This window comes from Crassostrea angulata, chromosome 10 (genome assembly GCF_025612915.1).
Source record: "Crassostrea angulata isolate pt1a10 chromosome 10, ASM2561291v2, whole genome shotgun sequence".
Classification (NCBI taxonomy): Eukaryota; Metazoa; Mollusca; class Bivalvia; order Ostreida; family Ostreidae; genus Magallana; species Magallana angulata.
The window spans coordinates 19403288-19547466 of NC_069120.1; the positions used below are offsets into that span (position 1 = coordinate 19403288).

Below are 144179 nucleotides of genomic sequence, written 5' to 3' on the forward strand. Positions count from 1 at the left end.
TTTAGAAGAGGTGATGTAAAATATATTTTTCACCTATTTATTTGATTTATTTGCACTCACTGGCAGTATATGACGTCAGAAGTGACGATATTTCTATAATTCAATCAAAATCAGACAAAAATTGACGTATTACTTATTTTTATGAATGGGAAATATAGAGCGCATGCTTGAACAAGTTTTTTGTCACTTATAAGCCTTGGCTAGATACATCTCTGATTAAAATATTTTGTTTGTTCAAGCATGCGCTCTATGTTTTTTGAAAGAAAAACTGCTTGAAAACAAGCTGTTTTATGTTGAAAAAGCAAAAATGGCGGGGAAAAGTTGTCTTTACGATGTCATATTTCTAAGTTGTGGGCAGTTGAATCAAAATTAACATTATGTAAAAACATCACATACATATATGTACAAAGAAAACAAAGAATAACAGTAAAATGATGATGTTCATTTTAGGGGGCCATTTTAGGCCCATATCATATATAGTCCAAACTTTATACAAAGCATTCTTATAGAAAGGGGATTTGAATTGTTGAAATAAAGGGCGTTACCTTTTTCAAAAGGGATATAATTGCGAAACAGTGAGTATAGGGTATGTGTCTTTCAAAATCTTCTTCTCAAGAACCACTGCACCAGAAATGCCAATACTGTAAACCAACTTTTATTTGCGTATGAGAAATTTTCGCGAGGTTAGAGAGAGCCTTGTCATCGCGAATATTTCTCGCCGCGAACCAATCCTTTGTCTATATTTTTTTTTAACATTACAGGTCTTCATAAGGCGAACATTAGTCGTCGCAAACCAGTTTATCGGCCGTTAATCGCGAAATAAAGTCACCGCGAATAAAATTGGTTTACAATATTTACACAAAAGCTTGCTTATATAGTGAAGATTCTAAATTGTAAAAATCGTGACCTTAATATCAAAACTGGAACCCAGGCGGGGTTCAAAGTTTAACAAAGAAATACATAGGGAAAATGTTAAAAATATTCTTCCCCTAGAACCACTGCACCAGAAATGCTAATATTTACACCAAGGCTTGTTTATACAGTCAAGATTCTAAATGGTAAAAATTGTAACCCTCAGGCCAAAACTGGGGCCCCAGGCGGGGTTTAAAGTTAAACATATTAAAAAATATTTTAAAATCTTCTCAAGAACCACTGCACCAGAAATGCCAATATTTATACAAAAGCTTATTCATATAGTGAAGATTCTAAATTGTAAAAATCGTGGCCCTCGAACCAAAACTTCAGGTGCATGGCGGGGTTTAAAGATTAACATAGAAATACTATAGAATTTTTCTTCCCCTAGAACCACTGAACCAGAAAAGCCAATATTTACACTCAGCCTTGTTTATACAGTGAAGATTCTAAATTGTAATAAATTATGACCCTCGGAACAAAACTGGGGCCCCAGGTGGTGTTCAAAGTTTAACATAAAAATACGTACGAAAAATGTTTCAATCTTCTTCTCAAGAACATGGAAATACATAGGGAAAATGTTTAAAAATTTTCTTCTCAAGAACCCTGCACAAGAAATGCCAATATTTACACCAAAACTTGTTTCTACAGAGTGAAGATTTTATGTTGTAAAAATCGTGACCTACGGAACAAAACTGGGACCCAAAGCGGGTTTAAAGGGTAACATAGAAAAAATGTTTAAAATCTTCTCAATAACCACTGCACCAGAAATGCCAATATTTATATAAAGCTTGTTTTTACAGTCAAGATTCTAAATAGAAAAAATTGTAACCCTCAGGCCAAAACTGAGGCCCCAGGCAGGGTTTCAAAGTTTAACATAGAAATACATAGGAAACATGTTTAAAAATTTTCTTCTCAAGAACCACTGCACTAGAAATGACAATATTTACACCAAAGCTTGTTTACATAGTGAAGATTTTATGTTGTAAAAATCGTGACCCTCAGAACAAAACTGGGGCCCCAGGCGGGGTTCAAAGTTTAACATAAAAATACGTAGGAAAAATGTTTCAATATTCTTCTCAAGAACCACTCCACCAGAAAAGCCAATATTTACACAGAAGCTTGTTTATTTAGTAAAAAAAATTGGGGCCTGAGGTGGGGTTCAAAGTTTAATGTATATAGAGAAAAAAATGTTTAAAAATCTTCTTCTTAAGAACTACAATGCTTCAATTTGTGAGATTTCTTTACAGACATCCTTGAATAATGTAATTAATGAAGGCGTGACCACCAGATTTATTCTTGGGCTCTAAAAGGGGTTCAAAGTTAAACATAGAAATACATGTATATATTAAAGAAAATTTTCTTTTCGAGAACTACAAATATACAGCTTGTTTTATTACTAAGCAAGCATCCTAAAATAGAGTAGATTCTGAATTGTTAAAGCAAACTAAAAACCACCGAACAATACTGGGGCCCCAGAAGGGGTTCAAAGTTTAAAATGGAAATAGCATATACGAAATAGAATGTTACAATGAGCTGTTGTTCAGGTGAGCGATGTGGCCCATGGGCCGTTAGTTTAAAGTTTGCTATCCCCTAGGAGGGTTCTTAAGAGAACGAAAATAAAAACTTATCTCTTATTAATCAGTGCATCCATTTGTTTAATATATAGAAAGAGGTTTATAAAAATGCAGTACTTAAGCTTTGACCTCAGTATTGCAAGAATGGACTAAATCAATGTTCTCGGACAATCTCATAAGATCAAGTGAACAATCTCATAAGATCAAGTGAAATTTGAGTTGATTAAACAACAGAAATTTGGTTTTGTCTAGTTTTATACATTTGGTTTTGTCTTAATTAATACAATTATCCTGAATAACCTTTGCATATATACAAATAAACATATGTAGAATGACTTACTGGCAGAATTTTTTTTATTGATGATTAGCAGAATTAAAACTGAAGGTTATGATTATTAATAAAGGAATATCAACTAAATGTTAACTGAAAGGTCTGAAAAGGTTACTAAATGGCATTATAACTTTGTCGTTCAGTTACCATTCAGTCAAATTTCAGTGGACTATGAATGGCAAAGTTTCATTCTGTGATTGTGTTGTTTCACTTTTTATGAAACTTGCATCTGTTTTGCATGTGAATTACATATATAGACCGATGACCGAGCAATGCACGTTTGCTCCTCGTTAGCAAATAACCCAAATGAAGGCACGTAACATTGTGGGGAGCACTTTTTCTCCTACAAACATTTTTCTTGTAAACCACAAATTCGTAACAAGAAACAACTGTGCTTATTTTAAATGTTATTTATTGAATTAGGAGTTAAGAAAAGTACAAATACTGCTTATGTATATGCTGAATTAGGCCGTGTGCCCCTTGTACATTATAGAATGTTTATGTCTAAATCAGTGACAATTGTATAATTAGACATTGTTACGAAGTTATCATGTACATTTGTATCTTGACATATTTATGTATGGTGTTTAACATAAATATATAGAAGACACTATATTGAATGTATGGAAACATACATAATTATACATATATATATATACATATATACTATTTAATTGTTCATGTCTGTCATAGTTCTTTTAATCATCCAGCTCTTTCCCTCTTGTATATGTTTATTGAATGTTTTATGTTCAGTGGATGTTGTATGTCAACAGTCTTCATGTTGCCCCTTGAGGGCCCTTAATTGGTTAATAAAGAAATAAAATTGTACATTAATTGTGAAAAACACGGTTATTAAAAACTGGGTTTTCGATGTAAAGAAAGTTCTCATTGACCTCGGTTTCTTTTATTTATGGACTAACCAAAAAAACAATGGTATTTTACAACTTGTAAAACAAAGAATTTTTGATCAGGCCAAACAAGATATTTTTGCAAATGTTGAAAATTCAAAAAAGTGTTCTTTTTACAAATATCTTTTCGATGGTATACATCTTCAATACTATTTAAGAAAACCTATTCCCATTAAATTACAGAAATATATAACTAAATTACGATTATCATCACATCGCCTGGCTATTGAACTGGTAGATATAATAACACAAATAGAGAAAATAGATTATGTCCACATTGCAAAACTAGTGTTGAAGATGAATTCCATTTTTTGTTTCTTTGTCCTTTATACATTAACATTGCGCAGATTATTATGATACATGCAAGAATATTATTATAACAAGTTGCTGTCCTTTAAAAAAAAGACTACAATACGTGGACCATTTGCACGTGTTTCCAACGAAAACGTGAAAGCCTTAAGGTGTCATAACAGAATTTCAAAACATGGCTGAGCCAAAATAATTCCCGAATTTTCCTTTGAATTCGGGGCGTTTCCGCCCGCGACAGGAGCTGATTTTTTTTATGAGATGAAAAACAATGTGTAAGAGGTCTAACTATCCCATTTTTGTAATAATGCGAGGTCATTTGAATTTTTGATGCGTGTTGTTTCCGGAGGGGGGTGAAAAGGCCCGGGCTTGATTTTCACGCACATGTGTAACTTCGAGGTAAACAAAGTCTCACGCCTTGCTGGATGCACGTGTGTATTTTGCTAGAAAATGAATGAAGCGTTGTTTAAAAAGATGTAAAGGGGATTTTTTTCAGGAGTTCGTTGTGAATTTTTAATCTGTATGTAAAGTTGTGCAATTTTGGTAAGAATATATAGTAAAATTTAATACTGTAGTGACACCTTAAGATTATTAGAGATTCCACCGACTCTAGCCCTCTGCTTTTAACCACTAAATTTGTACGTTGTATTACGTATACATGTATGTATATATAGCCCTTACTTTTTATCTCAGAATTTAAAGGATTCATACTTCTAAAATAATTATGATCTATCTATGAATGAAGTTTGCATGTATAGTATCAGGCATTCGGTGACTTCTACTATTTACGCACACATTACGATTCGCACTACTTTGTTAATTATGCAGTGACAGTTTTGTGTAAATTAAAAATTTCATATTTTGATGCATTTTTCTTGAGATTTTAACTTTCATACAGTGACATAATTATTCAATCATACTTAAATGCTTAGAAAAAATTAATCGGGAAGCTCTCTAGCCTTGCCTTCTATAAAAGTAAAGTTAAGTTACATGTGTATTCGGAAAACAACAAAACATTGCAAATTATGCTAGTTAATGCATGTTGTAGTTTCGGCTTAACATTAACTTATTTCATAATACTGATAGTTCATATCTCATACCAATCATTTCTTTAAACTTATACTTTGTTTCTGTACCGTTCACCGACAACTTTACAATTACAGCGCCTTTGAACTTATGTGTGCATATGGCACGGAATCCCGATCCCGATTCAGATAAATGTTTTCTAGCCTGGTTCCCTGAGCTACCCATTACGCATAGGAACCAGGCTAGCTCATGCGCAGACTGAATTTTCCCCATAGCATCCGGTTTAACCTCGCTTATATATTTTCTGCGTGGACCTCAGGGTCCACGCAAAAAAACCTTCTATGTTTTTTTTAAAACTGAAAATGTTAAAGATCTCTGTAATCTTGGTAAATTCATCTCTAAAAGTATGCTATTAAGAGACAACTGCATTACATAAGTGTTAGTCTTTTGTTCTGTTTTCTCAACGTGTATATATAGTATAGTACATGTTATTATTTGTACGTGCACAAGTTCTCCTGTAAATACACTACCACCTCATGTTATACATATGTTATACTGATAAACTGTAAAGTTTAAAGAAATAAAGAATTGAATTGAATTGAATTGATGAAGTACTGGTAAGATTAAATTGACAGCACATTAATTAACTCTGATTACTTCCTTCTCTCTCTCTCTCTCTCTCTCTCTCTCTCTCTCTCTCTCTCTCTCTCTTTTAAACTTTGAAGACATCAATTATCTTTAAAGCCATATCAACAGGTTTAAATAAACACAAGCTGAAATGAAATGAATTCTCGTGTTTTAGTCCTTTCAAAGAAGATTTGAAATAGCTAATCAACAATAGATTTGCGCAAGTTCACAACCGAAATCCAACAATTCTACTGTTTTGTAACACATGTACAGTCCACGTATATATAACCATGCGAATTCAATGTTTCTCTCACAAAATGATTAATACTGTATATTGCATCGGAATTTTTGCGCAGTATAATTAATTATTCGCATGATATGCGATATTGTCGTGGATAATTTGGTTATGGCGGCGGTGCATTTGCATCCTTGGACTTTGTTCATGTTCTCCCTGGCCGGCGTTGGCAGAGTAGCCGCTGTCGTCTGTATCACTGTGCCCATGCACGTTTGTAAAATTGGGGTCCAGGTACAGATTATCTGCAGTGTATGAAGATGTACATGTTGATAATGTATAAGGTAAATTTGTATAACATTCATTTGTTATCTTTGCGATATATATTATATACTTTTACTGGTTATGAGGACATTTATTCCTCCCCCACCCCACCTCCCCCCCCCCCCCCCCCAAAAAAAATAAGACAGCAACACCATGTATTTCAGGAGGCGAAGCCGAGGGAAATTGTTGCTGTCGAGGGGGACAATAAACTTGCTATCGTTCGATCAGTCAGTAAATATATATCTCTCGGCAAAGCAGAATTTCTTAATAATAAACAAATTAGAGTAATCGGACTTTGAATTTAATGTAGCGATCGGATTACGCCAGAAGTGTTCCGAATTTAAAAATGTAGGAAGCTGAATAGATAGCACGGAAACTATTTCACGGTTAGATAGACTAGCATGACAGCTTACATGAAGAGAATAATAGAGACACATTGTGTATTTATCGGCAATAATGGGTATTCGCACGTTAATTATATAATTTATTTATTTTAAAGCTAACACTTTTTCACGGGTGCACTAAAATAACGATATTTCTGACATGCGGGCCCTTTCGATGATTTACGGTGGTCAGTCATTTTAAAAGAGGTCAAGAGGAAACATTTCACATGTTATTTATTTTTTATTAAGGTAATTAATACATTTTTTCAGTCCGCGATTGCGTTTATGCACTACACTTGATGCTAACGTCAAATCGCTCATGACGTAATTTTTGTCTTATACAGGGTTACAATATATATACGTTATGTCGGTATTTAGAATATGCTACATTTATTAAAAATGTAAAAAAATAAATAATATAATCATTAATATATTCATTATTGATATGATATATGTGAAATACTTAAGGACAGAAATCAAACGGCATCCATACATTCTGAAAAGGGCATTGTGATTTTTGTTACAAGAACCGATTTTTTTTTTCTGGCGACCATTTCACTTTGACGAAATTAAGTACAATTTAAATTGTATACACCGATTTTAATTATTATAAGTTGACCTAGATACAAGTTGAGTTTAAACTAAATTGTTAATGTGTCTTCATTCCCTGCCGAATCATAGATCATGTGGGTGACAGAGTTAGGTTCATAGGATATGATACCACGTGTGAGAAACGTCGTATTCAGAGGGCTTATTTGAATAATAATAAAAATATTTTTGTTAATAATTTTATAAATTCTAACGTTTTAGGTTATATTTAGTGATTGCAAATGATAAAAACCGCAGAAAATAATTTACAGAGAAACGAGTTTGGGTACTTGGGGATATCAATGATTAAAAATGTACATGAAATGGTCGTATTTAAAACAATAAAATCAATAAGACATGATTTTGACTTAAAATGTTTGTGACCTGCGGAGAAATCGGCGATGATTCAATATACAAAATGAAACCTACGTAAAAATAGCAGTATTTTCAATGAATCAATGAATTTCTTTGGGACACTCTGTTTTGCTCAATTTCATTTTTGTGGTTTTATCCCCATAGTAAAAATATTTTTTAACAATACCATTATAGTGAAAATTCGGTAGTTGCAAGAAAACCCCTTAAAGAAACGCACGCCTGTATCAAAGCGCAAAAAACTGCACCCACAGAAAAAATAATGACATGCCCGCGAGCAAAGCCACGCGACGTCACATTCAAACAGCATCTCACCTCTAGTTTCTAAGTTACACCTACGGAATACCTTGAACAGAACAACGGTGACTATTAGGGCGATTATCGATAACCCCAAAAGTGCTCCCAAAATTATCGTCATGACAGAATCATCTCCATTCCTACAAGAAAAATAAATTTTGTTACTTAAAAATAATTTTATTATAATTAAATTTTCAAAACTCTTTGCTTAAACACATTTATGAAATTAAAATAATACCCTGACGCTGATGGAGCTTTTGTCTGTATCGATATCTGATTGCTGCATTTCTGACATTCCACTGGGTTAGGGCACTTTGATGGCAATGCCTTATGTGGATCTTTTATCAGATTATTATGTATGGAATAACCATTCTCTTCCAACGTAAATCGACCGATCTATATCAAGCATGCAGTTTAGAAATTATAGAAACCACATTATCATTTGCAGTACATTATGCTCTCCGATATAAACTTGAAAAACAAATTATCTACTTAGCGCTATACTTAGAACTGATAACCCTGCTTGGTGATTTCTTACTATTCTTTCCCCACAAAAAGAATGACCAAAAAACGTAAAAATAACCAATCAAATTTTTAAAAAATATTGATATTGCACGTTGTATAGTTTTACCTCTTCATATGTAAGCTGACTGGTGTCCGAGAGTTTTTTTTTTACTTGATAAATTTTGTATCCAATGTTCCCATCGCCGTTATCATTGAAGACCTTGGACGGCACCCCACTATTATCGATCACCATTCTCTGTTTTTTTATCCAATTGTATACGGTATCCGGATCATCCCTATATTGCTTACATAATGACGAGGACTGGGTTCCGCATAGTTGTTCGAATGCTTTGTTTGAACCTTGAAGAAGAGAAAACACGGCATTTATGGCAAACGAAGTCCATATCTCCGGTTGGTAGTATTTATTGTTAAATTGTTCTGCGATATCAGAGCATTGAGAGTCAAACATTTTGTTGAAACTGCCAGGCATATAACAGCCATTCCTTTCTTCAAAATATTCTCTTGTCCATGGATTAATATCACTGCCTCTAGTGACCAATCTATCGTACAAGTACGTCTCAAATTCTAAAATTCCTGTTAAAGGATTCATTTGCAGGGACAAAGATATAGTACCTTCTAGCTTTGGTCTTTCGGTTATTATATCCTTACGCGTTCCGAATGCTTCAGAGCCTATGAATATATAAGACCATACCTCTATTGTTTCATGGAGCTCTTTCAATACATCATTTATAACGTGAGATTTCAAAAATAAAAGAATAATAGTTGCATAAGGAGTTTTAAGAAGGTCATCTCGAATCCTCTTATAATGTTTTTCTTCAACCTTTATTTCATTCGCCACGCATATTTTGGATTCTTTAGCAGCGTTCACAATTGCATTTCTTCCGCCTTCTCCGTACGTTCCTTCACTGTACATTATTTGAATGTATGAAGAATTCAGTGTTTTAACAATGTTCAGCATGGCAAGTGCTTGTTTATCATCTGGGGTGCAAGTTCTCAAAAAATACTTGTATGCTGTCCGATCGCTTAACACCGCTGCTGTTGAAGCATAGCTTATCTGAGGAAACTTAAATTCTTGGATAACGCTAGCAGTTGCCACACTAACGCTACTACCATAAGCAGCCACGAATCCAAGAGTTTTATTTCGAATGTCGCTAACACGTGACTCATCTGACAATTGAATTCCCTCCTTAAACAACTTCAGGAGGATTGATTGGGCATGGAGAGGTTGGTTGCAACTGTTCAAAATGACATACCCAAGTTGTTTGCTTCCGAAATAATTCCTGAATATTCCATTCTTTTTGTTTACTGTTTCAACAGCAAACCTAATTCCCTCAACAACTTCCCATCCGTTGGCTTCTCGTATCTTACCGCATTTCAATGGGTCAGCTGTGTCTTTGTTATAAACCGGGACCACTGCAGCAACGTATAGGTCGCCTTTTTTGAACAGAATTTCATTTGGCAGATTCTTATTAAGACATGATCTGCATAGTTTTCCAGGGTCGCATTGGGCCCGTATAATGTCAGGCCACGCTAAACCATCTGAATTTGTTGTGTAATCTCTCAGCTTTTCTTTGTTCAATGTCAATGAAGAATTGTTGTAATCGCCAACCTTTGGAAATGAAAGGCAACTTTGAATAATGGTTATTAAACGCAGATCCCATCAAACTATATGTTTTATATACTGATATCCCACAGAAACTCCAAAATCTAAGAGCTTATACCGCATAGAAACTTCCAAATTTAAATTATTAAATTTAGGATTTTCTTTCCCATGGTGAATTAAAATTCGGTATACGGGAAATTTCTAAAACACATAATGATACTCTATGCAAATACTTTAAAAGAGTATACATGAGAAGGAATATTGATATTTAAAACAAATCAACTACCCTCTGTATTGTGAACCAGATCATTTTGATTAAATTCTGAAATTACTGATAACGTTCCTATCGACGGTAGATAATTACGTGTATTAACTTTTTAAAAGATTTATAATTTGTAAATGATATCCACTTACGAAAACATGTCTAATAAACTCAACGTGCAAAGATGACCCAGAAACTCAAAAAATTTAAATATTGTACTCACTTTTTCAAGGCACACATCACTACTTTTCTTGATACAATTTCGAAAATGATAAACTTCATATTCAGGTACATTTCCTGTAATGGTGGCCTCGACCAAATCATCGAAATGAATGTTCATAGACAATCCTGAATCTATTGGCATACTGTTTACGTTAACTTGAGTTTCTCTTCCTTTGTCAACAAGTGTGTATGCTTTCTCTGACAACGTATTGTTAAATTCTTGACATAACTCACTGTTTGTTCCACAAGACACTTTCTGTAGATCTTTCAAAATTTTGGCTTGTAGCGCTATAGCCAAAATGGCGTATCCTTCAAACACGTTATGCTCGACTATTATCTCTTCTCTAGCAGGCATAGAGCACGATGCATCTTGCACATCACACAAAATAAATTTCTTCAAAACTAATTTAAGCCAAGGATTTGAAGCTACTTCTTCGGTGAAAGCAGTCTTGTTTGTCAACACCTCCAACCAGTGAGTTTTAAAACCATCAAACTGCAACCATGGGGGACTGCTGAAGAAAGAACCTTTAGCAATAGGGAAGCGACTCAGCGTCGTAATACCAACATCAGAAGATCCTTCTGAGAAAATCATTCCAAGCTGGAAATCATTGTTTTCCTTAATTTTGTGTGCAACTTTTAGAATTGACTCCGCGGTTTTTGTTGAGGCAAATATTACAACTCCAAGAATTTTGCTTTCTTTTACACTGTGGTAAATTAAGGATTCTACTGTCGTTGTTATTTCATCTGTAGACACAAGACCATTTTTGACAGATATAGAAGACTGTAAGGCAACGCATATTTTTTTCGTTTTGGTCAGTTTCTTGAGCTCTTCATAGTTTCCTATTCCATACGAGTTATTTTCGTAAACTACACCAATGTAGTTCCAGGAAAGGCTTTCCATCAAAGAGACAATGACCTGTAAACAATACAAAATTAGTTTTAAATTGCTAAAAGATAATAATACAAATATACATAACAGTTGAAAGGAGGGGGGTTGCCTCGTTTTATAATTTGGTGTAACATTAATTTTCAAGTACATTTCTAACGCTGCCCCCCCCCCTTTCCAGCCGCTGTTACAGTGTACATATACGTGATTGCATATGAGAAGATGTAAGAGTTTGTTACCGATGATTGCTTGGAATCTTCCGGAATGACCCTGAGAATGTTTTGGTATTTAGTTCCGTCACTTAGAGCGGATGCCGTCGCAGAAAACAATGTCTGTAACAGGAGGTTATTCCTTCCTAGCGAACTGATGTAGGAAGATGTGTCCATTGCTTCATGGCTGTATTCTGGACCGATCAAACCTTGGAAGATTTAAAAAAAGAGGAGCATGAATACAGAGAGAGAGAGAGAGAGAGAGAGAGAGAGGGGGGGAGAGATCTTATACATTATACATGACTGTTTAGAAAATCTTAGTGATTCAATCTATGTGATTTGTATTGATTTGTTGTAGTTAAAATTACCAATAATAGGAGTAGAGGGAGTATCCTTCGAATCGCGAAACTTTCTGTTCATGATTCGTGTTGCATGCTCCAGAGCTCTTCCATGCACATTGCATGTAGGAAATCCCTCCAAACCTACAAATACACAATAATTCGTACATCGCATTTTGATTCATTTGCTATTCAAGTTATCTGACTGTTAAACCCTTTTTTCTTTAATGGACAATCTTGCAGAAGAATTTGTCTCACCAAGTTTTAGTCCCGGTACATAGTTAGCATCGTTTAATTTTCTGATAGCCCATTTCACTGCCTCAAAGTTCCGTACCGACATTTCATCAACTTCCTGACTACATTGGTCATCTGTATATATTTGGAACAAGCCGGCGATGTGAAAATCCCCCTGTAGAAACGCTGTCTCTCCAGAGGTTTTGAACAATGCCAAGCCAGTTAGTAGAATCAAATAGTGAAGAGGAGTAATCATGTCCAAATTAGCGTTTGACTAAATGAAACATATAAAATCATCATTAAAATCGATAATGCAGATCTCAATTGAGAAATAGACAGCAAGTTTAAAAGTTCGCCGAGATATGAACTTGGTTGGGCACGTGATCAAATCTTGTGAAGCCCGAACGGCTTCTCAGAAGATTTCATCACTTACCAACCAAGTTCATATCCCAATGACCTTTTTAACATTGCTGTTTATTACTTATATTTATGTTTGAAAATGGCAAATTGTACAGATTTGTTAAAATTATCGAGATATTATGTTTACAATAATCCAAGCGACCAGTAATAAGCTCGTGCTATGATCATTGTGACGTCATGAAAAAGTTCACACCGAATTGAACATTTTCACTATTCTATTTGTTCACATAAGGCCTAAGACCGATCTCGCCTACGCTCTATTTTGTGTATAATTTTGACTTTTCATTGCAATGCAAAACTGGTACAGGGTGATGCATTCTTTCTGGTACTGTTTTAATGCCCATTACAGTTTTAAAGAACAAATTTAAATTCAGTGAAACATGTCGTATGAGAATGAAAGAAGTACAGATTTATACTGTGTAAATTAAGTGCCGTTTGCCTGCCTTACAAAGCAGAACAAGGAAATTTTAGTATTTACATCAAAATAGTAAAATTATGTTCTATGGTGTATTTATTGATTTGACGCTTTCGTTTTGCAGGTACAGAAATATAGTGTACATGACAAAATGTCATCACATCCTGTTTGACAGTAGTCATCTGTGTGGTTTCTCTCCGCATTTCTTTCAATTGGCAGCTTTAATGATTAATATTTTAAGGTTTTATTTATTAACTTGATCAATGAAATATCCGCACCCCAGGTTTACACTAGGGTTATGAGTAATGCAGCAGTAAGTCACCATCTTGGCTAAGTTCTAAAAGGAATGAAACTTTCTTCAATTTTGTTTCAAACCATTCAACCATTCTTGATGTGTTTAGGATACATTTTTCTTGTTTTGATCTATAATTATTTACAATTATGTTATTTTGGATATCATTGAATACACTTTTTGCTAATATATTCAGCCTTTTTCGGGTAATCAGCCTGAGAACCTGGACAAAACAGAGAACTTGATTTTCCTTGTTGTTCATAGTTGTCCTTAGTTCTTTCACCATATAAGCCTGTATGGTGAACTTATTTTTCTTAGATCTTATATTCTTTACTACCCTACTACTTCTAAAAAAAATTGTGCCTGAAAAGCCAGAAGACCTGCTTATACCATTTAAGTTTAAGAACAATAGCTTGATTTTGTAGCCATTTAGTAAAGATGGGGCACTGTGAAAAACCGAACAAAATTATATGACCTATTTGCTTCTTTTTCAAGTAGATATTTTCCTGTACTTTACAAATGATACAAAATCTTAGGCATGGGATATTCGAATGATACCTTATTTAACAGTTTAATTCATTGGGTAAAAAATTTATGTGGTTTTAAAATTGTATCAGAATTCATGGATCACCCTGTACATGGCAAATCTTGGTTCGATGCCAGTATATGAATTGAAATACATGTATACATGGATATGCTTATGCATGCAAATCTTATCAAAATAACAGATATTTATTTAAAGAATAAAAACGAACAAATAAAGCGAGTATATGTATACTACTTTGTGACAGAATTTGTAAAGCAAAGACAATTGTGATTGGCAATCCATCATAGCATGTTTTGAATCTAGAATTTCATAACTAAAATTATTTTGCAGTGGGTAGATAAAGATGGTTATCCAACCATTGTGTCATCTGTCGTGTACGCTTTGTTTAAAATCATTCATTTTGAATGCCTGCTTTATATGGTTCAGTTGATTTTAAAACTAAGTCAAACTGCCAAATGTTGATAAATATCTATAAATTTATTACTTCATAAAGCTACATGTTTACAACAAACCTATTTTTATTTTATGTGACTTTTTTCTCAAGCAGGAAGTAAATTTAAAATCAAATGGATTCTCCGAAAAACTTGCACTTGTTGCCTATTCTCCTTTGTACTTTTCTTACAAAGTGTTTTTTTTTTCATGAAGATAATTCAAAATTTAAAAAAAAACACGTTGACATTTAGTTGGTTTGGTTCAAATCTGAATATTTTCAATTTTGTTACCAAGAAAACTGGAATTGGCCAGTTACATTACTTTTACAAATTGCATTGTTCATCTTCAATAAAGAATAAATCAATCAAATTTTTAAACGATCGGTAAATAGGGTTTGTTGCGAATGTCTTGTCGATTCTTCTAGGTATCTGCCTGATTGTCAATTTGTCCTTGGTCGCTTTGTTGTCTGGCACGGTCCATAACCTAGTTCTTTAATGCAGTCCCATCAACGTTATATTGAATTTGCTTATATCAAAAGACATAGTCTTAGTAAAAATTCCATAATTAAAATAAACATTACATTTTCCTTTCGTCAATGAGACAAATTAAGTCCAGTATATAACGCGGTTATAAAAAAGCCACGAAATCTCTCACTAATTACAAAGTTCAGGTTAGAGTCCTACAAAAACTCATTCATGAAGATTGTATAAATGTTATGATTGTAGCATTATGTATCATATACATGTATCAAATATGCAATAGTAAACAAAATAACAATATCGTACGGTTGATTACTGTGCAATCAACATGCCCACACTAAGTAGTGTTTTGTTCATTCGAAGTAATTCTGTGACCTAGTCCATGAACCACTGATATTCATTTGATCTCAGGTTGGATTTAAAAGTGCCACGAAAAGAATTAAACGAGACGAGACGAGACAGGAATACGCGGCATGTATGGTTTTATGATATTTCCTACACCCGGTGACGCGTCAAAGTATAAATTATTCCGTAATGTTAAACCCTAAGTCTTGAAATAAAAATCACATGATTCGAAATCGTTTCTACTTTTATAATGCAAGAAAAAAAATACGTATAACATTTCATTAAATAGAAAAAAAATAATATTAAACTTACTTTAATTGCAACTGAACCTAATCATTTCCGTCCTCAACAAAATGTGGGTTTTTCTTCTATTTAAGGGGATTCAATGATTTAAATGGACCGTTTTCAGTTGACTTCACTCTGATAATCACTGGTTCTATTTTAAAATGAAGGGAAATTCTTGTTTTGGTTTGCGTCCTACCCATTGAGGGTTTGCAAAAAAAAAAATTAATAAGATTTGACATAGTTTTTGTGTGTGTCACCTAATCTGTTGGAAGTTCAAAGATTATCTAATACAAGTGCGTTACAAGAATTCCATTTACAACTGAGGAATGCATATCCTATAAAAAGACAATTCAGGACGTATTTATTTTAAAAAACAATACTTATAGCATTTCCTTCTTTTTCGGTGTATATGATATTTATTTAAATGTGTGTTGTTGTTGCAGTAATGCAATCTTTTTTTTCATTACATGTATACTGTACAATGCGATACAACTACAGAATTACACACACACAAAAGCATACATGTATATAAAAATACCTTGCCGTGAACCTTTTGCATTCCATTATTAAAGAGTGATAATAACTTATACAAGTCAAGAGTACGAAATACAAAATTTTGATCTAAAAGAAAAACAGGTCAACCATCACTTTATTGAGTTTGAATAGAGTAGAGAGGAGGAGGGGGGTATGTAAATTATATATAATTTATAAATTATAATATTATATTATTTAAGAAAACAAGATGGGTTTATTTTAAATATACCAAAATTTTATAATGTCTATACTACCTTTTTTCTTTTTGTTTTAGTTTAACCCCCCCCCCCCCCCCAAGTATTTTTGTAAACAAATTTTGTGTTTGGCGTGTTTTGTCGTTGTTCTATTATTGTTGTCCACGGTTCTAACTTAAATATGTTAAATTTTCTTCTCTGGATCCCTTTGCCAATATTTTATTAAAACTTGGCGAAAAGTATCTGTATTAAAAGTTCTTAAAGGATTGCCATACGACTACATACACTTTCGAAAAATACTCTAATCTAAACTCATATTTGCCAAAATTGTTTAATGAAAGCCTCAAATTTTGTCTATCTTTCATAAACTGTGTGCTTTTTTCTAGACTGTTTAAGCGTTTGTGAAAATTACTTACCTGCTTGTTGGCGCACTAAATCAAAGGTATTTATAAAAACTTTATTCAAATGTGTTTTGCTCTTATTACATGAAATGCTTTGAACCTTTTAAATTATTTTCACTGCCTTTCATTTAAATAGACATTTAAAGCTTTATTTTCACTACAAGCAGTACTGATATTCCTTAAACAGCGTGTGCATTCATCGATAGTCAATTATTCATTTCAGTGAAATTCCAGTAACACGAGATGGGAGGAAGAGATCAACCCGTGAGCCTGCTAGTGGTCAGGCGACATTACACCGCGTTATTCAATTGATCTCTTTCTCCCATTTGTATAGCGTTAGATATTCATCTTGTCTCTGGAAGATTACAGGCGTAATATTATTGGTGTTCTAGTAATATTTATAAAACAAAATAGTTTTCCTCGGATGATCCATTTATTATGGTTTCGATCATTATTTCATTTATCTGTTTGCAGATTTATTCGTATTTCGTAGGATAAACTCTTTTTTAATTTATGCACCAAATTAAAACATTTTAACCATTCAAAAAAGTAAAACACATCTAGTAGATTTCTCAAATTGGGTGTTTTATATATATTTTCTTTTATTTAATGTACTAATGTGGTTTAAGGTATTCGCAATCGGAAATTCAAAATCTATGTAGTTTTGTATGTTTCATCACTTGAACGTACATACATGTATGTACTTTGTAAGTTTAAAAAAGTGCGATTGACTTTTAAAAATGCATAATTTTTTGCTTAAAGTTATTCAATGTTGAAGCAGTTCAAACATAGAATGTGCATTGCTTTAAAAAGATTTCAAAAACAGTTAATGGAGCCATTATATTTCTTTATATTTCATAACGGGGGGGGGGGGGGGGGGGGGTTCTCGTCTTAAATGTTTTCTTTCATTTGGTTATACCGGCGTGAACACTCTATGAGTATTTTCTCTCCATTTTCTTTTATTAAAAAGGCTGAATTCTTACATGGGTATACGAAGTATGATTTAATTGACTGGGGACATTATTTTTGGTCAAATGAACCCGTGTTTCCTCAGACTGATACCCCCCCCCCTTCCCCCTTTCTCCTTACACTCGTCAGGAACGCATTTCCTAAAGGTTGTGGTATTTAAGATTTAAGTTCGTCTATTCAAATTATATGAAGTTTTTGTATCATCGGCACGATTGACAAAGATCAAACTGCTTTTAAACGTCTTGCAACATTACACCTTGTAACTACACATTACATATATAGAATTCACTAAACTGAGTCACGCAAAGGATCACATAAAACATCAGAAACTCTGACACAAATATGTATGAACTGGAAGATATTTTCTTATTTCGTTCAAAGAAGATCTCATTCCTTTTTTTCTAATTTCATCCTAGCGATTTCTGCACATTTTCTTTTTTATTAAATTAATAAATAAATGAATAAATAAATGAATGAAATACTTTGTCATTTGGAAATTAACATTTATGCGTTTTATTCATCCTTTTCCATTCGACTAATGGCATTCAACTTTAACAAGCATGATCTCTCATTATTTTAGAAGCCCCGATGCCTTATTATCAAACAATAAAAGCCACGGAAAAACCCTTTTTTTTACAATAGGGCAAAACATGCCTATCCTAATCGCTCTACCAATGTAAAACTATTTTAAAGTTTCTACAATGAACCCCAGAATGCCCTGTTTGCGATATTTTGTGCAGACATAATGAGACGATTGTATGTAAGCGTATGGGATTTTATCGTTTGATAAAGGTAATCAGACCATGCGACAAGAAACAATCAAATGTACGTAAACGTACAGTTTCCAGACTGCTTCATAAAAACAATAATACTGTACTGTACTGTATAGTTTTCTACTTATGTAAAAAAAAAAACTTTAATACACATACATGTATTCCTGAAATGCACGGATCTAGGGGTGGTCTGGGAGATGGTCCTTACACCTCGGGAAAAATCCATTTTTTTAAATACATAGTAAGATTACTGAAAATATGTCTCGGACCCCCCCCCCCCTCCCAAAAAAGAAACTTTTTTCAGACCCCCTTCAAAAAATTTCTGGGTCTGTGCATATCTGTCGACCAGTATCAGAAGAAACTCGTCCAAAGGTACTCTAAATATTACCTGTGACATGGCAAGGTGCAGGTCAGGAGCGCATTTTCTAAAGGTTAATCTAGTCCAATTTAGTCGAAAAAATAACTTTTAACGGCAAATTATTATTTGGTCAAGCATGGTTATTTAACATAATCAAAGTGTGCTGATTCCAAAAAAACATGCTGGCCTTCATGGAAATGGCGTTAAGTAGCTCAAAATGGTGATTCAAAATGGCGGACAACCAAATTTTATATTTTTTTCTTAAAGTCTTTTCTTTTTTTCTTTTTTTTCAAACATTTATTCAATCATATATATGTAACAAAACAGAAGGTAGTTGGCCTGCGCAGAGGCTTAGTGCAACATACATTTTGGAACTTTTTTGTACTACACTTTAGCACGAAGGGGAGAAAAATATTCATTTACAAGTAAATTTCCGCATATGAAATGTTTCATGCTAAGTATGTCATTAATACAGCAAAGATAGAAAGAAAAAAATAACCAGATTGTTACATGAAAAATATATAGATATCATACATATATTTAGATTTGTACATAAGTATTTAGCAGGTTTATGTAACAGTATGTTTCTCTGTAAGATGCGTAGGGGGTAAAAAACAGTATAAGTGTCCAGAGAATCCCCTACCAGTTTTATAATCTAAAGGTCTGGTCACCTTTGGAGTTATATTTTGCCGTATACATGTATATTTAATAGGAAGCAATCATATTTGAATGTTTATAACTATACAGCAGAGAAACAAATTCAATTTGTTCAAAATATTTACAGTTTGCATATTCTCAATATTTATATTAATTTGGAATTAAAGCTTTGTTCGAGAAACTGCTATGAAAAATAAATGGATATGGTGGCCTGCTGTACATAATAATATATATATATATATATATATATATATATATATATATATATATATATATATATATATATATATATATATATAGATCAATCTTTAGGTTTCTGTGAACTATCCAAGTGGAAAAAAGACTGATCTCATACAGAATGACACCCATCAGAAATTCTGCAAGGCATTGATCCGTGGTACAAATGTTGATAGTGCAATTGTAGAAGCCTTGTGTCAGTCTAAACCAGCGTGCATAATAACTTGAGCAGCAAAAATTGTTAAATTGGAGAGTGTGAAAGTCTGCAAGCGGGGATATGGATGTCCATTACAGAAGAAAGACTACAGTGACTTCTTCAACTTCAGCTGGGACCACCTTCATGAATACTTAAGGCACCATTGCCCTGATCTCCTTTCAATTATTTCTGCAACAGTTTGTGATTTAACACTTCAGGTTTCCGGTAAACCGTACCAACATATAATTCTCACAGCCTGTATTGGATTGCATGGTAGAAGCCAAGAAATGTCCTTGGTACAATTTGTTGTTGGCTTCATGCTAAAACATGGTGGATGCACGGAACACTTTTTATGAATTATTGTTTAAAGCATGTTGAATTTTTTAAATGTATAATGAATGTGACATTTCAATTAACTGATATATGTTATGTAAAATTAACTCTTTCAAGTTAAACAGTATAAATGAAAAAATCTTATCCCAAAATATATTATTGTTAAGGGCCAGGTTATTCCGATATTAAAAATTAAATATGTAGGACTATAAACTTTATCTGATATGAAGTACAAAGCTTTTCGATTAATTTTGTTGTTGGGCAATAGTAGATAACATAGATTGGCAAAGTTAAAGTTTTGACCGTTATAGTTTGATGAATTGAAGATAAGTTTTGTTATTATTATGCAACAGGATATTGAAAGGTTGTCCAAGATCGGACTGAGTGTTCATCCCACAACTCTCCATCGGAAGCTGGTGAATTGGCAGAATATTCTTGATTCAGATATTCTAAGTGCAAGGGACACCTGGGCAAATGGTGGACATTCCACTTACCAAATTATCGGGGTAATTGGGATAAGGATATATTGCCCTCCTACAGGACATCTGACAGAAAGACACTATCTCTGCATTTATTCAATATGTATGCAATTCTTGACAGGGTGATTTTCCCCCCTGAAAACTATGAAGGCCAGACTGATAACATTGAACCTGCAAAGTTTATTCCATGAGTGTCTGAGCAAGAGCAACTTATGCAGGAGTTGTGCTTTGTTATCTCAACATCCATAATTGAAAATCATACCCAAATGAATAAGCTTCTGAAAAGAGTGTACCCAAAACACCTGGAGCATACATATTCCAGATACATATTCCAGATATGCTGGGGAGAAAACAACGCAGGTAATGATTTCACGTTAACAAAAATGGACGTCCATTTTAGTATGCATGTTTTCAGAAACTTTGTTATTGAAGATTTAAAAGCTATGGACAATTATTTCAGGAATATTTAAGTCTATTTCTTTGATACATCAAATAATGGGTTTCTTCTGTAGTTTCCATGTTGATCATAAGTAAATATACCGGTACATGTAAATGAATTACATACATATGTAATTTTGATATTTCATTTCAGTATCCATTAGGACTAAGGGGCTGCAATGAAAATAGAACCCAAGATGTGATACAGCTTTTGAAGGAATTGAGCAAGTTGTATGTTCCATGCAAAGATGACACAATTGTAGAACCAGTATTCTTTGGAGGTATTTATAGTATTAATATTTTTGTTTTTAATGCAATAGGCTAGCACTTATATATCATCAGCATGAGTGCATAAAAATTGTTAGACTGCTCATCTTCAGGAGACCGTTTAACGGATGAAATAGTGCAGTCAGCACAGGAAGCAATGAAAAATGCTGAAACTCCATTGGATAGAATAGAGGGTTTTTATCCAAAATCAAAGATTTCCATCGCATGATGAACTTTTTAGAGGTAAGAATTGTTTACTGTCTGTTGAATCATTTTTGTTCATGGGGGTTTGTGAGTAGCCAACATTTCTTGGTTTTTTTCTTGTACAAGGTGGGAAGAACAATAACATTTCATTAGATGAATACTTAGAAATGCTTAACAGAGATAGTAAAGTTGTTGCATCAGGCCATCAAACAAAAGACAGCATACTCATGAATTCAAAAAACTATCCTCATTTAGTGAACATCAAGGACCATTTTGAGGAAGTAACGGGAATAAGGAAAAGAAAAGGATTTCATCACTTGCCATCGTATAAGACAGATGTTCTAAAGGTTGTGAATGAATTAGCTGATCAGAGTGTCTTGACAGTAAACAACCAGCGAAGACTTAAATGCAGAACTTTAAATCCAGACCGAGATCTTTTTTCTCCTGCTTACAAGGGACTCTGTAACATGATTCATCGCCATAAACCATTTGCTCCATTCAGGCGCTTAAGAGACCCACACATCTAAAAACTGGGACAAGATATTAAAAAAATTTAGAGTACTTTAAGACTCTTAGTGCATAATAATTCTGTATTGCTTATCATTTTTTTATTTCATGAAGCCTTATGTTGTACACCTCTTACATGTCTGGATAAGATACGAATGCTGTGTTTTGCCATACTTCATACAATTTGATATTGAAATATCCTTTTACAACTTATTTACATAATCTTTGTGCTCTTTAGAAAAAGGGTCAGGATATTGATAATATCAAGACATACTTGCAATAAATTTTAAATTCTGTTAATTGTTCTCCTACTTGCATGTTTGTATTTTTTTTAAATGTGAAGGCTGAATATGGTTTCAAGTGATGACAATTATCAATAAATGCCTAAGTATGTGCAAGGTTGTTCATTTTTTAGTCATTCTTAAATAGCTAATCAATTATGGACATGCACAAATGTATTGTCAATTTATACCAGTATAAACTGCTTTAAGGAAAAGAGTATAATGTTATGTTTGATAAAAATTGCAGACTTTTTTAAGGAGCATACAGGTTTAATACACAAGTTATACACAGGGCACTTGATAAATATGATTAAGTTTGAAGTCTAAAAGTTTGACAGCTATGTGAATTAGTTTGTCAGACATTCAACGTGTCCCCTTGGCACGTTGGAAGCCATTGGTTTTACATGATACTCAAAATGCTTGAATTTACTCATTCATAGTTGCATCATTTCAACATGAGATTTTTATTTGTTACTCTACTGATCATTTTGAATTCTAGTGATTAAAAAGGAGGCTAAATATAGTCAACAAGGATTATACAAATTTATTAAATTATCACTGAATGTGATGTTCTAGACAACATGAAGGTGAACATTTACATTCATGAACTAGTTTTATTAGATAATGATCAAATTCAAAGGCATGCATAATTGCTTAATCAAACTCGGTGTCTGAATCAGACAGTCTGATTCAATTAAAAGTTCAGCATCATCATATAGTTCAGTAGAATCACTGTTTGTGTCACCGTCTAAGACTGATGGTTCATCTTTTATCATTTTTTCAAGAGGAAATGTATCTTTATGACAGTCATCACATTTGCACAACAGCATACATCTGTCACAACACATGTGGTGGGAATCTTTTATTGTAAGTTCACTTTCCTTCACAATAGGTTTCAACAACATTTTTCTTCTACAAGTTTGTGAATTGTAAACATCCTTCACCTCCTGCTCTCCTTTTCTTAGGTGATATGAATTGTAAAGGAGTAACGCAAGAGCTGGATTTCCATCCCGACCAGCACAGCCATTCTCCGGAACTACTTCCACTAACTGCTTCGGAGCACCATATAGTATTACATTGTTTGTACCAGTTATATATATCCCCATTCCAAGGGCACTGGTTGCAATAACGATTCTCAATGATCCATGTTCGTTGCAAAGGTCATCCAGTATTTTTTCCTTTTTTGCATCTTTTTTACATCTCACAGAAGGAAACGCTGTCTGGAACTTCTGAAGTTATGTAACAGTACAATTCTGAGACATCCCGAATGTTGTTACAATACATGATAGTTCTCGGAAAAGAGTCTAACTGATCGATGATCCAGGCCATTCCTAGGTCAACAGAATTTGGATTTTTTTTCACAACCAGTTTTATGTTTGGTTTGTCTGGTGACAGTCGGATCTCGGTTGCATCATCCTTCAAATTTAGGACTTTGCGGACTCTTCTGCAAATTGTATGGGTGCAGGTTGCACTTAGTGCCAGAACTGATGCAGATGGGAAAATTGGGAACGTTCCCCAACGTAGCTGAACCATTTTCTGAATGCGTTTCTGTCATCATCATCCTTCTCACCCCTAAACAAAATAAAACTTGAAATTACATTCTTGTATTTAATATTAGGTTAACAAATTTTGCTTAATATACATATACTTTATATGCAGTGTCTATCATGTTTCAAACACAAGAGCTTGAGAGGTGCCATTAGCTGGTATTGTAATTGAAAGCTTAAAATGAGTTTAAAACATGGCATGTGTTCTATTGAATTATAATTACAAATGTAATATTTTTTTAAAGCAGTTAACATACATTGATGCTAAAGACAATTCATAAATGGAGTTGCTTAACAGAAATGGTTGAACAATGGTTGAAACATCAAATGCATGGAGCTGGTCTATGAATGTGCTATCCCCGACGAGCAACTCAGGGGACCCAAAGAGATAATCAAAAGCCCCATCCCTTATGATGCGGTCAGCTTCTGGGGTGCCATCTAATAAAATATTAATCAATATCACGATCAGAAAAATAATCTCAGAATGTCAGTGTTATACATGAATCGGTGTTATTTTCATCAATGTTTACAAATTCATTAGACCAATCAGTATGTCGCGAAAAATATTATTTCTATCTAACATATTTTGACATGTTTACAAGTTATGTTCACATAATGATATCTACCAAATCGATGTCATATTACCTCTATATATCGCTCGAATGTTTGGTATTTTGGAAAGCCTTTCCACCTGGTCTTTCATGAGGGCGATCAACGGACAGCAAACGATTATCTTCTTTGGCTCTCTTCCCACCGCTTTCTGTTGTTTTTATTATTATAATGATTTTTCACAAGTCACTATTTGGTTTGTCACATTCGGTGGTATTTGGTTTGTCACATTTGATGTCACGTATGATGGTTGAATTAATCAGATATTTCGATATGATTATATATCAACAGTTATATTAATAGTTATATATAAAATATATCAATAAAAAAATCATTAACAACACAAGAAAATGTCGTTTTAGAATTTATATTAATTGATCATTCATTTGTTTCCATTTGGGTTTCCATTTGGGTCCTTTTGGGTCATTTTACGTTCCATTTGGGTCCATTTGGGTAAATCGACGCACCGCGGAATCGCAATCTGGTACGGTAAACTCTTCCCGTAGCCTGTTGGTAACACGGCCAAACAATCCTTGCCGTCCAAAATGCACCCTGTTCTTTTTTTTTAAGATTTTTCACATTGAATAGCTGGAGAACGCCATTTTGAAAGTTCATCCGAGTTGATTTTAGAAACACGAAGCTGATTGGATAGTTCTGAAATGTTTATTCATATTTGAAAGGTCACACTGACGTGACCCTGCATGGGATGTTGTTAGATGTTTGAGAAGCGGTAGCGGATTCAGAACGCCTAATTTTAATTAGATTGCTTCCTTCTTTATTTGTATTTTCGCAATAATCGAAAATATCCAAAATAAGCCTAGCATTATTGCCAATATATCCAAAATATAACCCGATTGATTTCTACTTATCAACCTATCAATTAATATTTTGTAATCTTCTGGCAAATATAAATGCAATTGTTTTATAGTCACAATTAGTGAGACTTATTGGTCTGTAATTTTCTAACTTATCTAATTCCCCTTTTTTATGTATAAGTGAAAGAACTGAACATTTTTGTGTAGAAGTTATTTCTTCTTCGATATAAATTTGGGATATAGCTTCATATAGAAAATTCCGGATATTTTCCCAAAATATCTTATAAAATTCAACAGGTAAACCGTCTATTTCAGGTGACTTATTATTTTTCATTCCATTTACAGCTTCTGCGCATTCTTGTAATGTTGAGAAATTTTCACAGTATTTCTTATAATTTTCTGACAACACAGCGGATGTATTAAGTTGGGCAATATATGATTCAATTTCATTTACTGGTATAATTATCTTTTGAGGAATAAAGATTTTCATAGAACTTACTTAGTTCATTTAAAATATCGTTAGTCTTTACAAAGGTCGATCCTGCATTGCTAACTTTATTTATAACATTTTTTGATTGATGCTTATTTTCAAGTCTTAAGAATTAGGATGAATATTTTTTTCTCCCTCGTCAATCCATTTGACCCTTGACCTTATTTGTGCTCCTTTTGATTTAATTTCATATAATGCGTCTAATTCATGCTCTAATTCTTTTTTCCGTATCATATTAGTATTTAAATGATGTTAATGTTCAATTTGCTCTAATTCACTCTCTCGATAAGTTGTGTTTTCCGTTTCCTATTTTTGCTTTTTTCTTTGCAATAACTAATACTTAAATTTTTAACTTTAGGTTGGTCAATTCCCATTTAGTGTTTGGATTCATCTCTAGCTTAGTATCATCTGGTAAATTCAATAAAAAATCGTTGATAATTTTACAATACTGTATATCAAAAAGGACAGACATATTTAGCTTCCAATATCCCTTCCCCTGCTATTAGAGGAAAATTCGCATTTAAAAATTTAAGCAATGTGGTCGCTCATTCTTTCATTTGAGACGGATGGCGGCCTACGTAAGTATATATTTTCCGGTTTATAGCAAAAAAGGTGCGTTAAAAACATAGTCTATTTTGTTTCTTGCGGTGTCGCTACCGTCACACCAAGGCCTATAAAAAATGTGTGTTTAGGGTAACACTGATGAAAAAATTAGGTTAGGTAGGTAGGAATTTTTTTTTATTTTATCAAATTTTTTTCTGCATGAATCCTAAGAATGTTTGTTTGTGTCATATTTAAAAACGGATTTTTTAATAGAAATAATATAAAATTCACAATCGGATAAAAACAGACATCTAAAAATGGTAGGATATGGGCATTTTTTGTAGGTTAGGTCGGGTTACTCTAAACAAACAACTTTTTTTTTAGGCCCAAGTGAAACTATTTTTTTTTCTAGTTTAATTTTTGCCCAAAGATCGACAAAATCGAAATGGTTTTGAAAATTTTTAAAACTATTTAAACTTTTATCATTTGAAATCTCCTACAAGAATTAGGTTTTCATTATTGATAGAATACTTTGAAATCCATTTTGAAACCGTTTTGAAAAAATCAACCCGATCGTTCACAGAATTAGGTGCATACATGTAAATATTGACAAGTGTTATAATTTTACTATCCTGTTCTGTATTCAACAGTATAATACTGCAATCTGCAGATTGATGCTGGTTTAGTAATGTAAAGTGAAATTTGCTACTTATCAGAATTTAGACAACTTTACTGTGAGAAGAAGTAGAGAAACTATGAAAAGATGTACCTTTCCAGCCTGAATTAAAAATATATTCTTTTTCAGATATAAAATGTGTCTCTTGTAAAAATACGACATCACAATTAATATCATTAACCCAATTGTATAAAATTACTCTTTTTTATAATTATTAAGTCCACGAGAGTTCAAAGAAATAAATTTCACAGACGTCATTGTTGTGTCCGGTTAATAGAGTTAGTAGAGAACGATTAACACGTGTACTTATCGATGCCTTGCTGCCTGGTTTTTACCGCTCTGGACATGGAGACGGAACGCGGCTTCGTTCGTCGTTTGTCCGCAAGACGCTGTAACAGCTTGCCGAACTTGTTCTGACCAGTGTCGTATAATTTAAGGTCCGCCCTGTAAAATGGTCCGGCCGGACCTTTAATGTTAACATTTAGGGTCCGGCTTTCCCCTATAAGAAAAGGTCCTACCCGTAGTCACTTATTAAAAGTTCTCTTAAAGTAATTATTCTTTTTGCTCCTGTACATGTATCTTAAAGATGTCTTTGTTTATGTAATCCAATCGGACATTTGCGTATCGTACATGTATGACCGTATTACTAATTAAATTACTTTTGGAATATTAAATATTGATAGCGGGTTAGATTTAGACCAATTGTATTAGAATCTGAAAAAAGAAAACCAGGAGTATTTTCACAATAATTTGCACACACTATTTAGTCCCTTTGTTTTTAAATCTCTTCCGGTGTAAATGTATTAACAGAGGGTTTCACGACAGGTGAACACGGGTAAAAGAAGCCCTGCAGGCATTCACACCTGTGCTAATCAGAATACACCCCTGAACTGTGAAAGAAAAAATATCTCCGCTGTAGTGTTCAACACAACTTAGATTGTCTTTTTAGCTCGTTCTTTGTTTAATTTTCAGTAGGTCAGGAACATATGATTATATACTAATAATTTATACTTCTCTAGGTAGATTTAACATTTATTTAGGAGTTGGATCTAATATTAAGGCTCAAGAAAAGGTTCACACGTTGAGAAAAACATGTTAACAACTGTCGTTAAACAATGAATTAAGTACAAGTAGTTATTACATATTGAACAGGTTTTGATGTTCATCTAAATTACATTTTTATTTAGGGAGTAGGATACAATATCATTGTACAGAAAAGGTCCACCCCATTGAAATGCTGTATGTAAATGTAATTCACAGTATTTTTACCCGATGACCTTTTATTTTAGAGGTAGGACCCAATATTATAGTTCAAGAAAAGGTCCGCCTCGTTGAAAGAACTGGTCATACATGGATGTAGTTTAATATTCATTTGATTCTTGTTGTGATATTTTTCACTTGATCTTCTTAATGTTGGAGTGGACATGAAATTGACTTCAGGGAAGCTTTTTTTTATTTATTCAGAGTAGTTACACATTAATTGTAAGTATTTAAATAATTGATTTTCATCGTAAGATATTTCAATTAAAGGAATGAGACTCGGTACATGTAAATATATATGCATTGTGTCCCTAAAAAAGATCGTAAAATTAATGTCATAGTAAGAGAAGTTACCGTAGTAAACCATATTATAATTAAGTTTTATCCGACGACTTTTTAAAAAATGTGACAAAGGCCTGAAATCCATTGCAAACGATTGTCCGTCTCATTTAAATAATCTTAAAATATTGAGCTATGTTTTGGCTATTTGTCTGACGGTATTGATTTTCATCTAATGGCCTTTTTAGTCTTTAAATTGGGGGAGGGGCCAAGAAATGCATTTCATAATGTTTATATGATACTTGTGAAAAAAAAAATTAATGCTATATGTGGGTGTAGCAGGCAGAAATCTAAAATAAAAGAAGATAGGGGAATAAGAAGTTCTAAAAATGACACTATTTGGAGGTTTTGACACGCATACACCAGTTTAAATCAACCTATTCCAAATATTTAACATATTTAAAGTTACATTGTTTTCAATAATTTAGAAAGAAATAATGAGATGTGTTCATATTTTAATTTTATAGTATCTTATCTATCCTCAAATAGGCAATTTACACGCCTTATTCACCCATCTTCTTTTACCGGGGTGTCAACATTTGCCTTTTTCACACAAATATTTTCTTTTTAAGAAATTTTTAAACTGAATCACCTTAAATTCTTTTTTTAAGATACAAAATGCTAAGACAGCCGAAGAAACGTGGCTCTTTGCTAATATTACATGTGTTTAATTTCTTATGAACAAATCAATTCCTTTGAATACTCCCCTTCTTTGATATTAACAAAGGCAAAAGTTTGATCCAAAAATATAATTCTAGAAAAAAGGATCAAAGAATTGAACAGTTTATTATAATTAGCATAACTTACACATGTGCCATAGTGCAAATAAATCAAAGTACTGAAAGTACTGAAAGACGGTGGCGTGAAAAGTTGGGTTGGTTTATCAAGATGCTACTGTTGTCTGATTTCTTTAGGTATGGTAAAACAACAAAATGAAATCAAGAGGCAAATGTTTATTGAACACATAGCTAGGTTTGATAAAAGATGAAGAACTTTTAAATAACAATACAGAATCTTGTATATTTGAGAGTATATCAGTTTGGAAAATAGAGATAAACAAAATAATGGAAGTTTATGTATTATGAGATATATATAAAGAATAATTAACAATATAATGATTTACACAAAGGTTTTTTATTTTGGTTATGTTATTAGAGTGGATTGGGAGAATTAGTTTTTCTAAGATGAACTGAATGTCAACTGGTATATTGACAATGGCAATGAAAATTTGGCACAAATTATTTGGCAGTATGTTCTTTTCATATTTAGAACATGTACACATTTCAAAGAAAGAAATGGATGAATTGTAAAATGGCATGCAGAGATTATAGTCTGTAGCGTATTTCGTGATCAAGTTGCAATACATTTCACTTATCTTTCAGCAAGATAATTATTGCTTAGATTTTGTGCTGTGTATGTAAACTATAACTAAACTACTAGAATACTGAGTATGCATCAAGTAAGGGTAGTATCAGAAACAAAAAAAGTAAAGTATAAACAAACATGTTCTATATATAAACACACTATATATCTATGTCAAAGAAATAACCATATGTGAATGTCTCTTATAGACTGAACAATTGAGTTATATGGTTATGAAGATGAAAACAACAAAAATACAACTAAAACTAACAATATGCATCAAGTAAGAGTATTACTAAAATGGGAAAAGTAAAGTAAAAACCAACATAATTAACAGAAATCAATCTGTATATCCCAAATGAAGATTGGATGAAAGGGTCATATGGTTTTTTGAAACAAAAACAATAAAAGTAGACTAACTATCAAAGTTAACAAAATTAATTAACTTGTATAACCACTGTGTGCATGCAAAGTTAGAAAAGCATGTACCGGTATTTCTGTAAACAGTTGCTGTTTGCATTTGCTCATTAAATATTTACAACCAGAAATTAAACTAAATCTATATACAGTTATGGCATTTCAGAAAAGGTAAAAATAAGGTCAGTGAAATATTACAAATTTAATAAACCTGTTTGCAAATGTCAATTTGAAGAGATGTCATGATAGCTAATCAATAATCATACTGACTTTTTTTTATAGTAATTTAACAGTTCTTACAAAAAGTATTTATTTTGATATGGTTCGAATGTAGGAATGTTGGCAAGTGTTTATAACAATTCAAAGGAAATGACTGTTGTGCCGTTGATGACAATCTTCACAGGGAAGAGAAGTTTGTCAACAATCATATTTTCTAGCTGTTGTAAGTTGAATGTTCCGGCTTCTTCCACATATCTTTGAACTTGGGCACGAACCATGTCCAGATCCACAATAAAGTCTTTATATATGTCATCTTCCTTGACACACATTTCACAGTGGGTGTCCGTCATTGACAGAGCTTCGACATTTCCGGTTACAACCATATCTTTAGGTTGTACAGCCTGAAACAATGAAGTATTCATTCGTTATTATACATTATATGCATAGCTGATATTTTTTGGCATGATTAAAGTACATTATTTTTTTTCCAATCTTGTGTAAATTTACAATAAACTAGTACTATGCTTGGATTTTGAATACATGTAAATGCAGTTGAATGTATCAAGCTATTGTTACCTTGATGGTGGTGTTTCTTGTGGAGTTGAGACTCTTCTTTCTGAGCCATTCAGATACAAGACAATGAGTAACTTCAATGTATTGCCCTATCTTCAAGTCTTGTTCACTCAGCTCTCTCCAAAGAGTTAGTTCCATTGTCTGTCCATTCTCTTCTAAGGTCAATGCTCTAATCTTAGTGTCCTTCTGGGCAACTTTCACTGTTTTGATTGCTTCATCCTGCAAAGAAAATCAATTGAAAAGTAAACTATAGGGGTATAATTCAATACAAGTACAATTGTGTTTAATTTCATTTGATTATGAATTATAATTTTAGATGATTTTTAACTTTAATATCAAGTTGAGTTACGTACACGAATAATTTGCCCTTGAACAGTCAGGTTTTCTCTAACAGGCGATGACATTGCATCCTTCAAGGTTTTTGTAGGTGATGGTGGCATGATTATGGTAACTGCTTTAAAGATTCTGGCACTTGTACAGCTGGTCCTGCCATAATTTTTGATTGTTTGGACAGTACAAGTCGACTTCCTTACACAATGAAATTTCTTATTTGTAGGGTCCTTCCGTCTTTGATAGTTGGCATTTTTGCTTCATCACTAAGAGTGACAAGCATGGCCTCAGTTCCATCAGCAACACTAAAGTTCAAGATAGAACCCTTTTCTCCATTTGCATTGGTAAAGGTGGCCAGGTTTGATGGCTGTTGCTTTAACCAAAGCATTGGGATATGGACGGGAATCTCCTGACTTCATTTTTTGCAACTCTGCCAAAGTTTTGTGCAGCATCTGAAATACAGAAATAAATTAAGAGTCTTGAAGAATGTCTATAGATACTTAATATAATGGTCTTGTACGATGGTAATAGATTTACAATGTTGAGTATTTTAATATTGCAGACAATTGATTATTATTGTTTTATATTTTGAACTCATTATGCATATTTGTAAGAGGTGAGATTGGTTTAATTATTATGTGTTTTTTTTAGCTGAAATGCAGTAACGCGTAATATAATAAGTTTTTAAAATGGCAAATACACAACAATGGGTTTATGGTCTGAATAATATGATTCCAGAGTAGCACATGAAATTTCAGCAGAACTATTTAAGTTGGTATATACATGATCTAAACAACTTCCATAGTCAGTTGTAGAACTATGCATTATTTGTCTGATATTTAAATGTTTCAAATTTGAAGAGAGATCTCTTTGGGTAAAATAATCTATGTTTGTATCACCCATAATAAGAAAAGGTTGACTAGTATCTAATAAGTTCAAGACTGAAACCAGAAAACAACAAATATTGGTGATGGTGGCAAACTTTGGGGGACAATATATGAAAATAATTTGATCAAGGTCACTGTTTTTCATAAGTGTTGCCTTTACTGTTTGAATGCCATTTAAAACTGCTTTTGACACATTGATCAGTGGATATTTGGAGTAAATAACTGAACCATAAAATGGCCGCATTGTATGAGAGGATTCTTCTCCATCAAAACGATAAATATGAAAACCTGGTAACAAATAATTTTCACTGTTGTCACTTGCTTTTAATCTGCTTTCTGTAACAGCTACAATATCGCCTGACAGAATGTTTTTTTCCGACAATAAGTCACTTATGTGCAAATGCAACGACCTGCTGTTGTGATATTTAATTTTCAAATCTGAGGTTATGTTTTCAAGAATAGGCAGGCAGGTCCACAATGCTGCATGATTTCTCATACGTTCCATTTCACAAACAACATTTCCTGAAACTCCTATTTTTTCTTCATTTAGAGACAAAATGTGCAAATCTTGCAGTTTTCGGACTCTACTTAGACCGACATAATGAATGTGATCTAATTTCCTTTTTCCTAAATCTAGCACAACATTATTTAATGTAGAACCCTGTGCTTTATGTATTGTTTTTGCACATGCTAGTCGCAGTGGAAACTGTCTTCTTGTGACATGACAGGATTTGTGTCTCCCGACTGTGAACTTTTTAGTCACTTCAAGAATGGGTGTCCAATCTTTAGAGATATCGTCAGAATACAGATTACAGTATTTTTGTCGTGCAGAAAATCCTATTACTGGGTCATCAAATAATACCCATACAATACTGCACCTGTTTGAACCTATTACTCTGTAATCTAATTTCTTCACTATGCATGGACTTCCATTTGTTAACCCATCTTGGACATTGATATTGATGCAAACCTCAGCAGGTAAATCGGTCACCAATTGCAATTTTTTAAATAGTCCCATGGTTTTAGATGGATCATCAGATACTTGAAGGAGTATTGCATTTTTTATTTCAGAGGACACATCTCCAGTAACAGCATCAAGTGCCGTCACAATACATTTGTCATTTGAATCTGCTTTTTCATATGCTTGACTATTATGAAAATTTACCTTGACATTGGTTGTAAACAAGTGTGGAATTGAATTTAAATTTTGGATTTCTTCTGTGCAGATTCTCGTTCTCAGCACGTTTATATCATTGTCATTGTGCTTTCCTTCTCTTAGTCTATTTAGTAATTCAGCAAAGTTTTTATCTTCTTTTTGCCTCATAATTTCTGTTAATTCAAAGACTCGAAACAAATCAGTCCATAAATTTGTTGCTAATGGTCCATAACCTTCAGTGAGATTTTCAAATATCCAGCCATCAAATACAGGTTTAAGCTGGAATAAATCACCAATAGCTATGATGCTAATACCTCCAAATGGAACACCTTTTGCAAAAATCTCTTGCAGCCTTAAATTAATGTAATTGAACATTTTATTTCCTACCATCGAAACTTCATCAATAAAGACAATTTTCAAGCTGCGAAACTTAACTCTCATATTGTCAAGTTGCTGTACATCAAGAGGTTTGTACTTCAAATTTTGGTTTGCTGGAATGCAGAAAAGAGAATGTATAGTTTGCCCTCCTATGTTGTATGCAGCTTTACCTGTTGGTGCACATAACACCGCCTTAACCTCATCACATTTCTCTGCTACACGTTTGGCATAATAACGAACAATTGCCTGAAATAGGCAGGTTGTTAACAAACTTTTTCCCACACCAGCACCACCTGTTAAGAAGCAATGAATTGGTAGATCATTTGTTTTAATCTTATGAAGTATGTGGTAAAAAAATATTTTCTGATTTTGATTTAAACTTCTTGCAAGGAGTTTATATTCCTTATCACTCAGCATGTTTACTGATATATCATCATTCTCCACTTGTTTTCTGGCTATGCCTAAATCAAAACCTAAGTCATACTCCATCTGTGCAAATTTTGGGTTAAAACAACCATGATCTAAGCACAAGTTTTCATCTTCTTGAAAGTCAATTTCTTCATTATGTTGTACTTCTGCAGCAACAATATGATCAACATCACTCAATAAATCATTCATATTGTTTTCAACAACGTCAACTACACCCCTGTCTGCTTCATAAGGCAATTTGTTTTTCTTTATTTTTTCCTGTTGCTGATTAAAATGTGATTCAAAAGAGGTATGATTTCCAATTAGATCATTTTCTTCATTTCTCCATGGATAAAACAACATGAGTTGTTCTCGGAAATAGTTTTCTGAATCTTGTTCCTTGTTGTATCGAACATATCTGATAACTTTTTGAGTTTTCCTTAGTTTCAAAATAGAACCATCTTTCATATGGTATTCTTTTTGACTATTTGAATTGTCTTCATCACTAATTGACACATCACTATTGTCTTCATTCATTTCCTCATATTCATCCTCTGGTAACAACTCTTCAATATTGTTCTGTTTTTTGTCTTTAGGAGGTGGCACAACATCAAATTTCGACACAAAATCAGCTAAGCAATAGTTCTGCAGAACACCTGGCCTTCTTTTATAACGTTTTATCCAGTTGTCTGACTCAATATTTGTTGAATTTTCTGGCATATCTTGAAGAACTTCAAGAGACTTCAATAAAAATGTGCGATTTTCTGGATCACATGTATTTATAAATACAACATTTCTACTACTTGATTGTAATGGCATTTGCAAAAGCAAATATGCTGCCTCTTGAGCACATATTTCTACATGTGTGAGGAATTTGTTTCCAATTTGTCTTATTTGCTGCTTTAAAGATAAATTTCCCTTCCTTGCCTCTTCACAAGCATCATGAAGTAAATTAGACATTCCTCTCTGGGACTTCGAAATATACGACACAATATATGCTGCACAAGCATATGCATCAAGAATGAACTGCACATCTATGTTAGCTTCCCATGACCTCAACAATATCTGATTGTATGGGTTTATTCTTATTTCTGCAATGCTGCGACGCAAAAATACCTTCGGAGACTTTAAAGAAGACCGTATTGCCAAAATGTAATCTTCCTTTGTCAAATTTATCATTGTCAAAAATTCATCAAAACTAATTACATTGCACAATTTAGAATCATTGAGCAGTTCACATACTTTCCTGTAATTTTGCTGTACATCTGCATTCTGATCAAATTTGTCCTCCTCCAATGGTTCTAAAATGATGGTTTCTGGCATTGGAGGCAAAGGAAAATTAAAACGACAAATATTCTTTCCTGCTTTCTTGCATGTTCTAGCATGCCTGTGTGTTTGATAATTGACAAGTTCCGCAATATTTTCATTTTTGAAACAAGTGGAATGCTCATCAATAAAGTTTTGAATCTCTTCATTAGTTGACTTTCCATACACAGGTGCATTTTCTATCCAAAGAAGCAAATGGATGTGTGGAGATCCCCTTTGCTGAAACTCAACACGAAAGAAATGGTCAACAATTTTTCCTAAAGGACTGCAGTCACCTTTCAAAATTTTGGACATAAATATCTGAAACCTATGGCTAAAATATCTCGAACAAGTTACTGGATCTCTTTTAATGAGTTCACATTTCTCGATCCAAGTCAATTCATCAACATCTGACTCAGTTAGTTCTGCATTGTTCAAACTTTTGCTCAATATCTGAATCAAATTTTTCCATTTTGTTTCTGCAGCTGAGAAAGAACAAAACCATGTTGGAATACCAAGCTGTCTTATCATTGCAAAAACATCTCTTTTTGCACTTTCCCAATATGCTGGTGATCCTCTTAATGTTCTCAAGACTCTATACCCTTCATTTAATTTAACAATGTTATCAAACGAAGTAGGATTCAAAACATGACCAGCTGTTATTTTTTTGCCTTCGCTTTTGCACTTTCGCATTGCAAGTGTCACTTTGTCCTGAATTTGCTTTATCTGTAATTTTTTTAACTTGAAAAAAAGGTTTGGCATTGAACATGCTGCTCGGCGATCTTGGGATCTTAACTCCCATTTGCAAATTGAACTGTAAGTAACTGGCACCGTACGATTTTTGTTAGACATTCTTCTCTGACCACAGTATATAGTTGGAAATGCTAAATATTCTGCATCTGGATCTTGATACAACCCAAGAGGTGTTTGGTTTTCACCTGGTGCAAATGACATTGTCTTATTTAATGATCTTACATCTGCAGGATGCAGCAACGTGTCTGTATTTCCAGTAAGTCTACTTTCAAAATTTGGATCTTCTGTCCGTTCATCAATATCATCTTCATCTTGCAAAGAACTGGTCTCATTTTCCAATTCATTTGTATAAGATGTGTTCTCACAACTCGTAGCATTTTCACCTGATTTTTGCTCAGTAGCATAAAACTCTCTCTGTTCTTGTAAAATGTCCCAGTTTTCTCTTATTGATATCCCTTCATTTCGAAACAATTCACTGTTTTCTAAAAGCCACTTGAGTGCATTCATACATTTGTTTGGTCGTATAGCCTCATACAAAACATGGTGCTTATAACTCAACTTTCTTTTTAATTTCACTTGAATTGTTTCAGTTTCAGCTAACGTCCGTGGTAAAGATTTGACAGTAGTGTTGACATCTGAAGGAACATTAACAACATTCCCACGTAAACTCTTTTGTCCTCCTCTTGGTTTTTCCATCAACTGCATAAATGGAATTCTTGGACTAATGAGACGCTCTTCCATTTCAGTAATATTTAATTCGGGAGGTTTCGGGGGAAATTCTAATCCATTCACAACTGCTAAAGCTGGTATTTTACCAAGTTTTAAGTACTTCTTACAAGTATGACAAATCCATTCTGTATCTTTTGCACTTTTGATACCTTGCAAACATGTGTGTGCTATATCTAATGTATACAGAAACTGAGCCTTAGAAACACCATCCCTAAACCAAGTTTGTGTACAGCAAGAGCAAACAAATAATGGACCTTCCTTTACTAATTGTTTAAAATTCATTACTGCAATTTCCTCAGTTTGTTCAAGTCCTTCCCTTAAAGGGGTCACATTAGAACAACTTGAAACATCATTTTCAATCTGGCAATCTGAATTGCTACTTATTTCCCCAACTTCTGGTAAATTTAAACTATCAACATAGTTTTCAATAACAACATTTTGGGTTCCTCTCTTATTCCAAACATCATTATCCATTTTTTCAGTTTTCCCTTTTTTTCTTAATGAATGATCTTGACATTTAGGATTTCTATTCTCATTATGTTCTGACCAACATCGTTTCCTCGACTGTGTTCTATTTACTCCTAATGACAAGTCACTTTCACTGCAAATGCGTGTTACAGGTTTTCTTGGTTTGTTGGAAAGAGTCTTAAAACAGAAGGCATTGATTTCATACTGCACATTATCCAAACTAATGCAAGACAAAGACATACACAGATGTCGTAGAAAATTGCAAAGAGCTTGAAAACAGTTGTGTATTGTCATAGTACACTTTCCATCAGGGTCGCAAAGCCCATCATTTCCTCTATTATGAGCATCAAACACAAAAAATCTGTCACCTCTTTGTTTCAAAGCTATTGCTGCTGAATGAAAAATCAGAATACACGCATCATATTTTGCAAATGACATATTCAAACTGTTTTCTAATGAAAAACCAACCTCTTCTCCCACAGTTTGTGCCATGTTGCCAAAATAACTCTGTCTGACAAATGATGAAATATATTTATTTCTAAATTCAATGTGATTTGGTAGTTCAGAAGCTAATAAAAATGAGTTTGATTTAATGATTAAATGATACAAAACATCTCCAGTCTCCAAAACTGAATGTAGATCATGTTTTGTGAAAGATGCGTTTTCGTAAAAAAAACAAAATAATAGAAACATAAAACTGTTTGTCACACATTGTTTTCCCCTTGAACTGATTGGGAAGATTTCCGCACATTGAGAATGATCTGTTTGTACAGTTAGTTGTTGTCTTTCCACACTTAAATTTTGTTGTTCGGCCATATTTTAAGAACTGAAATATCAAGTTATCTAAATACTCTGGCTTGAAACTATAATTAATTAAACATATTTTTTTGGACACTCATTGTAGCTCATAATATATGTATTTCTACTTTGAAATTCTAAATCAACTAAACTTTTGAAGTCTATGAGTATCAATTAAAACAGCTTCTTTCAGTTAGTATTTTACGTTCAATACAATGAAAGTGCATACATGTATTAATTAGTTTTGATTGTCAAATTGTCGCACTAGAGATGTGTTATGCATGAAATACATAAAGTAGTGTCTCTTCTACTAAGATTCTCAATCTAACTCTCACACAACTTTATCAAATCCAAATGCTATTGTATATGTACTGTCTGTACACAAAAATCTTGTTTTTGTTCAAATGATAACCTTCTGAAGTTCTAATTTCAATCAATATATGTATTCAGTTCTTTATATGCTCATAAATCTTCATTCATATTCGTTCCAATTCACATTTTGCTTGAAGTAAGTTGCTCATATTGTTCTCAAATTATGATAATGTCAGCAAGTTTCTCATTCTGTACTTATATTCTGAAGTTAGTGCCAGTTTGTGCTCAAAGGAAGTCTCAAAATGATCTCATTTTTCTCTATGAAGTTTCTCATTTTGTTCTCAAATTCTCATGTTTGTCTCAATCAAAGTTTCTCATTTTGTTTTCAAATTGATAAGTTGATGTCAATTTTCTCAATAAGTTCTCATATTGTTCTCAAAATCTCAAGTTTACCAACATATATATACATTGAACAATTGTTCAAAAAGTTCTGATTTTCTTCTCAAGAATCAAGATAGTCTTAATTTTAATAATCAATTACAAAACATTTTAGCACCAATAATTTTTTTCAATAAATTTTTATGATTTATTTATTTGAAATTAATGATATACACGTAATATCAAATGAAAAGTTAATGAATTTCCAAAACAAATTACAGAGTATACTATGGCGAACGAACCCGATACCAATATGGTCGACAGATAGCGTGAGTAAGCTTGTACGCCCTAGATGATGATCAACTCATGACTATCAACAACAACGAAAATATAAAACCATGAATAAACAAATCGAATCTTTTATAATAGCTGGTCTGTCCACACGTCGATCTCTTTACATATACTAGGCTTTATCAAAATAGACAAGAAATCTATTCAGAGAAAAATATCCAATATGGCCGATTGATAGTAAAAAAACATCAGTAGTCTGAATCCTACTCTACATGACTATCAGACGAGGATAATAGCGAGCGCAGCTCGCCGGCGCGCAGCGCCGGCGCGAAGCGAGCTCTACCGGCAAGGCGTGTGTGAATAGAAAATTCGGACTAGTTGCACATTCATTCAACGGATTTTTTTGGCGTCAGTAAATCGGACCAGTAATGCATCGTTTTAATCGTCCCAGTAGTTCCCTGTAATCATGGCAATTTTTATCACTTCACACTCTCACGAGAATCAGCAAGACAAAACAATAACGATGTAAGCGACATACAGTCAATGTTACCTCTAAAGTTCACCTCAGTACACTTTCAATCAAAAATAATCGTGTGACGTCACAAACGTTTACACATTGATCCGATATATTTTTTCGGAGTCAGTAAATTTTGACCCACAATTCATAGTACCAATGGTTTCCAACCTCACGCTCCAACATCACGTTCTCCCGAGAATCAAAGTAAAACCTTTGAAAAGCTTATAAGATGTGTAATTTTAAGAACATCATGCTTTTTAAGTAAATAAAACAGTATACTTCGCATACTTTTATTTCTCAGGGGAGTTTTAAAGAGTAAGACGACACTTAACCAACGTCAGCTTTGACGTCACAATAAGCACTGATAAGGGGAAATTACTCTAATTGAAGTTATTGTAAATCTGCTGAAATGACCAAAATCCTCTTAAAATCTTGCAAAGGCTAAGATAAAGAACAGCTGACGAATAAGGACATTTCTTCAGATACAGGAAACAGTTGTAAATTGCACTAATTTGGATGAATGCTCACAAATATTTTATTCACTATAATTACGGTAATTTCCTGAAACGCAACGTTATACGTAGCAGCGCCTTTTTTTAAAGGGGGTGGGTGGGTGGATGGCAGCCTCATCCAAAAAATCTTTGCAAGCAAAAAGAAATATAAATCATGAAAATTCTAATCCTTTAGCTCTTTAGCAGTTCAATGGTTTCTTTATTTTCACTTCCATTTATTACATGCGGGGGGGGGGGGGGGGGGGGAGACAACACCATGTTCTTTTAACATGATTAGCAAATATTTTTAAGCGTAAATTAAAAATAAAATTAAACATTAATTATTTTTTTTTAAGTGGAGGGGCAAATCCATGGTAAGTCGATTTTCTATGTATAAATTGACAAAAATGAAAAAAATTTTAGCATGGGGGGAGCTCTATGATGAGTCAAGTTTTATATGTAAGTTTAAGAAAAAATGTCTACTGCAAAAAAAGGGGGAAATCAATCAATCAATCAATCATAATCACAATCACTATAAAAGAGGAGATTCAGTGCAATGAATATTTATATATTAAAATCTTTATTATTTAACAACATTGTATCTGAGATTAAATTATTGTTCTACATATAAATAAATTATAACAAATCTTATAAACTATGAATAATGAAAATTTACTGAAAAATAGGTATGTTTTATTTTTTGGCATTCAAATTTCACGTTGTTAATTTTATTTTATTAATTTATTATAATTAATTGTTTGATCACATGCTGTGCTCGCCCCAACGGTCGCACCGTAAAACATATTAAACAATAGATACCTATATATATATTCAAAAGAAAACAAATTATTCACCTCTGATTCGCTTCTCTTTCTCCACGTGGCTTTGTTTATGTTGTTGTTTTCTGACCTCTGGGCTGACTTCTTCTTTGTGAAAATGTCGAATGTCAGGATATATTCTTACGCATTATTTTCATTTATTAGGAAATGTAAGATGCAAAGATATTTTATACTTGCTTATCAATATTTATAACAATAACTGTTTGAGATATCTGAAAACAAATATAGACTTGTAAATTCAACAAAAACACTACGATATACTTTGAACTACTTTTCTACGCGCAATATTTATAAGGATGTAATACAGCTCTGGTTGAATACCTAACCCGACTCGCTTAGCATCGTTAACTTCATGAATATTCATAAGCATTTACTTTCAAGTCTTTTTGTGCAAACCTTTACCATTTATCAAATAACTTAGAAATTTTGTTTACTTTCAGGTTATGAAAGTTGTATAGTATTATATCTCTACCATTCTGATATATCAACTTCTGCGTAAACTTGATTATCACCTCCGCACATTTCTGCCGCTAGGGGTGCCATCATGCATACAAATGAGCTACTCGAGCGACGATATTATACGGTGGCATATATGCCACCGTCTAAAAATAGCAATAATACATACCGCTTGCAGGTATCGGTATTTAACTTAATTGTAAAAAATATTTGATTTTGTAACGTGTCACGTTTTTAAGCGTGTATCATATTGGAAAGATGTGCAAAAAGAGGACGTATAAAATGTCCATTGTTTACATGATTATTTCAAACAGTCAAACACCGGAAGTTGTGAACCCTTCAGGGTGGTGTGTGTGTATATAACACCTGACTAAAGCCATTGTTTAATTAGTGACACCAATCAGTTTCATTTCCTGTTTATATAAGATCTACTGGCAAAATTAATGTTGAAATAAAAAAAACCCAGGTTTAAACTGTTTTTTTAATGTGAGTTTTAACTACATGTAAAATTATGTATTTTAATTTACACTTCGTGATGGATGTTTACAAAATCACCTGGGTAAGTACTCCTTTTAAAGAATTACAAACCAATACCACTTATTTTATTACAAAATACTCGAAATTGAAAAAAAAAATACAAATTAAAAAAATATACACCGGACCTTTTATGTTAGGCGGACCTTTTCTTATACGGGCCGGACCCTTTTAGACCAAAGGCGGACCTTAAATGTTAACATTTATGGTCCGCCCCGGACCATTTTACAGGGCGGACCTTAAATTATACGACACCGGGCCATGCATCTGGAGCGGTATGAGCGGGTTTTTCGGAGTCCAAGCCGGTGCCCCAGTAGAGATCGTATACGGAGTGGGCGAAGATGGTATGGGGCCTTGAGGAAGCTAAGAGATCATTCATTTCCTTTAGCTGATCAATCTTTGCGCATAATATTTTCTCCATGACATTATCAGCTTCATCCCCCACCGTGGGGTGTTAGTAACGGTGTTGCTGCACTCCAAAGCTGACTTGGCATCTCGAATTTTGTCTGCAGCCACAAGGTTGCCTGTACGAATAGCTTTGGTTAGCTGGTAGGCCTGCTCTGCAGATTTGAAGTTTTCTCCAAATACTTTAAGATCGCATGGATGGAAATTCGATAGCACGTGTTTCGCGCCTTGGACGGTAGCAACATTTTTTGGATCTGCAACAAATTTTGCGCAAACGCTTGAGCCGGGTTCATGTCTGGGTTTTTTGCAGGCTGCGCAGCTTTGCTCATTTTGACAATTACGGGTGTAGTGGTCATTTTTCCAGCATTTTGTACACATGACAGTAGGCTTGTCAGGATTAAGCCCAACACAGTAACTAAAGCATGGTAGAGGTTTTGATGTAGGCTTAATATATATATAAAACGATTGCCATTCAAAACGCTTGCATTTTATTGTTTGCAGGGATTCTAATTTTTCATATTTGAGCTCACTTTTTGGATGTGCTCCTAACTTTGACAGCATTTCAAGGATGGCGGAGTCATCAACTGAGAGGGGAACCCCGCATATCGTAACTTTGAGTGATTCGCCACTGGGATGTTCTAGGCCAGCGGAGTAGGGGTTCGAGTCAAATACAGAGATGTGGTGGTTTTTAAAGTCAAAGCCCTCACACAGAATAGAATCTCTACTTTGTTTATCAGTGAAATAAGCTGGATGCATTTGATAGCATCAGCACTAACACAATGACTGACCGCCTCAAGAAGATTGAAATTAGAAATACGTTCGTTCTCTTCTTTGTACAATTCACCATCCTATAGGGCCCTGTCACACCGAGCTGCGTCACCACGGCGTGTTCACGGCGTTGTAAAATTCGTTGAATCGACGTAGGATCGCAAGGAAAATTCAGAAAAAAATGTACAGTTTTATTTGAAAATTTTACAAGTGGAGTCGTCACGGCGTCCTGACGGCGACTGGGGCGTTTTTACGGAGCTCCCACGGCGTGTAACTATGTTTCCACGGAGTTCTATTTGGCGGTTAACTGTGCTTTCGTTGAGTCTCCGCCGAGTGCTCAAGACGTGCTTGGCGTTTTTACCACGCGTCCACGGCGTGCTCTGCGCGCTGACTGCGTGCACAAGACGTTCTTTACTTCTTGGTTGGTACAATTGTGTAGGGAACAAATAAGAATTTACAACTAGTAAATAAATGATTTAAAAAAATTATGAAAAGGTACATTGTAATTAAAACATAGTTACTTCTAAACAATTTGTGAAGGACAAGGATTAAACTCTTAGTAGTCAGCAGCCATTTTCACAAAAAATCTTAAGATTTAATATCTTACGAGAAATCTTAAGTGCTTTTCACGAACGCATTCGTAACAGGTTTCACTTAAGAATTTACTTACGAGTTATCCTTTCCCTAACAACGACTTGAATTCACTTAATAATTCTTATAAAACAGGAGAAACATATAAATTTAACCAACATTCTCATAAAAAAAGATGCAAAACTGAAATTATATACCACTTACATCGAGTGAATGTGATGTATTAGAAATCAAAATATGACGTCACAATCACATTGTGTGTTTAGTGTGACGTAGGAAAATCTTACGAGAAAAAGCCGTAAAAAGAACTATATATGATATTAGTCAAATTTGGCCCCCATAATTCGCTATTTTTAAAATGATTCAGGTACCTTAATTTGTCTTGTTATCTTATAAAAGAGTTGACAAGAAATATGTTTTTCACCTATTAATTTGAATTATATGCACTCACTGACAGTATATGACGTCAGAAGTGACGCTATTTTTATAATTCAATCAAAATCAATCAAAATTTTACTTTTTTCTTACCTTTTTTCGAATGGGAAATATAGAGCGATTCTTTGAACAAGAACGAACTTTTTGTCACTTATAAGTATTGGAAAAATACATCTTTGGTGAAAAAATTTTGTTTGTTCAAGCAGTCGCTCAATGTTTCCTTAAAGAAAAACTGCTTCAAAACAAGCCGTTTTATGCTACAAATGAGAAAATGGCAGGAAAAGGTAAACTTTGTGATGTCATATTTTTAAATTGTGGGCACCAAAATCAAAATGAAAATTATGAAAAACTTCAAATGTATATTTGTACAAATAAAACAAATAATTACAGTAAAATGTCAATGTTCATTTTAGGGGGCCATTTTAGGCTCAAACCATATATAGTCCTTTTCGGAGAATTTATTTCAATATTTGTGTATTATTTTTCAACAATAACTGCTATATTATGCGAAATAACGGTATAATGCGCTATAAAACATTAAATTTTGCTGCTTTTCCTGTATATTCGACATAATACGATTATCATTTACAGTTTTGAAATATTTACGAGAGAATATACATGTGCATATTTGTATAATGTAATTCTTACAGATTTCATCCCTGTAAACGTCTTTTAAAGAGAATTATGAATTGTTGCTGTCGGCCATTTTGAACACCATTTTGACCCAATAACGCCATTTTTGTAAAGGTAAGCGTATATCGTCAAACACAGTATACCCTAATTAAGAATAAAACATTTTTGTTGGACCGGACTATAATTGTTTCAATGCTTTGTTTCTTGTTAAAAAACTTAAATAGAAAGCCATTTTTTCTCAACCTCTGCAGCTGTTCTACCGGGCCCAACACCCATGGCAGTCAATGAAACTGCAATGTTTCGCCACGTCCGGCTTTTCATTTCTGAAGTCAGCGAGGGTCCTAATTTTCCCCTCAATATCTGCTTATTTTCATCGACTAGGTTTGTTAGTGCTAGCGTTTCATCGGCATTCCAATTGGGTTTTCTTTTCGTCTGCGAATCCATTGTTTTGACTTTTTCCCGTCTGCTAATTCACGTCACAGTCTTAACTTTTTTTACCTCTTTCACAAAAGAGCGCGTTTGTAGGCAAGGAAAATTCCGGGAATTTGTAAGTGTTGTCATGGAGCTTTGACTTAAGTACATGAATTTCTTAAGTTTATACTCAGTTAAGAATTATGTTTAGTATTTTTATGAATTTGTTCTTAAGTTTTTTTCTTAACTAAGAATTTATTTAGCACTTTTAAAGTGCATTTTTTAAGAAAAATCTTAGAATCTTTATGAATCCCAGCCCAGGCCTTAGACCATTTTAAATCGCCATTTTGAAGGAAAATCCGTACTAGCTAGCATATTTCTTAAGACTCAGCATGTCTTAGTTATATTGATCAACTTTGTTGGACCAAATCAAACTTGTTGGTCTCATGCTTTTTTCCGTTTTAAGAAACTTTAAAGAAAAAATATGAAATCTGGCTGTCCGCCATTTTGACATAAAAAGCATCGCTTTAGTGGAAACCAGCATGATTCCTCAGACTTAGCACGTCTTATTTATGATTTGAAAATTTATTTAAAAAATTATAATTGTTAGTTACTCGCTTTTTCACCATTTAAGAAACTAAAGGAAAAAAATATAAAATCTGAATGTCCACCGTTATGAATCGCCATTTTTTTTAAAAAATAATTTACGACATTTTCTTGAAAATGGTATATTATTCCTGACTATCCACACCTAAGTTTTGATTAAATACTTAGCTGGAATGAATATTCATTGTTTGTCTCACGCTTTAGGTCCATTTCAGAATATAAGACGAACTAGACACGCGAGCAACGAGGAGGTCTTCCGTCTGATTTTAGAATTTGAGATATATGTTCGATCTTGATTTTGCTATTTAACAGCTAAACATGGTTTAGAATATAAAACCAGGGTCTTGAGATATCTGAGAAAAAAAGTTTTAGGGACCAGTCCCTTATCTCCTTATTGGAGCCGCTGAACCAAATTTTGAAGGTTGCATTTTGTAAAGTACATCATTTTGAGCATCTTTTCTTCTACACTGCATTTCAAAATATTTTCCTTTTTGCGATATAGGTGGTCATAGTTTATGAACTCTTGACCCCTAAAAAATCCTTATTGCATATAACACATGAATAAATCATTATATTACTTGGATACATAACTGCAAGATATTTGCTTGTATAGCCTTTCATTAAATTTACCTCAGTAAAGAGCTACAGATGAAAGATTTTAGAGCCCTTTAGTTCCCTAATTTTAGGGGCCAGCCCCTTTTTCTTGATATCAAATAAAAGGTCATTTAAATCTCAACACATTTAGTTCAACAACTGTTTAGAAATTCGTTACCGTTCTTGAGATATATGGGAAAGAACGTTTTAGGGGCTGATCCATTAACTCCTTATAGGGGCCGTTTAACGAAATTTTGAAAATTGCATTTGATTTTATACATCATTTTGAGCATCTTTTCCTCTTTACTGCATTTCAAAATATTTCCCTTTCTGAGATATTGGTGATCAAAATTCTATAATTTTGGCCCCTAAAAACCCCTTATTATGTAACACATGATAAAATCATTACATTGCTTGGATACTTAAGAAATAAACAACGTTATTTAGTGAACATGGCGTTATGAATAGCAATTGCTCTGTTGGCATATTCCATGATGCGCGCTAGCGCATCATGGGAAATATGCCAGCAGAGCAGTTGCTATTCATAACGCCATGTTCACTAAATAATCGTTGTTTATTACTTATATTTGCATTTAACCACTCGCAAATGCCCTGTATTAGCTTATAGTCCTTGACAGTTAGCTATTGCATCAAAAATAAACATTCAGACTGTAATGTATTTTAATTCACATAGATTTGTTAACAGAATCAATGAATGTTATAACAGTAAATCTTTTAAAATGTTATTATAAGACAGGTTTTAATATTAAATACATCATTTTATGGAGTTGGAAAAAACACATGATGTATCGTATAGTGGTTTTTATCACATCCCAATATACGGTGGATATCACTCATGGGATAAATTTTTGATATTCCACTGTGTGTTCTTACGCCACGTGACGTCATAGTTAATCATTACGTAGGTTTAGACGGTTGATTGACGTAGAATGAAAAAGTAAATAATTAATTCAGTTGAGGGGTGTTGAGATATAAATTTGAAACATTTAATGTTGTTTCAGTTATTTGTCATGATTTCATAAAAAAATGTTCGAAAATGAATGTCTGTTTGTTAAACTTCAAGGAACTTTTTTTCCATGCGTAACGTTGTTGACGTGTTGTAAATAATATGTTGTGCGGCTCACAATCACAATTTTTACAGAAAAAGTTGGGATAAAAAAAATACTTGGTAAAACATGTGATAAAAAGAATCTCTCATGATTTGCGATGGTATATGATTTTTATCCAACTCGTTGTGTGTTTTCTATCCCCTCGCCAAGGCTCGGGGATAGAAAACACACAACTCGTTGGATAAAAATCATATACCATCGCAAATCATGAGAGATCCTATATAAATCTATAACGTCATGGAAAAGTATATGACGTCAGACCTTTATGACGTCATAGTATACAGACGGAGCAATTGCGATTATAGAAAAATAATTGCAGTTCCTCCCTATAGACTTACACTGGGAAAGAACAATGCATATGCAAATATATAACTGTAAGATAAACATGTTTGATTTTATAACTGTTCACAAAATATCCCTCAGTAAAGGGCTACAGATGAAAGACTTTAAAGCCCTTTGGTCCCCTAATTTGGGGGGCCAGCCCCTTTTTCTTGATATCAAATAAAAGGTCATTTAAATCCAAACCCGTTTAGTTCAACAACTGTTTAGAAATTCGTTACCGTTCTTGAGATATATGGGAAAGAACATTTTAGGGGCTGATCCCTTAACTCCTTATGGGGGCCGTTTAACGAAATTTTGAAGATTGCATATTATTTAGTACATCATTCTGAGTATCTTTTCTTCTAAACTGCATTTCAAAATATTTTTCCTTTCTGAGATATTGGTGATCAAAATTCTGGACTGTTGGCCTCTAAAACCCCTAATTATGTAGCACATGATAAAATCGTTACATTGCTTGGATATATAACTTTAAGATAAACATGTTTGCTTTTATAACCGTTCACAAAATATCCCTCAGTAAAGGGCTATAGATAAAAGACTTTAAAGCCCTTTGGTCCCCTAATTTTAGGAGCCAGTCTCTTTTTCTTGATATCAAATGAAAGGTCTTGTAAATATAAACTTTTTTTGCATTACATGTGTTAACAAAATATTTTTCAGCAAAGAGATAAACTAAGAAACCCATGAAAAATTACGACGTTTTTTTAGTCTCAATTTTCGGGACCATGCGAGCTTTAACGCCTTTTGAGCATGACAAATATGATTGTCAAATTGCACATCTACAATCTCTTGTCTACAATCCCTGAAAGATTGAACTCAATATCTTTTACCGTTTAGGAGGAGATCCCTGGACAAGCCGATCCTCTGAAAATCGCTGAAAACGTCATTTTCTCAAGAACGGAAATGACGTCATCAAAATAAAAAAAATGTATATTAAGTTCGGATTAATATCTTTTAGATCTGAAAGTTTCACGAAAATCGGTTCAGCCATTTCCGAGAAATCGCATGCACAAATTTTGTAAGAAAAAAAAATAATAATAATGGGAAAAAAGAAACCGAACGAAAACAATAAGCTCTTCCGTTGGAAAACGGAAGACCTTGATTAACAAAATGTTGTTATCCGCCATTTTAAATCGCCACTTTGACCCAATTAACCACATTTGTGGAACGCCAGCATAATTTGTAAGACTCAGCACATATTAGATATGAGGAAATACTATTTTGGATCAATTCATTAAAATTGTTGTAAAGGTTCAAGTGGGACTTCAGACTTATAGCATCAGTTTTCCCTGATTATCAGTTTGTCTGGTCCTTCATATTGTCGCGAATTATATAGAGTGACTCACAGATAGCTAGGTCGATGGAGCAAGCTAGAAATATGGTCAATAGGTTAGCTGAAAAAGAGGTTTTAGCTTGTGGAGGGAGAAAACTAAGACACCCTCAGTTTATTAGCGAACCCCATAACCTCTACAGTTCACTCATCTAATTTAGGAAACTACTTCTTTCTGAACAATATTCATATTTTGTTAGGAATGGGAGTAGCAGACACTTTCCAGTTTCATACAATCTGGAAGTCAAACTCTGTCAACATCTGAAGGGTAGAATATGAATATCTATGTTTAGGAGTTATGGCTATAGTGGTGTAGATTCCCACCCCACCATATAACGGTGGACTGCCTGAATATTGTGTAACCATATTTACACATTCATTCAGGAAGCCCAAGTGGCGATCGAAATCGTCACCTTCTATTCCCAAGTTTGGACTATGATTGTTGACGTTGAATGTTGTCATGTTGAAAAATTATTGTTGGTTTGATAAAACATAGACTCTCAGTTCTTTCAAAATTACCAATTTACAGACCCTGAAACGTGCTACTACACCAGTTGCACGGTTCGGTTCGTTACGCTTTATGAACGGTACGGTTCGCTTTGTGAACGGTACGGTTCGTTTTGTGAACGGTACGGTTCGCTTTGTGAACGGTACGGTACGCTTTGTGAACGGAACGGTTCGCTTCTTGCACGGTACGCTTTGCTAAAAATAGCTGCACGCTTTGTGAACGGTTTGCGCGCTTTATTAATGAGGTAGGCGTGGCCTGAACGCTTTGATTTTTCTCCATATAATTTTGTTTAGTTTTTGCCCGATCTACTTCAGCAGGGTGGTAATTATGACAAGAATTTTTCTTTTTTTATATGATATATTACAAAAGAATTTCAATCGATCTATTTAAAATCAGAGCGTCCATCCGTTCCCCCGTTTTCGATACGTTGCGTGAACCGTGTACTCAGTGACAACTGGGAAGCGGGGGTAATTTTAATTTTGATCAGTGTGTTATTATTAGTATTCAATTTAGATTAATGTAATCATTCAGATAGATTAAAAGAACTGTTTGACTTTAATCCAATATATTTGTTAATTTAGCGAGCCTTCGATAATTTTACAAAGCATCTTTTTATTTATTTTTATTTCTATACATGTACTTGAGTCGAAGTCATTAAATACTTCTAATCCATTTAGAATTGCTATAACAAATTGCCCCGACTTTATTCCGATATTTTGTTAGTTTAGTTTCCTTTATCGTTGTCTTGATTTTCGGCTAGTTTTTATTATTCATAATTCGTATGATCATTCTTTATTGCGTACTACTGTAGTACTATTGCCGATCGCCGATTGCCTTAGTGAATAGACGATGTAAAATTAATGGATAGATAAGAAATCTTGAAATCAAGTGTTATATAGTTTTTTGACACGAATTTTTATTCATTTAGATATTAATTCTATGATTTTCTGCACTTGTTTGTATACATAGATCATACCTACATCTAACCCGTCATCGCCTCTCTTATCTGAACTAAGATCGCGTGTATAGTCAAAATATGACTATTAGTTTTTGTTTTTCCGTTAAACTATATACATGTTCATGTAACATATTTCATACGATATGTACACAACTGGATATACACAACAAGTCAATAACTTTTATTTATATAATAGCGATATTTATCATTCTGTTGAACAAGTGTCCGCTCTTCACTGTATGCATGCGATTTAGCTGACGTTTTACAAATGCTGACTAACCTGTTTATATTTTATTTACCTTTTTACACACATACTTGTTGTAAACAGGACACGAAAAATTACCCGGTAATCAACAAATGAATGTTAAAAGTTATTAATATATAAGAATTTATCTAGTAACAAAAATAATACGACAGCGAGGGAAAACGACTCTGATCGCCAGTACATGAATTATAATCATGAAATCGGAGAGAAATTATTGTTGAATAATTTGAAATAGAAACACTCTTTTCAATAGGGATATAAGAAAACATAAAACAAAAACGTTTCATTCGATAATTTTCTTCTAGCCATATAGGAGGAGCCAAGTAGCACGCGGCGCGTGGCGTGATCTGTACTGTTATACTTAAACTGATTGACAGGCGAAGCACGTGGAGTCCTGAGAGAAAATCCCGCTCAAATGACCAATTATAGAAACCTAAAGCGAAATTTTAAATAATAAAGTTCAGTGATAAAATTTAAATTTAAGTATTATAATCAACACACAAGTTCTCTCTCTCTCTCTCTCTCTCTCTCTCTCTCTCTCTCTCTCTCTCTCTCTCTGAGGGTGTATGTGATTGTGTGCAAACCATTTGGAATTATTAGATTTTTATTTGTATGAATTGAATTCATTTATTTAAGACTCATGGTTTTCACAACGATTTCAACACAATGACTAAAAGTTTGTACATCGGACGATGTACATATAGATTGATCTCGACGGTTAAAATTTCGACGCTATTTCACATCACACATATAAGATTGAAAATAATTTTTAAAAGAGCTGTGTTTGTGCTTGTCATGTACTTGTTATCTCATTCAACTATTTATGATTTAATTAATCATTTTTTTTTTTGGTACATTAATGTACCCGGTAAATGATATTTTTATCGCAAGTTAATATGTGAGAATCCCGCATGTATAGAGTCGCTGAATTGTTCCACAGATCCACGCGCCGATAGTCTTTCGTGTAGTTGTTTGTGTCCATTTCTACAGACGGTTCTTTTGTTCTTTAGAGATTAAGAAAAGCCATGAAACTAACAAAGTAGAAGTAAGATATATTCAGACTATACACACGACAGATTGTGATGAGTAACCTAACAGGTGCCCGTGGAAAGGTGTGAATACCGGCATCTCGTGTACTCCTATTTAAGCGTCCAAATATACAGAGTTAGTTGTAAAGTACAATAACTGCTAAAAACCAAAGAAAGACAATAACACCTGTTGTGTATAGAACCAAAGATCAGCTTCTGTACACGTGTTTCGCACGAGTGATTTTTGTTCATGTGAAATCACGACGCCATTACCAGCTATGCGGGAAATAAAGTTGAAAGTTATTTTATGGAATGCGTGTACTTTTTTTTCCGTTCAATGCTTGCATTTAATGCATTAAGATTTTGTACATGTATTTATTTACAATTCATCATACATGTGTGAGTGATTTTTTTGTTTATTTATTGGTACATAAATAGCTCAAGAACAAATCACTCGAGTCACCGGTAATATGTGGTTGTCATTTACATTTTCTGGGTCTGCGTAACTTAAGTCGACATTTTTTTTAATTTAAAAAGGATATCAAATTATATTTAGATATATTTCAACCTTGTTTAGCCATAGTGTATATACATATTTCTAAACAAACGCTACTTTTCTAACGTTTCGGGTAACGAGATCTCTCTCTCTCTCTCTCTCTCTCTCTCTCTCTCTCTCTCTCTCCCGAGAATCACTTAAAGCTATGGAAAGTCCAGTATGTACCCAATGTTTCAAACATTTCATAAAAATAATCAAAATAGTATAACCACGGATTGTGTGAACGTTAATAGTTTACAATGTTTAAGAAATCAGCGATGCAAGTTTTGTCGAAAAACAAAGAAATGGTTACGGTCTAAGAAAGGAAATATGTTTGTGACTGTTTTAATAAGAATAACAGTTTTAAATCTTAGTATGTGTGATCTAATCCCGTATAAAAAATCTAGCAAAATATTGAACTTATCTGGTCAGCGATAATCTCCGTCCGTATTCATCGAAAGACATTAGGTCAATAAGCCATATATGGAAGTTGCACGCTTATTGCACGGTACGGTACGCTTTTTTGTCCGTCTGGAGGCGGGTCTTGCATAAATTATCTTGCACGCTTTTTGCACGGTACGGTTCGCTTTGTGAACGGTACGGTTCGCTTTGTGAACGGCACGGTTCGTTTTGTGAACGGTACGGTACGCTTTGTGAACGGTACGTTTCGTTTTGTGAACGGTACGGTTCGTTTCTTGCACGGAACGGTACGGTTCGTTTTAGAGGTGTAGTAGCACGTTTCAGGGTCTGTATTAAAACATAAAGTTAATATAGAGATTTAATAGCCATTAGGTAAATATGAGGTGTATTGTTGTCCTAATGTTGGTACATGAAGCATGATTGCAGTTTTACCCACCATGCTACTTGTCCCTCAGGGACAACACATGGAAATGTAGTTGGGGGCTACCAGTTTTTCGAAAGTCCCTCTGTTGTATATATGTTGCAATATCATGCAAACCACTATAGCCAATTTTCGCCATCACTTAATAGAATTTAAATCTAATCTTACTGGCGATGAAGTTTATGATATTTAGCATTTTCAGTAGTTTTTAGCTCACCTGAGCTGAAAGCTCAAGTGAGCTATTCTGATCACTTTTTGTCCGTCGTCCGTCTGTCCGTCCGTCCGTCTGTCCGTCTGTCCGTCTGTCTGTCCGTCTGTAAACTTTTTACATTTTGAACTTCTTCTCTAAAACCGCTTATCCAATTTCAACCAAATTTGACACAAAGCATCCTTATGGGAGGGCGAATATAAATTGCAGAAATAAAAGTCCGATCTGTATTCAAAGCGGAGAAAACCTTGAAACTGTAGAAAAAGGGGGGTGCATTTTTAAAATCTTCTTCTCAAGAACTACTGATTCCAATTCAACGTAGTTTAGCATAAATTATCCTTATGGGAAGGAAAATATAAATTGCAAAAATTAAGGTCTAATTCTGTTTCAAATCTGAGTTATTACGAAAATAATAATAAAGGAAAGGCGTGTTTCAATCAGGTGAATAGCCTCGGATTCGGCATCCGGTAAAATGGGTAGACAAGACTTGGCCTGGGCAAAACAAAAGATAAGCAGTTATTAATCTGCCAATCTCATTAAAATTTCAGGATATTTGATGGACCAGTATATTTGTATTTGCTCTAAATATTGCTGCAAAATAATGCGTATTTGGAATTGACGATTGCCGATCTGCCCCGGCTTTTATTTTACCACGGCCCGGTTTTGCTTACCCATTTTACCAAGACTCGTATTCCATACTTCTAAAACGAGGTTCTTTGTTTAAAGCAGCCATGACATTATACGAAAAAGGGTCGATCTGACTATGATGAATTTGCTTGTTGTGCAACAGTTCGCGTATGAAGGGAAATTTTTGAAACATGAAAAATATATTGGTGCCGATTTTGTGAAGTAAATTGAGGCTAAATATTTCAATGCGTTGGCAGTTTTCACACATGACGTTGATGTTAGCTTGTTCTGATTTTCGTTTCGTTTTCATTATTTATGCTTTGTAACCTGGAAACTGTCATCTGTATTTCGTGATTTTTACGTATCAAATCAAACAGAGACTTCGGTAAATCAAACAGTTACGTTAACTGTTTACCTGCGCAAATTAAGCAAAATCTGATGTAGGAGTACTGAAATACAATTCATTCTATCGGTAATTCGGCATTATTTTTTGCGTAATGGTAGATTAATGCAATAGGTTTTTGTTGAGATGCTCGGCATTTTCTCTAGTTTATTCAGTTTAAATAGAGTTTGTTATCGCTTACGGAAATATGTAGGTATATACATGTATATATATAATTCATTTCGAAAAAATAAGTGTTCTTTATTTGTTATACATGTAGTGCATGTTTCTTGTGTTTAATTGTTAACAATTTCTATTTACTAACCATTTTTGAGTGTTTGCTTCGAATTATAAGCAAGATACAGAGATTTGCTAACAATTCTATGTTTGTACACAGATCTTAAAAGCTAAAGATTAAATCAAAGTACTGATAGTACTGAAAAGCGCTAACCAAGCTTCTGTATGTATATAACAGATATATGTATATAGCATTTCAGCTTCTGTATACGCACTATATTTCCTCATCACTGCATGACAGTCCCTGCAATGATGTATGTAAGCCCCGTACATTAATTTCACAATAACCCGTAAATTAGATTCACAATAGCCCGTGCAGTTATGTGCATAAACCCCTGAAACTGGTTCCCTAACCAGTTTAAATGATGTATACTTTTGCTTAGAGGGGGCGGTTATTCGATGCACCGGAAGTTGAAGTCTAACGACAATAAAGGGCTGAGCTATGCTTAGCGCTTTAAAAAGTAAAAAAATTGTCAATATTTATTACGAAAATTTTCAAAATCTGTTCTTCCAGAAACCAACTTATTGAATTGTAAACTTAACCTTTTTAGCTCACCTGAGAATGGGGCCACAATGGGGGGTCGAAGTTTAACAAATGAATATATAGAGTAAATCTTTAGAAATCCTCTTCTCAGAAACGAATCGGCCAGGAAAGCTGAAACTTGTGTGGAAGCATCCTCAGGTAGTGTAGATTCAAAGATGTGAAAATCATGACCCCTGGGGATATGGTGGGGCCACAATGGAGGGTCGAAGTTTAACATATGAATATAAAAAGTAAATCTTTAAAAATCTTCTTCTCAGAAACTAATTGGCCAGGAAAGCTGACACTTGTGTGGAAGCATCCTCAGTTAGTGAAGATTCAAATTTGTGAAAATCATGACCCCCGGGGGTAGGGTGGGGCCACAATGGGAGATCGACGTTTTACATAGGAATATACACAGTTAATCTTTAAAAATCTTCTTCTCAGAAACTAATCAGCCAGGAAAGCTGACACTTGTGTGGATGCATCCTCAGGTAGTGTAAATTAAAGGTTGTAAAAATCATGACCCCCGGGGGTAGGGTTGGGCCACAATGGGGATCGAAGTTTAACATAGGAATATATACAGTAAATCTTTAAAAATCTTCTTCTCAATAACTAATTCGAAGGCAAAGCTGGAACTTGTGTGGAAGCATCCTCAGGTAGTGAAGATTCAAAGTTGTGAAAATCATGACCCCTGGGGGTAGGTTGGGGCCACAATGGGGGATTGAAGTTAAACATATGATTATATACAGTAAATCTTTAAAAATCTTCTTCTCAGAAACTAATTGGCCAGGAAAGCTAAAACTTGTGTGGAAGCATCCTCAGTTAGTGTAGATTCAAATTTGTGAAAAGCATGACCCCCGGGGGTAGGTTTGGGCCACAATGAGAGGTCAATGTTTTACATAGGAATAAACAGAGTCATCTTTAAAAATCTTCTTCTCAGAAACTAATCAGCCAGGAAAGCTGGAACTTGTGTGAAAGCATCCTCAGGTAGTGTAGATTCAAAGTTGTGAAAATAATGATCCCCAGGGGTAGGGTGGGGCCACAATGGGGGGGGGGGGGTCAAAGTTTAACAAAGGAATTTATAGGGTAAATCTTTAAAAATCTTCTCAGAAACTAATCAGCCAGATGATTTTTTATAATTGTTAAGACTTTGGCCCCAGGACAATTCTTTGGCCTCACGAGAAGGTTGAGAGTTTACTGTACGTTTATATCCCATATATAAACTATTGTTAGGGATCTTTTTGAGAACTGCAATACTCAACACATGATATGACTATAAAATCATCCTGTTAGAAAAGGGACTAATGATTATAAACATAAGAATATCCAGGGGAAAATGGATTTTATTTATACAGGATTTACATGAATTATTGTATATTGTCCAGATAGTTTGTATTATGACTCCATTGAGCTGATTTTATCATACCTATTGTTCCTCAGGTGAGCGATGTGGCCCATGGGCCTCTTGTTTGATAAGCAATTATTCTCAGTGATTGAGCGCGCCAGTGGGGTTCTTTTCTTTTGATGAGATGGTATACTTTAGTCTGTGCACATCATGAGAGCTTCTACTTCATCAGCGATAGCTCAGGGGTGTCCAATTTTTATCATAATGTCATGAAAGCACAAGGGCAACGCTCAGTTACCGACCAGCGGAGAAATCGTTAAAAAAGGGGAGAGTTTAGAAAAATTTACATATATTTTTTGAGAAGGAGGGGGGGGTGTTTGTCTTTGATTTTCATGACAACATTTTTTGAAAATCTTTTCTTAACAGGGGTATATCCATGGCATTTTATTAGAACGTACAAAAACAAGCGCAATGAAAACTAAAGTCAATATTAATGACCTAAAATTATATCTTCTAAAATAATAGCATTACATTAACATTACTTCATGATTTGGGCATTAAATTACCATTACCATCACTTAATATTTTTAAAGTAATGCATTACAATACAATTACACGAGTAATTGCTTTGTGAAAAGTCAATAATAGGTTTAAAAAGCATAGCTAAATAAAGGGTTTTGCAACTGTTTCAGACACACACTTTAACATGTCTGTAGGTTCATTTTGAACTCTGTTTTTAAACTGAATGGTTATTAAATTGTGTTGGTATAGCTATTAGCACTGATAATTTCAAAACCGTTTTTATTTTTTTTAATAATACGAATAAAATATTTCTGTCTCAAGAATTATTTCTTTCTTCTTTAAATAAATCTTAACTAAATACAATTTTAGTTAATCAATTTTAAAAATGAACATGCATAAATAAGCATAGTAATGCAAAGTAATGCCAAGTAATGCCAGCATTACTATATTTTGGAAAATAATGCATTACATTACCATATCTTGTAATACTAAATTTGTGGCATTTCACATTGCTAACATTACTTTGAAAACATAAAATGCATTGCAGTGCATTACCATTACATTCAGCATTATCCCAAGCCTGGTATGCAGTGGCCTTGAATGATGATCAAATTTCACATTCATATTAGATCAAACAAAAATCCTTGTTTCAAGAACATGTTTATACTCTCTGCTAAACCCTTTTTGGCGAATACTTTACTTAAAGCTATGAGGTGTATGTTTTTAGAATCTTATTTTGCTGCAAACATTTGTTTTATTACTATTTATTGCAGGTGCTTGAAATTTTAACTCAGAATATGTTAAGGCATGCCATATTGTGGGATATATTTTTGTACCAATCGGATGCCAACTTTCTGTTAAATGTCGCCTTTGCTTATTTTGCATATTCACTTAAGAGCGGGGGTATCACTAGTGATTATTGGCTCAAAGATATCTTGTTTTTTCTAAGGACGAAAAAGCAGATCGATCTTTGTACAGGAAAACAATAATTCAAATTTGCTTCAATTAAGGCTTCTTAACGGCATTTTCCGCAAAAATATTACTAATAGAAATTTTAAAAAATCATATTTATCATTTCAGTTGAAAATAACATTTTCGTAAAAAAAATACCTGCTAGCATGAAAATTGCAGCTTATATTGCTTTAAAGCTAGCCTTTAGGTTAATGGCGTGCAATGACCTTGAACCAAGTCAATGTGAAGGTCATAGCAGATCTCTTTATAATCAGACTTAATAAGTTTTAGACCACAGATTATTTCCCATTTGGTTAATCTGTTCAGATTGAACAAAATTGCCTGTACGTAAGGGATGATGGTTTTAATTTAGAAGTTCTTAGCCGGCTGGAAAATGTCAAAGTTATAGGTCAAGGTCAAATTAAAATTGTCTAGAATCTGTTCATCTTTTTTCCCACTATTTAAGCCGGTCCTTTGAGATGGTCACCATCTCAATGGTGTCTAGTTTATACTGGTGTGTCAATATCAGATAAGTAAAACGTTGTGGCATTTGCGTTTTCCACTTATCGGCATATATATTTTTTCTTCCATATACATTCCTTTGGGAAAAAACCATTATTTAAAATTAGCTGCCATATGCAAACTAAAAGTGAGTGGAGACCACTTCTGCATATGCACTGTTGTCAGTATTCGTGAGACTCAGTTCGCTTGGAAAAGTGGAGATCATTTCTGCATATGCACTGTTGTCAGAATTCGTTAGACTCAGTTCACTTGAAAAATTGGAGTTCATTTCTGCATTTGCACTGTTGTTAGTATCCGTGGGACTCTGTTCTATTGAGAAACCAGAGTTCATTTCTGCATATGCGTTGTTGTCAGTATCTGTGTGACTCTGTTCGTTTAAAAAATCAGGGTCAAGTTGAAGCATCTCTGCAATGTGATCATAATGATTAAAAGAAATAACGAATTATAAGAAAGATATAAGTAAAAGTTGTATATTATATTTCATATGTCGATAATGCCACAATTCCTAATGTCTATAATATATTCATATTTCGAAACAACATTACAGTAAAAATCGTTTGGTACGAACAGAGATATAGCGAATTCTTGGATATAGCGAAGTTTTTTTTTAAGTCCCCGGTAAAAGTTTTATCAATTTTTGCAAAACTTTACGGTTATATTGAATTTAGATATAACGAATAAACGGATATAGCGAACTGATTTTGAGTCTCGTAAAGGTGATTAATAACAAAATTTAACACTTTTATGACGAATTACTTTACAAATTATAAAGTTCGCACTACTGTTTAAAGAGACTTAGACACGATTTGACCTAAAGTTTTCTAATTTTATTTTTCCATTTAAAATATTTATAATGATTAATATAGATGTTTATAATGTTATGTCAAAATTTGAAAGTTAAATATAAAGTTATAGGCAAGATACAGAGTTCATAACTCTTTGTTTTGTAAACAAAGCTCGAATATTGTCATTTTTTACATATGTGTTGTATAGGTGTACTTTTCAATCAAATTTAATTTGCTGATAATATTATATATGAAGATATTGAGCTAGTTTGAATTGTTTTTTACATGTCGTTTTGTCTAAGAAATGGCAATTCTCGACATCTTATTTTTTGTAAACAAATATAAGATTTGAGCTTTGTTTACATAACAATTAATTCTTACCTCTGTATATCACTTGTAACTTGACTTTAACATGCAATAGTTTGACCAATCATTTAAAATGCACCAGTAAACCATTTTATACCAAAAAAAAAATATTTGATCTCGAATTGTGTCCAAATCTCTTTAACTTGATAGTTTGAATGAATTTATTTTCATATCATTTTTTTAAATTTAATTCACAATCTGATTATTAAAGATATCAAAGAAATGTATTATTATTTTAAACAAATGTTTATACAATGTACCATCCTCCCATACAAACAGCCAATAAACTTGTAACTTTACTAAAACAATCTCATATACATGTAGTATATATTCAAGTTTGTAAAAATCATGATTTTCGGGGGTAGGATGAGGCCATATTTAGTGGTCCAATTTTACATAGGTTTAGATTATTTTCAAAAACTTAAATGGTACATGTATTAAATATATACAATCATCATGGCAAATTGCTGTTTCTTAACTGTTTAGACTGTGGCCCCTGGCCACCTTTGGTCCCACAAGGGGCTCAAAGTTAAAAATAATAAATCTTATTGAGAACTGGAATGCGCAGAATGTGATATAACTATGATATCATCCTGTTACTAAAGGCTCTTAATATTTAACGTGAGAAAATCCGGAGAAAAATTTAGAAATCTTTTTATACAGGATCAATTCTACTTCATTGTCCAGATATATATATATATATATATATATATATATATATATATATATATATATATATATATATATATATATATATATATATATATATATATAACTTCATTAAGCAAATTCTATTATGGCTATTGTTGCTCAGGTAAACGATGTGGCCCATAAGCTTCTTGAGGTTTTTTTCCCTCCAATTGCCCGATTTTAAGCTTTACGCATATAATGGTTGTGTTTTAAACATGTAAAACAGGGGTCATTTTTTGCTCTTTTTTCCGGTTTATATCAATTTCAAAAATACTGTTTTATCAATTTGTCATCAATTCAGTAACTGTGAAAAAATAAAATGAATGTACTTTATTCTGAATCACTTATAAAATAAATGCACCCGCCGATCAAAATAATGTGATCACAATTGCACAATGAGTCTCATCTAAACTGTCTCTACATCCATGAAGTAGCTTGACCAGAACAGCAATGACTATAAGGGCGATTACCGATACCCCAAGTAGTGCTCCCAAAATTATTGTCATGACATTCCTTAAAAAAATAAATATTATCAGACTTAATTAAAAACTTTCAAATTGTATGCTTATTTAAAATGGCATGGAGTCGACAATACCCTGATGCTGATGAATCGTTTCTCTGTATTATTATCTGATTGCTGCACTTCTTACACTCCACAGAGTTAGCACACTTTGATGGCAATGCCATATGAGAGTCTTTTATGAAATGCTCATGTATGGAATAAGCATTCTCTTCCAACGAAAATCGACCAATCTATATGACAAAATGACAATAACAGACTGTCAGACATCTTAAAAAAAATCCATGAAACGAAATACAAATTTAAAGCTGCTGGGTCCGATTTTATATCAAATTTTATGCACGCTTTTAAACGATGGCTATGCTTAGTGTATGTATAATAATAGACATTGCAGTAGTTTTACTGTCAATTATGCCAAATTTCAATGAAGAAAAATACGTACAAAATTTGCTAACAATACAAACGACATTAAAAGGTACCGCGTTATTTCGCCTCATGTTAGATTTCACCCCTGACGACGAGACGGGTATGGTTGTATTACGACTTTGACGTCGCTTTAAATAAAGGTCGAGATGATCAGACAAATTACAAATAAACATGTGTACGTTTTGTTCGCTAATATTTCCAAAGTCTGATTTCTTTACAATCGATGTATAGCATGGGGGTTGAATAACCCCAATCATTCGGGGGACGAAACCAAGCGGTTTCCTATTCTAACCATTCCCGTGATGCATTTTGGTTTGTTTTTTCGTTTGCACAAAGAGAAATTATTTTATTTACTTTGAATATTTCTAACTTTGAAAGGAGGCTGATTCTGCTGGTGTAAATAGGAGAAAGTCCATAACTTTCTAAGATAAATGATTTGTATGGGTAAAAAATTGATACTGTATTTACAAAAAAATCGGAACAAGCAGCTTTAAAGTAGAGCAACACAGACCTCTAAAAAGACAGAGGTAGGATCAGGTGCCTAGGAAGAGCGAGCATCCTCTGCTGACCGGTCACACCTGCCGTGTGCTCTTTGTCGTAATCGGGGGAAAAACGGAAAAGTCCGTAGACAATAAGGTGATTCATTATGGTCTAACAATTCTATATTAAATATAAATATCGAAATGTTAGAAATTACGTCATTTTTTAAGTACCCTATGCTTTCCGGTATAAACTGGAACGATATGATGCAATATCTACTAAGCACTATTGTCAGAACTGAAAGAACCTGCTTGATGATTTCTTCATATTCTAATTCAATAGAGGGAACGACTACTACATCAAAAACCGAACCAAACAAATTTAAAACAAAAACTTTTTTTTTGTAATCTAAATAAAATTTTACCATATATTATGCGAGCGAATTGGTGTTCCTTGTTGTTTCTTGGAAGTACTTCGGTGATAGTCTTACCTGTTGATATGTAAGCTGACTGGTGTCCGAGAGTGTTTTTGGACTTGATAAATTTTGTATCCAATGTTCCCGTCGCCGTTATCATTGAAGACCTTGGACGGCACCCCATTATCATCGATCACCATTCTCTGTTGTTTTATCCAATTGTACACGGCATCCGGATTATCCCTAAATTGCTTACACAACGACGAAGCCTGGGTTCCGCATAGCTCCTCGAATGCTTTGTTTGAACCTTGTAGAAGAGAAAACACTGCATTTATAGCAAACGAAGTCCATATCTCTGGTTTATAGTCCTTGTTGTTAAATTGCTCTGCGATATCAGAGCATTGAGAGTCAAACATTTTGTTGAAACTGCCAGACATATAACAGCCATTCCTTTCTTCAAAATATTCTCTTGTCCATGGATTAATATCACTGCCTCTAGTGACCAATTTGTCGTACAAGTACTTCTCAAATTCTGAAATTCCTGTTAAAGGATTCATTTCCAGGGACAGAGATATAGTACCTTCTAGCTTTGGTCTTCCGGTAATTATATCCTTACGCGTTCCAAATGCTTCAGAGCCTATGAAAATGTAAGACCATTGCTTAATTGTTTCATGTAGCTTTTTTATTACATCATTTATAACGTGAGATTTCAAAAATAAAAGAATAATGGTTGCATAGGGAGTTCTAAGAAGGTCATCTCGAATCCTCTTATAATTTCTTTCTTCAACCTTTATTTCATTTGCCACGCATATTTTGGATTCTTTAGCAGCGTTCACAATTGCATTTCTTCCGCCTTCTCCGTAGGTTCCTTCACTGTACATTATTTGAATGTATGAAGAGTTCAGTGTTTTAACAATGTTCAGCATGGCAAGTGCTTGTTTATCATCTGGGGTGCACGTTCTCAAAAAATACTTGTATGTTGTCCGATCGCTTAGCACTGCTGCTGTTGAAGCATAGCTTATCTGAGGAAACTTAAATTTTTGGAGAACTCTAGCAGTTACCGCACTAACGCTACTATCATAAGCAGCCACGAATCCAAGAGTATTATTTCGAATGTCGCTAACACGTGACCCATCTGACAAGTGTATTCCTTCCTCAAACAACTTCAAGAGGATTGATTGGGTATTGAGGGGTTGGTTGCAACTGTTCAAAATGACATACCCAAGTTTTTTGCTTCCAAAATAATTCCTGAATATTCCATTCTTTTTGTTTACTGTTTCAACAGCAAACCTAATTCCTTCAACAACTTCCCATCCGTTAGCTTTTCGAATCTTATCGCATTTCAGTGGGCCAGCTGTATCTTTATTATAAACCGGGACCACTGCAGTAACGTAAAGGTCACCTTTTTTTAACAGAATTTCATTTGGCAGATTCTCATTTAGGCACGATCTGCATAGTTTTCCAGGGTCGCATTGGGCTCGTATAATGTCAGGCCACGCTAAACCATCTGCATTTCTTGTGTAATCTCTCAGCTTTTCTTTGTTCAAAGACAATGAAGAATTGTTGTAATCGCCAACCTTTGGAAATGAAAGATAACGATTATTGAAAGCAGATCCCATCATAATACGAGAGTTGTCCCAAAATAATGTACACATGACACATTATTTATAATCTGTTCACTGCAATTTCAGTAGACTTCTTTGTTTTCTTCAATGACCCTTTGGCAAATAATGCTGAAAAATTCAAATCTGTACTTTATTTATTTCTTGAGAAAATGAATAATTAGTAACAACAAGATTTGTCAGGCGGCGCAATGTGCGACGTCGAAAATTTCCAGTTTTACGCTGTTGCTTAACTCTCCACATTGTTTACGATAACATTTACGTTTTATTTCCGAAATGTCTTAGAAAAAAATATTATCTTTGAACATGTACCCTGAGTGCACATTCAACATGTATTTCTAGTGGGTTTTTTTTTTTTGTTTTTTTTTGGGGGGGGGGGGGGGTTTCTAAGTACAAATGACCTGTCGGCTCCAAACTTGCCCTGTATTTACTTGTTGTAACGTCCGTCTTATCAAAATGTGTCGTTCAGAATTTTGACGTTCATTGATACCATAGGGGTTTCTTTTTTTCCACTTATTGCCATCATACTTGTTCAAATATTTTTTAATGTTTTTTAACTACTCATTCACAGAACGCATTTCTAATCGATTTTAAATTTGTTAGTTTTATTTACTTCAAAAGCCGCTTAGGATTTATTTCATGGTCTTTACAAAATTGAATCAGTTACTGCTGCGCCGCCTTAAACGCTGACATCGTCATTTTAGTACTAGTCTTTTCCTCGCAAATTTCATTTCATTATGTTGATTTTAACTTTTTGTTTTTAACATTGCGCCGCACGTCGATTTTCTGATCTAACATGCTTTCATTTCACTAATTTATTCTCAAACAATATTTGATAAAAACATTATTTGAGAACAAATTTCTTGAACCCTTTGTGGCGCAAGTTTCATCTTCCTTTGTCTTCGATTAACTGAATAACACCACTTGTCTACGCTATTTTGGGTCAACCCTCGTATATGTTTTGTATACAGATATCCCACAGAAACTCTAAAATCTTCAGAGCTTATACCGCATAGAAACTTCCAAAATTAAACTAGTCTATTAAATATAGGATTTTGTATTCCCTTGGTATTCGGGAAATATCTAGAACAAATATATTAATACTCTAAGCAAATACTTTAAAAGTGTAAACGTGAGAATGAATATCAATATTTAAAACAAATCAACTACCTTCTGTATTGTGAACCAGATCATTTCGATTAAATTCTGAAATTATTGATGACGTTCCTACCGACAGTAGATGATTACGTGTATTAACTTTTACAATTTATAAAATCGAAATGATATCCACTTACGAAAACATGTCTAATAAACCCAACGTGAAAATATGACTCAAAAACTCAACAAAATAAATATTGTACTCACTTTTTCTAGGCACAAATCATTAATTTTTTTGATACAATTTCGAAAATGGTGAACTTCATATTCAGGTACATTTCCTGTAATGGTGGCCTCGACCAAATCATTGAAATGAATGTTCATAGACAATCCTGAATCTATTGGCATAATGTTTACGTTAACTTGAGTTTCTCTTCCTTTGTCAACAAGTGTGTATGCTTTCTCTGACAACGTATTGTTAAATTCCTGACATAACCCACTATTTGTTCCACAAGACACTTTCTGTAGATCTTTCAAAATTTGGGCTTGTAGCGCTATAGCCAAAATAGCGTATCCTTCAAACACGTTATGCTCGACTATTATCTCTTCTCTAGCAGGCATAGAGCACGATGCATCTTGCACATTACACAAAATGAATTTCTTCAAAACTAATTTAAGCCAAGGATTTGAAGCTACTTCTTCGGTGAAAGCAGTCTTGTTTGTCAAGACATCCAACCAGTGAGTTTTAAAACCATCAAACTGCAACCACGGAGGACTGCTGAAGAAAGAACCTTTGGCAACAGGGAAGCGACTCAGCGTCGTAATACCAACATCAGAAGATCCTTCTGAGAAAATCATTCCAAGCTGGAAATCATTGTTTTCCTTAATTTTGTTTGCAACTTTTAGAATTGACCCCGCGGCTTTTGTTGAAGCAAATACTACAACTCCAAGAATTTTACTTTCTTTGTGGTAGATTAGGGATTTTATTGTCGTTGTTATTTCATCTGTAGACACAAGACCATTTTTGAGAGATATGGAAGACTGAAAGGCAATGCATATGTTTTTTGTTTTGGTCAGTTTCTTGAGTTCTTCATAGTTTCTTATTCCATACGAGTTATTTTCGTAAACTACACCAATGTAGTTCCAGGAAAGGCTTTCCATCAAAGAGACAATAACCTGTTAACAAAACAAAGACAGTTTTTAAATTGCTCAAATAACAATACAAATGTACATAATTGTTGAAAGGAGGGTGTGCCTCGTTTTATAATTTGATGTAACATTAATTTTCAAGTACAATTCTTACGCTGCCCCTCACCCTCCCAGCCGCTGTTACAATGTAAATATATACGTGACTGCATATGAGAAGATGCAAGAGTTTGTTACCGATGATTGCTTGGAATCATCCGGAATGACCCTGAGAATGTTTTGGTATTTAGTTCCGTCACTTAGAGCGGATGCCGTCGCAGAAAACAATGTCTGTAACATGAAGTTGTTCTTTCCTAGCGAACTGATGTATGAAGATGTGTCCATTGCTTCATGGCTGTATTCTGGACCGATTAAACCTTGAAAGATTTTAAAAAGAGGAGCATGAATACAGAGAGAGAGATAGAGATAGAGGGAGAGAGAGAGAGATCTTCTACGTTATACATGACTGTTTAGAAAATATTAATGGTTCAATCTTTGAGGTATGTTATTTGTATTGATTTGTTGTAGTTAAAATTACCAATAATAGGAGTAGAGGAAGTATCCTTCGAATCGCGAAACTTTCTGTTCATGATTCGTGTTGCATGCTCTAGAGCTCTTCCATGCGCATTGCATGTAGGAAACCCTTCCAAACCTACAAATACATAATTACATCGAGTTTTGATTTATTTGCTACTCAAGTTATCTTACTGTTAAACGTTTTTTTCTTTAATGGGCGTTCTTGCAGAAGACTTTGTCTCACCAAGATTTAGTCCCGGTACATAGTTAACGTCGTTTAATTTTCTGATAGCCCATTTCACTGCTTCAAAGTTCCGTACCGACATTTCATCAACTTCCTGACTACATTGGTCATCTGTGTATATTTGGAATAACCCGGCGATGTGAAAATCTCCCTGTAGAAACGCTGTCTCTCCAGAGGTTTTGGACAATGCCAAGCCAGTTAGTAGAATCAAATAGTGAAGAGGAGTAATCATGTCCAAATTAGCTTGTGACTAAATGAAACATATAAAATCATCATCAAAATCGACAACGCTGATCTCAATTGAGAAATAAACAGGAAGTTTAAAAGTTCGCCGAGGTATGAACTCGGTTGGGCATGTGGTCAAATTCTGTGAAACCCGAACGGCTTCTCAGAGGATTTCATCACTTTCCAACCAAGTTCATATCCCGGTGACCTTTTTATCATTGCTGTTTATTACTTATATTTACGTTTGAAAAAGGCACATTGTACAAAGTTAAAATTATCAAGATTTTATGTCTACAATAATCCAAGCGACACGTGATAAGCTCGTGCTCTGATCATAATGACGTCATGAAAAAGTTCACACCGAATTGAACGTTTTCACGATTCTATTTGTTCATATAAGGAAACACGGTTGCAAATGTAAATAATCTCGCCAGATACCTGTTTTCGCCTACGCTCTATTTTGTGTGTTTAATAGTGACTTTTCATTGCAATACAAAACTGGTACAGGGTGATGCATTCTTTCTGGTACTGTTTTGAATGTCCATTACAGTTTTGAAAGAACAAATTTAAATTCAGTGAAACATATCATCTTATTATGAAAGGAGTACAGTTTTATACTGTGTAGATTAAGTGCCGTTTGCTTGCCTAGGAAAGCAGAACAGTGAATTTTGGTATTTACATCAAAATAGTAAAATTACGTTCTATAGTGAATTCATTTATTTGACGCTTTCGTTTTGCAGGTACATAAATATAGTTTTTATAACAAATTGTCATAACACCCTGTTTTACCGTAGTCATCTGTTTGGTTTTTTCTCCGCATTTCTTTCAATTGGCAACTTTAATATTTAATATTTTAAGGTTTTATTTATTTACTTGATCATTCAAAAACATCAAATAAAATATCCCCACTCCAGGTTTACACCAGGGTTATGAGTAATGCAGCAGTAAGTCACCATCTGGGCTTCGTTCTAAAACGAATGATATTTTCTTTAATTTTGTTTCAATCCATTCAACATTTCTTGATGTGTTTAGGATACATTTTTCTTGCTTTGATCTATAATTATTTACAATTATGTTATTTTGGATATCATTGAATACACTTTTTGCCGATATACGAGGGTTGTCCCAGAATAATGTAGACAGGACACATAATTTATAATTTGTTCACTGCAATTTCATTAGACTTCTATGTATTCTTCAATTACCCTTTGGCAAACAATACTGAAAATTCAAATCTGTACTTTATTTATTTCTCGAGAAAATGAATAATTATTAACAACAAGTTTTAATTTGTCAGGCGGCGCAATGGGCGACGTCGAAAATTTCCAGTTTTACGTTGCTGCTAAACCCTCAACATCATTTTACGATAACATTTACGTTTTATTTCCGAAAATGTCTAAGAAAAAATATCATCTTTAAACATGTACCCTGAGTGCACATTCAACATATATTTCTCTTTTTTTTTCTTTTCTTTTTTTAATATTTTCTAAGTACAAACGATCTGTCGGCTCCAAACTTGTCCTTTATTACTTGTTGTCTAACGTCCGTCTTACCGGAATGTGTCGTTCTGCATTTTGACGTCCATTGATATCGTTCGGGGTTTCTTTTTTTCACTTATTGTCATCATACTTGTTCAAATATTTTCAATATTGTTTAACTGCTTATTCACAAAACGCATTTCTAATCGATTTTGTTAATTTTATTTACTTCCAAAGCCGCTTAGGATTTATTTCATGGTTTGTACAAAAGTGTATCAGTTATTGCTGCGCCGCCTTAAACGCTGACATTGTCATTTTATTACGAGTTAACTTTTCAACTTGTCACAAAACGCGCTATATAATATTTAAAAGTTTTGTTACAGCCAAAACATTTTCTGAGTAAATAATAGAATTATTATCAAATAGCAATGTATGTTTTATTTGAATTTTTCCATTCAAAAAGTACTTTTCCTCGCAATTTTCATTTCATTATGTTGATTTTAACTTTTTGTTTTTGACATTGCGCCGCACGTCGAATTTCTGATCTAACATGCTTTCATTTCACTAAATTAATCTCAAACAATATTTCATTTTAAAACATTATTTGAATGCAAATTTCTTGAACCCTTTGTGGCACAAATTTCACCTTCCTTTGTCTTCGATTAACTGAATAACACCACGTGTATACGCTTTTTTGGGACAACCCTCGTATTCAGCCTTTTTCGGGTGATCAGCCTGAGAGCCTGGACAAACAGAGATCTTGATTTTCCTTGTTGTTCATAGTTGTCCTTAGTTCTTTCACTATATAAGCCTGTATGGTGAACTTCGATCATATATATTCTTTACTACCCTACTACTCCAAAAACAATTTTGTGTCAGCAAAAACCAGAAGATCTGCTTATACCATTTAAGTTTAAGAACAATAGCTTGATTTTGTTGCCATTTAGTAAAGATGGGGCACTATTAATAACCTAACAAAATTATATGACCTATTTGCTTCTTTTTCAAGAAGATATTTTATTGTACTTTACAAATGATATAAAATCTTAGCTATTGGGAGATTAGAATGATACCTTATTTAACAGTTTATCTAATTGGGTAAATATTTTATGCGGTTTTAATATGGTATCAGAATTTATGGATCACCATGTACATGGCAAATGTTGATTCGATGCCAGTTTGGCTATGCATGCAAATCTTGTCAAAATAGCAGTTATTTATTTAAAGAACAAAAAACGAACAAAAAAAGTGTGTATATGTATACTACTTTGTGATAGAATTTGTAAAGCAAAGACAATTGTAATTGGCAATCCATCATAGCATGTTTTGAATCCAGAATTCTATAACTAAAATTATTTTGCAGTGGGTAGATACAGATGGTTATCCAACCATTTTGTCATCTGTCGTTTACGCTTTGTTTAAAATTATTCGTTTTGAATGCCTGCTGTATATGGTGCAGTTGATTTTAAAACTAAGTCAAACTGCCAAATGTTGATAAATATCGATAAAATCATAACTTCATAAAGCTACAAGCTTACAACAAACCTATTTTTATTTTATGTGACTTTTTTCTCCAGCAGGAAGTAAATTTAAAATCATATGGATTCTCCGAAAAACTTGTTGCCTATTCTCTTTTGTATTTTTCTTACAAGGTGTTTTTTCATTAAGATAATTCAAAATATAAAAAACACGTTGATATTTAGTTGGTTTGGTTAATATCTCAATATTTTCAAAAATCTTGTTACCAAGAAAGCTTGAATTGGCCCGTTACATTACTTTTACAAATTACATTGCTCATCTTCAATAAAGATTAAATCAATCAAATTTTTAAACGATCAGTAAATAGGGTGTGTAGCAAATATTTTGTCGATTCTTCTAGGTACGTGTATCTGCCTGATTGTCAGTTTGTCCTTAGTCGCTTTGTTGTCTGGCATGGTCCATAACCTAGTTCTCTAATGCAGTCTCATCATCGTTATATTGAATTCACTTATATCAAAAGACAAAGTCTCAGTAAAATGTCCATAATTAAAATAAACATTACATCTTCCTTTCGTCAATGAGACAAATTAAGTCCAGTATATAACGCGGTTATAAAGAAGCCACGAAACCTCTCACTAAATTACAAATTTCAGGTTAGAGTCCTGCAAAAACTCATTTCATGAAGATTGTATAAATGTTATTGTTATAGTATTATTTTTCATATACATGTATCAAATATGCAATAGTAAGCAAAATAACAATATCGTACGGTTGATTACTGTGCAATCAACATGCCCACACTAAGTAGTGTTTTGTTCATTCGAAGTAATTCTGTGACCGATTCTATGAACCATTAATAAACATTTGATCTCTAAATGGATTTAAAAGTGCCACGAAAAGAATTGCAGGAGACAGGACGAGATAGGAATACGCGGCATGTATGATTTTATGATATTTCCTACACCCGGGGATGCGTCAAAGTATAAATTATTGTCTTGAAATAAAATCATATAATTTGCAACCATTTTTACTTTTATAATGCAAGAAAGAAAAAATACGTTAAATATTTCATTAGATAGAAAAAAATAATATTAAACTTACTTTAATTGCAATTGAACCTAATCATTTCCGTCCTAAACAAAATGTCGGGTTTTTATCTATTTAAGGGGATTCAATCATTTAAATGGACCTTTTTCAGTTGACTTCACTCTGATAATCACTGGTTCTATTTTAGATTGATGGGAAATTATTGTTTTGGTTTGCGTCCTACCCATTGAGGGTTTGCCAAAAAAAAAAAAAAAAAGATTTGACATAGTTTGTGTGTGTGTCACCTATTCTGTTAGAAGTTCGAAGATTATCTAATACAAGTGCGTTACAAGAATTCCATTTACAACTGAAGAAAAGGTCAACTGCATATCCTATAAAAAGACAATTCAAGACGTATTCATTTTCTTAAAAAAAATACTTATAGCATTTCCTTTTTTTCGGTGTATATAATATTAATTTAAGTGTGTGTTGTTGTTGCAGTAATGCAATCTTTCTTTTCTTACATGTATACTGTACAATGCGATACAGCTACAGAATTACACACATACAAAAGCATACATTATTAAAGAGTGATAATAACTAATACAAGTCAAGAGTACAAAATGCAAAATTTTGATCTAAAAGAAAAAAAGGTCAACCATCACTTTATTGAGTTTGAAATAGAGTAGGGAGGAGGAAGGAGGTATGTAAATTATATAAAAAAAAAATTATAAATTATAATATTTTATTATTTAAGAAAACAAGATGGGTTTATTTTAAATATACCAAACTTTTATTATGTCTATATTACCTTTTTTCTTTCTGTTTTAGTGTAACACCCCCTTCCCCACTCCCCACCCCCAAGTATTTTTGTAAACAAATTTTGTGTTTGGCGTGTTTTGTCGTTGTTGTATTATTGTTGTCCACGGTGCTAACTTAAATATGTTGAATTTTCTTCCCTGGATCCCTTTGCCAATATTTTATTGAAAAGTATCCATATTAAAAGTTCTTAAAGGATTGCTAAAACGACTACATACACTTTCGAAAAATACTCTAATCTAAACTCATATTTGCCTAGTTTAATTGCCTAAATTGTTTTTGTCTTATTTGATGTTTGTTTCTTTTGGTAAAAGGTTAACCTTTGTGTTTCGTCTAATGAGAGCCTCAAATTTTGTCTATCTTTAACTTTCACAAATTGTGTGCTTTTCTTGACTGTTCCTCGTTCGAGTCAATTGAAACTAACGAGCATTCGCAACTTTGTGTATGTCAACAAACTTGATTATTCAAGTCTTCTAATCGGAATTTCCATTTAATCAAGTGAATAAGCTCTAAGAAAAATTATTTAGAGCTAAAAAATTATTTTAAGGTTTATTTCAGTGAAACTTTACATTAAAACAGTTAGATTTATCTCAGGAATGACGTACTAAATTGTATTGCGCAAGGTCACAATAGCCGCATAACACAACGTTGCATCATCGTTTTTAATCTTTGAAGAAAAAAAAATTCGGGTCACATTAGGGACTGTCTCAAAAGCTTCATAATATAAATCAAATAGTATGAGATAAACAGAACATCTATAATTGTGTGATTTTATATTTGCTTTATCCAACTCGTTGAAATGGTTATATTCGCTCGGCAAGCCTCGCGAATATATACACCATTTCAACTCGTTGGATTTAGCAAATATAAAATCACACAATATAGATATCCTCTATATATTTCTTTATATCTCGTAACACGGAGGGGGGGGGGGGGGGGGGGGGGGCTCGTCTTAAATGTTTTCTTTCATTTGGTTATACCGGTGTGTACACTCAATGAGTATTGTTTTTCCATTTTCTTTTATTTAAAAAACGGCTGAATTCTTACAAGGGTAGGGTGATTTCACCATGCATCGGACACCCTTGGATTTTTCCCTTTGATCACGCATCAATTATAGTCCAAATATAAATAAAACTTGTTTTAAAAATGACAGGTTTTCCCCTAGCTTAATTATTGGAGACAAAACAGTGAAACTTTTAAAAATGTAGAAAATAAAGCAGCTTAATAAAGTGTTGCACTATTTCACCATGGATCGGACAATATTTACCAAGCATCGGACAGCTATACAGTAGAGATTAAAAATAACATTTTCAGGTTTTACTGCAAAAATACAAAGGTTCGGAAAAATAAATTTATTCAATTGCTATTCAAATTTCTTTTAATGTAAATCATCGAATCTGCAGTCAGGAATTTTGACTAGTGCTTCTGTTTAAAGGACTATTTATCATGAGGGGGTTCTTTATCGTGCCAGCTCCTACAGGAACTTTGGATTAAAAAGGCTGTATCTCTAAAACTCGAATTTTAAGTGGTCTGAGGAAAATGTTCGACACAGTGTATCAAATATTTTTTAATTTTTTATTTTACTTCACATTTTAAGTATATCACAAGGAATGGGCACCTACCTTCTTAATTATTAGAAGAAATCATGAATTGAAAACTCTCCGATGCATGGTTAATTTGTGTCCGATCCAAGGTGAAGTGAATATATGGAGCAAAAATGACCTTGACATCAATTCTTCAAATTTCTTAAACTTATTTTAATAAAATTTTGTTTCAAAAATTACTTCTTTCTAATTATTTTAAGTAGGAAGTGCATTTTCAATTATTCACAATCAAATGCACAACATTCAAATAATGCTCTTGCGTAAAATCTTTGTAACTAAATTTTCAATGATGGCGTATTTGACGTCATTTTACGACGCCTATACTGCTATTTTTTGGACAATGTGACTGTCAAATTCTTAATAATAATAAAGTTCATTAGGTCTAATTCAGGGATATATGAAACACCACATGAGCGCAAGCACATTTATTTGTATATTTTTAACCAAAGTTGTCCGATCCAAGGTAGGTGTCCGATGCATGGTTAACTCACCCTATACGATGTATAATTTAATTGACTGGGGACGTTTTTTTTGGGTCAAATGACCCCATGTTTCCTCAGAATAATTACCACCACCCCCCCCCCCCCCACCCCCTTCCTCCTTACACTCGTCAGGGACGCATTTCCTTAATGTTGTGGTATTTAAGAATTAAGTTCGGGTATTCAAATGATATGAAGTTTTCGTATCATCGGCACGATTGGCAAAGATCAAACTGCTTTTAAACGTCTTGAAACATTACACATTGTAATTACACATTACATATATAGAGTTCACTAAACTGAGTCACGCAAAGGATCACATAAAACATCAGAAACTCTGACACATATATGTATGAACTTGTACATATTTCATTATTTCGTTCAAAGAAAATCTCATTTCTTTTTTTTCTCATTCAATCCCAACGATTTCTGCATATTTCCTATTTTATTGAACTAATAAATGAATGAAAAGACAGAAATACTTTGTCATTTGGATATTAATAGTAATGCGTTTTATTCATCCTTTTCCATTAAACAAATGGCATTTAACTTTTACTAGCATGATCTCCCAATCTTTTTAAAGCCCCAACGCCTTTTTATCAAAACATTTAAAATGCCCTGTTTGCGATATTTTGTGCAGACATAATGAGACGAAACCCAATTTTATAATTTATATTTTGTAGGAGATTTTATCGATTGATAACGTTAATCAGATTGTGCGACTAGAAACAATCAAATGTAGGTAAACGTACAGTTTCCAGACAGCTTCATAGAAACAATATTAACGTACTGTACTTTTGTATAAAAAAAAAAAAAATTAAAACTTTTAATACATATATTCCTGAAATGCACGGATCTAGAGGCGGTCGGGGAGATGGTTCTGACACCTCTGGAAAATTCCAATTTCTTAATTTTTATAGTAAGATTACCGAAAATATGTCTCGGACCCCCACCCATCCCCACCCCGCCCCCCTCACCCACCCCCACCCCCACCCCTCCGCCAAAAACAAAAAAAAAGACAACTTTGTCTGACCTCCGTGAAAAAATTTCGGTTTCCTTTTTTTAATTGAATTAATAAATGAATAAACAGACATAAATACTCTGTCATTTGGAGATTAACAGAAATGCGTTTTATTCATCCTTTTTCATTCGACCAATGGCATTCCACTTTTACTAGCATGATCTTCTAATCTTCTGAAAGCCCCGGTGTTTTATTATCAAAACATTTAAAGCAACGGAAAACCCATTATTTTTACAATAGGGCAAAAAAATGCCTATCCTAATCACTCTACCAATGTAACAATATTTTAAAGTTTTCACAATGGACCCCAGAATGGCTGTTTGCTATATTTTGTACAGACATAATGAGACAAAAACATCGTTATAATTTTTAGCCGGGCTCTGCTGAAAGCAGAGTCCTGGCTATAGGCAGGCAAATCGCCAATGTTACTATAAATAGCACAAGTAAACAAAAAACCAAACAGCGTCAAGGTAAAGCTTCCGCTATACCAAATAGTTACAAAAAGAGCCACGTTTTGTCAAAAGTATTGGCATTTTGTTTCTGTTTTTTTTTTTATTTCGAATGAATTGTCTATCTTTTTTAGTTTTCTTATTAATAACGTGTTTTTAAAACATTACTATGCATTTTGGACACATACAATGCGCATGAATTTCCATGAACTACTTTGCTGCGCGATGAAGAAATGGGGATTAAATATATCTTATGCTTGTTGCAAAATTCAAGGCAGCAACTGTTGAACTTTTTAACTTCTACTAGACAGACATAATTTTTGTTTATAGCCGCTTACAAAATTTGGTCGCTCTCTGGTGCTTTGCCGACATTGTAAGCATGAGAGAGAGAGAGAGAGAGAGAGAGAGAGAGAGAGAGAGAGAGAGAGAGAGAGAGATTCAGTCTTTACTACACAATATGCATAAAGACACACCAAAAGAGCCCGGCTCTCAGTACTTCAGTACTTTGATTACTACATGTATGTACACGTAGGAGATTTTATCGTTTGATAACGTTAATCAGATTGTGCGACTAGAAACGCCCATCAAATGTAGGTAAACGTTCAGTTTCCAGACTGCTTCATAAAACAATATTTACTTGACTGTAAAAAAAAATTAAAAACTTCTAATGCATATATTCCTGACACACACGGGTCTAGAAGGGGGTCGGGGAGATGCTCCAGACACCTCGGGAAAATTCCAATTTCTTAAATTACGTAGTAAGATTACCGAATATATGCCCCCCCCCCCAAAAAAAAAAAAAAAAAATAAAGCAAAAAATAAAACAAAACAAAAGAAAACAATAAACAAAAAAACATAAGTATTTATCTGACCTCCTAGAAAAAATTTCTGGGTCTGTGCATGCCTGTCGACTGGTATCAAAAGATGCTCGTTCAAAGGTACTCTAAATATTACCTGTGATATGGCAAGGTGCAGATCAATATGCTACATTGTAGCTTAAAGGTTTTAGAATATTTTTTTTCTATGCGAAAGTACGTTGGCTACATTTGTTCTTACAAACCAAATTTCACTAATCAGATGCAAAACATACAAAACAACAAAGAAGAAAAGAATATCAATATTTTTTTTTAATTGTGTGACAAAAAACACTAATAAGTGTCACGTTTCCATTGCTGTTCATCTATTGAGACAGAAGACAGGTACCTTTTTCTCATGATTCATCGTATTTATACCTTAGACACCCATCTTTCCTTTTGTTTTATATTCCGTCTGCCTTTCAACTTATCTTAGTTTTAGTCACAGTTACAAAGGGCAACAAATCGTATCTTAAAGTTTTGAATATAAGCTTATTTTCCTTATTAATTTTTAAATAAATATATGAGCATTTCTCTTCCGAATAATAGTGAAGGGGAGACCACTGTGCATAACTCGAATTTGATAGATCAGAGAAAACCATTATTTCAGATATTACTATATATTATGACACATTCAAAGTAATTTATACTAAGTAACCCAAGGGGAAGGGGGGGGGGGGGGTGGCTTGCTACTCAATAGGTTGACGAGCAGCTTACATATACTTGTAGGCTTGTTACATAACATTAAATTGTGCAAAATATCTCTCTTTGTTTGCTAAGTTCCTGCACACATTTAGTATGACCTATCGAATGAGTATCGATCATATAAAATGACATTCAATTTAATTAGGCACGCATTTGTCTTTAAAAAATAATTTTATAATGAATTACACGTACTTAGTTAACGTTCATGAATACGCTTTTTTCGCAGTTTTATTGTCTCAATCTAATATAGGTTGTTGTCTTGTCTTATCAATAGCAATGCAATTGGCAAAAAAAATGTAGAATTTGTATATTTATAACGAAGTTAATATTTTTTATATAATGTACTCTCTTTTACATTGTTTTTTCAAGGTGTAGTTTTCCAAAAGGTGAACTTTTCCCAAAATGGTACATGGAGTAGAACCTTGAGAGCCATTTGTGCTTTACAGATGACGAACCCAATTCAAATTCTTGGCGTTTTTCATAACTTTTGTATTTATCCAAATAAAAAAATGTATCTGTTCTTTGTTGTTTTTCTTACGAGTACACTTATACATTTTGCTTCCATATTTCATGAAAAAATTTCAATAAGGCCTTTCGTATGGGATAGATGGGGCTGTCGAAAAATCTAAATAATTTAAGTGAGATCTCGCGATCGGGACCCGCATTCATAATTCTCTGGAAATTCGCTACAACCTTCGATCGCCTATCGCGGTTAAATCTAAATATACAAGATCGTTTCCTAAAACTTACGAAAGCCGAGAAGGATCATTCGAGATTCGAGATTCGAAATACGAGATTCGAAATACGAGATTCGAAATTCGAGATTCAATATCGAAATTAACCAATCAAATCAAGGATCTGAAAATATGTATCCTAGCGACATCAAAATGTTCTAAATAAAATCATACGTACATGCTCTTATATACAAATAAATGCTATGTTCACTTCTCCCTACCTAACTAAATAATTATTTGTATTTACTTTTACACAAAATATCTAGGTAGACTAGTAATGATGCAGTGTGCTTCGCGGATCTAAGTGATTTTGTTTGCCCTGGTGCATTTCCACCTGATGCGTTTGAGCCCTACGGTATTTCGCCACCAGTAATAGTTTAAAACCCGGGTTTATTCACCCCTTTTGTGTAAAAATGCGGTTATGGTAGAGAACTTCATAAGCGTAGCTAATTTTTTCTGTAGGGGGTCCTAGGCCAATTTTAAAAAATTTTACTATGTAAATTTAATAAGCTCCAATTTTCCCGAGGAGGGGGTCCAGATCCCCTGACCCCCTCCTTTCTAGATCCCCGCATGAAGATTAGTACATGTATCTAAATAATCTAAATATAAATAATCTGTCCTGTTTCACTAATACATATAAGCATTACTTATCGTTTTTATGTATGCATACAGTGATACATTAGTACTATGATTATAAACAAATCATTGAGATATTATCACATCATACGGAATTATTAATAAATACATTTTTTTTTTCCTTTTCCTCAGTAAACAACTTATTATGAGTCTTACTTTTGGAATTGTTTTCAATATAGAAGGATACCTACTCTCTACAATTAAAGGTAGGGATGATAGGGTGCCAATTTGTTCATATTGCCGATTTCTTATTTGATTGTGCATGAATATTTCAAAATGAATTGTACATATATTTTGTTATAATTCATTCATTGATATATCAACAAGAAAGAATAAAAGCATATGTTTCACAGCCAAGTTAAGTTTCTCTGTAGTTTCCTACCCCCCCCCCCCCCCGCACCAAAATTGACAATAATTACATATAAGTCATACAAATGTTTACTTTTTTTGTAAGTAACTCTCTAAAAATGTAAATAAGCACTGCAAACAAATATGTGTGTATTTAATATACTACTACATTACACTTAGCCAGATAAAATGTAATCAGGATGAAGCTACAAGGGGTGAGTGGTGCAAATTTACCAATTTGTCGCCATACACATAGAACACCAAATAAAGAAACTGTGAGTGGTGCGTGGAATGCATAAAAGATGGCGGCAAATTATCTCAAATAATCAGTGCAAAAACCCACAAATAGGCTGTTATTTGTTACATATCCTGCAAAAACATTGATAAAAAATGTTATCGTCCCATAACATAGCCGATTAAGTTAATGTGTACATATGGTCAACGTACATGTAATTCTAATATACAAGAAGGCGGACGTATCAGGCGGGGATCCAGAAAATAAAATTTAAAAAATGATCGGTTGAATTACATTAAATGCTTTGAAAATTGTTTTAAACTATCGCACGGGTCAAAATGCGTGATAGAAGCTATGTACAGTGTAATCGGAAACTTTCATTTTATATCAATATGTAGAATTACCTATTATAACAAATGAGAGTATAGCACAACTGCCACAAGCAATACATGTCCTTTACCGAAACCACCTCCCTCCCCATAAAAAAATGAAACAATTGTCGTTTTATTTTCTAAAATGTGTGTGGTTCAAGATTTTTCTAAAGGACATACCCGATTAGAATTGAAAAAAAGAGTCGTACGTTTAAAACTAATTTTGTCAAAACTTTTAGATTCATTTGGTTATATTTTGGTCCATTTGGGTAAATATATGCACCAGCGCAGCTCTAATTTATATATCATCAGGCCATAAATTCAAAATATTTTCAAAAATTAATAGCTTTAAATCCAGTGGATGAAAGAAAAGGAAAGCAAGTCGAACTCGATGAGTGCTAATACCTGTGTTGAATGAATGGTACAGTAGGATATGCGCATAAAAGTCCGTCTACTCTTTCCTACCCTATAATCATTGGAATATTAAATCCGATTATAAGAGTCAAATTAAAAATCAAGTACGGATATGTACCTGTTTATCAAAAGTAAAACTACTCATAATTTATCTACAGTGCACCGCTATGGAGCTACACAGAAAGTTTTATATGAATTTGCCGAGCCAAATTAAAAAAACCTGGAAAACGAAGAGAAAACAAAGTGGGGACAGAATAACTGACAAATTAATTAGGACTATATAGCCCCCCCCCCCCCCCCCTTGAAATGTATATACTGAAAACAGATTATTGGCGTATAACATCCGCACACAATTTAAAGAAAATTTCATGGTTTTTTTTATCATTTTCGCTAGCTAATGTAAGACATCACAAATACCCCAAGCCCCCTCACGGAAAAGGAAATGCTAGGTGATGAGAGAGAGAGAGAGAGAGAGAGAGAGAGAGAGAGAGAGAGAGAGAGAGAGAGTCGATGTAAATCACAGGTGCGCTAACACCGTTAAAATTGAAGCTTGCTAGTTGGTCTGCCCTACCCTAGCTACCTCCCCCTTTTTCTCGTTTTAGAGGCTTAATTATTGTCTATATAAGCTTGTAACAAATCAAATCAATTTCAACAATTTTAAATTCTAAATCAAACTGAATTTGACACTACAAAACTGTCTGTCTGTCTGTCTGTCTGTCTCTCTCTCTCTCTCTCTCTCTCTCTCTCTCTCTCTCTCATATCGACAATGGCATTGCCATACCCTACAATACACTATTCTTATCTGGATTTTTGTCTTTGAGGTTGTAAATCATTATATTTTCTATGGTTTAAAACTTTATCATAACCTATATTTTGACATGTCGATTATTTTTTTGAGTTTCGTTTCATAGCTAAAACATTTAGATTAAACAGATCTTTCTTCGCGAGCCGATTTTTACACAGTCGGGCGAATACACTTCGGGTTAAAATTGTTCGGGGGGGGGGGATATATACAGAGCAAACAAAACCACTTAGATTCGCAAATCCAACAGTGTTATTTCTAATTTAATTGTTTATACTGTGTGGGGTTAATTCATCAATGTTAATTTAACCATTTTATAACCACTATATAAGAGCTATTAAGACATTTATTTGTAGGAAAGAGCATGTACGAATGATCTTTATTTAGAACAGTTTGATGTTGCTAGGATACAGATTTCAGATCCATGATTTGATTGGTTAATTTAGATATTGAATCTCGAATTTCGAATCTCGAATCTCGTATTTCGAATCTCGTATTTCGAATCTCGAATCTCGAATGATCCTTCTCGGCTTTCGTAAGATCGTTTCCTAAAACTACACCTAAACACAAAAATATTGTTAAAAAAAAAATCATGGGTAAAAGTTTGTATGCAGATTGGCTTCGAAATGATTAGCAAAACGCCAAGCTTATTGATACATCATTTATATTGTTCTATGATGACTTTCAACCCACTTGTAGGCTTCCTTCTTAATATAATGACTTGTAACTTACTTGTAGGCTTGCTACTTAATATGATGATTTGTAGCTTACTCGCAGGCTTGCTACTTAATATGATGATTTGTAGCTTACTCGTAGGCTTGCTACCTAATATGATGATTTGTAGCTTACTCGCAGGCTTGCTACCTAATATGATGATTTGTAGCTTACTCGTAGGCTTGCTACCTAATATGATGATTTGTAGCTTACTCGCAGGCTTGCTACCTAATATGATGATTTGCAGCTTACCTGTAGGCTTGCTACCTAATATGATGATTTGCAGCTTACTGGTAGGCTTGCTACCTTATGTGATGACTTGTAGCTTACTTGTAGTCTTGCTACCTAATATGATGACTTGTAGCTTACTTACAGGGTTGCTACCTAATATGGTGAGCTTACTCGTAGGCTTGCTACCTAATATGATGACTTGTAGCTTACTCGTAGACTTGCTTCCTAATATGATGATATGTAGCTTACTTGTAGAGTTGCTACCTAATATGATGACTTGCAGCTTACTTACAGGGTTGCTACCTAATACACTGTATGATGATTTGCAGCTTACTTGTACATGTAGGCTTGCTACCTAATATGATGACTTGTAGCTTAATCGTAGGCTTGCTACCTAATATGATGACTTGTAGCTTATTCGTAGGCTTGCTACCTAATATGATGACTTGTTGCTTACTCGTAGGCTTGCTACCTAATATGATGACTTGTAGCTTACTTACAGGCTTGCTACCTTATGTGATGACATGCAGCTTTCTTGTACAATGTAGGTTCGTTACTTAATGTGATGACATGCAAAGTACTAAGTATGTCCTAATGAAACATAGTCATATTAAAATTTGTTTCATTTTCTGGTACCAACAGCTTGCGTGTTTTATAGTTTATCAGAAAAAGGTATTAATTTGTTAGGATGTTTGTTGATTGTTTATTTGGTTTTGTTTGCATTTCAGTGAGTTTTAGGATACATCGATGGTCCCCCCGTCACTACAGATCTTTTTGTACTATAATACAGATGATCAGGAAGACTAGATGGCAAAGCTTACGGCAACCTTTACCTCTATTGTTGAATATTTGTTTAGTACTTATCCAGAGTATGCCTACCATTGATCTATGACAGTATTCTGAAATCGATGCACATACTAGGATCTCTCATGCATGCAACTAGCAAAACAGATTCAAATTTTATAATAGGATTTTCTAGATCTTTATGTGATATCCTGCATTTCTTTTAAAAATTAACTCATCTTTGTGTATGAAGCATAAAATGGAAATTTCGCAACGACTGAAACTTGATATCAATATTTGATATAAACCTGAGCCATTGATTTTCAGTGTACACACAAAGCACAGTGTAATGTGCTTTTATACATTTCGCTTTGGGAAGTTTAAACTTGTATTGAACATCAATAAATCATAGTGATTGTTTGTCTTGTTAAATCAAAAACGCAGAGAGTGTATACACTCTCTATTTACTATCTATTAATACAAGAACTAGTTATGAACTTTATTTGTACTTTTCTCTGTTATTGTTTTTTATTTAGAACATCCAGCGACTGCGTTGAAGCAGTTGTATACAAGGTTCTCCACTAATTTGTCGAAGAATATTGTTACTGCATTTAATCATGCATGTTATAACAAAAGACCTGATAAATTTGAATCAAAATTCATTTTGTTTTGGGGGTTTTTTGTATCTATGATATTGTATACGTGTATATACATTCCAGTTCTTCGGTGGGGTTTTTTAGTTGACTTGCAAATAATGGGTGATTGTGTCCATAAAGCCTGTACAAAGAAAGCTTGGTTTCCTTTTACGGGTTTATTTCTTCTGTTGCAACTACATATTTTGTCGCCATAGAAACACTGCAATCCATTGATTTCTAGCATTTAACCTGGTTAAAGATCGTTTAATAGCAGCTGAAGATTCAAAATGTTACAGCGCAGTGATGGTCAATAGCTCTCAAATAAACATACACATACCCTTTGTGGAGTTAAATAAGGAATAAGGAATCATTCTTTGAGTGTTATGAAGTGATAATTTTGGTCGGGGCGTGATCAAATCCAATAAAGCCCGAAGGGCTTTATGATAGATTTGATCACGCCCCGACCGAAATTATCATCTCATAATATTCAAAGAATGATTCCTTATTACTTATATTTATATAATCTTAGGCCATCGTACGATTGAATATTTAAATATAAATAAACAAACCCCGCTGGCGCCTCGATTTGGCGTCGTTTGTATTATGAGTTATATAGTACAAAATCGATACGTAGTGTTGATAATGTAAATATAAGGTGTATAATACAAATAAAAATTCCCTATAATCGAGCTTTACCACCGTCACAGCCTCTCAAATTTAACTGCATGTATCAAATTAATAGTAGACTGTGTATTTTGTGACACTATCATCAAAAGCAAGTTTTATACAAAGCTGGAGAGAGATAGAGAGAGTATGCATGCGTTCGTGTGGCAATTTTTTCATTCCCATGCCCCAGAATTACATGTTTTCAGTACAAGACGTCTACAGCCAATAGCTACATGTCGTGTATAAGTTGTCCACAGCTAATCTAAGTCAAAACGCTGGTATGTCCAGTGGACTGAGTGTATGATGTCCTTTTCTTTTTAAGAATTTTTCATTTAAAAAGGAATTTGACATTAAAAAAGTGACATTTGTTCACGATTTGAATGTTTTATTATTAAAATACAATGTATAAATTTAAGTTATAAATATCATGTGGTAGTCATCATAAAGTGTATTACAAAACAACAGACTTGGTATAAAAACAGGGACGTTCATACACTGACAGAAAGGTACAAGTACATGTAATGAGCAAACGTAATACTAATAGTACTATACATCCCATAATGCGGTAATGTTCCACTGTGGTTTCACCAGTATTGGTTGAATGCTAATGTTCGTGAATATCGTTGTTTAGTTAGTCCACGAAATTAAATTCATTTTAAATAAAATATTGTATTGAATAGTTCCTTGTCTACGAATTTATGTATTCTTGAAGCCGTGTTTCTCCTTAAATCTACGAAAATTGATGAAACCATCAAGCATGTTCGATTGAAACTCGCACCAACACTTCTTGAACTTTCTACTCCACTTAGAGAATACTAGCAGGGAATTGTACAAAGTGCCATTCACAGGGGCTTAATAAAACCCTGGATATGGCTGTTAATTATGCATGGTAAGTAATCAGGAAAATGCATGTTGAAGCCCCTACTCTCAGGATACCATTGATCAACCATTTGTATAGTTTCTTCTTACGACATAAACCAGCACACAAATCAGTATAATTGCAAGATGTATCAACACTATTCAATGATTTTTATTGCAGTTTGAATTCAAATTAGGCGTTCATCGTGTAGCAAGAATTTTTTTATCAGGTAGTTTGTATAAATTTACAATTTTTACTGTATAGTAGAAACTCCACTCTTAAATTATGGATAAACCGATTGATTTTATAATTCTCAAAAGTAAAAAAAGTTACCTTGGAGTGTCGTTATACATATTTACTTGTATGTAAATAACTTAAGGTCGGGCAATTAACTCATTAGCCTTCTCTTCAGTCACAGCTTGATATATAGTATATAAATTATTTAGTTTATGCAAGGTAATGGGGGGAGGGCAGCGAAGAGAAACTAGAGAGAAGAGGCAAAATACTCTCTTTATAAATGTACCTATTGTTCCACTTTCTCGGTCGAAATAGATAAAGCATGCACAAGGGAGGTTAATTGAGCATGTGAAGTGACAATTACTATTCATAAGATTCAAAAGAAGTATGCATGCCATTTTGCCAAAAAAATATTTTTTGTAAAAAATCATTGCGAGTAAATACACCCTGCATGTTTTATTTTTTTTTTTATCTGGGCATTAGTAGCAGCATCCTGTAACACTGGGCTATAGACCTAAGAAAGAATTCAAATCTGAGGACTTTATCTAAAGGTAGTCATAACCAATGTCCAGTCACTACAATAATATTGACGACTATCTGGTCACATAATTCTCACCTACTTCTTGTTCCTGAGTATTCATTTGGTAGAATTTTTTTTTTAAATGAACACAAGTCGTACACAGGAAAACAAAATATGTCTTACGACATGCAACATTGCATGATCGACTACAGTATAATATCACAGATTTGATGAAAAATGGGTTTCAAAAACATTAAAACTTATCGATTATGAAAACTGGAACGTCAATAAGGCTGTAAATGAGAAAAATCAATAACAATCTTGGGAACATCATTCTTAGACCATCATAAAAACGCCATCATACGAAAGACTGCAGACATCAATATGTTAACACGACCAGAGATTTTGTGGCAGCTAGCATTGCCTCTCGTTACCTTTTCGGCTTGGGTGTAATAGGATATTTAGCTATATACTGATTCCACGTTGCCTGCATCGACTCACTGGACGGAATGCGATGAAATGCAACAACGCTGCCAAAATTCATGGTCATGGCAGACTTTGTGTCTTTGCCAGGGTTCCTGATCACCATGCCAGCATGGTTTCTAGGCGCTATATTGAGCTTTTTAGCAATGACTCCTAGATAGGAATCATCAATTGATATTGTTTTCACATAGGGAAAGGCCGCTGCAAATGCTCTTGTAACGTCCCAAGACATTAGAACGCCCCCGCCGGCGAGATACGGCGGGTACCTGTCAAAGGGATAGTCCTCCCAACTCACAAACCACTTCGACCCATTGTCCCGGAATGGGATCGAGCGAGGAAGTAGTTTCCCGGCCATGATCCGGGGTTCTTTGTCTTTGTTGTTTCTGTAATTGTCGAGGTTTTTCACCACCACAAAGATATCATCGTCCACGAAAAGATTGAAATTTGCGTTGGAACAATAGCGAACTACCCAGTTGTACCCCATTATTGTTTTTAGCGTGTTGTTGGAGTAATCGTCGACGAAGTTCTCTTGTACAATATCTTTGTGCCTTTGAGCTTCTTCAGAGATATTTTTCTCCCATCCACGCATTTGTCCCAGAAGAAAAATTACAGCCACCCCACTGTATATCGTTGGGTTGCCCCATGTTTTCCTTATGACTTCCCGGGTCTTAGTATTATTGGCTCTAGATTTCACTATAACAACTAGATGGAGATTTTTAATATGACACGCATCAGCAGCTTCGTGCACAAATTGATACGGATGAGGGTTGATCGGTTTGTTTTTAATCTTTTTTCCCTCAAAAATATAATTTGTTAATTTAACAAGATCTACTTCCAGCGGATACTTTGAAGGGTCAAAATTTAGTTTCTTTTTGCGCACATCTTTGGTATCAAGAGGGGGTCCCACTTCCATGTAGATTCCGTTATCGTCATAGCTATTCCCTGGGTCGAAAAACGGATAATGTCTTTCGAAACTCTGGGGTATCACTGTGGCGGTTTGATGTTTTGAAATCGATTTCGGAGTCGATGAATTCGATGCAAAACGTGTTAAAAAGACTGCGCCTGTCGGCGGTGAGTATTTGTTGTATGTTTCAATGAGCTCTTCTGAATAGGTATAGTAAACCCAGTTCATCATATTGAGCAATGACAGGCAGATAGCCATAAGAATGAGAGTATTCCGTAGCGTTCTGCCCAGTAAGATTTTGAGACACCGCATCTTTATCGTGCATCCGGTCATTCAACACCGGTGTTTATAAATGGTGTCTGATAGCTCTGAAAAAAGAGAGAAAAAATAAACTTAAAATAATCATTAACTGAAGTGTTTTTATATTCGCACCTATCCGTTTTCACTTTTTTAAATATAGATGTTTGCTTTTTTATAACAGTTATATGAATAAATTTACATCGCAATATGCCTTTAACTTAAACGTGATTATAAAATAAACAATATCAGAATTCATCAGAAATTTATAATTCAAGCTATGTTTTGATTGGCTACTTCACATATTTGTGAAAGAAATCTCAAACTTCGCGTTCATGTTTACTCCTGCATGTATAAACAAATTCATGTTTTATACCTCCAAAAAAAGGTTTAATTAGTATTTTGATTTAAAAAATTCACGGAAACGGAAATTCTCCAGGGTCAGTAAGTGCTTTGGCTTTTCTTTTTCTTTTTTCAAACATTTCATTTAAATATCCACCATTCAGTAACCTCCCCATCATTTCATGAAATTCCCGGATAAGTAAAATGCATGAATATCGTTTATATACACACAAACAGTATGAATCCAATGAAAGCATACTTCTAAGTAAGTTTATACTGTATGTTGTTTTATAGAAGACTGAAATCTATCTCTGATAGTAAAATATAAGGACTAAACTTTAATGGTGATTGAAATCTACTAAAAGCTGAATAAGATTGTATTCGTTGTCTTTATATGTACACCATCTTCCCAAGTCAGTGGTTTCTGATCCGCTCTATATGCATGTACAGCGGAGCGAATCAGAAGCCCTTGACTTGGGAAGATGTCTTTACACATACTCTGTCGTTACAGCAATAATGGACTCCCCTCAGTAGTCGTGCATTTTCTACATGCATGTACATGTACTTTGACTGGGATCACCTCCTTCTCAGTCCCAGAACCGTTTTCTTCTAGATATACATAATAATAAGGACGTCAAACATGCTGATTTCTCTTATGTACACAGTAAATTTACCAATATACCCGATGCTTTTTATGTCCATTCTTATAAGGATGTGATATTGAGTAGGAAGGTGATTCGATTGTTACCAAGATAAAGTGTTATGTAGCTTTTGCTGCTTTTCAAATAATGATAACTACAAAAAGTAAGCTGTCTGGTATTGACTCATCGTAACAATATATACATACACATGTATAGCCATTGCTATAGAAATGAATAAAATCAATGGCTATATTTTCCCTCTGTCGCAATTTAATCAATTTTCCGAACTATCCACTATATCATGTTTATTTCTGTCAAACCAGTACTGTAACAAAATATCCAAAATTGTAAGACAAACGTCTGCTTAAGTACTTTAGCAGAGTCCTAATCGTGCATTCACAAACTGAATGCATAAAATTACAATTATTTTGCATTAATTGTGTGATGACTACGACGTCCTCTGTTTTCATAGGCCAGGGCCACATTAAAGATTGGACACACTGGAACACGCCCTGCACAGCGCTAAATATGATACACAAATGAAATATATTGGCATATTGAACCTTACAATACTAAGATACAAGATCAAGAGTCGAAAAAAGTAAAATCTAAGAAAACCTGCAGATGGTAAAATCAATTTTGAGAACAGCTGCTTTACCAATTGAGGAGTAACTCAATACTAGATTTTTATAAATACTCATAAAAGTTGTTCTGATGAGCTCGAGAAATAACACTGTGCCGAATAATTATGCCAGTGCCAAAGTGGCATTTTTGCACCCGTGTAAGCTGCATGTACATGTATCGGAAAATTAGAAATATGCCATATGATAGACCATTGTTTAAAGAGTTTATAACCACCCTTGTCTTTGATGTATCTCACCTGTCCGGCGATATGCTTAATACTAGTAACCTTTAAGAAATAAATTCCTGCAGGAAATATTTTTTTTTATAGGAAAAACAATTTTCCTATTGGATATTTTGAATTGCCTACCGGAATAAAAGAACTTCCTCTAGGAATTTTAATTACCTAAGAGTTTGAACAAAACTCACATAGGATTTTAATATTCGATAGGAAATCTTAATTTCCAATGAGAAAACTACTTGTTTGAAGCATATTCCTGCAGGAAATATTAATCCTTTAGGATTTTCATTATTTTCTGTAGGAAAATCATTTCTCCTAGGGAATTATTATTTTCCTATGCATGGGATAATAATTTTTAAAGGTAAAGATTTCCCCTGCCAGGTGAGACACGCTAAAACAAAAGTGGTTATACAGGTGTATACTCTATAGAGAATGTATCATATAATATTCATGGATTTTTACGAAACTGCATCTAAAGCGGGTGCAAAAAATGCCACCTTAGCACTGGAATAATATCCGGCACAATGTTAAATACATGGAAAAAGATAGTTTATAAAAATATGTGAACAGAGCATCGTGGCCAATTTTTATAATGTACTTAATTATGAAGTATAGCTGAGCGCTGTGGATCCAAAAATGAGGTCGCTAGTGTGCAACGTGTAGCCTTTACTCACGCTCTATAAAATATATTATCTTAAGAAAAAATTATCGTAAGATCTGAATTGAAATATTAAGAAATCTCAAACCATACTTTTTTGTCACTTAACGCTGATTTATAACGATTTTATTGCATCTTTGACATTAATTTTCATCGCGTCTTTGACATTACTGTTGGATCAACCCTTGCCAAACGGAAAACAGACTTAATTAAAATGAACTTGAATTTACCGTAAACCCATAGACATTCCTTTGAAAACCCTGAATTGTAAGAAACAATGCAGATTATCGTAGTAGGGACGCGAGTGTGAATTTTAATTTGACAGGGGTACCCGAGGGAAATTGTAAACTCCCAATGATATGGTCCACCTGTCATAGAAACGCTTCAATTTCCCACACTGAATCAAGTCGAGCAAAACCTGCTATTTTGCTGTGCCATATTATTCTTGATTTGGTCTCGAAACATTGGGGTGTGGAAAAATATCATTATTGAGGCAAAGTGGCTCTCCACTTGATATGAATGATACTGAAAGTGAAATGAGCGTATGAGAATGTACATGTTTAAGTAGAAATATTACTCCTTGAGCTATTTAACCCCCTCCCTTCCACACCCACCCTTCAACGGATTAGGATTTTGCGAAAATTGAAACATGATGTCAATGCAGTACGCCTTTGTTCGTACAGGTCTATTAACTTAAAGGCTATTATAAGTAATGCATTTAAAGCGTTTGCATTAAGATAACTCTTCGGCCATAAATTAAAAGCAATCAGGAAGTGTGATCATCAAACAGTAAATTTTATGACTATTTTTTGTTTATCTTATGGGTGGTTTACAGAGAGAGAGAGAGAGAGAGAGAGAGAGAGAGAGAGAGAGAGAGACTTGTTACGTTTACAATTGAAAAGAGAGATGTGGTATAAAGGTAAAAAAAGGTTACCTGTGCATATCAAACATTATTTCTGATGTCCAGCAAACACTTATAATCCATATCTTGCAAGTACGTACATGGACAACTCGGAGAGTTCAGTAGGCGAGTAGCGAGTAGAACTAACACATTTTAACGAATAATTAAATCCCAATTCAATGGCTATGATTTCACATACCCGTATGTTGTGTTGGATTCGAGTAGAATGACAATAGAGCAGTAAAATGCTGTGTTTTTAAATGTCCGTTCCGGTTCTATACCCAGGAGAACTGTCCGGTCAAGTATGAATAAAAAGAACAAATTAAAATTGTTCTACCCTATCAATTTCACCGACGAAGTTATCCCTTACTTCGTTTGGTGACAGTCTTTGATTTCACCATGAGACCTAGTGGCATACTTATTGCAATACGCTAAGCTCCGAACATAGAGGAAAATCAATGCAAACGGCAATCAATATTTTAATGATGATGCTTTTACTACACGTTACAATGATCATTTCTATGACAACGCAGTCATACATATTTCTAGACGGATCTTCACGACGAAACCTATTTGACTCCCTGTTTCATACATGCATGCCCCCTCTCCCCGATCTGTAGACACATGTACTACATGAACATTAAGTTTTAGTTCTTGAAATTAAGAGTAACTGCAAATCGGGTTGGCCTTAAAAAGTGTTTATGTTATTCTATCTGTATGAAGCACTAATTTGAGACATACACTGTACAGGCTCACTAAGTACCGGAGCGGACGTAAATGCTGCCATGTTACATAACATGGTTATATACAATGAAGCGCATTGAGGTGGTAAAATTTTTCGTTTGAATGGAATGTTCAAAACTTCGTATCGAACGTCAATTGTTACATAAGACACATCCATTTCTTTTGAAACGAGGAATGCACAATTCAATATTTTGAAAGTACACCGTTTAATGCTATAAAGATGATTTCATAAACAACATAAAAGACATAATTACATATAATTAAAAATCGGGATGCAGCTTTTGTCAACATTTCCAGGGTCCGAGGGTAAAACAAGAAAGGACTATGTGCGGTATGGTCAAATATCTGCCCCCGATTTCAACCAATTTTTAAATAGTATCGTATGAAAATGAAATCTTCACAAATCATTGTAAAGAGGATGCCTATAACTTTAATCATGATTTTAGTCATCATTGCTCACTCGCTGTTTATCTATGACGTCACTTAAATGACCAAATTCCCGCAAATTTGCAAACAAATGAAAATATTCTCATTTTTGCTCTATATTTTGCATTCGGAAGTATAGAGCGCAGGAAAAACATATGTTTTTCTTCAGATAGTTATACATATTATACTAAAAAATGGTACTTGAGCAAGCCTGCGCTCGATGTTTCCGAGTCGAAAAACCATCGGAAAACACCCATATTTTGCTACAAAACATCAATTTATCAAAATAATGCAATATTCATGACGTCATTTCTACATTATGACGTAACTGTGGTAATAACCTTTTACACCTTTATTTCCAATATGATTTAAACTATCTTTCACCTTATTTTAAAGCTCTTTCTAAAACTTTGATTTTGGGGGGCAAACATTGCATAAAACCGCACTTGGTCCTTTGGAAATTTGACATTTTTCTCTCCATATGTACATTGAACACGCACCGGATCAGTTTTACAAGTATGTCGATTTTAATACCCCCTTTTTTTCTTTCAAAGTGAAAATATTCTTACATTCATTTGCATTTCAAATATCAAACATAACCCAGTTATTCATGCCAAAATGTTCTAAGATTCTTGTTAAATAAATTCAGTAACTAATAGAGAATGGCAAAAATAGTGTAACTGGTAAAGTGCAATGGGGAGTATTTTCCCGCAAGGAAATTCGAAGTGCGTGCATGTTAAAACCGCCCTAAATCAAAGTACTGAAGAACTGACGGGAGTTGATTTTGTCGATGTTTATTTATTTAAAAAAGCAATGATATGTTATTTTGCATGACAAGTTCATGTAGTATCTAATTTGAATGACGCACATTTTTATGATATGAACTTTTGGACTTTTTCGACAAGAATGTCGAGAAACCCCCATATGAATCATGTTATAGTCTGTCCCAAGTTATTTTTGCTGCATATTTGAACGGTTTTTAATAAAAATACACATACCTGTGACTGAACTGCAATTAAAATCGATGGAAGAGAAAATTCCCAAGATAACTTCATTCACACATTATCATTTTTCCCTCGTAAAAATTCACAGGAACGAAAACAGATTTCCTACGGAGATTTATAATGGGGAATGTTGACATCTTTTCTCCATTCGGAAATATTCGGGACCCCTCGCGCAATTTTTCAACGTTATCATCCGGGCGTCTTCATCTCCTTGGCAATGGAAAAACCTCGTAGACTTTTTATTTTTAGCCGTGTACTGATACCCGACAAGCTAGAGGGGGCGTTTCAAAGGGGAAATCTTGGGATTTTTTCATACTATTGAATAAACATCGTCTGAACCAAGAGGTCTTTATAAATATTGAATATCCCCGAGTACCCAAACTCCGTCACCATAAGTAGAAAACCTCCCGCGTTTCTCTGCAATTTATTTTTTTGCGGTTTTTATCATTTGCAATCACTAAATATAATCTGAAACGTTATAATTTATAAAATTATTTACAAAAATATTTTTATTATTATTCAAATAAGCCCTCTGAATACGACGTTTATCACACGTGCTATCATAGTTTATGAACCTAACTCCGTCACCTACATGATCTATGATAACGCCAGGGAATGGAGATACATTAACAATTTAGTTTAAACTCAACTTGTATCTAGGCCAAGTTAAAACAAGTAAAATCGGTGTATACAATTTAAATTGTATTTAATTTCATCAAAGTGAAATGATCGCTAGAATTAAAAAATGGGTCCTTGGAACAACAATCACAATGCCCTTTTCAGAATGTATGGAAGCCGTTTGATTTCTGTCCTTACATATTTCAAAAATATCATATCAATAATGAATATATTGATGATTACATTATTTATTTATTACATTTTAAATTTAATAAATGTTGCATATCCTAAATACCGACATACCGTATATATCTGTAACCCTGTATAAGGCAAAAATTACTGCATGAGCGATTTGACGTTATCATCAAGTGTAGTGCATAAACGCTATTGCGGACTGAAAAAAATGTATTAATAACCTTAATAAAAAATAAATAACATGTGAAATGTTTCATCTTGACCTCTCTTAAAATGACTGAACACCGTAAATCGTCGATTGGGCCCGCATGTCAGAAATATCGTTATTTTAGTGCACCCGTGAAAAAGTGTTAGCTGATTTCACGCAATTATTGTTGCATAAAATGAACAAGGTGTAATTTTGTTATGTTTGAACACATTCTTAAATTTAACCGTTGTAAATTGTTGACATTTGATTGAAGTTTTTTGACATTCAAAAAATGACGTCATAACCGCACTTGATTTTAAGCGGCGAGGAGTTTCCCGAAAGTGACGGAGTTGGGGTAGTGACGGAGTTAGGGGGCTTTGCGATAATTTAAGAAAATATGCGGCAAAAATATCTTGGGACAGACTATAAATAATATCTAAAGATAAAATTAATTCAATTAAACTATGTATCAGTGATAGAAATATTTCTTGAAAATTGTATGGATCCAAGCAATATTGAACTGTAGTCTCGTTCAACCAAACGCTCGGCTGACACCGTAAATCTCCGACAAGGTTTTTCGGAGACAGCCGAGCGTCGAGTTGAACGAGACTATATTGAACTCTGGCGTAGGAATACATACGACTACAAAAAATATTTAAATTGTTCGTACCATTTAAAATCTGACTATTTTCAAGGTATTTACATGTATTAATAAGTTTCCTTGAAAAAAAACAATGCTTTAGCATATATTACATCGAATTCATCAATTATTTTCAAGAACTAAATCTTGTCAGCGGTGATGATTTGTGCTGAAGTCCAAACACTGTTTCACTTTCGGTTTGTCTGAGTAACTGCATAGGAGAGTTGATTAAAATAAACTCCCAAAAATGGAAACGGTACGTCCAAGAAGGTACATATACATTGAAACGAATACTATTTTCCTCGTTTTAAAAGAAATGGGCGTGACTTTTGTAACAATTGACGTTCGATACAAAGTTTAGAACATTCCATTCAAACGAAAAATTTTATCACTTCAATGCTCTTCATTGGATGTGCCAAACAGGTTTGAGGAACCAACGAACACATTGAATTACAGCCATGTTAAACATTCTTTATTAATTAATTTTTTTTAAGTAACTTCATGGGTCAGTTTTACAGAACTTGCGACAGGGACGTTAATATTTTCAGTTTCACAGAATGTTAATATTTTTTAAAAAAATCATTATTTTACCCTCATTTTGATTGCTGTTCTTATCTTTAATAGCCAATAAATTCCCCAAATATTGATTAGTTTGTAATTAATAAGCATTCATTAATTTGGTCGTAAGTCATAAGTTCTTTTGTAAAACGCAGCCAAGGACTCTCTATGCGCGGATATAAAGAGAGAGGGTTCGGTGGGGTGACTTCTGACCCCCCCCCCCCTCCCCACTCCGAAAACCGAAAAAGGTTTAGGACTACCAACCCGCCCATCACCGCCCCTTGGCATCCTGGGAAAAAGATAAATCTGGATCCGCAAATGCTCTTTAATTTTTTTTTTCAATAATAGCGCATTTCTAGCGATTAAAACATGTTTATGTTAACATGTATGTTACATTACGTGATTAAAATAAATTTTTCTATTGAGAGTTGAGAGTTATTAGATAAATTAACCTATTATAGATTACAGGTTTGGTTGACTTAAATAGTCAGTCACATATTCAACAATATCGACTAAACAGAATCGCTGTTTTCCGCGAAAAATATTAATTTGCTATAACCTACAACAATACCTTTAGATCCGCCTATGAAGTGCGTTGTCAGTGTGCAAAAATGCTTTGATTCGACTCTTGAAAATATAGCATAAACAAACGTTTCGCACACCGCAATGTAATGACACACGTGGAAGATGGTCAACATCATCAACCCCGTCATGATGCTCCTAATGTTATTCTATTTGACAACTGTAGAAACCTCCGATAATTTTTTCAGCTTTAGTGTAAAGCAAGGAGAGAAAATAGTTCCATTAAGTCACTATGCAGGAAAGGTAAAATTTTCGAGCATTCATTTCAGGCCAGCCATCGGCATCGATCTGTAGGCCTACAATTTACTAGAGTGTAGATTTAATTTTTTTTTAAAAATCAACACAAACAATCCTTCACAAAACAACGTAAACAATCCACTACGTTTGAACTAGTGTTAGGGGAAATAACCTTAATAGTGCCACTGGTAATAATCAAAGTACCTGAGAATACTAGGTGTTTTAACATAGACTTTCCCTAGGGTTAGACTTTCCCCCCCAGAAATATGGGCCTGGTATTTCCCTTTAGGAAGAATAACCATGGGCCGATTTTTTCCCTTAGGAAAGCTATCTGTAGTCTGTCAAAGGTATTTTTGCAGCACATTTGGACAATGTTTGATAAAAATACACATATCTGTGAAATAAGTGCAATTGAAATCGTTAAAAGGGAAAATATCCAAGATATCTTCATTGACACATTGTCATTTTTTAATCGGAAAAATTCACAGGACCGAAAACAGATTTCACATGGAAATTTATAATGGTAAATGTTTTATTAGATCTTATTTACATTCGGAAGCCACTCGGAATGCCTTGCACAAGTTTTCAATGTTATAATCCAGGTACTTACATTTTAAAATTTATTGCAATTCAAAGTTCCCATAGAGTTTTTATTTTTTAGCTGTGTATATTAAAACCAGACAAACTACATGTAAAGGGGGTGTTTCAAAGGAGGAATCTTGGCAGGGGATTTTTTCATACTGTTGAATGAACACCGTTTTAACCCTGAGGTATTTATAAATATCAAATAATGTTAAAAAATGCAGTGCATAAATATCCTGGGACAGACTATAGTAATTAGAACTACTATAATTAGGGACATTATGCTCCCCCCCCCCTTCTCCTTTTATAACTATCATTATAGTTATTATACCCATGTCTGGTTCTAGTATTAAAATTCTTTTAATTTATATGCACCATGGACTTCTGTTTCTGTGAAGGATATTGAAAACCAAAATCATATTGATTTTTTTTTAAAGAGAGGAAATTACTAAAATCATACAATTCTGAGTCAGAATACATCAGACACATGTTTTGTGCCATTTTATGATACTGTATAACATTTGACAAATTGCTCTTTTAGGAAAAACGGTTTAACAAATATACTCAACACAAGTTGACAGAAAACAAAAATACTACAGTTTTTTTTTGCTTTTCATTTGCATATTACATATTTTTAAATCATTAAAGTATTGTTTTCATCATAACTAACGATATGTGGCATTGCACTCAGATATTTTAATTGACATTGTATAAGGGTGTCTCACTCAGCATAGGTTCAAAATTTTATGGCACAATACAACACAGTAATTTTGGGAATTTTTCAATTGGATTTTGGGGGGAAAAGCAGTCAATTTTCAGTTGAAAGTGAATTCTTTTACAGAACCCACATGCATGAGATATAATGCCCTGAGTGACTTAAGTTGAAGTATTGTATACATGTATGTAACTACTAGCAGTGTGCAGTTCAAAGGAAGCATGGTCATGATTGCTGTCAAATTTAAGTTTTCTTAGTTTTTCTATTGTTTACAGTACTTAAGTAATACATTTCTAATGATGAACAAAAAATTTAACTTGTACATGTACTTCATGCATGTCCTAAAAGTTAGGACAGGTGCAGACTTGTAGTTACACATGAAGGTCATTCATGTGTGTTGTTCTGTAGGTATTACCCTGTTCATTCACATGATCCCCTGGGTGAGATTAGATTACGTCAGTTTATTGAACTCGCTGCTTTGGTGTCCCTTCCTACACTTCAATCTCTGCCTACCAAGTGCATGCACACCTTTAGGTACCGGTAGTCACTTAGGTGTTCCGAAGGAGCTTGCCTGAAGGTCTACATGTTCTATTGATATTGGCTTTGAAGGGCTGCCTCTACAGCCTGTTGATGGCAACTTGATGCAGACATCTGAAGTATGATGATTTATGAACTGGAAGTCATTCTTGTTTATAAAAGTTCACCATTTGATCGAGCAACTGCCCCATAGGCAGCAATTGTCTGAGGTAGAGTAGCATGACCCGTTCTGTTTCTCCCTTGAAGCAACAGCAAGTGACTACTACACATTAAGGGAAATAAACTTGAACATAAGCCTGAAGGACATCCTTTGCAAGATAAGCTGGTAGTTTGAATCATCTGGATCTTGTCTGATGCACAACCTGAACTTCCAGTCTGCAACCTGGCGAGCACAGCAGAGAGTCTCTGCACCACTGGGCTGACAGAAATCTAACTGTGGCCATCTATTCCGTACCGAATGTACATGCCTACACCATACCTTGCCTGTACTTTGGAGCTGAGGACTATGACTCTGGCTTGTATGCCCTTGATGGTTAGCCTAGGACTGTGGAAGAAGCTGTTGAATGCATTCTGTATTACTAGTGTAGTAGACTAACACATCTGACCAACCAGTGCAGTGTCAGAGGAAAATGTCATCCTGCGCTAAGCACAATCACAAAGAGTCTTCTGTTGTGGAGTTGATTATCCTCAGAAGTAAGTTACAGGATTTGGAGCTGACCTAGAGGATCAGTAAACATGACTTCACACTGGCATTGACACATTGTAGGCTAGGTTGTGCCCATTGATTTGACAGATGCTACCAGTGCAGTGAGTTGGATTATCTCAAGGAGGACTGAATGACTTGTTCAAATCAAAGTACTGATGGGAGTTGATTTTATTGGTTATAATTTATTTTAAAATCAACGATATGTTATTTTGCCTTGCAAGTAGTTTATAAGCTGTATTTGAATTACGCACATTTTTATAATATGAATTCTCAGACTTTTCCGTAAAGAATTTCGAAAACCCGGAATGAATCGTGTTGTGTAATATTTATAAATAGAATTGATTCCATCAAACTATGTATCAGTTATCGAAATACTTCAAAAATTGTATGGATCAAAGCAATAACGAACTCATAGTCTTGTTTAACGAGATGCTCGGCTGTCTCTGTTAATCTCCGACAAGCAAGAGATACTCTCTGCCAACACCAGGTCACGTGATAGCTTGATGACGCGACCTCTAAATATAAAATGACTCTCTGCTTGTCAGAGGTTTACGGAGACAGCCGATGGTTGAACAAGACTATATTGAACTCTGGCGTAGGACTACATACGACTGCAAAAATATTTAAATTGTTCGTACTATTTAAAATCTACATTTTATAAGGTATTTACAAATAGGTTTCATTAAAAAACAATGCCTCTGGTACATTACATATAATTTATCGATTATTTTCAAGAACTAAGTCTTGTCAGCGATGATGATTTGTGCTTAGGTCCAAACACTGTTTCAGTTCCGGTTTGCCAGAGTAACTGCATAAGAGAGTTGATTAAAATCAACTCCCAAAAAGGGAACTGCTGGTGGGATCCAGGCAAAGCCAAGGTCACCTGCAAGATGGAAGCCAGATTCCAGAGGGTTTGGTTCTGTTAGCCAGTGGGCCTTAGCTTTTGTTGACTCTCATCTAAGCTTGAAGCCTTAGAGTCCCACCAAGATGTCAGCATGCAGTCTCCAGGTCACAAGCTAAGAGGAATACACATGAAATAGAACCATTTTAACAATACCTTGGATTTTCATTTGGATGTAACTATCTAATTCTTGTTGCATCAAAACAAGTTAAAAATGACGCGGTTTCAAGCGAAACATGCACAGATTGCATAGTCTTAGCTCAAAAGACAAATCTTATTGATTTCAGAGAGCCATGGCCGAGAGGCTGACAATGAAATAGACAGGCCTACGTCACATTGCTGTTTAACACAACTACCCAAAGTCCAAGCTCTTGTTAAAATGGTTCTAATCATTGTTCTTGCCAATGGTAAGAGGTGATAGATCTATGATTTGGGTCGATCTTTAAAAGTGTCGAACATACAGTGTCATGTATAATACAATCAGTGCATTTCAAACATAGTGCCTTGCTGTACTTAAAAAAGGTTTACATGCACTTAATGAAGGATGATGATTCAGGGCTTGTTTTTATTTGATCCAATCATGGAAATTCTTGTTGAGAATTTGAATATGAATCATTGACAGTTTTGACTATCTCTTTATAAATAATTGTGTTTTCCTTTAGTGCAATCTCTTTCCTTCTGTTCAAGGTGGTGCTAGTGGTGAATGTGGCATCTGAGTGTGGCTACACTGATGGTCACTACAAAGCCCTAGTCAGACTCCAGGACAAGCTGGGATCCACCGAAAAATTTACCGTGCTAGCCTTCCCTTGTAATCAGTTTGGTAACCAAGAACCAGGGGTAAGTATAGGATATGATTACTGTAGATTCCTTATTAAACCCGAGGAATGAATATACTCATGAAATCACAAGAAGCACATCTCGTAGATTTTAAAATATCACTTTTATTTTTCAGACAGATGTAAACTATATGAAACTATGATAAATATTCAATTCACAAATTTATATTCTTGCGTATTGATGAAAAACAGTTGAATTTCAAAATTAAGTGCTCTTGTATAATAAGGAATCTACAGTTCTGTCTGTCTACGTTTTATTATACAGATAAGATTTATAAAATAAAATTTTATCATCGAGGGTATTTCAATGAGACGGGAGGTAATTCAAAACAAATAGTAATTTTTTTTTTACCTTGACTTTTTTTGTGTGGTATTTAATTACTAGTAGTCCAACAATATATAATATACTTTTATTTTTCAGAGTTACAATGAGATTTTATCATTTGCAAAGAAAAACTACAACGTCAATTTTCCCATATTTTCGAAAGTAGATGTAGTGGGAGATAATGCACCAGATGTGTGGTCATATTTAACAGGTAAGATGTGGGGTGTATATAACGCTTATGTTAGCAATGTATGGATAGCAGAATAATGTTTACTGCTTTAATATGTTTAAAAACACAGTAGTAAAGGGCACTCAACTAGAAACTGAAATGATGAATAGATTAAATGTTTGGTTGGAAACATAATCCATTGACAGTGTTTGAAAAAAATACCCACTGCATTTGCATACTGAGTGTTTATTTACAGAGAATTTAAGACTCTTTACAGTTGCTTGCTTTGTGGGGCTACCATATTATTTATAATGTTGATCAATGTTCTCTTTCATATTTCAAAAATCCAGCAATCAAATAGCATTATAAACAATAAATGTGTAACAATAAAATGTCCTGGTTGCAAAATTGATGCTTGTATTATAAATATATATATGACAATTGTTTACATTATATCCTTACCCTGGCTCACAATTTTTTTTGGGGGGTGGGGGGGTAGGGAGGTTACATTGGAATCTCCATGTCTGTCTTTTTCCATGTTCCAACAAATTTAGATATTAGTAAGCTTATAATTCATGTAATTAAGATGAACTTTTTTGGTAAACAAATTGGCACTTGTGTGCTTGTTATATAAAATACTGGTATTTATCCAGGAAATGTACTTTATAATATGTATTGCTCAAAAGATGTGCTCTCCATTTGTACAGATTTATAGATGTGAATTTTGTTTTGTTAAAAAGAAAATTTTGCTTTCTACAATGGGTTTACCTGAGATTTACCTGCTCTTTTCTTTTACGGATTGTAGAGAAAAACTAGGTACTGGATATTAATGATTTTTTCTCAATGTTGTATAAACTATTTTTATACCCCATGCAACAAGTTGTGAGTGGTATAATATTTTTGACCTGTTCATCAGTCAGTCAGTCAGTCCTGTTTTTTGTAAGTAAAACTACTTGTAAACTGCATAGCATTTCGTTAAACTTTGTAGGTTTATAAGTATTTAGGACACTATGTTTAGATGTGCATATCATAAGTAAATTCGGAATTCGTTATTTTCTGGATTTTAATCCCTTTTGAAAATAACATTTTGGCCATATTGAATATTAGGAAGTACAGTTACTCGTCTTCAACCACTGCATGGAATATTGTAAAACCTTGATAGTATTTAGGACACAATGTGAAGATATGCATAGTACCTGGAAATTCCGATTCCAAATTTTTCTGCAAATTTTGAATTTCTTTTATGTCCCTTTTAAAACAAAATTATTTTGTTTATTAAATACCTATCTTGTCATTTATTATGTTTAGTATTGTCAGGTAAGGGGGAGCATGGGGTATGCGAGCATGCTTACTTTTCTGATTAAATAATGGCAACACGCCATGCATGATGTGTATCTATTACATGTACACTGTACTAGTACATGTACTTCATTATTTCTATATTCAGAGAATACCAAACAGCCAACATGGAATTTCTGGAAGTATTTGGTGGATGAGAATGGACATGTTGTGGAGGCGTGGGGCCCTTGGATATCTGTGGAGGATATCACTCAGGATATCATAGATGTCATGGAGGGAAACTACTCTATTAAATCGAGGAAGAGGGGAGAGCTATAAACGCTAGGTTTAGTCAACATAAAATGATAAAAAAATTTTGTTTATTGAATTAATTATTCACTAATTCATTTGAATTTTCCATTATTTATATCTATAAGTTCCCCTCCCCCAATTTTTTTGATAATGCTTTTATCATATATATTTACAAAACTTTGTATGGTTGATACACGTGTAGGTGTGAAAAACAGTGGTTTAATTTGAAAAGGGTGATAACCTCTACATGATATACATATGAAATGTTGTATGAATATCTTTAACGATGATTTTATTTGAAAAGGATGATAATCCCTATTATGGCTATACATGAAGAAACGTTGTATGAATATCTCTAAAGCAATTTTTGTCCAATTTCTCACATTCTGTGGTACTATAGACTGCACTCTTTATCATTCTATAAGCTTTATATAAAGATATGAGAAAGTATTCAAATTTTAAAGCAAAAGTAAATGGAATTTTTCTTTACCTAACAAAAGTTTACAGCATATGAAAAATCATTTTTTTTAAATTTAAAGTAGCCCCAGTATCACACTACGTCATAATATGGATTTTACAATCTTGGTTCTAATTTTACATAGTGATTTAGATACCCGGTATTGATTTTGCTATGCATCGCTGTTGTAAACAATGACAATAATTAGCTATTAGAATGGTAATGTATGTATTGTATGAGAGATAGAAATGAAATGTTGAGAAACTCGATTTTGTAAGGGTAAAATGAAAAACGAAATTTTCAATTAACCATGATCACAGGTATGCTTTTATTCTTTGTTTTGATGGGTCCCCCCGCCCCGAATTTTTCTCTTTTTTAGGTCACCTGAGTCACTCAGGTGACCTATTGCAATTGGTCTTCATCCGTCGTCGTGCGTCGTGCGTCGTGCGTTAACAATTTTACATTTTTAACTTCTTCTTGAAAACTACCAGGCCAATCGTTACCATTTTTGGTGTGAAGCATCTCTATGGTAAGAAGAATCTAAATTGTGAAATTTATGGCTCTACCACCCCTGGGGTGCCACGGGCGGGGCCAAATATGCAAAAAAAGCCAAATTTTCAAAAATCTTCTTCTCTACTTCCACACATGTGAGGAAAAAACTGAATGCATGGTTATGATGTCCATGAGGCCCTCTACCAAAATTGTGAAATTTATGGCCCCTGGGACAGGGGTTCTGGCTCTAGGGTGGGGCCAATATGGCCATATAGTAAAAATGTATTAAATCTTAGAAAATCTTCTTCTCTACTCCCATATATATTTGTTAAAAACTAAATGCATGGTTATGATGTCCATGAAGCCCTCTACCTTAATTGTGAAATTCATGACCCCTGGGTCAGGGGTTCAGGCTCTAGGGTGGGGCCAATATGGCCAAATAGTAAAAATGTATTAAATCTTAGAAAATCTTCTTCTCTACTATCATATATATTTGTTAAAAACTAAATGCATGATAATGATGTCCATGAAGCCCTCAACCTAAATTGTGAAATTCATGACCCCTTTGTTAGGTGTTCATGCTCTAGGGTGGGGCCAATATGGCCATATAGTAAAAATGTATTAAATCTTAGAAAATCTTCTTCTCTACTCTCATATATATTTGTTAAATACCGGTACTAAATGCATGATTATGATGTCCATGAAGCCCTCAACCTAGATTGTGAAATTCATGACCCCTGGGTCAGGGGTTCAGGCTCTAGGGTGGGGCCAGTATGGCCAAATAGTAAAAATATATTAAATCTTAGAAAATCTTCTTCTCTACTCCCATATATATTTGTTAAATACTAAATGCATGTTTATGATGTCCATGAAGCCCTCTACCTTAATTGTGAAATTCACGACCCCTCGGTCAGGGGTTCAGGCTCTAGGGTGGGGCCGATATGGCCAAATAGTAAAAATGTATTAAATCTTAGAAAATCTTCTTCTCTACTCCCATATATATTTGTTAAAAACTAAATGCATGATTATGATGTCCATGAAGCCCTCAACCTTAATTGTGAAATTCACGACCCCTTTGTTAGGTGTTCATGCTCTAGGGTGGGGCCAATATGGCCATATAGTAAAAATGATTTAAATCTTAAAAAATCTTCTTCTCTACTCCCACACATGTGGGCAAAAAACTGAATACATGGTTATGATATCCACAATCTCCTTTACCTAAATTGTGAAATTCATGGCCCCTGGGTCAGGACATGAGGGGGGGGGGGGCAATATGGCAATAAAGTGTTAATGCATATAATGTTTAAAAATCTTCTTCTCTATTCTCACACATCTGTATAAAAAAAAAACGGCTAATAATTATGTTTACCAGGAAGTCCTCTACTGAAATTTTAATTTTCATGTCCCCTGGGGTATGGGTTTTGACTCTAGGGCAGGGCCAAAATGGATGTATAGATGTTAATGCATATAACGTTAAAAAATTATCTTCTTTACTCCCACACACCTGAAAGGAAAACTAAATTCATTATTTTGTAGACCAGATGTTTTAGTTTTTCACCAAAATTATAGGTTTCATAGTTCTTTTTGAATTAAATGTGGTTGTCATTACAAATTTATAATTTTTCTACTCCAGTATGAAACCTAATTAATTAGATGCATATATGAGACTCCACGACAAGTTTGTGTATTGGATATATGTTACTCAGGTGACCGTTAAGGCCAATTGGCCTCTTGTTTAATAAAACCGGTAAAAATTTAGAGACAGAAGCTAATTCATATTTAATTAAGCAATGATTAATTAATGATTAAACAATATCCAACATTGTTGACATACCTCTGCAGAAAACTGTAGTAAAATGTGATTTTTACGGATTTTTTCTTTAGGGTCTCTTTGCTTAAGAACTTATGGCCTTAAAAGTAATCCGTCAACCTATGATTTATTTTACCAAATCTTTTTCTAAGATGCATTCTACAGAATAAACACCATGAATTTAGGTTTGAGTCTATGAAAAAATAAAAAATGACCACACACGATACCAGCATCAAATTTTTTGTATTTTATTTTGATGCATCAGTCCCTTAAAGGATACTTACTCAAACAACTTGCACAAAAATTTTGATGTGACATGGTTTAAGTAAATGTTCATACTCCATTTTGTATATCCAGTTCTAATTTCCCCAAAGTTGGTAATAATTTTTTTAGGAAAAAATGGACGTCTGGCAAATTTCGTCATTGTTAATGATATTTGCAAGGGGGTACACCTTTCTGAGAGGTGATAACAAAAAATCTAGCATGTAAACATACAGATTTCTTAGGCATGTATTCAATTTGCTATAATGCATATCTGTCTTTTAAAGCTAAGCCTCCAATGATTGAGACCATTTACTGCTGAGTATAGGACTACCTTAAGGACCATCTGATGGTTTATTTGTTGACTGTACCCAGCCTCCTTAATGAAATTTTTCAATTTTGATTTGTTGTAAATACTGGCTATTACATATTTGCAACATGGTATCTGGCTTAAAGAATGATGTCAAGATTAATCAATTCAGGTGAATTTATATACTTAAGAAACAATTTACTTATAAAATGCTTGCAATCTTTGGGGTCATCGAGATTTGCTGATGCACGAAGACATCTTTTCTTTTTTATTATGTACCAGTAAAATAGTGAAGTACTATGTAGTACCAAATTGGTTTGAACTTTTATCTTGAAGAAAATGTGCATGAATTGTGACCCTATACCCACTTAATGATGAAATTTTCTAGTCCCATGTACATTTTAATGGTGATTTTATCAACAAAATGGAAACATCTTAAATTTCCTTCAGCTTCAGACTACTTGGTTGTTTTTAGTGCAGTGTGTATGAGTACAATACATACATAATTATACAAATTAAAAAAATACTGCATTGTATTTAAATGCATTGAAAGTGTAATATAATTCTATATATTTAGACATCACCATTTTTTAAATGAATCTGAAAATGTTGTGTGTATAGCGTGCATATCATGTATATTTTGAAATTTATCAATATCTTCTCTTGAATCTTGTAAGACTGTATAATAGTGATGAGATTTGTTGTAACTAAATGTAAGATAGTATGTGCTTTTAGATACAAACACAGTGTATTTGTATTCATTATTTAAGGGGCAAATAAAAAGGATGAAAGCAGCTTTCTTTGGTTATTTTTACAGGTTCTGCATATTTCATTCAAATAAGACTAAATTTAATCTCTACTTCAAGTACACTTTGCAATGAATTGTGATTGAAAGATTTGATAAGGGGCCATATTTGTCACGAATTGTATTTATTCTTTACTTAAAGCTTGTGTATTATAATAGCATGTAAGCCTCTATCAAAATTGTAATATTTTTGCTCCTTTGCTTATATCGTTGGAATTTAAGAAATATCTGTCTAATTAATAACCCCGATGTAATTTGCATATGGCCCCCATAAACCTAATATAGATGTAGTCCCAAGTTGTACACTCATTTCGCAGGAATAAAATACAGATTATTGAAGGAAACCAACTACACAAAGCAATTGTTAGTTTTTATCTTTATTTTTCAAGTATACAACATTTTTGGCGTTGGAAAGAAATATATGTACTAGTACACTGATCATACAGAGAAAAAACGTAGCTATGTGGATACTGCTTATTTATCTTAATTGTTCAAAATCACCCCTCTTTTTAAAGTTTCGGGGTGAAATTTCATGGTCAGATACAGCAGGATCCAAATAGATATGATTTTTTCTCATTGATAAAAACATTCAAGCATAAAACTATTACAACTTTTACACTGAAAATATGATGACAGGAGATAGATTCTACTTAAAACAAATAAAGAGGAGTTAATAACAGAAATTAAAATTAGGTGAAAGGTAGTTTAAAATTCTTTTTGATTTTTTTAAATTGATAACTTAAAAACCTTTTTCTAACAGGCCTCAGGAAATGGCACTGGGATGAAGTATATAAAATGTATTGTATAAAGTATCTCGAAATTCAATGTCATCAGAAAGATTTCACATATCCCGCCGTCCTCTGATTGGATCAGACCCCCGGAGACCTGTTGGGTTTTATCTAGAAATCGTCATTGACAGAGGACGAAACGGAATGATCTTCATGGCACTGATTACAGATGCTCTATACAACATGGGAGTAAAGACTCATTACACTTTTCAGTTAAAAAAAATTACATGTATTGCCTTCGTCAACATTCGGGCAGACTTTACATTATCATTGCCTCTCGATCATGAAGCGTAGATACCAGTAGAGACGATTTAACGAGTTCGATCTTGCTTTCTAATATTGTCACTGTCGGTTGTCAAAGACAGTACTTAAAGGCGTGACTGGCTCTTTCCTGTCACACAGAGCATCACGAGAACTGGGTCTGCCACTGTCAAGACCTTTTGACATTGTAATGATTCTACGCTGTTTATCGGGATTAACACATGATCGCCCTATCATTGTCAGTTACGCGTTCTGTCTGTTTGAATAGGTCATATTGTCAGTGGCCAGTCAACGCAATGGGACAACAGGAGCTGAAATATGAATCAACGAATGGGGTCACTGTAACGTGTTGATGAACTGCTGTCATTGTCAGTCACCATAATCCTAATATCACTGTCAGGTCCGCGAGTTCGTTTCCCCGGGATTTACTTGTAACTGTCTTAAAATGTCTCGTACTGGTACTGGTAATTGCTTCATTTTTTTAAGGCAGTGAACCACTCTCTAAGAGACAAAAAAGCGCTTTTGACATGGTCAGAAAATTACTCAATTTGACGTAGGGCAATGCATCCGCAGGCCGTTTAGTTTGCAACGCGACCGTTCCGAAAAGACATGTTGTTCATGAATATCAACGATGAACCAAATATACGTGATACATGCCTGCGTCATCTGCTATTCTGTCATTCTAGAGGAGGAACATTGTCTGAAGGAACGCTATTCTGTGTACCAACTATTTTAGACTAATGCCTGCGTCATCTGCTATTCGGTCATTCTTGAGGAACATTGTCTGAAGGAACGCGCAACGATGTACCAAAGTGGTTTAATACATGCCTGCGTCATCTGCTGTTCGGTCAATCTGAAGGACGATCGTTGCGAGAAGGAACATTGTTTGTTGACACCAACGATGTACCAAAGTGGTTTAATACATGCCTGCGTCGACGAATGATGGAAGATAGCGAACTGACCGCCTGCCTTTGGAGTTGATATAGAGTTGGCTTGGTTGAAACCTTTGATTTGAATTTTTCAGTACATTTGCAAGGGTTCCTTAAGTAGGTAGTCAGCAAGTTGGTTTGCATGGTTCCATGAGACACGAGACTTTCAGGTTTTCTCAAGTGATATACAAGTGTGCCGCATCTAAAAAAAAATAATAATTACTGAAATATTGATAAATTTTAACATTTGAAAACTCGCTTGCTCTAGTAAGCAAATGTCTTTTTAAAAGGCTTTCTATATTGGCCCCCTTTTAATCGGTTTTTCCAAAAGGAAAACCCGGTTATTGAAATGGAAAAAGTGGTAATTTTTTGATAATTAATGGGAAAAAATACCAGCTGTTGGACTAAGTTATTTTTTGGCAAAGTATTGCATACAGAGTACCCCCATTCCTCTGGAGAGGTAGTGTTTATCAATTTAGAATATGGATACTGTTCACACAAAAGAAAATCCGGTTTGCTGTCACATTGACATCTTTTCTCTTGTTTGTTGGGTTTTTTGTTTTTTGTTCAATTATTACGACCAGGGGAATAATTTTCACTTCATAGTTTTACTTCTAAATATGCTGTTATACGAAGATAAGGTACAAATACATCATATTTTTCGTTTATACCTGCGTTTAAGACAAAATCTATCCAAAGTACAGGCTTTACTTTCTACCTGTCATAAAGGAATAGGTCGTCTATGCTAGCGTTGAGTGTCTGTTGTATCATCGAAGTGTTGTCATCTTGGTAGACCGGAAATGACACTGGCTTAGTCAGTTCGTTAACAGAATCTTCTCCTCTCGCATGGTTGACAATGAAAAATGAGATGTCCCTTTTACCTATATTTTGATACGATGTCATCAGTTTTTCCAAACTGTAAAAAGAATGAAAGTAAATAGTTAGTTTTTCGATTTGAGAGAATGAATAGAGTGTTGGTTCATGACAATCGTTTCCTTTTCTGAAATTGGTGTTATCCTTTATTACTGAAGGACTTTTAAGGCTTGGAATTTAATTACGTTGATAGCTTAAAATTTTGCATTCGAGAATTGCATAATATTTGATAAATGTACAACATAATTGTCAAGAAAATGACAGCGTTACAAGCTAAATAGGAGTGTGAAGATTGCGACTCAAGTAAGGCATGATGTAATCTGTTTTTATTAATTGTATTTCTAATTATTACGCTTACACACTAATTCTCATTTAAAACCCATTCATTTCTAATACGAATCAGCAATAAAACAACAACACATTCAATGGACTAGCAACGACACGCAACAGCTTTAATGTATTTACTGATACATACACTATTAAATATCAAAATGAAGTTATAAGTTGGACTCATCAAACTGAATCTCTACGTGTCGCCCTAAAGAAACCGATTCTATTGAACCGCGTGACTAAACATACCAATAAAGGTATTCGATTTGAAAACTTTATATTTCCGGAATACATTCATTACAATTACCATGTCTTATTCGTTCTTCAAACGAAAGAAATCACATTATATAAATAATATTTCAGACGGGGGTATATTTAAGCATAAGGTAAGTGTAGTATCTTAAAATAATGCATTTTCTAGGAAGGGGCAAAGAAAATCTTCGAAATTGATATTTTTTAAATTCGGTTTAGGTTCTTACCCTTCTGCCTGCTGCTGACACATAGGTCAGCTGGCCAACAGCAGCGCCACCACCGTCACGTTTCCTCGCGCCATTTTCACAGGGTCGGTTCCGTCGGCTGTTCGCCAAGGAAGCGTCGACCTCTGACAAGTCTGGCCGAGGGCGGAGGACAGAACAGCGGCGGTCAGCCACGCGACCAGCCAAAGGCCGGCGGGGCTCCGCATCTGGAGCTTTGTCACTGAAACTTAAAATTTAAAAATCATTATTAAAATTATTGATTGAATTCAAACTGTTTTTTAATGACGTGTTAAACAAAGATGAACACAGTCGGTCATCAACTATTCTTAGAAAACCGGACGGTGTAGTATGTGTATATCTTATGACAGTGTCCTGTTATAAGCAAGGATTCTGATTCGTTTTTGTTCACTATTAAACTTGTACATGAATTTATCATTCATATATGATTTATATATTTTCTTCTAAAAAAACAGTGTCACGTGCAACATAAAAATATTTTATTAATTTAGTGCATTTACAAGTACAAAAAAAAATGCAGTTCACAAAATCTAGTGTTTTTAAATAATGATAAGAGAATTTTACTTCTAACTTTACCTTCAAAAAATGCTTTGTGAAAAACACGTCTGCTCGGTCCAGCGACTCAGTAAATTAGAGAACTCTAAGGAACGTGAAAAGAAACTTACATTAATTCTGTCTGCACATTGGCAAAAAATTGTGAATAATGCATTGTCGGTATTTAATCATGAGTTGCGTCTGAATTAAACAATGTGCTGAAACCACAGAAAAACAACAGCATCGGTTACTGTTTGACAGGCGCAGAAGAAAGGGAAATGCAAGCTGAATGCAATGCCATGCATATGATTGATTGTAAAGAGTAATCTTCAAATTTTCTTTATAAAGTTTATCTTCGGTTTGTTTATTATGGAAGCATAGTTTTATCTGTAGTCAGATATTTATGTTGACTTGTGAGATATTTAAGTCAACTTGTGAGATATTTTTTTAATCTATAGCAATATAACTGTTGTACATGATAAAAATTATGTAATTTTGCTTACATTTAAAACTATAAATAGATTTTTTTTTACTCAAACTTGACATCGATTGTATTACTATTTTTTGGTCACTAAATTACAGTTTTTTAAAATGCATTAAAAATTGATGCTCTTGTTGCTTTAACTAGGCGCAGTCTCTCTCTCTGTATATTTATTACAGTTCAAAATTCCGTTAAAGAAATTGTTATCTAGTGCCTAAGAAATGTCCAATACCACCTTAATACGAAAAAGTGCCTGAACATTTTAAGTAGATTCTTTCAAATCGCGTACAGCAAATTCCAGTTTAAAGACATTTCAAAACTGTGTAGTTGGGGTCAGTTTTCAACAAGGTCATTTTTCAACGGGTAGAGATTATGAGATGAGAAAAAAATCAAGCTGTTGAAAAATGACCCCGAGTATTATTTCAACGACTTTTGGTCTCAGTTTTCAACGTTAAAAAACACTCCCGGATCAATATTCAACGTTTAAATATCACCCCCGTGTCAGTTTTTAACATGGGTCAACATTTTTCGTTACACTTGCCAATAAATGGTCATGCAAACTAATTTTTGATTACTTTTCTATAAAAATATTAACTTTATTTTGTAAATAGTTGAGTTTGTCAGGCAGTCTTACCTTGGGTACATGTAATATAAAAAATGTTGAATAATTGAAGTACATGTAGCAAAACAATCGAATCCATCTGTAATTAATCATACTTGAATGTTTTTTAAGCTTTTCATGCATTTACATTATATGTAATGAATTTAATGTAATATTTGTAATGAAATGTTTACTACAATAAATGACTTGTGTATTTATTGTACACGTATGTTGGTAATTACGAAACAATAAACATTACGAATCCATTTACAATTAAAACAATTAAAGTTTGCAGGACATCGTTATTTAAAAAAAAAAAAGGTTGCAGACAAACAGACTGAATGGCATAATGATTTTTATATACTTACCGGTGATCTTTTGCAGGTTATAAATACCATATAACAACGTACATTTATGTTCCGGCCAGGTCTGTGCATTTACTTCCGGTCAAAAAAGTGCTATGTCCTGTCGTGGTATGTGCACTTGTAAGTTTTATTAAGTGCCAAGGAAGTGAGTACATAATGTAAAATTTTTAACGCTAGTTCATAAAAATTTTGAAATATACACTGTTTACTTACCTATGAATTTCGGGATAACCTTTTCTTCATTTTGTTTGATCTTTATGCCACAGTCGTAGTTGTTGTTTTTTAAAAATTACTTAGCGTATTCAGTGGCGGATAAAAAGGGGGCGGTTACGGGGCTTGCAACCCCCATTTTGAAAATGCTTCAGAGAGAGAGAGAGAGAGAGAGAGAGAGAGAGAGAGAGAGAGAGAGAGAACCATCGAGTTGTTAAAAAACAAGATTTGTTACAAAAAAGTCTTTCGTGAGTTGCAATTTGCATTACTTGTTTATTCATGTTAAATACAAATTAGGAAATAGAAGCATCTGCTTAAAAATAACTTCTATCGGTTAGTTGAACCAATGTAAACAAAAACATTCCACCAACCCTGTTTACATAACAAATAATCTTTTAGCTCTGTATATATCTTGCAAATAACTATACGACTGCCACTTAAATTTTTGTTGATCATAAGAAATAAATTTCTTAAGCATTGTTAACAAATATAAAATAAAAAAAATAATATTTGACAAAAATCGTGACTTTGCCCATTTAAAATCTAAAAAAAATTAAGAACTTCCGAATGATTAGTCCCCTTGACCCCACAAGGATTTTGCTCTACAGATACTGTTGATCTTTAGACGGGCCCGAATATTATAATTGCCTCTGAAGAAGAATTCTGCATGCGTACATGTACATAATACCACTTATTTTCACCTCAACACCCCCTTTAATAAAAATTGAAAAATCTTTAGTTTAGCTTGCTCTTTAATTGCCCTTTTTTTTTTCTTTTACATATTTCTTAATTTTTGTGTTTATTCCGACTGTGATAGAATAATAACTAAATAAATCTTAATTAAAGTTTTAATAGTGATTAAGAAATATTCATAAAGTAATCAGATGTATCTTTTAGAAAGTGTTGAAAAATTAGGATAAAATGAAAATGTTTTTAAGATTACAAGTTTGTTTGACTATCTGTCTAAAAGAGAAAATGTTATTTCATAACACCAGCGGATTAAAAGAATAGATTAGCGTTTATCATGGCGATGGTCAGTTTAGAGATACCGAAATATCAATAATCTCTGTAGTCTAATAATCGTAGGATGAGTTAGTCTGAGATAAGGAGAAATAGAGTTGAAAGAAAAATGTCAAGATACAAGTTGTCTAACTAATCCGTTACTTTTCACCTCACTCTCATATTCAGGTAATTAAATTCTTTTAAACTCGTTTGAATTAAACTGAATAATTTGCAGACAGTTTCTAACTTAAGTAGCTTGATGAAAAATCACAAACAATTCTTTGTTGTAAACATTCGTTAAACATGTGATACACTGTGGACTCATTTTTATTCGTGGGGATCAATGTTTGTGGGTAGCCAAAACTTTTCTGGTTCGTGGGGACGTGATTACGTAGGTAGCAATTTCTATTTTGTAAAAAAAATTCTTAACAAATGCTTGTATACACGTTCGTGGGGATTTAAATTCGTGTACAAGGGATACCCACGAAAGCCACGAACATTGGTCTCCCACGAACAATGATGACTCCAATATAGCTTTAAGGCGGCGCATCAGTAAATACATGTAAGAATTAGCAATGACCTTGACTCTTCAGACGATTCTCAATTCACATTGGTGTAACAATAAACAATTCCGTGGTTTACGTAAATATTTAAATGATTTCAGAACAACCGCTGGTGCAATTACACGATTTTAAAAGATTATCCTTTTCTAGCCGCTTGCGCCACATACAGACATATAGATGCTGTGGACTCTCCCGGTTATTCATAGATCAATTGAACATGTAGGTCGGTTGTTGGTTTAATTATGTTCATTTATCAAAACGGTATAGGGAACACTTAAACTGGTTTAAATGTCTTAATATGGAGCAAATTAGTTAACTTGAAATTTAGATAAGAGACAGTTAAAACGCATTTTACCGGAATCAAATAAGTCGAAGTAAATACATGTATAATCAAAATGTCGTGAATCATATTTGTAAAATAATCTAAAGGTGTAAAGAAACAAGAATGTATTATTTTTCCGCACAAGATATCGATTATATACTCTATTTTAACTCCGACATTTTTTAAACAAGGGCTGCTTTTAAAATGAGACAATTTTTTAAATCTAGAAATGGTGTTCAAATAGCTAAACAGGCACTATTTATAAAATGACACTCACCATTTAAACACGTTGTTGGACACTGCAATGAGCAGTTGGTTGAATAGAACCCCGGTTTGCTTATGCAGAATCCCGATGTCATGTTACAAGAATCTTGACATCCTGAAGAACATTTCTTGTCACATCTCACTCCATAATATCCAGAAATACAACTGAAACAATCACCTGTATTAGAATTGCACGTGTTTTTATCACAAAACGAAGGACATGTCCCATTACAAAGGTTTCCCCAGCGACCGCCTTTACAAATACAGTCGCCCGTATTTTTATCACATTGTTTGTTACAGCCGTCCGAGCAAAGTTTGCTACAGTTTCCACCGTAAGTACCATTTGCGCATTCTACAGTTGGACAAAGTGACAGAATAAATAGTAAATATATTTTGTGTTGTAAAATATCATACAAATGAAATACGACAATGCATGACATAAGATTTACTTTAAATCACATCTATAAATTATTAAATTCAGATATTAATACTTCTCAGCATATATGACTTAAGTAATCAACACCAGTTTAAGTTCATATGTATCTATATAATGGCTATTTTAAATGTTTTGAACCTACCAAACCGCTCAATTTCAAACACTTTTAGAGTTGTTTCTGTGGAACTTGAGGCAACAATTTCAATGTATTTCCCTTGTTGTGGTCGGTTACATGTGACTGTAACAGTTTTCTTAATACTTCTACTGTTGTATCTAAATTTGCTGCAAATATCCAGCTCATCACGTGTATATGGCAGTTGCTTAACAAATACTGTGTAGTTTATACCATTTTCTACCAAAAGATGTAAATTGAATGTAATAAAACGCTTTGTCACTAATGGTTTGAAAGCCATTTTAAAATCATTCTTTTTTTATCAGCATACCAAGAACAGCAGTAATGTCTAGTTGATCAATTTCTGTGGAATAGTTATATTGAACTCGAACAAATGGATCTTGACCTTTAGCCATTTCGTAAGTATTTAAATCACCATCAAGAAGTTTATCCATTGCATTTAATTGATAAAACGTATTTGCTAAAAAAAAAAAAAATGATGTCATTTCATGAAAATATATATGAAAGTTTTGTAATCGAATATATTCTTTGTATTTAAAATCTTGTATTTATCACTGAACATAGTATTTCAAAATAATACTCTATATACTCTACATTTTTGACAGTAGTTTGTTGTAGATCCGCTCCATCCGGGTAAACAGGTGATGCATCCAGAAATACAGTTTATACAGTGACAGACACATGTACCTTTGCTGTCACATTGACCTTTTTAGAATTCAACAGCACAATGAAGTAGTCAAAAAAAAATTTAAACAAACTCTTTTTTTTAAATTTGCCTTTTACGACGTGAAAATGCATGCATTGTACAAAAAGTATATAATGTATTTTTGAAACAATCTCTTTTTTTTAAAATGCCTTTCACGACGTGAAAATGCATTAAAAAGAAAATTATGTAAGCTATTTCTTTTTGTTAACCTTTGTCGATCATTCCTTTTCATTTTTTAATTAACAAACTAATACACTTCTATTATATGTTTAATTTACATTTCAAGTGTATTAAACTTATCATTAGAATTTAAGTTACTTTTGATATAATCTATCTTACCTTCAACTATTTTGAAACCGATGAAAAATTGAAGTATACATGTAGCTATAAAAGCAGTCAATTCCATTGTAAGTAATATTACGTTGAATTGATGGATGTCCTCTGAAAATGATATTTATAAATAGAATCATAGAATTAGAAAAAAGCAATAATGGGAAACAATTTATATTCATTGTGATATGGAAATAAACTTATCAACTTGGACTTGGCAAACTGCTTTCTTACGTGTTATTAAGCTAGTTATATAGGAGTGTTAAATTCTTAAAGTGTCACCTATTATTCAAGACTATCGCTTAAGATTACGTACTTATTTCATGGTAGGTAGATTTTGCGAAAAATTATATCTAGATCGATCGAAAATTGAACATAAAAACTGAAAGCTGGAAACAATTTTATATTGTTAAATTGAAAAATTTGTTTATGAACCCTTTTTATCAACACCAACAATTAACGTACTTTTTATTTTGCTTACACGGAAATACTCAGAAAGAATGTTGTCGGAGAGAAAACATTTTAATGCTTCGTTATGTGTTTTGTACTATATGTAGTTATGAAGGCAGCGATTGTTGCAGAAAAATAAACAACTGACGCAGATTACGTACTTTTTCTGCAATAAGCACTAAAATTATCCAACGCAGCGAACGGTCTCTCTAAGAGTGACTGTGACTCCTACACGGACCGTCCGCTGCGTCGGACGCGAGTTTTCTTTCTCGGACGTATAATATTTAATACAAAGATGCAGTTTTATATATTATTAGGGCTTTTCGACTTTTGGTCGAATGGACCTATTGTTTTCGACCTTTTTTTTTTATTATTCTCGACAGGATTTGTGTCAGCGATTTTTTTAAAACGGAAAGACATATTGAAACAATTATGCAACTGTATTAAAGCAATTGTTGATGACACGCGTATGTAAGGTCTAGGACTTCCGGTTCCGTAACTTCCAGCTTTTACAAGCTAGAGCATTCAAATGTTAGAATAAGATGTATCTTGTCAAGTTGTACAAATCTGTCAGTATAAACGTTTTTCTATATCTTATCGTTTTTGAGATATTAGACCTCAAACTTGAGAAAAGGGGGGATAAAAAAACAACAAAAAATTCAAATGACCTTAGAAATTTAAGAAGACGCCTTGATATTGTTAACGTAGTAGTAGTTAACATACATTTTAAGTCTCAACATAAGATAAGGAGTACTACCTGTTCTATGGGTTGATGAAAATCGTCTATGGGAGTTTCAATGTTTAATTGAAATCACGCGTTCCACGTTTTCTCAAAAAGTTTTCAAGTAAACATTACAATTTTTCACTAGTCTAGTATAATGACACACACAATGCACAGACCGAAAAAAGGTTTTGGGTACATAATTTTAAAACATTAGGGACCTGCTGGGGGTCAACGTTCAAAACAGCCCTTTTGCTGTAACTTTTTTATTTTTCTTCCGATTTTCAAAATCTTTTCAGTCTATTGTTTGCAATAAAGGGTACAATCTTAAAATTATGGTCCGAGGGGCCACTTTTCCACTCCTTATAGGGGTTTTAAGGCCTAAAGATTACTACATTTAAATAAAGTCAATTTTTTTCGAAAGAGTTATCTTGCTTTCTCTTAGAATGTAAAGCATAAACACTCTCAGCGTACCACGTTTTGTGACCGAGGAATCAATACTTAGTTTTATATGATTTTTTGAAAATATTCCAACAGAAATTAAAAGTAAAGCAACTTGTAAAAATCTAGAGTTATCTTTTTTATGACATTGCACTATAACTTTCGAATAAGGCAATAGGTTAAACTTAGGCATTGAAAAAAAATATGAGAAATTTTAAGAAGTGATTTTTCTGACTTTTTTAAAATATGAAAAGGAAAAAGGGGCTGTCGAAAACCCCTTACTTTTTGTTGAAGACAAAAAAAAGTTCAAGTTTAGATTTTATTTTTGTGCTTATTTTGTAGATGTTTTTCTCCTTTCATTTGCAGTTTTTATTTTGTTGTCCTGAAAAAGGCACGGGTGTTCCCGAAAGATTGACAATATTTTACTATATTGTTCTTGTCGTTGGTTATTTTTAGTGTTTTTATATCTCATTTTATAACCGTGTGTCTTTTAATCTGGCACTATAGGTATCAAGTGTTGTTTGTTTTTAGTGCTTTTGAACCCATGACCTCTGGCACCCACTCTCCTAGCAGTAAGCGGCCACCGCGCTAACCCCTCGGCTATTTATGCAAGACAAAAATTTTCTTTCAAAGACGCGCACTACACGGTCGTTTTTGCAGCTGCAAACTTATTTTGAAGATTTAAAAATAAAAATCTTTTAAAATTATGAAGGGAGTTCATTGGTGTCATCTCTTCAACCATTTGCTGAGAAGAATTTTGAATCTAGCACATTTATGTTGAAACTTCGCCTCAAAATAGAGTACGATATTTTTATCAGTCGGCACGAGATCTATTTTTAGAACAAGAAAAATCCTGTCTATACTTGGAACTCCTGTATGTATGGAGACCCATTAAAGTTATATTTTCATAGAAAAATATAAATGTCAATTCAAAACAATCCGTGTTGAATTTGATATACATCGATATATCCGTCCAATGTTTGTTTTTATGGGCTTTTTTAATTCTATAAGTTTAAATTAAAGTAATTTCTATTTAGAAGTGGGGTTAAGGTCCAAAAAAGTGATTATCTTAAATCAAAAAAGTATCCATTATGTTTCAATGAAAATATATCTTAATTGAAACTCCATAGACACAGACAAATATATCTATTTTTCAAACAAGATGACATGCAGGATTTTATATTTACTGCTTTTGTATTTTTGAGAGACAAAACATATCGGAACGATACACATTGCATAGATCTATTAATACATATATAATAAGCACAAATATTGCAATTATTCTACAATTGACATATACCTGCCCATATTGAATTTATAGAATTATATGTTCATATTCATTGTGTATATATATATATATATATATATATATATATATATATATATATATATATATATATATATATATATATATATATATATATAATTAGTATAGACAAACTTACAACAAAAACAGTTTCCTTACCTTGCTCAACTATACAGTGCGTGTCTTTATTATTCTTTAAGTTTTGAGAATGAGGAAGTTTTTCTAAACGTTTTATTGTAAACTTACACAAGTCATATGTTATCGATTACTATATTTAAAACAAACAAGAGCTAAAATATATCCATATATTATAAACTCTTCCGTGAAACAAGTACTATGGCAAAGTTGTCTGATTCAACTTCCTTATTATAAATCCTATGCACATTTTATATGTAACCAGAAGGATCTTATTTAGACAATATATGTTACTAAAAACTTTTCGTCTAACAACAAGAGACGATCACATTTTCTAAGGTATTTCTGTTGTTTAACCAAAACATTGATGTCAGTTGTCAATCGATCGATTAATAAGCGAGATATAGATATAGAACTCACTATTTTTATTAGCTCACCTGAGCTGAAAGCTCAAGTGAGCTATTCTAATCACATTTTGTCCGTCGTCCGTCTGTCTGTCTGTCCGTCTGTAAACTTTTTACATTTTGAACATCTTCTCTAAAACCGCTTAGCCAATTTTAACCAAATTTGGCACAAAGCATCCTTATGGGAAGGCAAATATAAATTGCAGAAATAAAAAACTGATCTTTATTTAAAGCGGAGAAAACCTCAAAACTGTAGAAAAACGGGGGTGCATTTTTAAAAATCTTCTTCTCAAGACATTTTGAGTCAAATTTAACGTAATTGAGCATGAATCACCCCTATGGGAATGAAAATATAAATTGCATAAATTAAGGGCTAATTTGGTTCCAAACTTGAGTAATAGCGAAAAAAATGAAGGGGGTGTAATCGGTTTATAAATTCGGGTTCGTTATTCCAGATTCATACATGATGACACTCCATCTCGGAAACGAGGTTCTTTGTTCGAAGCGGCCATTTTTGATGCACTCTTACAAAAGATTAATTTGTTTGCTGTGGAACAGTTCACGCACAAAGGTAATAGTTGAAACTTGCAAGATACATGTATATTGGTGCCGATTGTTATGTGAAGTAACCTTTTGGATTTATTTCAAACTGTCACATCAGCTGAAAGTTCTGCATGAAACTTATCGGTAAAATTATTTTGCGACCCTCTTCGTGCATTACAACTGTATTAATCAGTCTGGGCGGACTTTGAAAACGGAGGAAACTCCGAAAACGGAGTATTTGGCACCGTCATGCATTGCGATTTTCTCAACTTCCGTTTTGTAACTAATGTAAATAATGAAGAGTTGCCTCCCTTCTTCGTGAAAACGTGATTGAAAAATATAATAAAATACTTCAGCAGCGTAAAAAAAAAATTTGGAAAGATACAGAAATGGTTAATTTTAAATTATACTTCAAAAGAATTGTGAAAATGTTTCAGTAAACAACGGGAAAAATAAATACAAAAACTTCAATTTACACTTGGATGACGGAAACAGAATAGACCAACTTTGAGAAACATGTCTTATAAAGCATTGAAACTTGTTTTAAGGCCTGCATATGAATAATCCGCATTGCACGATCAATTTTCCTGAGTGCCCTGTTTTCACGTAAAATGTGCTATTTTGATGAACTGTGCATGCACCGAACGCCTATTTCGGAGCATTTTTACTTTTAAGAAATCACTTCCGTTTACTCCGTTTTCTGAGTCCGCCCAGACTGTTAATAAAGATCGCCTCTTAATCAGCATATACTGCATGGATAAGCGATAAATGTCTAAAGGGTGTACTGAAGTTGACGCCTACATGTAAATGAGATTTCCCTACACTCTGTGTTTGTTCCAATATTTCAGAATATAACTTGTATTTTGATCAAATCGAAAATTGACGTCTTTTGAATATTCGTATCAATGCTATAGTTGAAAGCATAACCCAAAGTATGCCGCAGATATGTCAACTTCTGTCCACCGTGTAACCTTTTGAGACTGAGAGGGTCGCAAAATAATTTTACCGATCAGTTTCATGCAGAACTTCCAGCTTATGTGACAGATTGACATAAATCCAAAATGGAGGCAATGGGTACTCTGTGTATTATTGAATATACATGTACGGTATATATTTTTATTATGAGAAAAATATAAAGTCAGGTGTCTGTGACTCAAACCTAACAGAATTGTGGGCTCTGTGTTTTTCTTATGATTCAAAGACTGATGCTGAAATTTTGGTTGACATTAGAAATGCCTTACCAAACTTTAAATACTTGTAATGTATAGAAAAATTAAAAGAATGATGTGTTACAGATAACTACTTTATGGGACCCCTTCTTACCCAAAGAATTATCTTAAACAGTTTCTGTAGTTCTGACACATTTTAATTATGATATCTAAAGTATCGTTGTTCGTAAGAAAACATTGCAATTGAAAATCATCTTGGTTTGTAGCCTTTTGGGGTTTTTTAAATAAAGATGAAAATAATAAGCGGTCCTTAGTACACTAGAGTAATTACTAATATGCCGGTTAATACATTAAATAGCTCTTTAACATATCATGTGACAACATTTTTCCCTCTCAAGTGTATTCATCGATCAGGTGAGTAAGGTTACAAAAAGTCACAGAAGTTCATGCCAGGTTAACAAATATCGTTTATAATACTGGAAACCATATAAATTATTAGTAATATATGATTTAGTTTATTAGATTTTGACGTTTGTGGGGTCAACCCCACCCTCCAGAAACTAGAAATGACCAAATATCTTGAAAACGGTTGAGGTCCCACCCCTAAATCATATATATTGTTATTCCTTATATCAAGAGGCATCAAATGGTATGTAGGTCATAGGCATAGGGGGTAGTCATGACCCCCACCCCCACCCCCACCCCCCTTCAAACAGGAAGTGCTCCAATATCTTGAAAACGGTTGAGGTTCCCACCTCTAAACCATATATATTCTTTATCCTTGTGTTAATTAAGAGACAGCAAATAATATGTAGGTCATGGGAACGGGGGTAGTCCTGACCCCCTCGAACAGGAAGTGCCCAAATATCTTGAAAACGGTTGAGATTACAACCCCTAAACCATATATATCTTGATTCTTGTGTTAAGGGGTAACAAATGGTATGTAGATCACAGGCCCTGGGGGTGGTCCTGACTCCTCTTTGAACAGGAAGTGCCCCAATATCTTAAAAACGGTTGAATTCACCACCCCTAAACCATTTATATTCTTGGTCCTTGTGTTAAGGGGCATTAGATGGTCTGTAGGTCATAAGCCCAGGGGTAGTCCTGACTCGCCTCGAACAGGAAGTGCCCAAATATCTTGAAAACGGTTGAGATCCCCATCCCTAAACCAGGTATATTCTTGTTCCTTAGGTCATGTTGGTTCACTTGACTTACAGTAAATGTCCCATCGGGAACCTCATACAATTTCACAAATAGAAATATTTACTCTTTTTGTCTGTAAAGTTTGACCCATGTGGGTCATCCCTACCCCCAATGATGGTCTCGTTTGTTCGGGAGACTTTATAATTGCCCCAATTATAATTACATCTTGTTCATTTTAATTTCACAGTCCAAACGCCTTAAAAAAAACCATGGTCTTTGCATGACATTTTATGATCTTTATATATAAGGGGTTTTTTTTGTAGATGCCACGGCGGAAGTTTTGGAGGATAAACAGGAAAGAGTTACAGACTGACATGACTGAGGAGACTGGCCTCGTTAAAAACAGTAAAACAATTTCTGACCCAGACTTGACTGAGGAGACTGGCCTCGTTAAAAACAGTAAAACAATTTCTGACATTAAAATGACTGAGGAGACTGGCCTCGTGAAAAACAGTAAAACCAAAGTTGACCCTGAGGAGCCTGGCCTCAGTGTATAGAAAAAAAAACATGAAAATTATCGATAAGTTGACTGTTAGATAATTAGTTTGCTTGTTTGACACTTAATTCTGTATCCTTGTCAGATATTTTAATGCAAAAAAAAGAAAGAAAACAATTTCTGCTAAGTCGATCGACCTTGTGCTTGTTACTGAGCTAATAAGTATAGCACCAAATCAGATCAATTTCGGTCTTTATTTTTTCAAGGTGGTGCGGCTGGTAAATGTGGCACACGAATCTTGATAGGTGAAGACCTAGCAATTAATTAAAAGGTTCCCACAGGTTTATGAAATATAAGTTATACATTTTTTCAATGATGTTTCATAATAATTGCTTTGTTTGGTAAGATGTATCGGGGCTTATCTTTTGGTAAACACAACAAAAAATCATGTTTTAAACTGACATTTTAAATGAAATATGAATTAATAGTTACAAAACTTGAAGATTTGAACATTTTTAATTACATAATTTTATCTAGAATCCATACAGTCGTCTATACAAAAACAGTATTAAAAATTCTGTTGACATCCTCTATGGAAATCTTAAATTGAGTGTTAGGTATCAAGATTAGTTTTTAATGATTTAATTTATACTGCCAAGAAAATATTTCATTTTCAACAGTTTTTAAAAGTCTTAGGGTACAGAAAAGAGCTAAATCGAATCACTTGTGACATCGTAGAGGGTCTATAAAAAAAGGCACACTTTAAATTCCAAAACAAGCAGAGGTCCAGTTAAAAAATTACAGTTCCAACATTTCCTTATAGACAGTTCGGTAATCAAGAAACAGAGATCGGTTCAGTTTAACATTGCAACATACAATTGGTCATTTTTTTTTACCAGCCTTCAAAGCTTTAATAGGAAAATAAAACAACATATTAAAGACTAGTGAACAAATCATCTAATTTCTCCACACCTGACAACAAAGGTTCTAACTATTTTTGACACTATTGAATTTCGAAGTCATTTTCATTTTCAGACATTGTACAATATATAAATAGTGCCTGTTTGGGAGGGTAACTTTTGAAATTGACATCCCGAGAAAACCATTGTCAACTGACGCGAAGCGGAGGTTGACAATGGTTTTCGAGGGGTGTCAATTTCAACGATTACCCTCCCAAACAAGCGCTATTTATTTTATTATACTCAATGTCTTATTTTTAAAGAAAATTTACTGCTTTTATATAGAAATGAAGTGAATTATACGGCGAACGGTACGCGCATAATTTACGCGCAATTAACAATTCGTTGTGTTACTCGTTGCCAAGTGCGTTGCTAAAGCTGAGGGTGATAGAACGGATTACCAACTGCGTCTAAACCCATCAGATTACTGTATTTAACATGAAAGTATAATAATATTTTATGTTTCAGACCAGCAAGAAAGATTTCCATAGCATTTAAATAAAAAGGAACGGTAAGACACCTCACAAAAAGTGAAATTACCTATTTATATTTATTTGTAATCTATAAACAGCAAGTTATATATGCAAACATTAACCACATTTCTGTACAAAAATCTGGATTGCGATGGTCTCATATTTCACAAATTATATTCATTTTTTGCGCAAATCATATAAAGATAATTAAGGGTCAATAATCGAAACATATTGAATCCTTCCTCTTTCATGACAGTACAAGAGTTTGCTTCTTCCAGGCATATTTTTTTCTCAATACGTTCTATTAACTCTATATAAACAATGACCCAATCACCAGCATCAATGTTGGCTTATCTACGTCAGAGAAACGATACATGCAGGGAAAACTGACTTACCTCCATAAACCTTTCACTGGGTGTTAAAAATAGACAATTAATGGCGTCAGGATATAAAATATTATCAAAACCGATTTGGTTTGACTTTTCCTATAGCGTCACGATCATTTCTGTCAGCTACGTCATGCATAAATTTTACACGCCGCCGGTGTGAAAACTATATGATTGGTTAACTCCTATTTTTAGGCCGAGTTATCAGTATACGCTTGTGCAATGCCAGAGCTGAAGGATTTCTCAGAACAGTTTATTTCCCCCCAATATTATTCATTCAAAATCGACTATCCCGTATGTTTAAATTCTGTGCTAAACTCTCTCTCTCTCTCTCTCCCTCTCTCTCTCTCTGTGTAAACGGGCGTTAAACCATAGCCTCAAGCTACGGTCCAGAGTACGGCGTTATAAAAAATATAATATTTAAAAGTTGCATGTGCTAAGCGTTCATTTCATGAAATACCGTAAATGTATAATGCACATGTATTACCTACTAACTTGCCAGTAAAAGTGATAGGTATGAATTCCTCGATTTCTACACCTTTCGACAGTCAATAAAAGTATTGAACGATGGTGTGAAAGAACGAGACGGAAGTGGAGAGTGCAAGGAGGTTTGTACATGTGCGTCTTCATTAGGCAAGTGTCCGATTCGTTTCTCTTCTGTTGTCCTATCACTTTCGGTGTAAATATATATACTAAAATATCCACAAACCATTTACTGCAGATTTCTTTATTTTCCCTGTCTCTGAACCCCCGATCACCCGCTCCATACATGAACACTGGTTTGTTTACATACATAAACCGCTTTCCGAGTACGGTTAAAGGTTGTTTAATAGGAGAAAGTTTGGGGCGGGTAAAGCTACAATTATTAACAGTAGTAAACTAAATGAAGAATTATTTAAATGGATTATTTGCACAAAATGTGGTATGGTATGATGTAAATATTTTTAAAAAATAGTGTTATTTTTATACGCGGCAAATTGCCGTAAAGTTTTTTTGTACATGTAAGTATTGTATGCACTGTAGCTTTATATTTTCTAACCCAAAATTTATACACAGAGCTACAGCTATATATGTTATGTACCGTATGTATTGTTTTATCACAAGTGTACACTTTCGAAAAATAGCCCAATTTCGACAGTCACGAGTACCCATGTGAATTTTTCATTCTCTGATATGTTGTTGTTCTGTCCGTGCATAATTTAGTCTTAGTTAACCAGCAGCCAATCAGCGGTAAGCTGAATCCACCAATAAAAAAACTGTGGTTAAGGTGCGGGTATTGTTTATGTATGACGTAGCTGAAAAAGTTGAACGCGACGCGATCGGAAAAGTCAAACCAAATCGGTTTTAGTAATATCATGATAGAAATAAACAAAAAGGTTATCAAGTTTCATAAGACTTTCAAAATTTATTAAGCAACAGTTAATTTTCTTTCTTGTGTATTTCTTTAATGAAGCAATGCACATGTATCTGAAGCAGGAAACGATTTTTGATAGATTGTCTTATAGAAATAATTGTAATAAGTAAAATTAAATCACTATGTTAGAAACTAAAAATTTAATATTCACATAACTTTAAAAACAATTTCAATGTGATTTGAATTTGCCATATCCGTAACAAAGTACAAGGACGTTATTGGCCGAAATTTGCCGTGTTACAAATATGCACAGCACCAAACATTTTAGAAAGCCTTGAATTTATCAAATCCAATGGTATATAACTTATAATTATATGTGACTTAAACATAATTTATATATCATGAAATTTATGATGAAAACTGTTCCATTTTTAGCAAGACGTCGAAATTTTAAACGCGACACCATGCATATTTACTGGAGAAGTAACTCTATCTGTGTTGTAAAACATACCGGTTAACGGTATCTGTGCATGAGTTTCGGGCTTGTGAACCGCAAATAACAAGTTTAAATTTGCATGCGTTTCATTTCAATTTCATCGAACTTTTGAAATTATAAGTGTTTAAATACAAAATTGTATATATTTTCGCCTATATGACTTACATGTATATACTTCTGATGCATTATGCAACATTGCAATTTTTCTAATCAAGAAAATTTCTATTGATTTGAGACACTATTCCAAGGTGTATTGAGTCAGTCACATGTAAATACAAGTACCTTACGGTTTCCATTTGTTATTCACTAAAGTACAGGAAGCAAAAGCTTTCATAATATTTCTGATAACAAGTTTTAATTTCAAATGCATGAACAATGAACTCGAAGAAGGTAGGGGAAAGGGGGAGGGGGTCTTCGACTCTCTGAAAGTTTGATAAGCAATCTCAATTAAAAAATATCATTGGATGAAAACGAAATGGAAATGGGAATGATTGGACTGGACTTGAAAGATGTTAAAAACAAATTGGATCCGTTCATGTTTCACAATATTGTTCGCACCCAAATCTACACTCAGAGAAAGAGAGGGAGAGAGAGAGAGAGAGAGGGGGGGGGTTTACACGTGTAGTTTTCTGCTTAAATAACGTAGTATGTAAACAAATCAACTTTCACACATAGAGTGTGTAAGAATCATATTATACATTAAAAACACTATAATATACTTTATTGTCAATAATATTTCTAATTTCTTCGGACTTGAAAAACGTTATCACGGAAAGAGCACGTGGTGCAGCTCGCGGGCTAATTTGATTGACAGGTATAGTACGTGGACTGAAACTGCTTTGTTGGATTCTATTACAATGTGCATTACTTTAAACGATAACATATCAGTGAATTACAAATGAAATCTCTCTCTTTTTTTCTCTCTCTCTCTTAGTTTCTTCAATTAAATGATGTTTGAACAAAATATTTAAAGTGTCCGATAGAGATAAAGTCAAAAATTTTAAGACAAGATCACGGAAGAAACTTTATTTAAATGTTTAAATTGTCTGATAAAGATGAAGTGGAAATTTTTAAGACAAGATCATGGAAGGAACTCTATCTAAGTGTTTAAAAAGTCTGATAAACCTTAAGACAGGATCATGGAAGGAACTTTATCTAAACCTTTAAAGTGTCTTATAAAGATTAAGTCGAAAACTTTAAGACAAAATCACGGAAGGAACTTTATACTTCTATTAAAACGAATATACCACATGCACAGTGTAGGAACGGAAGTGTACAGTTATGGGCAGCGCTGTTTGTCGAAGCAAATAAACAAATAGAAGAGGTAGCTCTGCGAACAGTCGAAGATTCTAATCAAACGAATTGATAAATGGATGTAAAAAAAAAAAAACTTCCTTAACAATTCAATACGTTATGGTAATAAACTGGCACACAAATAAACAGTTGCATTCCTTTTGCAACATGATTTTCAATGAAATTTTTGACAATCAATATCCAAGGTCACATTCCAAAATTGAGATGATTATTTTGTACGAAATACAATTATTAATATATTACGACTGAATAGGGGACATGTAAAGGTAGATGTATACTTTAAGAAAATAATCTGATAATTTGATATCATTACAAATAAAATTAGAAAAAAATCCTCAGAATATCATGAGTTGTCATTATTTCATACTGTACGCGTAACGCAATTTTAAGCATATATTTAGAATTTTACTGTATGCGTAGTTCTATAATTAAGCATTGGTTTGTAATGGTAAGTTAACTCAATAGAATGACCATTGTATGAATGAACTCATCACTTCAAAAAATTTCAATGATGAAAACAAATATTTTTGCTGCAGTATTTTGTAATTAATAGTTTAATCGACATTGCACATCCTTTTACATAGCTGCCATATGTACACGAGTGCTATTTTGAAAACAACTATATAGGTTTTGGATTAATAAGATTTAAAAACGGAGTCCTAGCACAAGTATTTGGATTCAAGTATTTATATTGACAAGTGGAACTAGAAACTTTATCTATGATATACTTACTGTAAACGCAATTGATATCAAAACCTTTAATATAAAAACTAGACTTAAACCCGTGCGTGCACGGGTTGACATTGCATGTGATATCGGACATTAACGTATTGTTGGCATGTACATAACCAAGATTTAAGCCTACAATAATACTATTAATTTCACTACACTCTACCTATAGTAAGAACAAGTTTCTGTCCTTTAAAAAAGGACTACAATACGTGGACCATTTGCATGTGTTTCCAACGAAAACGTGAAAGCCTTCAAATTATCAGAGATTCCACAGAATCTAGCCCTCTGCTTTTAACCACTTAATTTGTACGTTGTATTGCGTATACATGCATGTATAGCCCTGATTTTTTTATCTCAGAATTTAAAGGATTCATACTTCTAAAATAATTATGATTTATCTATGAATGAAGTTTGCATGTATGGTATCAGGCATTCGGTGAATTCTGCTATTTGTACACACATAACAATTCGCTTTACTTTATTAACTATGCAGTGACAGCTTTGTGTAAATTAAAAAATTTCATATTATGATGCATTTTTCTTAAGATTTAAACTTTTATAGTGACATAATTATTCAATCATACTTAAATGCTTAAAAAATTTAATCGGGAAGTTCTCTAGCCTCGCCTACTATAAATATAAAGTTAAGTTACATGTGTATTCGGAAAACAACAAAACATTGCAAATTATGCTATTTGATGCATGTTGTAGTTTCGACATAACATTAACTTATTTCATAATACTGATAGTTCATATCACATGCCAATCATTTCTTTAAAAGGAATACCTTGTTTCTGTACTGTTTACCGACAACTTTACAATTACAGCGCCTTTGAACTTATATGTGTCATATGGCACGGAATCCCGATCCCGATTCAGATAAACTTGTGCCAGCCTGGTTCCCAGAGCTACCCATTATGCAAAGGAACCAGGCTAGCTCATGCGCAGGCTGAATTTTCCCCATAGCATCCGGTTTAACCTCGTTTATATATTTTCTGCGTGGACCTCAGGGTCCACGCAATAATCTAACTGTGTCTCGGGATTTTTGAGAAAATTAATGAAGCTGCATTAAAAATAACAGTAAAATTCTTCATAACAAACCATTTTGAGGCTGTAAATACCTTTCATCTAAAACTTTATTTATATTAACGAAGAATTCAACACTTTTTCACAAACGTTGTTTACTCGCTTCGAATCTCCACACCATGTTGACACTCGGAACTCTCGGGATTTTTCATATTAAATGCACTGAGTTAGAATTATCTCCCGTATTTCCTTTGATGAACAGAATACTATAAATTCCTAATCAAACACGAGGAATTAATATCAGCGTAAATCGCGAGAAACTCGTCTCGCGAATTCTAAAATCTCGCTTATAATATTCCGACATATGTAAACTACATGAAACTATGATAAAATTTCGGCATTCACTACTGTAGTTTATGTTCTCGCAATTTGATGGAGAATAGTTGAATCGCGGAATTAAGTACCATTACCATTACTTGATTTTCTTGAAGTAATGCATTACATTACCATTACATGAGTAAAGTAATGCATTACCATTACCATTACTTTGTTTTAAAAAAGTAAAGCTAAATAAAGAGTTTTTGCAAATGTTTCAAATTTAAAACACTCTTTAACATAATTATCTACAGGTTCATGTTCAGTATCAGGTTCAAATTTTACGACTTATACAAGATTCATTCTTTATTTGCTCAATATATAATCATCTTATGGCATTATGAACAACATACCACATAATCAGTAAATTGATATTTATAGACATTTGACATGGTACAATGTCAGGTACATGTATGTACTAAAGACACAGAAGTACATGCATAACAGAAAACAAAATATGGAATAACGTTGTGGTTATTAAAAGCTAAATAGAGGTACACGGTATTTCCCCAGATTACACAAATCTTTATAATGTTGGACACTTAATTGTATTAATTTATAAACAGGGGGATTTTACCAGTAATATTTCTTAATATATCTTAATCGGATTTCTTTATATTGAGGACACTTTAATAAGACAAAAGATTACTGTTGCACTTTATGATCATCAAAGTTTCAAAGGGTTCAGCTTTTAACTGCATCCTGTTAGGTTTGAAAATCTTCCCAGCTATACTAAATAAACGTTCTACATGAGCAGTGGAAGCTGTGACTGAAAGACGTTTTGGCAATCTTTTTCTTACTAGAATATATATTGAGTGCAATAATTAAAAATTACATGAATCTTGTATTTTCTATCAGTGCAAACTAATGTAATTAATATACAAGAGAGAGAGAGAGAGAGAGAGAGAGAGAGAGAGAAGAGAGAGAGAGAGAGAAATTATTGTCAAATTGGTTATAATATTGGAAATGATTTTCATTTTCATCATGGATGGACAGTGTATTCATTTTGTTTTTAAAGGTGCATGTCTGTTCTCTATTCTATTGGCACATAGTCAATGGAAGGGGATTGGGGTGTTTAGCACTTCTTATAACAATAGATTGTTTTGATACTTAGATTATCCTGGGGGCATAGTGTGTTGTTGACGCATTCTTTATTGAAAAGAAAACTAATTGGAGTGAATTGTTTAAATGATTAAAAACTCTTAATAACAACACTCTTAAAAATGTTATGGAATTGTGTTGTTATATCTAGTAATATTAAATTTAATAAAAATGAACTTTTTAAAATCTTTACTATAATACAACTAAAACATTTTTATTTAAAAAATTATTTCTTTCTTCTTTAAAATAATTTTAATCAAATACAATTTCAGCTATTCGTTTATTTATCAATTTTTTTTTAAGTGAACATGCATAAATAAGCATAGTAATCCGGAAATCATCTGGATGTTTTGGATTTTACAATCTTGCGCATGAGCATTACATTCACGCTAAATCATGGGAGGCTCTTTACTTTATGTTTCCACAATATTACATTTGCATGGAGAAACTCAAACGATATTACAAATACGTGTAAATTTTCATTGAAGCTTTGTCATATACTGTACAGGTTTGGGGTAATGCTAAATGTAATGGTGTTGCATTGCAATGCATTACATGTTTTCAAAGTAATGCTAGTAATGTGTAATGCCACAAAATTAGCATTACAAGTAATGGTTATGTAATTCATTACTTTCCAAAATCTAGTGTAATGCTGGCATAACATGGCATTACTTTGCATTACATTTGTAGTTGCATAAGAAAACATTCACTAACAAAACTATATTAAAATCCAGTACATCGATGTACTGCATTAATTTTTTATATAGTTTTGTTAGTGAATGTTTTCTTTTTAATTGTTTTAAACATCTCTACATCAAATTAAAAATGCCTCAACTCTAGTACCCCAACCCCACCTCATTTCAAAAGTTTAATCAATCAATATCTAAGTATTTAAACTCTTCTTAATATTTTTAATTTTCATTAACATTACATCAGAATAAGACATATTACAGTGGTAAATACCTGAATTTCCTGTCACGCTGAAATGATAAATTTTCACTAAAATGGGAAACAAGTTCAATTTAAAATATTATTTGATACATTAATGATGCATTCAAACCAAAAAAATACTAATGATCAACAACAACAAAATTATTTATGATAGAAACCAAAATAAATTTTTTCTCAGTAAGATTTGAAATAACTTTCGCCTCAATAGACAGATTGAAAGCATAATTAGTTGATCAAACTTACCAACTAGTAAATTTAAAGTTTCTGTTCACATTTTTAATGTTTTATACATTATTAAGAAATCAAAGCATTACAAATAAATGAACTTTTCCTTTTTTTTTCTTTTTCTTTTTTTTTTTAATTAGAATTTCATGATTTATTTGACAAAGACAGCAGAAAAAGATACAAAGGATACAAGTACACATATCTCACAATGTAGTAGCTTGTCTCTTAAAGAGAAAGAACATAATGTAGGTCTATATATTATGCATATAATTCTTTACTAATGTACCTGTATACTACTTGAAAAGGGAAGTTAGTGAGAATAAGATGAAAGAAAAGTGTTTGTGTGCGAGGTGAGGGGGGGGGGGGGGGGGTAGTACATTATATAACCTATTGAATCTGATAAATATAGCTAGTATATCATAATAATAAGTCACATATTTTTTGCCAGTGCCTTTCAAACTCTGAGAATCTACAATTTTTAAGCAAAATATATTTCTCCACGGATATTCTGTTTTTCATTATATTTTCGAGTGCACCAAAATTTTTTAATAACAAAAAAATAATTTTTAAAACATTTTGATTTGAGAAATTAAAATGTGTATGCTAATTTATGTAGATCTATGGGGCTCTACCATAGATGTGCTCCTGATTGCACACATTTGATAATTAGGTAAAGAAGTATGAATATTAGGTGTGAATTGTGGTTTGCTTGCCTGAACTTCCCTTGAGTGTATTTTAAAGAAATGAAATAAACCAATTTGCCATTTGTCTTTATAAGGGTGATGTAAATGTATATATAATGCATTTGTTTAATTTTTTAAACTTTTTTTTTTGGATCTTTTCAATCACAATAATCAAGCATAATTAACTTATCACCCTAAAATGATTTCAGTTGCATATACATCACAATATCCGAAATTTAATATCTTTAAACTTTATCTTTTCACTTTGTGATTTTATAATGGTGGCAAAAAATTGCAAAATAATATTCAAGGGCTACATGAGTGTTTTGTTTAAATTATATGACGTTTAATAATTAACATTCATTTTTTTAACAGAAATTATCAGAAGAAACATATCAGAATGAATCTACTGTTTTACGGTTATTGTGATTCAAAAACTGCGCATGGTCACTCGCATGTCAATTTAAAATTTGGTATGCTATATGGTATGAAAGCAATTGATCATTTAAAAATAAAAATTCGCAAAAGTTTATAAATTAGCAAATCAAAAGAGAACTACTGCAGATATCTTGAAAGGGGTTACAGAATCATATTTTAAAAAGAAAAAAATCATTTTAAAAATGCGTCAGGCAAACTATTTTTTTTTATCTAAAAGGGAAATAACTCATTTTAATTTTTAAAACGTTGAGTTTTTCTCCTTTCTGTAATAGCAATTCGCCAACAATTTTACACAAGATGGCGATTCTTAGGTCTAAGGAAATTAATCATTAACATATTGGTCTAAGGAAATTAATCATTAACATATTTGCAACATCGGTTTTTTATTTTTGTGATACCGAGCGAAATTTAAAATATTTTATTTAAGATAACGTCGAATACTGTGACTGCATTTCATAGAATAATAAAAAATAAATGGCAGCATGACTCAACTCTGTGAAACATACTTGATCCGCCTTTTTTATTTTGAATTTCTTTCAAAGATACTTGAATTTGATTTTCATTTATCACATACACGTACTTTAATATCCATGGGGAAAGTGGAATTTAAAATGAACTTTGAACTATGGATTAAAAGAGAGACAGGCGCCTTTACCTCGTTATGGGCTCTCCTCACTACCACCAGGGCAAACTCACCAAGAACAATGCACAAACTATGCTATATTTTGCTTGGGAATTTACCGTTTTATGTACTTTTTTCCTTTACTTGATTTTCAAATATTATTTATCTAATTATAATATACTAATAAATATCCTCATTTTTAAAAATTAAACTGAAAACGAGTAGTGTTTTATAACCAGTTTAAAGATAAGTATTATGATATATGTAAACTTACTATAATTGTATGATACTGGTGTGTTGAAACTAAATGTGAAATTGCCTGTGTGCTTGTAGATACACGTGCAATGTTTCAGTATTCTTTATTTAAGGAGGAAAAGAGAAAGCTATGTTCTTTGGCAGTTTATGTACGTTTTGCATATTTTGTTCAAATGCGACGAAGTTTAATCATGATAATATAACGCTTTGGATTGCAATAGAAATATTCATTGAGAGACCATATTTATCTAAATAAAGTGAAAATTTGTTGCTTTATTATGTATGTTGCATGTCAATCAAAATTGCGAATACTTTAATCTAGTGCATCTTATTTTTTTATCTAAGAATTAACTCCAAATTTCAGGATTACGACGGTCATTAATCAACAATACCCTATGGTTGTTATCTGACCTTATACATGTACTTAGTAGTGCATATAGTGGTACATTCTTGTCACTGGAATAAAAGATAGAACAGTTTTGGAAAGCTAAAATTGTACATAAAACAAGTCTAGTTTTCGTGTTTATTTTGTAGTTACATTATACATATTAAGTTTTTTGTATTGTAAAGATGAATATTGATCATACTGAAGAAAAAAGTAGCAATGTAGATGCTGCCTATTGATCCAAATTATTCAAAACCACCCCTCTTTTTAAAGTTTCAGGGTGACATTTCATGGCCGGATATAGCAGGGTCTACATAGCTAGAATTTTTCTTTTTCTGAAAATATGATTACATGATATAGCGTCTACTTTAAACAAAAACAAAAAAAAAGTAACAGTAAACAAAATAGGATGGAAGTTCGTTAAAAATATCAATTGTTTTCTTCAGAACTAAAATATTTCGGAAATTTTTTTATACAGGTTTTAGAGTATACAATTCTTTACCGTGTTAATCATTAAAAAAAGCCGTAGAAAAAACAATGACGTGAGGTACATATATAAACAATATGTTGTATAACGCATCTAGTTAGTCAATGTCATCAGAAAGATTTCACATATTCCGCCGTCCTCTGATTGGATCAGACCCCCGGAGACCTGTTGGGTTTTATCTGGAAATCGTCATTGACAGAGGACGAAACGGAATGTGCAGCAAATCCATCTTCATGGCACTGATTACAGATGCGCTATACAACATTGGAAAGAAATTATTACACATTGCAATAAGAAAATTATTGCTAGTGAATCGTTGGTCAAACTTAAGACAGTCTTTGCATTTCGACCCTAAAACATGTTTACCAGTAGAGACGATTTGACGATTTAATTTGACGAGATCCTACTCTCTAATATTGTCACTGTCAGGTCTGTGGTTGTCAAAGACAGTGGGCGCGGTCGTCATATATCCCTGTTCGACAGTATCAGGTACTGACTTGTCAGTGTCACATAGGATGTCAATTTCAGGAGCGACCGGCTTTTTCCTGTCAAACAATGCCTCCTGAGGTCTGAGTCTGTCACTGTCAAGACCCGTTGATTGCACGACACTGTCAGATAGAGTCATTGGTGGAGTCTACAGGTGTCTGACAGTATCAGGTCTCGGTAGTCTGTGTTGAGTCTTGGCACTGTCAAGAAAGATTAGTGTCGTCCACAGTGTGTCATTGTCAAGACCCTATGCTGTTTTGTCAGGATCAGGAGTTAACACCTGACCGGTCACTCAGTCACTGTCAGTTACGCGTACTGCTTGTTTCCAGCGGTCATTGTCAGTGGCCAGTCAACGCACTGGGATTAGAGCAGCTGACATATGCATCAACCGTATTTCCCATGGGTCACTGTCACGTGACAACATTGTTGATAGACTGTTGACACTGTCAAAGACAGTCGCCATCATCATGGTGTCATTGTCAGGTCTGCGAGTTCGTTTCCCCGGGATTTACTTGTCACTGTCAGGAAATGTTTCTTACTGGCATTTGTTGTCATTGTCAAGTTGGTGACCCACTCTCTCAGAGACAGGAAGCGCCTTCGGACGGTCACTGTCACTGGATGTTGGGACCAACTTCCTGTCATGATCAGGATCCTCGAGACCCTTGTCACTGACAGTCTTGCAAGGAATCGTCTGCTTCTAGGTGACAATGTCAGCTCGGATGTTGCTCTAACGCCGCGAGCTGATGTTGTCACGAGCATTCTGTTGCCGACAAACCATTTTCCTGGTTACAGTGTCAGCTCGTCAGAAGTTCACAGTTGGTGTCATCATCTACGAACTGCTGACGATGCCGTCTCCGAAACGCAGGACAATTATTGCAAATACATTCGCTATAAACAGTGTTACTGCGCTCTTGACATGATCAGAAACTGACTGAATTCGAGATTCCATAACCGTATCAGGTGCACTCTTGTTTCAGAGCAGGCGATGGATTGGGACAGACACATGAGTGTTGAGGTTCATAATTTGACCGATACTTCTTAATAAATTTTCATAGTCTTCGCACCAAAAGGTATCGCAGCGCTCGATTTCGACGCATGGCAACTCATCTATGAGTAGTTCACTTTGGAACACGACCGTTATGAGAAACAACGCTGTTCATCGATACCAACGATGAACCAAAGTTGTTTACAATGTGTCTTTTTCTGCGAGTGATGGAAGTATGTGAACTGCCAGATCCTGTTAGTTGCTCTTTTGGTGTCGGCTCAGTCGCTACATTTGAGTTAGAGTTGTTAGTGCAATTGCAAGGGTTGTTTAAGTAGGTGGTCAGCAAGTTGCTTTGCATGGTCCCCTGGGACACTAGACTTTCAGGTTTTTTTAAGTGATACACGAGTGTACTGCATCTTTAAAAAAAAAGAAAAAAAAGAGATGCCATTGATTGAGTTATTAACAATATAAATTAATTATACATTTTAGTTGGCCATGGGGTTTTATATTGCACTATTTTTTGTTTTTGTACAGTAATCAGTCATAAATCAAAGGGCCAAACTTTGCACTTGATTTATATACAAATTATAAATACGTATCAAATATTTACGACCCCAATCCACATCAATTTGATCCTGATTATAGTTAATACACAACGTCCTTTACTTTGTACCTGTCATAAAGGAATAGGTCGTCTATGCTTGCGTTGAGTTTTTGTTGTATCGACAAAGTGTTGTCATCTTGGTAGACCGGAAATGACACTCGCCTAGTCAGTTCGTTTATTGAGTCCTTTGCAGCGACATGGTTGACAATTAAGAATGTGATGTCTCTTTTACCTATCTGTTGATATGATGTCTTCAATCTTTCCAAACTGCAAAAAATAATTACCTGTATCAGTATATTAATATGTTGGTAATACAAAATTGAAAGAAAAGAAAATGTTATTGTCGTTTAGAATTGGAATAAAAGTAAAAATTTACTACTATGTGCAGGTGTTCGTGTCAAAAATTAATCTAATCGCTAAACCTATTTTCTGCAAAAAAGAAATTTGCATGATATATTTACGTGAACGGCTATTCTAAAACATTGTATATACGTATGTCAGAAAAGTGACAACTGTATGAAATTAAAACAGAGACGGGAGTTGTGACCGACAAAAAACGCACATAAAAGCCATGCTAATGAATCTGTATTTCAACAGGGCCTTCTTAATTTTAAACATATAAAACTGCTCTATTTTTCTAAAAAGGTAACAGATTTCTAAAATGTTTTAGATTCAGTATAAACTGTTATCAGAGTATCATACTGAGCTTTCTGAAGAAGAAAGAAAATATTTTGCAGGACACTTTTTTTACCATAATCATTGACAAGCATCTACACAAAAGTCTAGGGAAACTTTTGATAACTGCATCTAATAATTGCACATGCTATAGAAAAGGAAATATGGAACTATGTTTGGAGGAGCCTATATTATTATTACGATTGGTAGGTAATGCAATGCTATGTCATTCAAAAATCTTTAACGTTGGGTTTTATTTACCCTTCTGCCTGCTGCTGACACAAAGGTCAGCTGGCCAACAGCAGCGCCACCACCGTCACGTTTCCTCGCGCCATTTTTACAGGGTCGGTTCCGTCGGCTGTTCGCCAAGGAAGCATCGACCTCTGACAAGTCTGGCCTAGGGCGGAGGACAGAACAGCGGCGGTCAGCCACGCGACCAGCCAAAGGCCGGCGGGGCCCCGCATCTGGAGCTTTGTCACTGGAACTTAAAATATATATCATTGTAAATAAATCGATCAAAATATGATGAATGAAGGGCAAGTCTTTATGAAAGTTTTTATTTTTACAATTCATTTTAGAATATTTTAGATATATGTACAATTCGAAGCTAAGTAAACTCCAATAATAAGGCGTAGTATAACTTCAGAATCAGGGATTTCTATTAATATTATCATTTTATGTAGTTAAAGATTTTGTGAATAAGTTTAGAAAAAGTTGCAAATAATTGATATTGTCGCATTGCCACAATGGATGCAAAATAAATCGCTGTTCTTGACCTACATTGTATATTTACAGTGCAGCTGTAAGTGAAACCCACAGATTATATAATATAGCTTCTAATATTAGAGTTTTGTGTAAACACTCATCTATCATGCTAGAAAAAACTAATAGAATTAAAACAAACGTTACCTTTAATAAAATCCTAATTCAAAACACGTCTGCACAGTCCACCGAATTTTCATCAGCTGATAGCTGAATTAGTTCCTAGTCACGTGATTTCAAGACCTTAAAATTCTATTTATGCAAGATAACATTCATACGAAGTGTACGTGATATATAGTCGGTATTTGTTTTTAATCGCAAGTGCATGGTCATATGTAATCTACAAAACACTGTACAGAGAACAATGTTTATTTATAGTTTAAGTTGGTCGAGTAGAAAATAAACAGCTGTGAATATTAATAATAGTAAAAAACGCCCATTAAAATGCCTATTGCACTGGGGCATGGACACGCATTCCTAATTTTCTAATTTGCCATTGTTTTTTTTTTTACCAAAAGGTGTGTTGCAAATAACATTTGCGGGTTTTTTCCTCGAGATTCTAATTGTCTACGCTACTCTTGTACACGTATGTTAGTATGCATAAATACATGTAGTTACAAGGAATGAACCGAACACAGGCTGTTGACCCCTTTTATGTACATAGTACAAATTTTGTCTAAATACTGTGGATAAATGAAACTACAAATTTGCTTACAATCTACTTACTAATAGGGCAAAAAAGCTATCATCACTTGATTCCGGTCATCAAACGTACAACTAATTTACAGCTACTTGACAACTTTAGACCATTATTTAGAGGACGCAAACAAATTTTAAGTGTTTTAAAAAAAATTTCTTGCTATAGACTGAGATTTATATCTGCAGCAAAATGAGCAAGGATAATGCACGACTCAGCCAGTCAGACCTTGACCTGTATCTGACCTTGTTATCTTGATGCGTGAAGAGTATTCATATCGTGTACATGACACTGCTGCTGTTGGTACGATGATTACAATGATTAAAAAGCACCAATGATGTAATCAGAGATAAATCTCTTTTTCACAACGATAGCATGTAAACAAGTCAATCGTTGCCTACATACATGCACTTCACAATAGTAAAATTTTAAACCCCTTTCCTGTAGAGTTGCGGTGGAGAGGTCGGCCATTGCAAGCCCAGTTCATTTTCCATTATGAATCAATATACTGCCTTAAAGTAGGAAAGCCCCCAACCCATCCCGGCGAAATAAATATTATTTTCCCTATATTATCCACCTGGTTGGGGGGAGACGGCGGTGGTCCAATAGGAATATCGCTCGGCCTTTTCCGTCAAGTTTCTCGACATAACATAGTATTGCCATACTTGGATGTTGTAAAAACACTAAATATTCATTACAAAATTTAACTTTAAGTTACTCTAAATTAAGATAACATGGCTCAGTGGTCATGGGAGTTAGGCCAGTAACCTAAAGGTCGGTGGTTCAAACCCCGCTGTGGTCACTTGATGTTGTGTGGTGTGCACTTAGACAAGGCACATTAACTACATTGTCTCAGTCCACCCAGCTGAAAATGGGTACCGGCTTACGCTGGGGGTTAACCCGTGATGGACATCCAGGGGGAGTCCAATGACTCTCATCCGCTTAGCACCATGGAAACCGGGGATAAGCACCGGCCTTATGTGCTTTCATGGCACGGAGAAGGATTTAACTTCACTAACTTGCTGCTTTGTCGTTGAAAGGTGAATAATTCAAGTTAACTGTGCAAAACTGTAGCGTGTATATTTTTTATAATCAAGCAACTTTATCGATTTTAACCTATTTTATTGATGTTTAAAGGCAAATATTTTTTTTCAAATAAAAATCGTTTTTCTTAATTCAGGTTAGTAAACAGGTTCAGCTTAATTAGTTGCAGCTTTGGATGGTAGATAGTAGATATTTACCTTTACCACCTTCATAATAGTGGCACTCGTGGATGCCATAATTACAAATCTAAATATTTATATTTTCCAGTGTCTTTTATATGATATATTTTGTGGTATAATCGGGGTTTGCATTATCATATAAAATAAAAATAACGTATAAATGTCGATAATTTAATATTTAGGCCATCAATTTGCAAAAATAATTTTTTAACAAAATAAGGTGAACAAATACGATCAGGCATTGTTACAAAGCACTTTGAAAAATTATACAATTATTTTTCAAAAATAATTCTAAACCTTTTTTCTAAGTTCTTTGCCAAAAGGCATTATTTCGATAACTATTATATATATCATAAATATATGATTCAAAATAAAGAAGTAAAGAATTTTTTTTATATTTTGCATAATTGTGTGTTTGAATTGAGAATCTTAAGATGGACAATAAACCTAATGCATTGCAATTTTCAAAACCTGGGTACTTTTTAAGTGGCCTTATTGGCTCCTAATTGATAATACATGTAAGTTGCTGAAAATCAACATCTAAAAATATAAGCATTCAGTATTCTTTTTACATACCAGTGAGTGAATTAACATTACACGTTGTGATTACCTGTAGTAAAGATAATATATCAAAGGGTCAACAGAATATATCGTAGTGTTAATAATTATATTTCTTTATTTCAGATGTGTTCATTTATTCATAACCGGATAATGCATAAGAAATTCACACATTGTCTTAATCAGAAATCATTTTAAATATACCAAGTGGTTTTGTTTTCTTTCACGTTTCACGCAAAATCAAAAGAAATTCTCTACTGCAAAATTTGTCGACCAAGGATTAATTGCAGTTGAAGTGGATCAATTTGTTGTTTTTTTTCAGTGCATGCTCATTAATTTACCATAATTCTCATCTATGTCATTTAAAACGATTTGGACTTTCTTTAGCAAAGAAATTGTATATGAAAAAATGAAGTCAGCAAAAAAATACATATCTTTTATTGCAAGAATTGTATAAGATTAATTTGACTTATGTTAAAATTTATTATTCTCGGGGGTATATACAAAAAATATTTAAACTCATTGAAATGAACGATGGGCAATGAATGTTTTCCAATAAAAGCATTGACATCTTACGCCTGCTGTATCGACAAAACTAAGAAAAAGGATTGCAGTGATATTAACTTGAAAGACCACTCCATCACATCTATGATATTCAGACGCATCAGACGAGAGAAGATTGATTGAAAGTCTGTTGTCCTTGATCTTTATTGTCCTTGATAAAATTATGAATAAATTTTTATGATTAAAAATTGTCCTTATCATGTATATTAACATAAAAGGGGACGAGTGTAAAAACCACGTGATTGTAAATTGTATACTGCCACTATTAACATTATGCCAGTGCATTTTTGCACTCGTCTGAGCTGCATTTATAGAAAAATTCAAAAAAAATTCAAAGCACGTTTGTTATCATTCCTGTCAGGTTTACCTTTCAAAAATAAAAACCCTACAGGAACAAAGAAAAACAAAATTAATATTTCTATAGGAATTTGAAAGTTCCTATCGGAATAAAAGAACTTTCCTTAGGAATTTAAATTTAGATAGATGTTTGAATCAAATTATTACAGGAAATACCTTTCTTCTATTGGAAATATAATTCCTACAGGAGTTTTAGAAAATCCTATAGAATTGTCGATATTTCTTGTAGGAGAATCATTTCTCCTATTGAAATTATTATTTTCCTATTGGATATAGATTTTTAACGGTAAATATCTTACTTGTCAAGTGAAACACTCTAAAAACAAAATGGATATATACTCTCTGGACATTGGTCTATTACATGTTATTGATATTATGGATTTTTCCAAAACTGCATCGTAAGCGGGTGCAAAAATGCCACCTTGGCACTGGCATAATTATCCGGCACAGTGTTTATAACGCTTCATTAACTCGTACTTGGTGATCTGTGATATGAACCAAACGTACGATTTGACCAAGTCATATATCCATCTGGTACTTCTACAATAATTACACTTCTTAAATAATGTATACTACTCTAGTAAATGCATCGCTACAGAAATATCGCTTTTGAGCAGACAATAACCAACCCACGTATCTCGCCAACGCTGTCGTAATGCAACGATTCGGTCTTTGAAAGGGATAATTTTTTCGGTGGCTGGTTATTTTTTTTTAATTGACTTAGCAGTTTCGAATATGGATAGCTCTTGTGTATTCTTCTTTAGAGTGTGCTACTTCTCGACATTGAAACAGTCTTGCTTCCCAGTCTGACATTATACGGGCTAAATTCAATTACCTCTTAGACGTTTATTGTGAATAATGGTGCAAGTGAATCGTTTTAGATTAAATTTCCGTTGCCATGGTGATATTCTTCCATATTTGAGAGGAATTGCGGAGTGTCTGAACAAAGCAATTTTCCAAGTTGACAGTCTTGAGGTTTTCTATCAGTCAAATTATTCCATGAAGACATCATAACTCCAGACTCTTTCTTAAGTCTAGAAGCAACTCAAAGTTACGGATTTCTGGCCATGATCTGGATTGATATGCCTTAATTAATTCATATGAATATTTTCAATTTTATTTCTTTGCACGGTATTTATTCTAATTAAAAAGAATCATAATCTTTTTTTTCTATTTTGGGGGTTAATCGCTCTAAGATAAAATTTTTCAAATAACTATGGATAAAAATATAATATTAATATTTATTTTGGTTAAAAAAAACTGTTTATTTTCAAAATCTAAATGGCATATAATAAGTTTCGTACGTGCTATTTCTCGTCTTGCTTCTGGCATTTTGTTTCGGACGAATGGCAATAAATTAAATTATAACCGATTCAAAAATCTTTCAATAAATTGACCTCCGTTTTTGAAAACAAAAACTTTGATATGCGTGCATAATTGGTTTCATAATTTCTACGATCACTTCCGGTCGTCACATAAAGCTCGAAAAACTTTTTTTAACGAAAGTACAGATGAGGCAGCATGGAATAGTACAGATGACATTTATATTATACTATATGAATAGAAATTATTTTTCTCTCGTGCTGATATCTTTAAAAGATACCCTCTTAAACCTTCATGATATAATGTACAATCTAAACGTTTCAAGCCACGGTCATCTACGACCTACAAATAGGGAAATTTTACAACTGTGCATAGCAAACGTATTCTCATGCCGATTCTACATTTGGTTGCATACTATTGCACAGCGGTATGATGGGGGTTCGGAATCATCTTGCAAATTATCTTATTTCGTACCTATACTTTCATATGCGATAACAAGATGTTCAATAGGGAAAAGAGTTTGATAACTCAGGGTTGAGTAAAAATTCGGAAAAAGGGATGGGTCAGTACTACGGATCATAACGATCAAAATATCATGTACATCAATGAACTTGTATCTAATCTCCAGTTTACGACGAAAGAAATTGGGTTACCAATACCCCTACTCTCATGCCAAGTGGCATGTCTGATTCTCATGAACATGAATTAAAGTAATCGTATATCTTTCTTTATACACACACCTGTCAATGAAGTACAATTGATATCGATAATATACTTATTTATTGAAGTGCCATCTCTTTTAAACAGAGACAATAACGACAACGAGTATCTTACTGATGTTATCTAAATCCTTTATTACTATATTCTTTATAAGTTAGTAAATGTCCATGTAAATCTTTGAAAAGTATATACTATTAGTATTATAAATATTTATACCTTGATCTCAGATGGAGAGAACTAATATAGGC

The 144179-nt window shown here is 33.7% G+C and overlaps 3 protein-coding genes, 1 long non-coding RNA gene and 3 pseudogenes across 4 annotated transcripts; 2 read left to right on the top strand and 5 right to left on the bottom strand.

Annotated features, from left to right (window-relative positions):
- Positions 1–2828: 2828 nt before the first annotated feature.
- Positions 2829–24956, bottom strand: LOC128165339 (uncharacterized; annotated as a pseudogene).
- LOC128165343 (uncharacterized) lies at positions 19619–22232 on the top strand. Its single transcript, XR_008241050.1, has 4 exons — positions 19619–20868; positions 21101–21227; positions 21327–21456; positions 21673–22232. It is a non-coding gene; the product is annotated as an uncharacterized LOC128165343 (long non-coding RNA).
- A 4376-nt stretch (positions 24957–29332) lies between the features above and the next one.
- On the bottom strand, positions 29333–31784 carry LOC128165337 (uncharacterized; annotated as a pseudogene).
- Positions 31785–54941: 23157 nt separating this feature from the next.
- On the bottom strand, positions 54942–71572 carry LOC128165330 (uncharacterized; annotated as a pseudogene).
- Positions 71573–84258: 12686 nt separating this feature from the next.
- Positions 84259–91202, bottom strand: LOC128167023 (beta-1,3-galactosyltransferase brn-like). Its single transcript, XM_052832512.1, has 2 exons — positions 90632–91202; positions 84259–87265 (listed from the first exon to the last, which is right to left on the bottom strand). The coding sequence occupies exon 2, from the start codon at positions 87228–87230 to the stop codon at positions 85941–85943; it is 1290 nt and encodes a 429-aa protein (XP_052688472.1). The 5' UTR covers positions 87231–87265; positions 90632–91202; the 3' UTR covers positions 84259–85940.
- Positions 91203–95603: 4401 nt separating this feature from the next.
- LOC128164618 (glutathione peroxidase 7-like) lies at positions 95604–102984 on the top strand. Its single transcript, XM_052828558.1, has 4 exons — positions 95604–95795; positions 99918–100067; positions 100488–100602; positions 102008–102984. Exons 1-4 carry the CDS (start codon positions 95658–95660, stop codon positions 102175–102177), a joined length of 573 nt encoding a protein of 190 aa, XP_052684518.1. The 5' UTR covers positions 95604–95657; the 3' UTR covers positions 102178–102984.
- Positions 102985–106646: 3662 nt separating this feature from the next.
- On the bottom strand, positions 106647–119088 carry LOC128167752 (tyrosine-protein kinase receptor Tie-2-like). Its single transcript, XM_052833643.1, has 10 exons — positions 118985–119088; positions 115917–116018; positions 115466–115576; positions 115182–115331; positions 114881–115090; positions 114316–114654; positions 110537–110600; positions 109946–110168; positions 108982–109179; positions 106647–108465 (listed from the first exon to the last, which is right to left on the bottom strand). The coding sequence occupies exons 2-7, from the start codon at positions 115981–115983 to the stop codon at positions 110539–110541; spliced, it is 939 nt and encodes a 312-aa protein (XP_052689603.1). The 5' UTR covers positions 115984–116018; positions 118985–119088; the 3' UTR covers positions 106647–108465; positions 108982–109179; positions 109946–110168; positions 110537–110538.
- Positions 119089–144179: the final 25091 nt, after the last annotated feature.

Bases quoted from the DNA above. Each gene is read 5' to 3' on its own strand.
- LOC128164618 (XM_052828558.1), top strand. From the start codon at position 95,658: ATGGTCAACATCATCAACCCCGTCATGATGCTCCTAATGTTATTCTAT. The intron at 95,796-99,917 runs GTAAAATTTTCG...CTTCTGTTCAAG, and splicing joins TAAGTCACTATGCAGGAAAG to GTGGTGCTAGTGGTGAATGT. The intron at 100,068-100,487 runs GTAAGTATAGGA...TTTATTTTTCAG, and splicing joins TTGGTAACCAAGAACCAGGG to AGTTACAATGAGATTTTATC.
- LOC128167752 (XM_052833643.1), bottom strand. From the start codon at position 115,983: ATGGAATTGACTGCTTTTATAGCTACATGTATACTTCAATTTTTCATC. The intron at 114,655-114,880 runs GTAGGTTCAAAA...GTCCAACTGTAG, and splicing joins GTTTGAAATTGAGCGGTTTG to AATGCGCAAATGGTACTTAC. The intron at 110,601-114,315 runs GTGAGTGTCATT...CACGTTCCTTAG, and splicing joins TCCAACAACGTGTTTAAATG to AGTTCTCTAATTTACTGAGT.
- LOC128167023 (XM_052832512.1), bottom strand. From the start codon at position 87,230: ATGACCGGATGCACGATAAAGATGCGGTGTCTCAAAATCTTACTGGGC.